At 42.1% G+C, this 141,114-nt stretch overlaps 12 protein-coding genes and 1 pseudogene across 16 annotated transcripts; 8 read left to right on the forward strand and 5 right to left on the reverse strand.

Annotated features, from left to right (window-relative positions):
• The first annotated feature begins 9,430 nt into the window (after window positions 1-9,430).
• On the forward strand, window positions 9,431-14,971 carry LOC144524912 (uncharacterized). Its single transcript, XM_078261428.1, has 5 exons — window positions 9,431-9,533; window positions 9,651-10,945; window positions 11,246-12,268; window positions 12,447-12,581; window positions 13,239-14,971. Exons 1-5 carry the CDS (start codon window positions 9,431-9,433, stop codon window positions 14,097-14,099), a joined length of 3,417 nt encoding a protein of 1,138 aa, XP_078117554.1. The 3' UTR covers window positions 14,100-14,971.
• A 1,153-nt stretch (window positions 14,972-16,124) lies between these two features.
• cryba1l1 (crystallin, beta A1, like 1) lies at window positions 16,125-17,844 on the reverse strand. The gene is made up of 5 exons (XM_078261417.1): window positions 17,770-17,844; window positions 17,534-17,652; window positions 16,973-17,114; window positions 16,735-16,877; window positions 16,125-16,431 (listed from the first exon to the last, which is right to left on the reverse strand). The coding sequence occupies exons 1-5, from the start codon at window positions 17,842-17,844 to the stop codon at window positions 16,284-16,286; spliced, it is 627 nt and encodes a 208-aa protein (XP_078117543.1). The 3' UTR covers window positions 16,125-16,283.
• A 1,897-nt stretch (window positions 17,845-19,741) lies between these two features.
• On the forward strand, window positions 19,742-21,364 carry crybb1l1 (crystallin, beta B1, like 1). The gene is made up of 5 exons (XM_078261419.1): window positions 19,742-19,834; window positions 19,933-20,051; window positions 20,144-20,276; window positions 20,400-20,542; window positions 20,668-21,364. Exons 1-5 carry the CDS (start codon window positions 19,742-19,744, stop codon window positions 20,837-20,839), a joined length of 660 nt encoding a protein of 219 aa, XP_078117545.1. The 3' UTR covers window positions 20,840-21,364.
• A 1,682-nt stretch (window positions 21,365-23,046) lies between these two features.
• LOC144524907 (calcium-binding protein 2-like) lies at window positions 23,047-36,821 on the reverse strand. The gene is made up of 7 exons (XM_078261420.1): window positions 36,738-36,821; window positions 35,815-36,117; window positions 26,605-26,635; window positions 26,354-26,488; window positions 25,649-25,758; window positions 23,612-23,759; window positions 23,047-23,506 (listed from the first exon to the last, which is right to left on the reverse strand). The coding sequence occupies exons 1-7, from the start codon at window positions 36,819-36,821 to the stop codon at window positions 23,481-23,483; spliced, it is 837 nt and encodes a 278-aa protein (XP_078117546.1). The 3' UTR covers window positions 23,047-23,480.
• Window positions 36,822-42,563: 5,742 nt separating this feature from the next.
• Window positions 42,564-52,109, reverse strand: LOC144524382 (zinc-binding protein A33-like). Its single transcript, XM_078260590.1, has 6 exons — window positions 51,503-52,109; window positions 50,691-50,786; window positions 49,119-49,352; window positions 48,849-48,871; window positions 48,198-48,313; window positions 42,564-45,094 (listed from the first exon to the last, which is right to left on the reverse strand). Exons 1-6 carry the CDS (start codon window positions 52,019-52,021, stop codon window positions 44,499-44,501), a joined length of 1,584 nt encoding a protein of 527 aa, XP_078116716.1. The 5' UTR covers window positions 52,022-52,109; the 3' UTR covers window positions 42,564-44,498.
• A 3,775-nt stretch (window positions 52,110-55,884) lies between these two features.
• LOC144524386 (endonuclease domain-containing 1 protein-like) lies at window positions 55,885-59,809 on the forward strand. Its single transcript, XM_078260594.1, has 2 exons — window positions 55,885-57,714; window positions 58,937-59,809. Exons 1-2 carry the CDS (start codon window positions 57,406-57,408, stop codon window positions 59,540-59,542), a joined length of 915 nt encoding a protein of 304 aa, XP_078116720.1. The 5' UTR covers window positions 55,885-57,405; the 3' UTR covers window positions 59,543-59,809.
• A 922-nt stretch (window positions 59,810-60,731) lies between these two features.
• Window positions 60,732-62,717, forward strand: LOC144524385 (endonuclease domain-containing 1 protein-like; annotated as a pseudogene). The gene is made up of 3 exons (XR_013502601.1): window positions 60,732-60,918; window positions 60,997-61,327; window positions 61,998-62,717. The product of XR_013502601.1 is annotated as an endonuclease domain-containing 1 protein-like (transcript).
• Window positions 62,718-67,870, reverse strand: LOC144524384 (uncharacterized). Its single transcript, XM_078260593.1, has 5 exons — window positions 67,658-67,870; window positions 66,864-67,195; window positions 65,325-65,614; window positions 64,598-64,709; window positions 62,718-64,458 (listed from the first exon to the last, which is right to left on the reverse strand). The coding sequence occupies exons 2-5, from the start codon at window positions 67,174-67,176 to the stop codon at window positions 63,434-63,436; spliced, it is 1,740 nt and encodes a 579-aa protein (XP_078116719.1). The 5' UTR covers window positions 67,177-67,195; window positions 67,658-67,870; the 3' UTR covers window positions 62,718-63,433.
• A 286-nt stretch (window positions 67,871-68,156) lies between these two features.
• On the forward strand, window positions 68,157-70,411 carry mif (macrophage migration inhibitory factor). The gene is made up of 3 exons (XM_078260595.1): window positions 68,157-68,384; window positions 69,144-69,316; window positions 69,514-70,411. Exons 1-3 carry the CDS (start codon window positions 68,277-68,279, stop codon window positions 69,578-69,580), a joined length of 348 nt encoding a protein of 115 aa, XP_078116721.1. The 5' UTR covers window positions 68,157-68,276; the 3' UTR covers window positions 69,581-70,411.
• An 821-nt stretch (window positions 70,412-71,232) lies between these two features.
• LOC144524383 (uncharacterized) lies at window positions 71,233-76,626 on the forward strand. Its single transcript, XM_078260591.1, has 5 exons — window positions 71,233-71,450; window positions 72,326-72,747; window positions 72,984-73,111; window positions 73,840-73,903; window positions 74,518-76,626. Exons 2-5 carry the CDS (start codon window positions 72,423-72,425, stop codon window positions 75,813-75,815), a joined length of 1,815 nt encoding a protein of 604 aa, XP_078116717.1. The 5' UTR covers window positions 71,233-71,450; window positions 72,326-72,422; the 3' UTR covers window positions 75,816-76,626.
• A 310-nt stretch (window positions 76,627-76,936) lies between these two features.
• Window positions 76,937-81,490, forward strand: LOC144524388 (uncharacterized). 3 transcript variants are annotated; one of them, XM_078260598.1, is made up of 5 exons: window positions 76,937-77,009; window positions 77,670-77,941; window positions 78,208-78,353; window positions 78,487-78,604; window positions 78,763-81,490. In XM_078260598.1, exons 2-5 carry the CDS (start codon window positions 77,674-77,676, stop codon window positions 79,749-79,751), a joined length of 1,521 nt encoding a protein of 506 aa, XP_078116724.1. In that variant the 5' UTR covers window positions 76,937-77,009; window positions 77,670-77,673; the 3' UTR covers window positions 79,752-81,490. The 3 variants fall into 3 exon arrangements, with proteins under 3 accessions (XP_078116724.1, XP_078116722.1, XP_078116723.1); XM_078260596.1 differs by having other exon boundaries at window positions 76,939-77,941; XM_078260597.1 differs by having other exon boundaries at window positions 76,939-77,941; window positions 78,208-78,326.
• Window positions 81,491-93,006: 11,516 nt separating this feature from the next.
• On the forward strand, window positions 93,007-121,371 carry LOC144524389 (serine/threonine-protein phosphatase 2A 55 kDa regulatory subunit B gamma isoform). Of its 2 annotated transcripts, none has more exons than XM_078260600.1 (10): window positions 93,007-93,196; window positions 93,521-93,839; window positions 108,883-108,980; window positions 109,305-109,470; window positions 110,775-110,887; window positions 111,856-112,033; window positions 112,727-112,891; window positions 114,034-114,203; window positions 117,378-117,469; window positions 119,283-121,371. In XM_078260600.1, exons 2-10 carry the CDS (start codon window positions 93,764-93,766, stop codon window positions 119,575-119,577), a joined length of 1,353 nt encoding a protein of 450 aa, XP_078116726.1. In that variant the 5' UTR covers window positions 93,007-93,196; window positions 93,521-93,763; the 3' UTR covers window positions 119,578-121,371. The 2 variants fall into 2 exon arrangements, with proteins under 2 accessions (XP_078116726.1, XP_078116725.1); XM_078260599.1 differs by lacking the exon at window positions 93,007-93,196 and adding an exon at window positions 96,786-96,942 and having other exon boundaries at window positions 93,754-93,839.
• Window positions 121,372-125,744: 4,373 nt separating this feature from the next.
• wfs1b (Wolfram syndrome 1b (wolframin)) lies at window positions 125,745-134,204 on the reverse strand. The gene is made up of 10 exons (XM_078260601.1): window positions 134,004-134,204; window positions 132,574-132,969; window positions 131,285-131,355; window positions 130,909-131,053; window positions 130,599-130,772; window positions 130,342-130,422; window positions 129,956-130,116; window positions 129,447-129,683; window positions 129,154-129,272; window positions 125,745-128,798 (listed from the first exon to the last, which is right to left on the reverse strand). Exons 2-10 carry the CDS (start codon window positions 132,965-132,967, stop codon window positions 127,253-127,255), a joined length of 2,928 nt encoding a protein of 975 aa, XP_078116727.1. The 5' UTR covers window positions 132,968-132,969; window positions 134,004-134,204; the 3' UTR covers window positions 125,745-127,252.
• Window positions 134,205-141,114: the final 6,910 nt, after the last annotated feature.

The raw sequence follows: 141,114 nt of genomic DNA on the forward strand, positions 1-141,114 counted from the left end.
CATACCTGCCTTGGCTCTGAGAAGTTGCTTTTTTCAGTAAAGTATGTAACTGTTAAAACTGTTTTTATAAATAAAGATCTTTTCTTAGACAACTTAGGCAACTTGTGATTGATGTGGCTGTGTGGTGAGGTGAGGTAGGACTGCTGTATCAGGTAGATAAACTCGTCTAATTAAAGTGAGGCAGCCTGTCCGGCTGGGTAATTTCATCCTCTCGCTCTTGTTAAGGCAAACTGCAAACGCACAAACTTGCCACTAGTTAAGATATTCACTCTCTAACATCAATGACGTCCATTTTTTGAGGCTCTAATTACAAAGGCTCGTTATCTGTTAATTAACTGGTGTCGCAACCTATTTTAAACTCGTTACAAACTCATTCATTTCCAAACTTGTCTCCGGTTACACGTGCTGACAAGGATAGCTGCCGTGCGCGTGCGTGACATGTCGAAGGAACACACGAGGGTTGTACATGGACGTGAAAGTGTCTCGGCGTTTCCAGTATGCAACACATGTGGAATTCATCCCACACAGATTGAGAAGCAGCTGCTGGATCACGAGGGCTCCAAGTGCATGTCACAGTGTGAAAGTTTGATATTGGTCTTTATAGGGTTTATAATGAGTATGTGTCGGCCTGTGTTACATACGAAGTCACACAGTTTCACTGAGTGTTAAATTATTAAATGTAAATGATAAAGAACAAAACATGTTCACACTCACAGAACTACTTAGATTAGTGTGTAAAATGCAGGGCCGTAGCTAATCACTTGGACCCTGACGGTCATGGCTATATCCTGGGTGTTTTAGCAACATTGGGGAGTTTATATTCTGCAATTATACACGTGTACGTGGAAGGTATTTTATAGGCTGATCTGGAAGACTAAACTACATTTTATCAATTATTCTGCTGATTTTCCTGAGTAATTGATTATTTAGTCTAAAATGTCAATAAATCGTGAGAAAATATGGCTTTTGCCTTGCAATGAGGTTTAATATCTCTGTTTACATTTCTACCTGTATTTGCCTATTTTTAACCTGCAATTTGGATGTCAATCAAGAACATTGTTTTTCAAATATCACTTGAATAACAAATAAGTTGAAACATATACAATTTGATAAGTAATGAGTTAGGGATGGAAATCAATATTGATGCCTTTCAAATACCTTCCTTCGATGAACAAATGTTTTCGTTTTAGAAAAGTTAGTTTTTCAGTTGATCTATCTATAAATTGCAGGAACGTGTGTGTGTGTGTGTGTGTGTGTGTGTTTTATGCGCATATCTCTCGAACCGTTGGTCCGATGGATTTCAACCTTGACAGGAGTCTTGCTACGGGCACGAGTAAGTGTGGTGCCAAGTTTGATGTTTGGATTAGAAATGCAAAAGATATTGTTAAATATATATCGGTAAAAGAAGCACTTTTGCCGCTCTATCTCCTGGCCACTCCCCCTCTCGCACTGCACAGAGCAGGACCAGACACAGAGAGGGTCGAAGAAAGCAGCGGAGCTTTAGCAGCTGAAATGTAACCTAGACCTCAGACCCACAAAAATGTGTCAGAGTCTTTGACTTTGAATAAACAAACAACAATGTTACCGCCTTTGACTCTTTTCCTGCTTCCAACGTTAGCTACATGATTGCTGGATATACCAAACTAACTTTTCTTCACTTTCCTGGAGCACGAGTGTATAGCTGAAAGGAACATTGCGACTGTTGTGTGGAATAAGGTTGGCGAAAAAAAGGGCGCTACGCTTTTCCGTGTCTATTTTTTCGCTAAGGGACTGTTCATAATTTATTTAAGGTGCCACCAGAGGAATTTTGGGACCTTTAGGCTAAAAAGACTTGACCCCCTAAAATTATTTGAAAAAGAAGCACGACCTTCCCCTTATGTGCTAGCTTGCACTTAGCAAAGATGTATGGATGCCATTTGACTTTTTTACAGCTATGACATACATGCGTTAACCTCTGCATTCTCATCTTACACATCATACTCCTCTGTTATGGTGTGGTGGCCATTTCAGTACATTTACTCACTAACATAGTTGTGAAAACACAATAAGCATGGAAACTAAATGCACACTTCTTGCATTACTGCATTACTTCAAATACTAAGTTACTCCTCTAGTAAACTAATATTCATATGAAATAAAACAAAACATTGAGACCATTCAACAAAGGACACTGGGAAATAACCAATTCAACACTGGTTGCTATGGACTCGTCACTAGGCTTTCTCAGTCATTGTATATTTAGCACATAGGTAAAGCTGCCGAAGCTGAACATTATATTCCAAAACATATATGTTTATTTTTAAAGCAGATTTTAAATTACATTGTAACAATTTAACAATTCGCCCTTATGAAATCCAGTCACGGCACGGCTGTCTTGGAACGCAATAGACAGACGTGGCGGAATGTCCCGACACTTAACTTCAACTAAAATGTAACAGTGAACAATCAGTGTTGGACCTACAGTCTGTTGAGATGCCTCTCCAAACTCACCATAAAACGTTAAGACACGTTGAGAAAAAAGATCCGTATTTTGCCGTAATCCAATGACACGAAAAAAAAGTAATCCACAGCAATCAGTAGATCCACAAACAGAGTCACGGTGTATCCAGCAAGGCGTCACATTCACCAGCCAGCTCCAAACAGTTGAACGAGGCCTCTCCACTTCGCCGTTTAAACAATGTGGAATAAACGTATAAAAGTCCAAATCTACACAAAACCCAATCAGTAAGTTAGTAGTATGATATACAGGGGAGTTGCATATGAAGTGGTTTGTAAGTCATTTTGGGGTACAATTTGGTTTTGATGAATTCTACAAGCAGCAATACCACAGGCCAAGCAATCGGTCCGTTCCAAACACACATGTTCACACATTTTCAACGGGCACTGCACTAGTTTCATCAAACATTCAATACTTTAATTACTCAACACTTTCAATACTTTATGCAGTGCACAGATTTTGGTTGGTATTCAGAATATATATAAAGATATTTACAGTGCTTTAGTACAGAATTCACCCTTTTTATTTCCCCAGACGATGTTCCCATACTAAGCTGCAGCAAAGGGATCATAGGACCTGTTCACTTATATTGGAATCGCATCAGGAAGGAATTTCTTTACATCTAGTATGGAGACGAGGAACAATTGCAGCAACAAATACCTCCCGAGACGTACATGTGAGTATTGTTTTAAGACCGAAAAACGCAAACCTATCCTTTAAGGTTTGCTACTCAGCCCTATAAAGTATAATGTTTCCATATCAAGTTTCTCCTTGTTATTCCTTGGAGTGTAGATATAGGTTTGAAACAGCATTTAGACCTTCATCTAGGAATATATATATATATATATATAATATATAATAAAACAGACGAGAGGTGGGGGTACATTGGGGACTCATGGCCCCAGTATACTGCATCTAAAACCTTGGCTACAGCCCTGCTAAGATGTGAAGTGTAAAGTGTCTGTAGGTTAATAAAAATCCTATAGCTGCACCTGCCACACTGTCATATTAGAGCTGTCATATTAGAGCTGTAAAAACCTGCAGAGAAACATTAATGGTTTTGTCCTCTAGCTGCTACACCCATATGAGTGACAAGTGCGTGCATATGTCTTCGTTAGTCACTGAATGTGTGAAATGCTTGTAAGACGCACACATGCACACACCCTTCCTTAAATTTGAGACCACCTAACGCAGCAGATTCTCCCTCCCTCCCTGTGTCCTGTCATTTGGTGTCATATCTATTTAGGGCTCCCCCGCTGTTCTTCATTTCCTCTCAATTTCTCTCTCAAGCTCAAATAGAAGCAGCAACATTTAACTCCAGCACACAAGATGCAGGAGAAACTGCCGGGAGGATAAGACCAAAGGAATATAACACATGTTCAGAGAGGAATGATTGTTGGAAGGAATTTAGCACCGGATTCGTCACAGCGAGCCAGCGTCCACTTTCGGGACAGCACCTGGTCTGTGGGAAACCACGCCACAGGGAGATAATGTGAGGCCTACTGCTTCCTTCCACATGATCCCTGAAGCTGATTTGTGGAGGAAAGTGAGTACTTGCTGATCAGTTTAAGAGTGACGAGCTGCTCAGTCTTAAATTGTAACTCATGGATTCCCTCAGTGTCCCTAGTCCGTCCACTTCAAACTCAGATGACGAGTCCCCCAATTGCACACAGCTCCCGGATTCCTCCCGTCACACCTCCCACACCAAGAAGCAGAGCTGCCTGGGTTACGGGGTCTGGGTGGCCTGGGACCACCTCAGGCCCTTCATCCCCTTTTTCCTCATCAGCTTCATGGTCGTGGCCCTCGTCTACCTGATGCAGGCCATCATCTTCGGGGGGCCCTTCAAGGATCCGTACTTCTTTGTCAAGTTCAACGAACGCTGGCCCCGGCCCACTCTGGGCCAACAGAACTCTCCAACACCTACCAAATTTTTCAGTCCGGTCCCCTCCTCATCCTTCGAGCAAGTCCTCTTTGAACTGCACAGAGACAACGAGACAATGTGAAGTGTTTGATTACAAAAACTGGAGGAAATGTTTCTTTTCTCTGTGGATATGAGCTCACTAGGGATTTCACCAGCTCTTAGTGCTATTTAAAGCACAGAGACTGATACGTTGATTATGTTTATGAGTAATTTATTATTGGCTGTATGTGGAATGCTGTATATGTTAAAGCTGCACTGGGTAGAATGCAAAACAAAAATGGCAGAATTTGAAGTAGAGTGAAACCTCTTCCTGCAGCTCTCCCTCTCCCCAATTTGTCGCACAGGCAATGCATGCCCAGAACAGCCAATTGGAACGCTTTCTCTCTCTGAAATGACCTGTGATCGACCAGAGTCTCCCGAGTTTTTTGTAGCCCAAAAACGGAGCCAAGGTGCAGAAGTCTAGTTTTCTCTCAGACCACTTGAAGTACAATAGGCTGAAGGATTATTATGCAACTTTTGCCCAACAACACGAAAAATAAAGTGCCTACCACAGCTTTAACCTACTTGTCCTTTTTACCCCAGGACTACTTATGTTACGGGTTGGAAAATAGCATGTAAGACTAGGTGAAAACATCTTCCAGCAATGTGCAGCTGTGCTTCTCAAATCATCGAAAACTAACGGTTTGCGCCAGTCTTTTTCTCTTTGTGATTGGGCCATGATTATTTAACAACCTTTTCAATTCCACAGTGCCTTCCTGTGGAACGCACATTATTAACGTAGTTTGTCTCAGTAGTAACTTTTTAAATGTTTTATTTAGAAAGTGTCTGCCTGATATGTACAGTAAAGCACCAATTACATCATACGTTTGGCCTGTATTTCAGTCTGTGACAGTAGATGTTAAGGCTTGAGCAAACAGTATTTTCCTGAAGCTAATATGACGCTTCAGCAGTCTGTGGTGGACAAATGGAGTGGGAGTCTTCCAAAGTTGCTGTCTTTATAGTTCAGAATTCACACTTTTGTGACTATCTCTCCACCATGGCTTGGCAAAAGATTTTTTGTAAGTTACCAACTTGATTTGAGTAATTCAGACTGCTGAAGACTCACACTAGCTTCAGCTGAACTTCAGAGGTTATTTTGCACAGCGCTAGGACTGTGGAGGATTGTGTCCCCTATAAACAGCTATAAGCTAAAGACAGAATTCATCTGATGTACAAGAAATCATTTATCATGTCTAACAAGTTGAAAGGCACGTAACATATCGTAAAACTCGTTAAGATACCTGTAATGATCAAACAGGGATGCAGGCAGTAGACATTCAGAATGTGTACAAGACAACGGGTGGATAAAAATAACACCTTGTTAATTTGTTTATTCATGTTACACAGGAACAGGATATCCAAGGTCGGTCATTCAAATTGTTTACCCCCAAGAAGATCTTACTGTGGCAGAGTTGGGTGGTAACAACTAACACAGGGTAATGTTTTCTTGTGTCACAGTATGGCGTGTCTTCAGCCACAGTAATGTGCCATGTATAGGGGTTCACTACACTCCACAATAGAAACTAAAAACATCCTTCAGATTTCCAGTTTTTAAAACGTTTAACATTTTTCTGAAATGTATTGCTGTCTTCTACAGAAAAATTTGCAACATTTCTTTTTTTTAGTAACTATTTAAGTGGATGCTAACCCCCATTTTGATTAAAGATAGTTTATCAAAGCAAGATTACTGCATATAACTTTTGTTGAACAGCAGCTACTGTGGTCTCAAATGACCACTGTGGGTTAATGGTGACTATTAAAGTGTAGTGTAACAGTAGCACAAATAGAGAAGTCATCAAACCAACTAAGTAGTCCCAGCTACACAGAAATGCATACTAAAACTTTGCTAACATTAGCTAATAGCCACCATAAGTCACACAAGACCAAGTAAGGCTGTAGCAGCAAAGAGGCTCTAGTTTGTGGTGCTGGTATATTAAGAGGTGCATTTTTTTATATTTTAAAGAAACATCTCAAAGTTCACTGCAATACAATTTAACAGCAGAACAAACTAAAGCCATAAAAATGACCATAAAGTTGAATCGACACCTCGCTAACAAAAATCAAACCACATTCATGATGGTAGTTTTAGCTAGGTAGTGGTAGAAGAAGTATTCAGATATTTTACTAAAGTAAAAGTAGCAGTACTACAGTGTATAAATGCTCTGCTTGTTACAGCAGTAAACGTCATGCATTCAAAATCTTACTTGGGTAAAATTACATGACATCGAAATATATTAAAGTACTAAAAACAAAAACAAAAGTACTCCCAATTGCCCAATTTATGTGAACATCACTTTAATGTTGCTGCTAATTTTATATATATAAGTAATTTTACAATATATCACAATTTATTAGTTTTGTATAAAAACTGTATATTGTATTGTATTGTATATTATTGTATAAATAATCTAAATATGCAAAGTAACATGCAGGCTACGTTCACACTGCAAGTCTTAATGCTTAATTCAGATTTTTTTGCTCAGATCCGATTTTTTGTTTTGCTGTTCACGTTGCCTTTTAAAATGTGGCCTATATCAGATTCCAGTGTGAACTGTTTGTGGTTTCGAACCCGCTTGCACAAAAGAACAATAACAATGATATCAGACGCAGCACGCTGTTGCACTAAAGTTAGGGAGGTTATGGAGGAAGTAAGCATTTTCGCTTTTATTTCAAAATGTTTGTGTAATGGCAGCCATGACATTAATGAGCAGGTGCTAAGGAGGAGAAAAATGAAGAGAAAGAGAGCCAAATTGGCTATTTTGACCTTTTGCGGAGTTATGGCTGCAAATTCACTACAGAGGCCTGTGTGTCTTTTCAAAAACGGAGCGGTTACGGTATGATCCTTCTAGTTTTGATTGAAGTATCTTCCCATACATGAATTAGGTCTACCAGCTCACTCTCCCTCCACTGACTTGCTCCATCACTGTTCTCCATTTTGTAGGCCTAGTCAAGTTTTTAATTTTACTGTCTGTGTCTAGGGCTAACTCCCGCCGGCGTGTAATTGTGACAAATGTCACAACGATGTAGATTGGCGTAAAAGTTGCATCAAATCCACCTTGGTTGTTCACACTGCGGCCGCATTGAAAAAAATCAGACCTGGGTCTGATTCAGGATCACATATGGGAGTGGTCTAAATCTGATTTGAAAAAATCAGATCTGGGCAAGATTTGAGTGTTCATACTACTTCTGAAGAAATCTGACCTGGTCACTTGACCCCAAAAAAAAACAGATTTGGGCCACTTTTGCCTGCAGTCTGAACTTAGCCATAGTAACTAAAATTTACAAATAAATGTAGTGGAATAAAAAGTACAATATTTGTCTCTGAACTGCAGTGCAGTAGAAGTATAGAGTAGCATAAAATGGAAATACTCAAGTATAGTACAAGTACCTCAAAATTGTAAGTACAGTACTTGAGTAAATTTACTTAGCTACTCTCCACATATGGTCTGAACCATAGACTGTTAAACGCCACAAATCTAGAGGCTAATCTTTTTTAAGCGAAAAGGGAAGTAGCAGAAGTGAACTATCTTGTGTTTAATGTTGTGTATGTACTCTTTGACTGTCCGTTGCTGTACTTGTGTCGGCTGTGTGGTGACACTCCCGCCCCCTGGTGGCGTAGGGACACACGACAGAGCACCGTTGCTGTTTGATGACCACGCTGACCCGTGGATGACCTCTCCAAAACGGACAGAAAAAACTACTGAAAAACAAAACGATATACTGTCTGTCAATCTCACATTGATATATATATATATATATATATTTTTTTTTTTAAACGAACTAATGTTATTTATTTGACCTGGGAACGGATTTATAAGGTGCATTGAGACGGTGAGTGAAGGTGTCACACCGTTACAGCCAGCCTGGAGAAAGTAACTTTAGTTTAAACTGCTCAGGTTGTCCTCAGAAGTGTAGTTAGAACCAATAGTGTAATGTGCATGCCATGTTAACTAACAGGTGGTCTGTTATGACTAGTTTACAATCTGGTTGAGTTGTGCACAGCTAGCTGGCTGCTAGCTGTCAGCAGTGATGCTAACCTGCAGGTGTGCAGATTAGTATTCACTTCTAACGTTAAAGCACCAGTTCTTGATTTAACCCATTACAGAGAACTATACATCTAACGTTACTATCATCGAAGAAAAGAACGTTTTAATAGCATTTGTAATGAACAAAATGCTCCTCTAACAATGGGGTTCAGAAATAAACCGACATTTAAGGCTGTTAATATCCGTTAAGAAGTACTCAATGTTGGATTAAATGTGCAAAATGTAATACTACTAATTACACAGTTCTCTTTCAAAATACGTATTAAAGCCAGAAAACAATGCCTATCAAAATATAGCTACAGTACTTACTCAAGTAATCTGTATACAAATAATACAAGTACACAACTTCAATGTATGATATAAGTTTAATACATCCAACACCATGTTCAAGTAGATCTCTTAAGTAATTGGGGCTGATACTGCAATGTTTTTCTACAAATTCAGCATTAACCGAAAGAAGAAAATTTGCAAAACACAGACAAGACCCTACTCATATTAGCCTGGCTTATCAAACAATTAATTGAGTCATAATAAATCTGATCAATACAACAGTATTTAAAATAAATAAATATATGCATATGGACTGATGATGTTTGTATTGATTACTATCGGTTCGAAGTCAAGCCTTTTTCTCACTTGTGGGTACCAGAATAAATTGGTGTATGAAATCGAATTAAGTCTCTTATTGAAGCCCTTGGTTTGTTGATGTCTGATGAAGCACTAAGCAAAATGTGTTGCTCATGCCAATGTTAATAAAAGAGTTTTGACCATGTACTTTTATGGGCTGCATGTGCAAAACACCTGTGTTTTATTGTTTGCAGTCACACTTGTGTAAAAAGATATATTTGCACCAAATACAACCTGTCATTATCTTTATTAATTCTCCCTCACTCTCCTCTCTGCTCCTCCTCTGAAGTGAATGGGAAGATGTGGTGCTACCAAAAACCGGGGTTTGAAGCCCTCCTCATCGCTGAGCTGCAGAAACAGCAACAGTGCAGCCAGTTCTGTGACACTCTGCTCAAGACAGAAGGTATAAATACTCTAATAATAACAGTTAAATTACACACACATTAACACACATCCTTTATCCTAGTTTCATGTAGTTGTGGGGGCTATTATCATTACTGACATCTTTGCTCTCCTCCAGGCATATCAGTACCAGCACACAGTTGCATTCTCTCAGCTATCAGCCCCCACATCTCCTCCGCTCTGTCCTCCGCGCCCCCGCCCCCTGCAGGACAGAGCCGTCTCTTGGAGTTTCGGCCTCTCGGCGCCTGCACCTTGCTCCACATGGTCAGACTGCTGTACTGTGGGGAGATGGCAGGAGAGGGGGAGAATGAAAAGCAAGAGGCTATTTCTGCTGCAGCCAAGCTGGGCATCCACGGGCTTGTGGAGGTCACAAAGAGAGATCATAAGAGCAGAAAAGAGGAAGGAGAAGGCTGCCATACGGAGGTAGGAGTGCAGACGGAGCCCCTGATGCCTGAAGAGAATGACGGGAGACGGAGCAGGTGGAGGAGAGAAGTGAGGGATGGGAGCACCTTCCTGTGGAAAGCGACACAGTCAGATGGTGAAAAAGAAACATGTACTCAGACAGAGGAGCAGCAGGTAAACACAGGTCCCCCTTCTCACCCAGAAGCCACCTTTGAGACCATTGATATGGCTGCTCTCCAGAGTTTTGGAATGACGGACTACCATCTTGTTCCCCCTGAAATTCCCTGCATTCCCATATCCCTCGTCTACCCACCAGATGAAAACCAAACACACCAACCCCTATCTGCTTTCGTAGACTCTATGCAAGAATCCACAGCAGCTGAACACACATCTGTTCCTGTTGTGGCGACGCCGCATGCCTTTGTCCCCCCACCCCTCCTTCCTTTTACCAGCCAAGTGACCTCGTGTGGTGCTGCCTCTCAGAGCTGGTGGGGAGCTTCCAGAAATGTTGCAGCAGCGGAAGAATGGGAGGATGAGCAGTTAGAGCAGTTTCAAGGCAACATCCCAGGATACATCAGCTACTTCCTGAAACCAGACAAGGAGGAGGGCTCCTGCAGGGGGCGAGCAAGGAGTAGGCGGGGAGCAGGGGTGGGAGGTGCCAGGAGAGCCGGGACGGGTGAGAGAAGAGCCAGGAGACCACGAGCAAGAACAGCAGGGAGGGGAAGAGGAGGGTTAACTCAGACAGTGGATGTGCAGGAGGTGGGGGTGAGCAGGCTGCAGAACTTGTTCCTGCAGAGGTGGGGGCTGAGGGCCTCCATGACGGGTCAGGGTGGAGGAGCTGCAGGCAGGAAGTTGTACCTGAAGACCAGAGAGCTTCTGAAGCCAGCCAAGGGGAGAAGAGGGCGCGGCAAAGTGTGGGAGTTCATCCAGAGTGGAGATGTGCCGCCGTACAGTGAGGGAGGAGGTAACACACAGCGTGGGAGGAGGAGTACAACGCAGCAGTTTAACCAGGTGAGACATAACGCAGCGGTTTTAGCTTGTAGTAATATGATATAATGTCTACAAAGTGGCCTCTGCAACCCGACCTATTGGTTAGAAAATATATTGGGTCCAGCTCTGATTGGTTAATTAAGATGTACCAGGAGTGTTCTGACCAATCATTTAGTTTAAAGAGGATCACAACTCTACTCAGTGATTTGTGAATTGACTCAGATTCAGTCAGAAGTCAGTTTAGCACTATGACACATTTTTATTTCCTTGTACATATGCACTTTGTATTGTAATTAACGTACTTTTTCTCCCCGGTTACAGGATGGTCTTCCTGTTGGCAGGGTTCGGAGGGCGAGAGCCAAACCAACAACATCAGTTTCCTTTTCTTCCCCTCACTTTACATGCTCCAACGCTCCAACCTTATCTGCATTCAGCCCCGCCCTACAGCCTTCTCCGTCACCTGGCCTGCAGTCCGCAGCCTCTTCATCCCTCCTCCACAGCACCTCCCTCCCTCCGCCACCTCATGAGGATCATCCCGAACACTTTGATCGTCTGCTGGAGGAAGTGATGATGGGTCTCGACATTTTACCAAACAACCACGACGGTGCTCCACATTCTCAGTCTCCTCTTCCAACCAGAGGCAGCCGTTATGCCTATGGCTCCTGTGGCAATACTTTGGCCCAAAACAAACAACAAGGCTGTGCCACTGGCTTCCTGGAGGCAAATACAGGTTTTCACGGGTCCACACATGTTGTTGCTGTAGCAAGAGGAGCTGGCAGCTCCAGCTCTGCAATCAGTGAGATGCCCGTTTTGCAGCAGCAGGGAGAGGGAGAGCTGAACAAGATGCTGGAGCACTTCCTCCAGTCCTTTGAGCAGCACGTCGACAGCTTTACTGCCAGGGACGAGGTGGAGATGTGTGGTCAAAGCTGCACAGAGGCTAGCCAGCCTCACACTGTCCTTCGCAAATACCGAAAATCCAAGACCCCTCATACCCCTCATCTACAGAATACACACACACTGCATCCAGCCAGACACTCTCAAATAACTGAACTGCAACAGAGCGATGAAACTGAAACACTGCGGAGATGTTCACAGCCACGCAAGGCTTCTGCTTGCAGTGCCGCTCCCCCCAAACATACCGAGGGATCACCGGGGAAAGTCAGAGTGCCAGCCAAACGACGGAAAAGGGTGAGGAAACCAGTGTCATCAAGTGACGCAAAGATCAAAAGCATTCATGACCGAGGAGACAAGCAGCTGACGCAGATGCCTGTGGTGAAACTGGAGAGGAGTGGCCCGCTGCCAGCCCGAGTTACACTGCACAAACCCAGCTGTCCAGAAGTCCAGGTGACAAACATTTCTAACTACTCTCAAATAATGCTTCTGCTGAGGTCGGCTGTCACGATCATTCGAGTCAAAGTCGGATAACTGATATTAATCGAAGAGTATAATTGGATTGTGACAGCCACAGAATGAGAAAGAAAATGTATCACATGGTTTGTCTGTCCGTATATATATTTTTCAGAAACCGGCAAAAACAAAGACCAGTGCATCATTCCGGAAATACCCACGTGACCACTTGTCTAAAATGGTTCAGCCATTCTCATGGAGCACAAAGATGTACCCAATCAGGAGTAGGTTTAGAGAAGCACATATCATGGTGAGCATTGACCTTTCCCTCTAAGACCTTAGGCAAATGTGTATTCCAAACATGTTCTCTTTGAAGAACGAGGCGCCATGTTTTAAGCCACACTGGCAGCGGGGTTCTCAAGATGGCAGTGACTGAAATATCAACAACTATTGGATGGATTGCCATGAGAAATTTTGTACAGACATTCACACTAACCCTTACTTTTCCTCTAACACATCCAGCAAGCCAAAGTGTTCACTTATCCTGAGAAATATGAGATATTTCTCAAAATAGATTGGCACAAACTTTGTACAGACATCTCAGGATGAGATGGCCAAGAAGCCTGCTAACTGTCGAGATCCTTTATGTTTTTGTGTAGCACAATCATCACTTCGTCCAATACTCTGGTTTATGACCAAATACCTGTAAAATGTAAGACATTCCCAGCAACTGCATTTTGTGTTTTGTGCTAATTAACAAATGTTAGCATGCTAACTCGATAAACTAAGATGGGGAACATGTTAAGCATTATACCTGCTGAAAAATCAGCATGTTAGTATAATGACATTAGCGTTTAGCTTTAAAGCACCACTGTGCATAAGTACAGCCTTGCGGAGCTGCTAGCATTGCTGTCGACTGTTGGTTTTGTTTTTGTATAATTCATTATGAAGTTAATGTGTTTTAAAGGACAGCCTGCCCTTTCTTGAGGAGCCACCCTCAGCAGGCCTACCAAGGCGAAGCAGGCCAAAGAAAAATGGACAAATTCTCAGTTTTTCGAATGATGAGAGTTCAACACCACCAATTCAGCCACAGCCTGTGGAGCCCTGTTGCGTTGATGAACAACTAGAGAGAAACCAAGAGAGACATGAAGAAGAATTGACTGTCCAGCCACAGGAAGAGGCAGCGGCACCAGCAAGCAGGGGAGAGAAGAGGGGAGCAGAGTCAGAGAAGGAGACAAGTGATGTAGCCACTGTGGCCAAGAGGGTTTGCTTTGAGCGAATGGCCCAGCTGACCTCTGAAACATGCACACCAAGCTCTGAATCTTCAGACTTTGTCTCTGAACCAGCAAACAGAGAGCTACGGGATGTTTCCAGTGTAGGGGATTGCTTACAAAGGGAACAACTGGAGGAAGAACCAGTGCGGAGAGAAATCAAACTCAGGGAGACTGTGGGAAGTTTGATGGATGAAGAGATGCAGAGCAGCGATGATGAGATCATCGATGTGGATGGACCGACTCTGTCGCCTTTTGTCAAAGTGAGGCCTTCTGTTTCACCCTCCTTACATTCAGCCAAAGAGCTCAGTCTGGGGTCGACGGGCAGCCGGGAGGAGGACGACGACGAGGACATTGATGTGATTGGCGGTGCCAGTCCCGCTCCTGATCCGGTGATCATCAGCTGGACAGAGTCTTCAGAAGAGGAAGTAGATGAGGATGAGGATGTTGATGTTGTCGGTGAAAAGACAGACTACGCTTCATCGGCGGGCTTGTCTACTGTGAGTACAGGTGAGCTTGTTAACAGAAAATATCAGACTGAGGTGCTCTTACATTAGCTTCTGTGACGTGCAGTTTTCTTTTCTACCCGTCTTCTTTAGTTTGTGTTATTTCCAACATTTCCCAGAAGACATTCCTGAATTTGTTTCATTTGGTGAGTTGCATGACGGGGAGAGAGATAGAGATCAAGACGAAATGTGGTTCATCATCATAAATGTCTTCTGTTTTTATTGCGTCCACCTCCATGTGCAAACACACTGACAATCACGTGAAGGATTTTTGTTTTCCTATTCTACCAATGTTTAGGAAAAGAAGAGTTGTGAGCAACATGTTAGCTATTTGTTTGGATTGAACGAAAGGAACGTTTATTTTTTTTAAATCTTGAACGTGCATCATGATGCATAAACAAACTTTAATCAGTAACAGTTTATATGCAGCTATTCAGTTTCAGCTCTTGAGTTGAGTATACAGATTTAACCATTGTCAAACTGTTAACGGTGACTGGAATCGTTCATTCTTTTTGCACTTTAAAGATATTTAGCCATTGACTATGTAGAGTTACAGAGTTGTTACTGCTGTGTTCAATAATTTGTGATTGTTAAGCAGATGTGTTCAGCAAAGTTTGTGTCAACTGTCAAGTGTTGAAAACAAGACTAACCAAGCAGTTTAGAAAGAGGTTCGCTGCAAAGAAAATCAGGTTGATGTACCGTCAAAGGAATTAAGAGTGTTTTATTAGTTGTGAATATGACTATGACTGTATTAGTTGTACATATGATTGATAATGTCAGCCTCTGTTCTGCCACAGTTTGTTTTAAATGTTCCAGGAAAACTTGTGTCTTCCTTGTTTTACTCTCAGGTTATGTTTGATAATGTTCCCTGTGGCACTTTTGAATCTCGGACTCTGATTTCTAGAATAAAAAACTTTTCTCTAGTTCCTGCAGCAGCTCTATTCTGTGACTCCAAATGCACATCTCTGGAAATGAGGCTCATCTTCAGGGTGTAGATTTCATTTTAAAATGTACAAAGAATTTAAAATACCAACACAACATGTATTTAAATCAAAATGTCCAATAATCCTAGAATCACAGTCAACTAGTGTTAAATACGCATTGTTAGCTCATATTTCGCTTCAGTTTTAGTGTCCCCAGGAAATTTCTGCTGCGTTGGATTGGACGTGTTTGTGTTGTCTGTGTGTAGCACATTTCTTTATGTTGCATAGTGTCAAAATGGCAAATTTCTCAACATGCTTCTCAATTTTATTTATTTGCAACATTTTTGTTTTGTCAGAGTGGTGAAGATATTTTCTTCATTTTGTTGTGTTTTGTTCGTTTGCATGTTGTTGCGTTCAGCTCTCTCAGCCACCATACTAAACCGTGTCAGTAACAAACTGCATGAGATGATGCTCCTATTCTGTCCTTTTCCCATTAGTCCTCACCTTCCTTTACATTATGCTGTCTGCCTAATTTAGCACCTTAGATTGGCAGGTAACCCTTTAAATGCCGATAATCATGTGGCTGCAAGTAAGGCGGCTGTAAATCTTGTTTGACTTTGTTTCAGTATCAAGACATCAATAGAAACGTATGCAACTACTCCTGCAACATATTGAGTAATGTCTATAGACATTTTGGTAATTTTTCCCCCATTGTGAATACTTTCACAATGAAAACCCATTGCAACCATAACCCCTGTTCTCTGTGAAGAGAAAAACTTTGTTTACAGGCACCTTTTAAACCCTGCATATTTTATGTAATAAAACAAGATTAGATGAAGTGAAAATTAGTTTATTAGTTATCAACCTCCTACACAACAACAGAACACATCTGAGCTGCACTGAGGAGACCTGGCCGTGATGCCGTGTTGTAGCTTCATCTCCCCTCTGTTTGGATCCAGCTCACTGAGGAATTGCTCTAGTCATCGCCCAGCTCAGGTGAGGAGTACAGCGCAGGTGTGTGTGTGTGTGTGTGTGTGTGTAGGGACCTCCAAACCAAATAAAAAGACACAGTGTGAGTGTCAGTTATGTCAGCAATGTGTTTGTGTGTGTTTCCCTGTGCTTTAACAGTGCGATATTGTCTTTTATCACACTCTGGCTGCGGCTGTAAATCAGTAGTGGTGTTGGGGCGGCTGTTGCGGCTCAAGTCAAGAGGAAGGAAAGGATTGAAGAGAGAAGGAAAGAAAGAGGAGGGGGTTTAGGGTGAAGGGAGTGGGGTCCAGGGGAGCTGCTGTCTCATTCTCAGCCTGTTCTCTCAGTGCTGGATGCGCCTGATGGACTGGATCTGGGGGGTCTGGCAGTGGGAGCCCCAGTTCCTCCAGTGCTGGTAGTCTCCACTGTGTCTCTCACACTCCATGATGTACTGCTGGCCCCTGTAGCCAGGGTGCTGGTAGCACACAAAGCTGTGGGAGAAGGAAACGAGGGTTAGTGGGACTATTTTAAGAGCTGCTGTGACAAATGTGGGAATTTAGTACACGCTTGGAGCTTGTCTGTTGCGTATAATACAAGCTAATGAGGGACTGTAGTGACAATGTACATGTTTATTTGTCAAGTGATAGTTTGACATAGAACAGAAACTAAGATGGATTTGAAATGGATGTTTCAGTGTAAATCACCTGGAAAGTGGAGGGGCATTTGTAAAAGTGTGTCCTGATAAAATGCATCTTATCAGTGCTGTTCACACAATCCGATTCACTATAACTTACGCGCCGCACTGCACGTGCATGGAGCCAACTTCAGGCATCATCCAGCCCATGGCCTGCAGAGAGGGGTAGTCGTCACAGATCTCCACACTGCGGCCCATGAAGTTCTCCCTCTCAAAGATCATCATGCGGCTGCTCTGGTGGGACTGCAGGAGATAAAAGAAACCGTTGGATTTTGGACTCCTGAGGTAATTGTTGATTGTCACCTGAAGACTAAGAGACAGGATGTAGGCCTACTCACAGCGCAGTAGATGGGGCGCAGAGACATGAGGCGCTCCACATGGTAGGAGAGTGAACCACTGTAAGCGTCCCAGTGGGGGTACTCTCCTCTCTCCAGGATGAACTGTTGTCCCTGGAAGTCATGGTGCTCAAAACCCACCCAGCTTTTCAGAGAGAGAGAGAGAGAGAGAGAGCTGTTAACATCCCTTTACTGTATGTCCATCTGAAGACGTTTGTTTCTGTAACCTAACAGTGTGTGTCTTTGATATTTTGAAGACAAAAAATGGTATGTTTCCAAAATGGATTTTGGAGAGTTAACACATCTCTTTTTCTACCAGGCTTAAGAGCTACAGTACACAACCACGCGGCTCTCTTTGCATAGGTAGCAACTCAATTGTCTCATTGCTTAAAGCTTCCCACATGACTCCTCTTGTCTGGGGTGGATGTATTAGGGGAAACACAAGGGGATAATAGTTTTCCTTGATTCATCCTATCAGTGTATTTCATTACCGTTTTGTACAATCAGAATACTGAGTCTCATTTTTGTCTTGTTTTTACCAGAGTAAAAGTTTGAGAGACTTACGCTCCGCTCTCCACCCTGATGGAGCGGATGTTGTCCAGTCCGCAATCCTGAATGTTGCAGCACTCAGAGGTGAACTCCAGGCACTTGCCCTGGAAATGCTCCTGCTCGAACACAGTCACCTGAAGGAGAGGAGCAGGGGATGCTAAGTATTAGTTGGCAATAAGGTTGTTTGGGTCATCCTCCTTTACCTCTCAGTATCATGCAGAATCACTGAATCTGTGCTCAAGATTGTTTACCTTGAAGAAAGGAGCCATGCCCATTCCTGAGTTGACCAGCGGCTGCATCATTGGGGACCTTGTAGTTCTGTACATCTTTACTCCTGAGGTTCAAATGAGAACAGAGAAAAAAGTGAATTAAGGTAGAGTAATAAGCAAGAAGATATGGGGGAAACAGTGTCGGAGAAGAAATGTCCTTTAGAAACACTATTTGGCATGTTTTTCTTAGTGTAACACATGATGGTGTTCAATTTCCACTTACAGGAACACCACAAAAATCATTTGGCCGATAGGCAGCTACAACTCATCTGAACTCAAACATATGGAGGCCAAAACACTGTTAATTTACTTATTTTTTAGGCTTTAAAAAAATCAGAAATCAGAAATACAATTCTGAATTAAATGTGTTGTACAGGTGTTTCAGAAAGTGCTTTTGGTTTTCGGTGTCTGTGTGAAGCAGCTGGAGTGCACCTGTCTGTCTGATCCTGAGCTGTGTTGAGAGCAGAGATGCATCCTTACCTAGATTGGCACTTTATTGGAAGAGTTCGATAGTGGTACGAGCCTACGGCCTGCCTCGCGTAGAGCTTTGAGAGAACCTGGCGCTACAGTTTTATACCGACGGTCGGGGAGCGCGCCTGCTGGTGCGCGTCCACGGTTCTGATTCGGCCCATGCACACCGCCCATTTGGAACAGCGGTAGCGCCAGAAGCGAGGCGCGTCCCCTGATTGGCTGCGTGGCTGCTGGATGCTGTTGTCCTGCTCCAGCGGGGCCAGCTCAGCAGATCCCATAGTGCTACTGGTGCTCCGAAACAAAAGCGCTCCGGTATGTTCGGATCCCGGTCAGCAGTCCAGCGCGTGCCCTGGCACAAAGGGCCGGGGTCGGGGAGGAGAATGTGGGGATTAACGGCGGAGCAGAGAGGCACCGCGGGGGACAGAAGGCGATAACTGGGTGGCTCTATATTTATGTATAGAAAGGCCAGAGAGCGATAAATTTCATTTTAGTGCTGTTCACACAATGGCATGTCACCAAACGATCTTGCGTGCGGTCCTTCAAGGGTGCAGGTATACACACCTGTGTACACACAGATGTGTGGAACTCCCATTACACTTTTGTGCACTGAATGCAACAGTTACTGATGAACGCTTCCCTGCATTCACATCCCACAAACTACATCAAACATACCAAAATAAATCACCTCAGAGTATGTTTGGTTGAAGAAATCCTGTCCTATCAAACGTGGGTCTGTGGTTTTACGCCTATATGTGGGGGTCTTCCAGATGAAAGGTTTGGGAACCTCAGACCTTCAAGTGAAGAATTTCATTCAGATGTATGTATCACACATGCATTTCACTCACTGACATTATCATGTAGCCTGGAACATTTCTATTCAATTACATTTAACTTTAGTCAGTTTATGTGCATGCAGTTTTAAAGACACACACTCATGTAGCCACAAATGCAATCAAGCCTGAAGAATGAAGAATATGAAACATGAAACTAAATTACTATGATTTAGGGTACATTATATTTACCCTCTAAAAGTTGATGTCAGGAACATCAACTTGTATGTCATTAGTTCTGTTAGTAACTGGTCCTCAGTCTGTTCTCCTCCTCTGCCTCCGCCCATCCCCTCTGTCCGTCCCTCTCTGATGATGTGGGGTTTCTTTTGTCTCGCGTCTCTGACCTCAGCAGGTTTGTTTCTCTCTCCATAATCCCTCTCCCATGGGCGCCAGAGTATAAAAGGGAGGGGCGCACTCCGAGCCGCACACACTTTGAGTGAGGCTCGTCGTAGGCATCGCACACACATACAGGTAAGGTACACGCACATACTGTAAACCTGTGAAGATACAAATCCGGATTAAAAAAAAAAATACCGATTATTCTGTATACCTTTTAAGATCTCAATACTCTTACACCAGTGAAAACAGGTTAGATTTGTCACATAAATGTATCCTCTCTCAGTGTTTTTTCCCTCTCTTTCCACCCAGCAATCATGTCCAGTGGAGATAAGTCCAAGACTTCTTCCCAGACCGACGGAAAGGCTGCTCAGAGCAAGAAGTCTGAGATGGGAATGATGGCCTACAAGGTGGGTGGCTCTCACATTGAGATACTGTATATTCAGTTTATCATATCACAGACCCTTGCTGTTGTACTGACTCATCTGTGTGCATCTGTCCCCTCTAGATGTACGTGTTCGACCAGGAGAACTTCCAGGGTCGCATGATCGAGATCAGCAACGAGTGCATGAATGTGTGTGAGATGGGCATGGACCGTGTGCGCTCCCTGCGCGTTGAGTGTGGACCGTAAGTTTAAAATATATATATATTTATACATATATATATATTTAAAACACTTGTCCTTGCATGGATACTTCATAATATTGTCTCCGTTGCAGCTTTGTGGGCTACGAGCAGATGAACTTCTGCGGTGAGATGTACATCCTGGAGAAGGGAGAGTATCCTCGCTGGGACTCCTGGAGCAACTGCCAGAGGAACGACTACCTGCTGTCCTTCAGGCCCGTCAGAATGGTAAAAAAAGAAAGAAAAAAAAAAAAAAAACACGCTTGGTTTGATACTCTCAAGTTTCCCTTTTCTCTTTTGCTTTCAACTGCTCCCTGAACTAGTGTATCTCCCTGTTTTTCTCTCTTCCAGGACCCTGAGAAGCACAAGATCTGCCTGTATGAGGTGGGAGAGTTCAAGGGCCGCAAGATGGAGATCATGGATGATGACGTTCCCAGCCTGTTCTCCTACGGCTTCACCGACAGAGTGGGCAGCATTATTGTCAGCTGTGGAACGTAAGTACACAGTGGCTGCAGGTGTCACTGATAGAGCTCAAAGACAGGACTGAAATGAGATCGACTGAAATGAGAGCCACTTAAAATCCATCCTATACTGACATGTGTCCTCTTTTTTTCTCCAGCTGGGTGGGATACCAGTTCCCTGGATACCGTGGCAGCCAGTACCTGCTGGAGAAGGGCGACTTCAGGCACTTCAACGAGTATGGCGCCCGCCATCCTCAGTTCCAGTCCGTGAGGCGTATCCGTGACATGCAGTGGCACCAGCAGGGCTGCTACACCATGGCCAGCAAGTGAGGCTCAGGGAAGGAGAGAAAGAGAAAGAGTGGAAGTGAGGGAGAGGGGCGGAGGAAGAGGGAAAGGGGGAGAGATGTCTGAGGCTTTACCTCAGTACCTTAAATGGTCTTTGATCTAACACAGTGAGGGGAAGAGTGAGGATCTAGATCTGTCCCTGATTGGAGACAACACTTCAGTGGAAGGTCCAGCTGGACCACACTCCATTCCTCCCTGTCTCTTCTTTTCTCTTTCTCCCCTATGGGCTGAGCTTTGCTTTCCCCCCTTTTCTCCCTTTTTTAATCCCTCACTTCATTCCCCTCCACAGTCCTCTGAGACACCAAAGAGGGAACACAACACCTCTTGCTGTTTTACACACTTGATTCTCGGCTCAGGGTATGATGCACCATGGGAAACTGAGTCCCTAGAGCCCCCTGCCCCCCGACTTCTTGCCCCTGTGCATTGCACACCCTCTCTGCTGTACAGAATCCTGGCCAAGTTTTCAATAAAAAGGAACATTTTGATTTCAAAGATGTTGTTGTTGTTACTTACTACTGAAAAATCCCCTAAATGAAAATGTTAATGAACAAAACATAAATAAAATAATAAGATGAATACAAATGTGAGATGAATCCTTTCTGATTTGTCATTAATCAATCCCTGCTTTTCTGAAGCTCTGTATTTTGGTTGCTAGCTGGACACCAAATAGCATGTCATGCTTGACGTCAAACTTTTGTTAATTGTATTTTTGGGAAAATATGATTTTTAGAAGTAAAGTGAGTAAACACTATTGTGCTGAATGGGGTTTGGAAAGCTTTGCCTAGTCAGCTACAAAACACACACACACACACACACACACACACACACACACACACACACACACACACACACAAAAGTCACATAATGCTTTGTAAAAAAAAAAAAAAGAAGAAGAAAAAAAGCGCTGTGCTGTTGGACAAGAGAAAGTCATCCAACAGGGCAGTTTCCATATTGGTGCGGAGCCTACTGCATTGTGTAACACAGGCTTTGTGATAACAACACGACACACATTTCTGCTGATATTCAGCCTCATATCTACTGGTATTTTCAGTTAAAGGAGAATTCCGGTCAATTTCAACACGTAGCTCTGTTGTTTGTAAATTTGGAGTGCTGTCAGTAGCAAAAAAAACTAAACCAATCGGTGCTGCCTACACCATGTTATCCCCCTGCTAGCGTTAGCACCCAACAGGCTTAAACAGGGCAAGTTTTAAACGTGTTTTAAGCCTCTAAACATGCTCAGAATGTCATTACAAGTGCCTACCCATGTGCAGTGATTCCTTCCGAGGGAACACAGCAAATCTGACTGCAGTAGCTTTGACAGAAAGGCATAAAAGTTGTGTTAATCCATCCAGTGCACATACCTCTGTTTATTTTCCGGTCAAGTCCATACTAGTCGATTGTCGAACTCCTACAAGCCAATATTCCAGTCAAATTTGCTGTGTTAATTTTAGGACTTTTTAATTTTTGAAAAAAACTTAAAAAGCATAACAATAATTTGGAGGCCCCCCTGCATTGACTCTGAGGACCCCCTAGGAGTCACGGACCCCCTGTTGAAGATCCCTACCATAGGGCATAACACATCCAATTTTCTGACCAAACTGTTGGCTGTCTATTTGCATTGTGGGTAATGTGTGCACCAGATTTGGACAAGGAAGATGAATGTATGGATGGCTGTGTAATATCTCTGGTTCTGCTGTATCGATTTTGATCCTCCTTTTTTTAACTGTCCATCGTGAGTCAGACAGTGTTATAAGTGCTAAATCGTTGGAGACCTCTTTTAACCAAAATTGAATTTTGATAAGCAGCTCCTTATACTCATGCTGCATACTGTTATTGTTTGCAGCAAATAAAAGGTATTAAAAGTAACCTAAACATAAAAAAAAAAACTTTCATGTTTACATTTGACTTAAATGATGAAACTTTTTGTTTATATATTTATTAGGAAAATGTGATGTTTATGCATGCCTTCTGACTTGTTTGGATCAGTTGGTCCTCTTAATATTTTCCTACACACTATGTTTACCTCGCCACAAACAGTGCATGTTCTTCTTGAACCCCCTTTTAAGCCTCGAAACCTCTCTCTTGCCAAATCACGATTCAACAAATCATTTCACCATCAATGAACTGTATGCAGTTCATGTTATAAAATCCATATATACGGACTGGTTATTTAATGATGGGATTGTATGTCACATCCTACACAAGTTTACCTGGTTGGAATAAGTTGACCAACTATCCAATTTTTGTACATTTCTTTAATTAACAAAATAATTTGTTCACAGTTTAACAAACAATATGTTACACTCAAAACTCAAACATTGATATACAAAAAAATACATCTAAAAAACGCAAAGTCATAAATGTTGTCTATGAAGCGTTTGATATGTTAAAGTGCTTTATATTTGTGTTGCACCTGGAGGTCAGATGTAGATAGTCATGTTAGTTGTAGGCTGGATACTATTTGTCTATTCAAAGCATAGTTTTTCTTTTTTCAGTATTCAATATAAAAAATACAATTTTAGATGTGTGCTCATAAGAGCAGATGAAAGATGTCCACTATGATGTAGTGTGTTCTCTAATCCAGCAGTTGCATAATGTCTGTCTGTCCATCTGACATGTGGGCAGCTCAGCGGGACATCATGCGAACAAACTCTAAAAATAAAAAAAAAAGACAAGAGAAAGGAGTGAGAGGGAGGAAGATGAGGATGAATGTAGTTACCCAAAAGATCCCATAAAGTCAAATAGAATTTCTCTCACCCTCAAAGTCCACCAGACCGTCTCCGTTGAGGTCGACATCTCGGAGGATCTCGTTAATCTCTCTGTTGGTCACTTGTTCTCCCATCAGTTTCTTCATGGCTTCACGTAGCTCAGTTAAACTGATCTGGCCGTCACCATTAGAGTCAAACTGGAAACGAGAGTGACAGACGCTAAGGATCACATGTATATCAAACTGAATACACAGGGACATTTTTAAGAAATACAGTAGTTTGCTTTCAATGCAGCCTGCATTGCAATCTCTGACTGTGTCAAACCACCACTGGTTGGCACCAAAGTGATACATTTTCAAATCTTTCACATTGTGCCCTCATGACCCACTTTGGAAGCTGAAAGAAATTCACATAAGTGGTTGATCAACCAGCGACAACACGAGGAAGCTACAGTACAAACAAAAGGAGGTTAAGTTTTTGTTTAATTGAAATAACATAATTTCTTTTCATTTATTTCTGTTGTAGCAATTTAAATTGAAAGGTAAACTTTTCTTCGTTGTTAAACGTCTGAACATCTTGTACTTTCCATTTTGTTTTCTCTCTGAATGTTAGATTTGCATTTGCCAGCATCAGAGAACTCCAGTTTCTTTAAACATGCACAAAATGTGTGCAAATATCTGAACGGCACTTATTATCTCCCACCTGTTGTCCCAACAGACTTTTTTTTAGCAGCAGTCATTTTGACTCATCATAGCAGGAAAACATAAGAATTTAAATAAAGGAAACAACACATCCTCATACCGAAACAACAGAATAGGTCAATTTCTAATGACTCCAAAAAAAATGGTTTGCTCTCACGATAATTACTACAGCCACGAGAGGTCACCGCCTAACAACAAACGTAAATACTAGTGTTGTCAAACGATTAAAATATTTAATCGCGATTAATCGCATTAATGTCATAGTTAACTCACAATTAATCGCAATTAATCGCACATTTTTACCTATTCTAAATGTCCCTAGATTGCTTTTTGTCCAATTATTTTTTGTCATTTTAATGCTCTTATCAACATGGAAAAGTGGATCGGCTTGCTTTGTGCTTTTGTCGCCTGGCTTTGACGAGGGGGCGGAGAATTCCCATCAGCTGTGTGCTTGGCCATCAAGTGGTATTTCAGACTGGACGTGCTGCGATGATAGCTCAGTTCACAACGACAAAACAGAGATCCACAGATCACTTTGGTCTTGTCAATGGAACCATTTGGCAACTTTTTAAAAGTAAACTTTCCATTCTGAATCTTATTGGCATCCATTTCACTGCCGCGCTCGCCATCCACTCAAAGCATAACGTTAGCCTACTACTCTTTGGCCGGCTTGCAAGCCCAAACAAGTGTGTGCGGCATGCCTGTTGTTTTGTTTCCGGTCTAGCTAGATCCAGTGTGGTGTTGTAGTTTTTCTAATGTTACTAGTTGTTGCAACAGCATGTGACAAAAACTACAAAGTTTGCTATGCCAAAAAGAACATTAATCTCGCAATAAAAAAATTGACGCCGTTAAGATGGGTTTGCGTTAACGCCGTTAATAAGGCGTATAACTGACAGCACTAGTAAATATGGGTCATCACGAGCTGCTTGCTCAATCAACCTATACGGTTGTTTTCTGGGTGAGGTTGGTCTGTAATAAAAATAAAGGCTTTTAATCAAAACTTCACACACTATTGCTCCTCTACATGCAAGTGCCCGAAGTTAGCTCTTTTGCACGTTTGAAGATTTTAACCCTTTTTCTTCAAGAGCACCAGCATTTGTTTATGTGCATCCCAAGATTTACCCACTGAGCACCCCGCCCCGCTATCTTTTTAAACTTGAGTTTATTTATTGTTCCACAGCAAATCAGATGTATAGAACTATTTATACTGCAGACATTTTGGCTTGTCATAGCAGGAAAGGCACAGGTGTAACTAATCACACTAACGATGGCTAGCAACTATTGCAATGCAGGCAATTAGTGTTATTAGTTACACCTGTGTTTGATGAGTTAAAATATCTGCTGTGATAAATGAACCGCTTTAAGTAACAACTGTATATGCTGACCTCTTTGAATGCATCTCGTAGTTCTTTGACTCCAATCATGTCTGCTGTCTCTGCCAGCAACTTGGGTCCCATCAGCTCCACAAAGTCCTCAAAGTCCACTTTACCTCCACCTACAACACACAAGTTATATAAACAAAAAAGCCACGTCAGCTCCTGCTCTCTAATCTAATCATCAACTCTCACAGTCATTTCCTCTGATGTCCATGTATCTCCATTCAATTACAACAGTAAAGAGCGTGTTAAATCATTGTTAACCAATTGCATTAACAGTAAACACAAGCTATCCTATTTTATTTTTTATAATTTTAAGAAAAATAACCAATGTAGTTAAAACAACTTCCAAGACATTTCTGCTGCCAACTAGACAGTTCTCCTTCTGTTTTATTTTATTCTTTAAAAAAAAAAACAAAAAAAAACTTTTTTCTTTCTTATTGCATTTTGCCTTTATTTGATGGTTACTGTAGAGAAAGACACTAACAAACAGAAAGATAGATAGGGCTCTGACATGCAACAACGGTAGTCTGACCAGGAGTCGAACCATGGACGTTTCTTGTTTGACCGTGCTCCAGTCTTTACTTTTCTTCTTTTCTGTTTCTATTCTATTCTCTTCTATCCTATTGCTGGTCTTGTTTCTGTTCATTTTCTGGTCTTTGGGTTCTACTCTGTTCTGTTCTCTTAAATGCTTCAGGTTGCTGTTCCACTCACAGATCTGCTGGCTCAGTTCGATGAGCTCCATCTCCGTCGGCATGTATCCCATGGTCCTCATACACTCCCCCAGGTTGTTGTGACTGATGTAGCCTTTTTTTTTCCTATCAAACTCCACAAACGCCTCGCGAAGCTCTGATCATTTTTTTTAAAAAACAAACAGAAAACATTTTTATATTTTTCAATCAGTTGTTATATTCACATGTTGTAGAGCAGAAACACTGAGGTTTGCTGCAGAGAAATCACCTCACCATCAATCTCCTCTGGTCTCAGCTCTCTGTCCTGTTGGGGGAAGTAGAGACACACATTAGCTTCTCTCTTCATATTTCTCTTGCTGAAAATATTTACAGAGCGTGTTAGTACAGGCATAGTACAGAGATAACAGAACAGTCAAATTTAAAGCAACATCATTGCAAAAACACCCAGACAACCACTTAACAGGGAAGAGATGCTACACAAACAGAAATGAAAATGAGAGTAATGATTAATGGAGGTTGACTTTATGTGGTGAGGATGGTATGAAATATAAACTGTCCATGTACGTTGCTTCAAATCTGAGCCCATGTGTGTTATAGTCAGGATTTTAACATTATTTGCAAATGTAGAGAAGTGATTCATATGCTTTAGTTGTTCAGTAAGCCGTATTACATACAAACCCAGTGCATCTCCAAGTGAAATCAGAGTCTAAACGTATTTGGATTAAATTGTACACAGCATTATGATATATATGCTGTTTTGTACATAGCACTTAAGCTTGCATGCAAGCCCAGTCGTACAAAAGAACACAATGGAAGTTGTGGTTCAGTGCGGAGGATGTTAGGCTAAGAGCTGTGGAGAGAAAACAATATGGGACAAATCCTCTGGCATCATTTCATTTACTTTAGTTGCCCTCAGCCTCATTTCATCACACAGCAAACTAAATGCACAATGCCTCAAATTCAAACCAAATTATAATATGAGTAGACATCCTCTTTACAATTGGACACACTAACAAAGTAACTGGAATGCATGTTGGTTAGTTTCATATTCATACAAACAGAAAGATCATGCTCAAGGTGTTGCACACCTCCTTTAATCTGAGATTATCTATGTGTATTGTCTATGCTAGATGGGAAACCCACAGATACAGTTTATCATTTTTGTACAGCCATTTTCTAAGGGTCAGATTAACCCGATACATAGTAAAAATGAACTGTGGGTCCATAGTGGATGCCCCATTTCTCCCAGAAAGGCACTCAGTATATGCGGTCTGCTATTAGCTGGCACAGCAGTTATGGCTTAGTGTTTATTAATTCCCCTAGACATAATAACAAACCATTCCTCCGGTACTACCTGTGCCGTGACAATACTACCCACGTTGCCCAAGTTTTCTGTATATCATTTGGTTTGTGCTAATTCAATTCAACATATGTTTATTTAGGAAACTGCAACATGTATGCATCCTTTTCAAAATAAATAGTAAAAGTATTTCCAACTAGATGTTGACACAGGACATCTATAAGACAGGGCCTCAAGATAAAAAAAAGGCAAGAGACACCTTAAGGTCCTTTTCATTTCAGTTTACATTGTCATTTAGTGTTGCATTACTTTTTATTACAAAAAAGAGCAAGCTAATTGGCATGCAGTGAACCTGAAGTTTTCAGGGGGGCTTTTCTGGAGCCCAGGGGCATTCGCCCACTTCCACTGCCTGGTTGGAAATTCAGCCTTGACCTCCAATCATCCTGTGCCTCATCACATTCGGGAGTTAACCTCCACAAAGCCGGTCAATCATTTTCTTTGGAAATGAATGATCGACCCCTCTGAGTATGTGCTGTGCCAGCAGATTTGATCGTCTGACCGGGATCAGTGATGGGATGACACAGCTGGTGTGGTGGAGAGCAGGAGGGTTCAACCACGATGCAGGGATGAAAATGAATCGACACGAGCGGACAAAGTTGAACCGGGGGCTTGTGTGAGGACCACAGTGTGTTCTGTTACATACGAGTGTCTGTGAAAAGCCATGTTTAAGGAAGATGCAGGCCGGGCCCACGATGTTGTGCAGCATGTTGCAGTTCTTCACCAGCGTACAGAAGGGATCATTGAACGGCTTATCCTCCATGTCCTGATCTTCCTCTCCCTCCTGGCCCACTGCCCTCACCTTACCCCTGAGGGACCCATCCATTACTCCCTTTAGAGGCAGACCAGGCTGTTATTTCACCATTGCAATCCTCAGTCATGCACTGTCTTCATTCACATTTAAAACATAGTAATACATTTCAAGGAACCCCCAGTTTAACACCCAGTGTTTTCTAGTCACACACAGTAAGTCTGGATTACATAAAATGATTATTGTTTTAAGTCCACTCACATCAGCTATAATCCTTACTGTAAAACACGTTTTGATCTCAACATTCCCCTTATGTCTCCATCCTGCTGACACTTACTGAGGTAATTATGGTAACCGTCTGGTCTAATGACTGACATATTGTGTCAGTATGTAACACTGTTACAGTAAGAAATTGCACAATGTGTCCTGGATGAACATTTAAAATAATAATAAAGTTTTCTTGCAACTCCCCATCAAAGGAAACGTGTATTAGAACAACCAGTGCTGCAATCACTGTTTCCTCCATTTAAAAATAAATAAATAAAAGTTTTACAATTATTAAAACTATTATCCAGGGATTAAATAATTAAAGCAAGTTGTGAAGAAAGTTTCAAAAGCTGGTACGTGGTCTTTGGAACTATTATTTTATGTTTTTCCCAGATGACAAGAATGAACTTCTTTGCTCAAAGTTGCTGAGATGTTTTATAATCAATCACACAATCAAACGTACACAGATGCAAAATAGTAAAAGTGTGAATTATTAAGTGCAAGAGACAAAGTTCTCTTACCTTCTTCAGTTTGTCTTTCGGATTGGTGCAGTTGCCCATTACCCAACTTTCCCTGGTCAACAGCTACCAAAAATGTCCCTTTTTTTCTCTCTCTCTCTCTCTCTCTCTCTCTCTCTCGCTCTCTGATCTTATTTGTCTGTTTTTATCTCTTCTCTCTCTGCTCTCCTCTCTCTGGACTTCTCAGAGGTCCAGCTCAGGTTAGAGCTCTGACTTTGGTGGACACTTGTGTCTCATGCTGAATGTTGATCAGTTTTCACATCTGACACAGAGACAAAAAGTAAACAGCTCTAATCCATGCATGAGCAATCCTGAACGACTGCAGACGTCACCAAACAAAAACAAACTAACCAAACCAAACTGAGCTCTCTACTGGAAGCAGTTTACTGGTGATTCTCTTCGCAGCAGCAGCATCACTGTTGCTTTCTATTTACACGGATCCACTCTTTTAATCCCCCTCTCTCTTTCTTTTCAGCAGCTCTGTCTCTCTCTCTCTCTCTCTCTCTCTCTCTCTCTCTCTCTCTCTCTCTCTCTCTCTCTCTCTCTCTCTCTCCTCCCTCTCTTTCACATGTTGCACCAGCAGCATTCAAATGACTTCATCTACAGTATGAGGAGTTTTAGAGGGAGGATTAAGAGATGGATTAATCCCTTCCATTTGAGATTAAACAGGGAGATAGGGTAATGAAAAGAAAAAATAGAAAGTAACATGATAGAAAAGAAGAAACAAAAAAAGCAAAATAAGCTATACTTCTTAATTGGTTGAAATAAGCAGCTTTGGTCTTTTAGTGAAAATGACCATATTGTCAAGGATAGATTTCTAAAATAAAAGTGAATAAAAACTAATATCTATCATATTAGCAAAACCATGATTTCCATGTTGATTAGATGATACTTAAATTAATAGATATTTGCATTTTCTTTGCCAAAGATTAGACTGGACACTGAGTATTAAAGTGTATATGTAAAACAAAAAAATGTATATTACAGTACAGTATGAAAATGGTACATACATTTTGCATGCCAAAACAAACGCTTGTATAATGTAAAAATTAAATGTAATTAATTAATCACAAACCCTATAAAAAAACAGTTAATATGATGCAAAAGACTTGTCTGTGCAGTCCATGGTGGAAGAATCAATCACACTACATATATCTTTAAACTAGAGGGGATTGATTTTCTTTGTGAGTTTTTCTGATTAATTGGGAGATCAAACGCTCCACTGAATAAGAAATGTAATTCTAAAATCAACTGTCAAACGCAAGGTTGTTAGAGTAAAAACACGTTTTATAATTCCTGACACTGGTTTTGGAGATACAGAGTTCATCTCTGTGCTGTGAGCTTTACTGTAAGTGTTTTCCATGAAGAATTAGAAGTTCAAATCATGCTAAACTTTGAAAAACCAAGTGAGCCGTTACGCTTCAGCAAATGAGACCCACAGTATCTGTCACACTTGGCAAGATGCAACGGCTCAAAGTCCAAAAAGTGCTTTGTGGAGGAAGGTCTGACCTCTTACATCCCAGAACTAGTTTTGTCTAAAATGATCACGAAATTGAAGTCACAAGTTGAGGTTATGAGTGCGATGCTAAGTGGTCAGCTGAGTGCGTACAAAGCATCTGTCAACAAATCTCTCCAAAAGCAGATTTGGCATGCTGCTTACTACAGAGCATCCATATGGAGAGCCCAGCTTGTGTGTGTGTGTGTGTGTGTGTGTGTGTGTGTGTGTGTGTGTGTGTGTGTGTGTGTGTGTGTGTGTGTGTGTGTGTGTGTGTGTGTGGTGTTTAGCTTTGCATGTTTTTTCTCTAAAATTGAAACATACTCTTGTACTAAATAATATAAGATAATAGTATATACTCTAATGTACACCATATAGAAACAGTAAGACAAGTAAATGCACATTTGATGGGAGATGTTGTTATTGGTTATGTTAGAAAATGCTAATTTACTACACAGTCTGTATTAAAACAGTTCACTCATAAGGCTTATTGTTGGTCAAATAAAAGTGTTTCTATAATAAAAATCAGTTTTTAGGATATAGGCTATCATTTAGTTTTTGATGACTCTGTAATTCAGTGTTTTTGTTCACAAGTAATCAATTATCCAACAAAAAGCATCTATTCTTCTTCGTAAATGCACAAGTGGAAACATTTTTATTGCTGCAAATCAAGGACGTAACTTTGGCTTCAACATTGTGGGGGTTGAGATCTCCACTTTTGAGCAAAATTAATATTTTTAACGTCAAACACTTCAGTTTCTGGTAAATTTTTCTGCAACAATTTGTGACTTTTCTGCATCAATTTATGGTGCAAATGTCTTTATTTATGTAAAGGAAAATTATAATAGTTTTTTGGGGTGGGTTGCACTGGCCAGTTTTGATATACTCACACAGGTGTTTTCAGTTACTCTGGCTGATTAGAGCTTGTTGCCGGTGCAACAGAAGTAAAAGGAGAGTGGTAGAGATGTCATTCGAGCACAGCCACGGCCACACACGCCTGAGAACAGCTCTAATCACGTGGGTTAAATAAGAATGTGCAGGACATTTAAAAAAAATTATGTGATGGTGTGATTTTGTGAAAGCTCCAGTATTCTCCTCAAATAAGACAAGATGCGTGGTCTGAACTGATTTGCTCATAAATCTGTTTGGATTTAAACGTCAAATGATCTTCCTAAAACAAAACATAATGGTGACATCTCTTTCCGTTTGGTCAATATTCTGTTGCAATCATCAGCAGTCACCACTGGAGGCCACTTTAGGACAGTCAGGTCTAATGTAGCTGAGTGTTCTCTGACAGCTGCTGCAGTGAAGATTTGAGACAGTAATAATACAACCCCTATTTTTTTGCAGAACTTCCTGGCAGATTGTGCAGCTTAAGAGTAATGCCCACTGTAATTTAAAACGTACCCGGAAAAGGTTCTTAAGTAGAAACAGACCGTTTGGACTTTAACACTTTAATTGTGGGTGATCTGGTGGGCATGCAGACAGATATGAGCGCTGTCGGTGGGTGTAATAGGACTAAAGTATCTTTCACTAATCTGATCCTCATGTAAGAGATCAGAAATTACATTTGCTCCTAGCCTGCTACAATATGTTTTGCTGCTAGTGACACTGACAAGGCACTAAGTCAGGTTTCTTTCAATAAAGCAGATCCACAAAGTCTTGGCTTAAGTGCAATTTAGATTTCATAGAAATATTTTTACATAAGAAGACAAAACATAACAAATTAAGTACACAGACAGTGGACTAACTCAAACAAACCCTCATCACATACTTTAGCATCAAATAAATCGTATTGTGCACCTTCAACCTTCTCCAGAAGACTCAATTTGAAAATTTGCATGCAAATTCACAGCAAAAGATAGTTTAAAAACATTACATGTTTAAATATTTCACATACAAAAGTCACATTGCGAGCTGCATGAGCATGTTTAATTATTTATCCTGTGTGAAACTGAAATACTGTCTAATGTAATGGAGGTCCTCACATCTGAACTTCAAATGACATCTGAAGCATGAAGTGACACATGAGGTCAGACCATATTTAAAAACCTGCTTGTGTTTTTTGACATCACGATTGTGTTTTCCCTGAGGTTCTGTGATGGGGAAAAAGTTTCAAATGCTAGCAAATTTAGTCCAACTCCAAACAAAAATACTCCCATCAATCAATCCGTCTGCTCATATCCACCACCTATTAACGACTAAAACATATCTGTAAGTATATGAAATTCCAATTAGTTAAATTCAAACTCTAAGCAACGTAACTTTATCAACCAAATTAACTTTGTCTTTCTGTGAGGTCCTTCATAATATAACAAAACTGACGCCAGCGGCTGCTTGAATAACCCGAGACACAACCAATACCATTAAGCCTGATTCATTACCAGGCTGATTCTCTCTAACCGATGGTTCCAGTTAATCACGCCAATGAGATGCTGTTGGGTGTCTGTGTGCGTGCGTTGTGCGTGTGTGCGTGTGTGTGTGTGTGTGTTTGCATGATGCACGCACACAAACCCACTCAGGCTTATTTATGTTACTGGGTTTCCGTTTTGATTACTTTACATTTGCTTGTATCCAGGTACAGCATTGGATTACTGTCACAGTAGTAGTTGTAGGATTTTAGCACCACACACTAACCATGCATTGTGTGTGTGTGTGTGTGTGTGTGTGTGTGTGTGTGTGTGTGTGTGTGTGTGTGTGTGTGTGTGTGTGTTACTCGGGTAATGTGACTCTGTCCTTTCTTTTGGACTCAGTGTACTCTCCTGCAACTGTCCCAAACCTAGGTGTGTGCGTGTGTGAGAGAGTGTATGTGTGAGCAGGTAGACATACTGTATCATGTACTGATCTGGTGTCAGATGTGCATCAGCTGGTGTCTAGTGACGCGAGCTGTCAATCAGAGAAAGACTAGAAGAGACGGAATAGATGGAGCATGAAAGGAGTAGATGGAAGAAGTATTCAGATACAGCGATGTGAAAATACTCCATTACAAGTTAAAGTCCTACATAAAAGTGCAGGTATTAAAGAAGGTATTATCAGCAACACTGTCTGTGTCATATGTCAGATTATTAGATTATCAGCACTGACGCATAAATGTGTAAGAAGCATGTTAGTGTAGTTGATCAAGGTGGATTGAGTTTTAACTACTTTATATAATATTGAGAAATGTAATCAATTCAAATTGATCATATTTTATATGTTGATCATGTTTGGATTTGAAATATTTTTGTTGAAAGTAATATAGTCAAATAAATGTACTGGAGGAAAAAGTGCACATTTCCCTGTTAAATATAGTAGGAGTAGCATAAAATAGAAATACTCAAGTAAACTACAAGTCAAAATTGTACGTAAGTACTACTTTTCACCTCTGCAGATATTGTTTGCAGTGGTGAAAATGATAAATGAATAATGAATGGATGTGGGTTTAAATGACGTTATTATTTGGAAATATGAGCTCAACTAACTACTGTGAACAACAACTTAAAGTTTGTCTTTATATCCCTATAATTAGTACCACATTATGTTGATTTTTAGTTGATTTAGTTTTTAAGTTAGGTACTTGCCTAGATGAGCTCATAGTGCTGAGCAGTCCTGTCTGCTTTGCATTCACCAAAACATACTAATAATAAAACTATCATATAAATAAACACATATTTAAATAACTCAAGTATGTCATGAGCAAAAACAATACATCTTGAAGTGTAAAAGGTCTACAGTTCACAAGTGAAATAACCTAAACGCATTCAAATGTGCAAAATGGTGATTACAAAGAAAACCAGACGCAAAATGTACCTTAAAGTGCCAAAAGTGTACCAATCAATAGTCGAATCTTTTAAAGCAGTTAGATTTGAAACAGTTGTCTTGGTGAAGTCACATTCTGATGTAATTTGTGTAACTGAGCTTGTTTTATGAAACATAATTTTAAGATGATGAGACTGTGCGAGCCTCTTCAAGCTCCATCTGTTTGATTTCAGTTGAGCACTATGTGGGGGCTGAGGGTCTCACTGTGACCTGCTGCCCGTTACAAACAAGCTTCATCCTCTCATGCACCGGTTGACAAAGTGAAGTTCAGGGACCCCGAGGCACCCTCCAGTGAAACAAGGTAAAGATACATTTTCTCTTCTCTTCAGACTTTGCCAACATGCTCCTCTCTCCCACTCAATCAGCCAATCTCTCTAATTTTGGCTCACTTGCATCATCACTGACATCACATTTCTTTTTTGTTCCTTTTTCTATATTGATTTTTCTCCTTCTAACCTAAGCCACGCTCATCATCATCAACCCCCCTTCAGAGTTTGCTGACGTGATCAGGTGCACTCTTTGTTCATGTCGGAAAATAAAATAAAAAACAGAATGACTCACAGAGATCGCTGAGATCAGAAACAGGAAGCAGGTGGGGCTTTAACTTTGGTTTAATCTCTTTTGATTTTATTGTCATACACAAAGCAACCACTTTCTCACACCATGATCCCACATGTCTGACCACGGAGTGACAGATGCTGTGATGTCGTAGCCTACCATGCCGTGTCGTGTTTCACTGCTTACCATGGGAGTGATGGGATGTGATGCGATACTGAGATAAGGTGTTCATCAGATCTCTGGCTGACTATGGTCGTATCTGTTACGGATTACTCTGTCATAATGTTTCCCAAAGTAAAAGAGCTTAAATCCTCTCAAACACACGCTATCTCCATCCTCAGCTTAGCCCTCGTGCTTTGCTGCTCCCGCCATCTCCAGAAGAATTTAGGGTTAAACGGGAAGGCAGAATGGTTAATGTTGTTGTTGCAGCTTTATGCCCTTCTGCCATGTGAGATCAAAGAAGTCAGGGTTGTGAGAAAGACAGATATTTACAAAAACTGGACCACAGCCAGGCTTTCAATTTGAATTGGAGGCTTAGGGTTTTAAAACAAGCCGGTGAACCTGATGTAGCGCATGTAACACACACATGAACCCACAAAAGTGTCAGACACGCAAAGGTGAACTTATGAGTCACACAAACACACACACACACACACACACACACACACACACACACACACACACACACACACACACACACACACACACACACACATACACTGCAGCAGATGGTTCCTACCTGTCCAAACACAGAGTCCACGATGGGCAGCAGGTCGACAGGCTCCCCGTCCTCCTCGTTCTGCCTCTCTCTCCCCTGTGGTCCCTCCATCATCTCCTCCAGCTCCTCCTCCAGGGTCTTTCTGTCCTCAGCGGCCGCCGCTTTCGTCTGGGGGAACTGACCGAATTTCTGGTGGCGAGGAAGCTGAGGTGTGGCAGTTTGAACCTCTCCAACGCCACCTCCCTGCTCGTTGGTTCGCTTCTTCTGCTTCTCCATCTTCTTCTTGATGGCGGCCTGCACCTGAGGGGGAAAGGGGTGGGGGGGGGCAGAGACATATTTTGACATATTTAGTGGTACATACATGCAAAATATGGTTAGAAGTAGTTCCAGTGTCTTGACATAAATACTATCGTCTTTTATTGTGAAGCACTTTGTTACGTCTGCTCTAAAAAGGTACTCTATACATAAACGTAACTTACTTTAATTGCCTACAAAAAACAATGCACCATGTTATTCTAATCATGTTTCACCAATATGTCAACTTGTCATGGAATACATTACAGAAATAATCTAACAGGGTTAGACCTAGGACAATTTTCTCAACCAACAAAAGGTAATTTACAGTAATTTAGTTTATCGGAAAACATTTCACCAATAATGGAGACACATGTTTTTCACTAGACAGCAATCATTCATCATTTACATCAATTACACTTCAATAACTTTAAGTTACCATATCTTGGAATTGATTTTGGTGGACAAACAATCATATATTCATGCAAAATTAAATTAATGTAAATGTCTTTTTGTGCGTACAGTACAGTTGCATATTTGCACACAGAAAAGCATCAGAAGGTGTGTTATGAAGAGAGGACAGCTTGACACATAAATACCTTGCTCACATATACATATTTACATACATTTAGACACCCGTATTCACGCACCTGTTTTGCACTCCTCTCCTGTGGCACACTCATCGCTCCAGCACCGCCTCCTCCGGCGGACGACTCTCGAATGATCATGAACATCTCGGTGTCACAGGCTCACATACACTCTCTCTCTCTCCCTCACTCGCCCTCCCCCTCCCTCACCCTCTCTCTTGCCTCTTCCCTGCTCTCCTCTCTTCTGCAGAAGCTCTTGCTGTATTTTATGAGCTAAAATTCCCTACGAAGTCAGCTATAAAAGATTTTTAAAAATGGTTTAGAATTTGGCTGTTGATAAAGTGAAAGTCTTTCCTTTGTTCCAGGTAAACGAAAGGAGAACGAATAAAGTAGTTCAAGGAAAAACAATAACTCAAATGTTCATCTACTGCTTCCTCTCTGTCCTTGTATTTCCTCCAGTTTTTTATACTCAGTGTTTCACCGTGCTCCTGTCCATATCTCTCTCTTGGTGCGTTCAGGTGAGGAGGTTTTTATCTTCAACTGTTGTCTTGGCTTCTGGGATTGAGTTCCTGCACCTCTGCCCCCACTCGCTATCTCTTGGTCCTTTAGGTGACACTCTATACCTCCTGTGCTTTACCTCTCTCACGTTATCTAACTGTAACACATCAACCTCTCTCTCTCTCTCTCTCTCTCTCTCTCTCTCTCTCTCTCTCTCTCTCTCTCTCCTTTTCTTCCTCCCCTTCTTCCACCTTTCCCCCTTCATCACAGGTGAACACTCCTTCTGTCATCTATTTCTGGTCTTGTATTTATTTTTTTGTCCTCCTATCATTGTCTCTTTCTATCTTTCTTTATTTTCCTCCAACAGTAATCCTCATTGCTCTACATGCTTTCTCCTCTTCCCAGTCTCTCTCTCAATCTATCCGCCCTCAATCCCCTGTCATATTTGGAGCCTTTTTGTAATACAAATTGGATTCTTTTGGAGGTTCCCAGGTCAGCTATTCATTACATGTCAGGGAGCGATAGAAAGACAACGAGGGGTACAACAAACTCAGCAGCCATGTAATGATAATGATGAAAGACTAGCCTATAACACATCCCCTCAATGTTGTCCTGCATGTATAATCCGATCCAGCAAGCATGGCTGAGCGCACACACATGCACACACAGGTGAGCATGTCACCACTGACCTCTATTTTTAGACATGAATGATCACACAAGCATGGAAGCATGTCACTGTGATTTTCAGCTTTCTGAAACCGCTGTATAGCTTGGTAGCTTTTGTATTAAGCACCTGATTCCACTAAAAGCTTCTACAAAAAAACATGGATTTGTTTCCCCTACTTCCAGTCAAAAACAGGGACATTGGCAGGTGATCAGAATCAGAATCAGAAAGGGCTTTATTGCCATGTATGTTTTTTACACATACAAGGAATTTGTCTTGGTGGTGTTGGTGCATGTCACACATTCTCTAAATATAAGAATGATAAGAAGAATATAAAGATAAAGGCTCTCACTTTCCCCCCTGTTACGCCTTTAACTGCCTCCCCTGAAATCTCCCTCCATCTCTGCCTCTCCTGCTTTCTCTCTCTGCATCTCCTGTTTTAACCTGCATTAAACATTGCAAACTGAAACAGACAATGAGTGTATATGTCCAAGACTTAGGGATAATGTACAGCTTGACGTCTCTCCAGTTTCTAATGAGGTTTCCATTATTCACTTCAACCCCATCTTTCCCCCTCTCTGTCTTTCTTTAGCATCTCTCGTCGTCCCTCTCCTCATCGATTATTGATGGAAGGAAGGGGCAAATTCTTGAGCGGTAGGCAGAAAAGAGATTCATTACAGAAAAAGCTAAGTTACACTGCACTGAGAGTTAAATAGAGGGGTTTTATTTTGGGAAAAGATCAGTCATGTGAGAGAGGAAAGATAAAGGATGGATGAACAAGATGAAAAAAGACATGAGGGGGTGGAATAAATCACAGAATGTCCATGGAGAAAGATTTAAAAAAAACTTTCTTTTTTTTTTATCTCAGACTTCTCTTTCAACTTGACCCTCACTGAAACCGATCAAAGACAGGGATGAATGACAGAGGGAGTGGCAGCAGAGCGTCTCGTGTTACTGCATGTTGATCGGCCTGTAATAATATCTAATTACAGATCAGGACATTTAGAGGAAAGAACTGGACATAATCCTGACAGGTATATGCTTAATTTAGCCTAGCAGTCCATGGTTAATGAATAGGCAGATTACGCACAGAGATTAAATTGATATTGATAAAAGATAGGTTTTATTTGGGTCAGACTTATTATTCATTATTTATTTGTTCGTAATAGTAGTCACAGATCACTGCTCAATTGGCACAAGGTATCTCATTAACCTTGCCTAACTGGACATTGAAAAAAAACACCTTTGTGCGTATCCGTGTCACGTAAACACAAACTCAAACACAGACGACAGGTAATCAAATGATTATCTTGAGAAATCAGGTTCTTGCCTGTGGTTTGAGGTGCTGTTTTTTGAGTTGCATTATATTGTAACTCTCTCTCTCTCTCTCTCACCTGCACAAGCTCTCCTGGCTGGGGGTGACTCATTCCAGATGTTTGGGATCTAGATCTTCATCCTCCAGGAGATTCACCCCTTGTCTTTCTTGCCCTGTGTATATGGTTTCCTTGTCTCTTCTGTTTCTCTACCTGTATTTTTACATTGTAGTATTTCTACTTTTACTTAAAGGACCTGTTACGACCCCCTTTATGGGATTTAGGAGATCTATTGGCAGAAATGGCATTTAGTTTTCATTAGTGTATAATCACCTAAAACTATGAATAGTTGCATTTTCGTTATCTTATAATGAACTCTTCATTAGAGGTCTCCACGGGTCTACCCGAACACGAGACCCGACCCAGGACCCGTACGGGTTCGGATCCACTGTTTATACGGTCAACTGGGTCCGGGTCGGGTCCCAACGTATTACCGCAGGTCCCGGGTCGGTTTAACATTATGTGTGATACTGGAGTGGAGATCAGACAAGTGATCATCAGAGAAGTTGATTCTAAACAAGCTGCAGTTGTCATGATCTATCACTGTGACAGCAAGTGGACTTGGAGCTGAAATAACAAGTGAATTACCAACGCTGTTTCAATCAGCAAGAGCAATAACACAAAACCTAAATGTTTCTTTTACCAACTTTCTTGGCAAGGGTGGATTATATGCATCATGGTCAGGCACAGGGGAGAAAGCTACTAATGTTACATTAGGTAAGACGCAAAGTTTTGTTTTGACAATTTGTAAATTAAAGTGTTCATATTATACTCATTTTCGGGTTCAGAATTGTATTTAGAGGTTGTACCAGAATAGGTTTATGTGTTTTAATTTTCAGAAAACACCATATTTTTGTTGTACTGCACATTGCTGCAGCTCTTCTTTTCAGTGTTCAGCTCTTTGTTTTAACTACAGAGTGAGGCATCTCACTTCTGTACCATCTTTGTTGGGAGTCGCACATGCACAGTAAGTACTGCTAGCTTGTCAGTTGCAGAGTATGAGGGAGTGCCTTGCTAGTAGCTATGCGAGCATTATAATGTGTGTTACAAAGTGACGCATGTTTGTCACGGAATTAAATGCTGGACTACAACAGAGCTGTTTGGAGCAGTTTGTGAACTTTTCTGCAGTTTGTGTTTTCTGTTGGAGATGGTAAGTCCCTTTGGGGTGGACTTTGGGCTTTTTCACTTTGTAAACCTACAACGTGCACAACAAGATAGATAACACAATAAAGGAAAGGGGGAAAGCCAAAAAGCACAATATGAGCACTTTAACATGCACTTGTTAATACCAATCACCTGTGAAATCGGTGCCAATAGGGTCTGTGTCTCCCAGGTCCGTACAGGTTTGAGTGGAGTCGCTGCTTTCAAATAAGAGACGGATTTGGTTCCGGGTAGTACATTTCTGGGTCTTTTTGGGTCCAGGCATGAATTTTTGGACCCATGAAGACCTCTACCCTTCATAACTATATAGGGAGCAGGTCCTCCTCCATGGAGCCCGCCATGTTGCACCGGCATGTTTCTACAGTGCCCCAGAACCATAGACCGTACAAATAAGTTCGGAACCCTTATACATCCATGCCCAGAACGGACAAACCACTGACTCTAAGGGCGTTTTCACACATACCTCATTTTGGTCCGACCAAAAGAGGTGGTCTCGGTCCGGACCAAACTGAACCATGGTCCGGTTCGTTTACAGTGTGAAAGCATTTTTTGGATGGTTCGGACTTTCGGACCAAATACAAGAAGCTCTGGCAGGCTCTCTTTGTGTTACAAGACCGGGGAAGCTCCTTTAAGGAATACCTCGGTGCTCAGTGTGTAGGCTACATGAGAGAGAGAGAGAGAGAGAGAGAGAGAGAGAGAGAGTGACGGTGAATGCGCTCAGAGCAGACAGCTGTCGGCTATCAGAGCAGAGAATACATCAGCAGTTTATTTGTTAAGTGGTAGTAAATGTACAGTGTAGGTTTCCGTTTGTCTCTGAATAAATTCTCCAGAAAGTTCCCATGTCTTGCTTCTCAACATCACAACAAAACAAAAAGAGCCGCGGCAGTATGGGAGAGAAGCAGTCAGATGAAAAAACTATGACACAGAGAGAGGATACGAGAGGACGGGGAAGCTCGTCTACAAACTAATCAATTATAAGTATCTGGAGATGCAGCTCACATATGTGATGACGGCAGGACGTAGTTTTGTCACTTATAGTTCTTTAGTGCGCTTGCATAACTGCAGTGTGAAACCAAAACTTACTGGATCAAATGTATACAATGTAACAAAAACATGAACCTTGGTCCGGACTTTCATGTGTGAAAACGCCCTCAAACACTGGCTCTAGAAAGAGCCTTTGGCATTTTTACGTTACCTGAAGGCCATCATAGATTCTACTACAAGCTTGGAAAGGGAGGAGCATAGACTGTAAAAATAATGGACGAAGCTTCACTGGCTTGGCCACGTTATCCTCCCCAGCTCCACCCTCTTGTCAAAAATGTCACATCCGGTTGCAAAAGAGCAAGATGGCGATGCCCGTATCGCAGAATTCAAGGATTCGAAACGGCAGTCCACAGACCATTGGATGACATCACGGATGCTACGCCCACTATTCTTACAGTCTATGAGGAGGGATGAGGAAAGGGGTATTCAGTTGGCTGCAATCTGCACCCTCACCGCTAGATGCCACTAAATCCTACACACTACTCCTTTAAGTAAAGGATCTGAATACTTCTTCCTCCACTGGTCATATCTGCTTGGAGCCTAGAACTAGAAGTTGCTTGACATCCTCCTGGATCATATACTTAATATTATGTTTACAGTCCACCTCATCTGGATCTTTCATAATGTAAATTTGCCATGTTGGTCTATTCTGTATACAAGAAGGATCCCTCCTCTGCTGCTCCTCCTGAGGTTTCCTCCATTATTTACCCTGTTAAAGTTTTTTGGGGGGAGTTTTCCTTATCAGAATGGATCAGAATTGTCAACATAAATTTGTAGACATAACTTTGTGATTTGTGAAAACGGGCTGTATAAATAAAACCGACTTGACTGGAAAATAACGTTGCATCACTTTTTGAGTCTTCCCTAAAAGCTTTGAGGCTGAGGAGGTTGGCTTCTGTATGGTTCATAAAAACTCAGTTGTATTATTATAAAGACCACTAAGGAGGCAGAGTGATGCTGCATTCAAAGTTACTGTTAGGCGCCCTCTGGTGGAATCAAATATACCACCAACAACCTTAGGAAGAAATGTAATCATTGAAATCTAATGCCAAATATCTAGACGGTGTTTTCCCTAGTCAAAACATTCAGAGACACTCAAAGTATTTTAAAATGACATTTTTGCAGGGTTCTGTAAAGGAAAGGCATATAGAAGTCATCATTACTTCATTTATTTAAAAAAAACAATTTTTTAAACGGTACATGTCATTAGAATAACGGTATTGGATACATAACCGCTTCAAAACACAGACATTGCAGCAAAATTAGTTAATACGATTATGAAACCTTTTTGCAGAGACCAGTTAAAGTTCTGTGGAGTTTTCTTTTAAACAATGAAATACATTCAGTGTTACTAAAACGCTGTCTGTGTTTACTTGAGCTCTAACAAATGTGCTGAACTAATCTTTTTCAAAATATTTGCAAAGGCATTGTTGACATCCATGTTTACTAGCAAGTAAATTCATAGTGCTACTAGAGGTCAAAAACTCCACAGGGAACTTTTTCTAAAGAATTTAAAATAAAAAAATAGAAATGTCTTTTTCTTATTGTTTAAAAAGACTAAGACCTACAATGCGTTAGTCTGTTTCTCAGTACTTTTTATAATACTCAGCCCCAAAGCCCATTCATGTCTGTTTCTACAACTTGATTGGAGTCCACCTGTGGTAAATTCAATTGATTGGACATGATTTAAAAAAGGCACACATCTGTCTATACAGAAGGTCTCACAGCTGGCTATATATGTCAGACCAAAAACTGAGCCATGAGGTCGAAGGAACTGCCTGAATACACTATTCTTTGCAATATAATTGAGGTCTATGGCACATAGGAATAAGATATATCATGCAAAAAAAGAGAAAGTTCTCTGCGCTTCTGCAGACCACAACAATCCGGTGCAACCAAGGCAGGACAAAAACGGTATAAAGTAACAAAAAATAGCCAGTGCAACACAAATGTCTTGTTACTTGACAGTTTTATTACTTAAGGTGCAAAACAGTGACTAACGTTTCAATGTAGAGTTACATCTTCATCAGAGTCCTTGGAGAGAATGGGCAATGAAGCCCTTAATAAGAATCAACAGGTGCGTAAGGGGGCAGCTGCCTGAAGATACACCCATCTCAACCAAGGTGTTACACTCACCAGTCATTGAAGGGCAAATGCCCACACATAGTTCAAAAGTGATTAAAAAACAATGTTGATTAGTAACAATGTTGATACGTAACAAATATAAAATGTTCACAATACAATGGAAATAAAAGTATATTCATCTTAAATACTATATTTTAACATATTTTGACTTTAGAGAAAGCAAGTTAAATTAAATTCTTCATTTAAACCTAGAGGTTCTAAAGTGCCGAGTGGATGTATCCAGAACGCTTCCCTGCATAGAAGTTTATTAATGATATCGCCACCCCTGGATGGGGGTATGATTTTCTCGATTCCCCAAAACCTCAGTGATGCAGGGGAGCCATGATTGGCCTGCTTATAATGCCTCGCCATGGCATATGTTAAATTCTGGGTACGAATAGCTGTTTTACGTTCAGATATTCTTAGTTTGAGTTGACGTTTTGTTTGGCCTATAAAAGCCAGTACACAGGGACACTTTAGAAGGTATACTACATGTGTACTGTTACAATTAATAAATGAAAAGATGGGAGTATTTCTTGCCAGTGCGAGGATGTGAAAATTCCTTCGCATTGGTCGGAAGTCTTAAGTAATAAAACTGTCAAGTAAGAAGACATCTGTGTTGCACCGGCTATTTTTTGGTTACTTTATTAAGATATATCATGCGTTGGATACACAGACAGTTGTAAGTATCATCAATTCACTGTTGGGTTTGGTCTTTTCATAGGATTTGTTGACAATGGCAACATTGTAGAATATCAACAGCCTTGAAAGTGTCATCTGTCTTGTCCTTTAGTAGTTTAATCTTCTTATTTCAAGACTTACACGAATGTGTCAAGGTTACCTGCGTGTTCATCCCACCACATCATTAATACAGCAAAGTCTTTATGACAAGGCAGATGTGTGAAAGCTCATAAGATGAGTCCATTTAATCAGCGGCTGAATCTTGTTCTGCAGTTTCATTCAGAATCTGTCCTCTGATGAAGAGGACATATCTCCCCAGTGTGGGGTTACTATGGTGAGCGGCTCCCGGTTGTGTCCGTTGATTATCGGCCAGGGATTAAAGTACGGCAAAACAGGTTCTTTGAATTTGGCATTATAGAAGGTGAAGAGGTGGCTCATGTTTCCTGCATCATAAAACCCTACGTCACCACGATTATAGTCCAGGTAGATCCCAACCCTCCTGGGGGGTTTAGAGGGATATATCAAGCTCTCATCTGAGTCAGTGCATGCTTCATACTCCCTGGTGCCATTGCCGTTATCTCTCAGCACCAGGGTCCAGAAACCATCATCTGGGCAGAGGCTGATCTCCTCCTTTCTGTTGACGGAGGCTTTGGCCACACCCAGACCCCATGCTGTCTTGGAGCCCACCTCCACCTCCCAGTAGTGTCTACCAGAGGAGAAGGCTACAGAGCCCAGGACAATGTTGTAGAGAGTGAAGCGCTCTGGGTTGTTGGGCAGGTCGGGCTGGATTTTTCCTACCTGGACGCTGGTGCAACACGGGGATACCCACAGGCGGGGGTAGGCTGTGTCTGGGTCGAGGGTCACCGCTGTGACAGCTAAAGAGGGCAAAAAAAAATATATATATTACAAAATGGACCAATGCAACAAACGTGTTTACAGAGAATGACCCGAGAAAGAATACTTGGCAGTGACCTTCAACAAGATACTGAATGCCTAGCTGCTCAATTAGTGTAAGACGAGCTGGATAAGAGCATCAGCTCCATGGATACAAATAAAATATAAATGATACTGCGTCAAGATGTAACTCCATAGATTAATTCAATCCTTTATTACAGTCTAGTCTTACACAATCAGCAATAATGTATGATTATATGTCATTAGCAAATGACCCAAAATAAGTCTTTGCACACTTGACTTTGACCCAGTGACAAAAAACATTTTGAAAGCAGATAGTCATGTTTGAAACTCCTGACAGAGCGGGGGGTTATTGCACAAAAGTAGAATTTATAAATCCAGGATAACCCATAAAGCGAGCCTTGACATAGTCTAATCTGTGCATCCTGGTTTTGTGTGTTTCACGAAGGCCAAGCCAGGCTGAGGAGGAGCGACGAGATCGAGCCAGGCTGAAGTAATTCGGATAGATGCGCGTTCACGGCTTTCTTTAACAGACCGCGAGGTCAATCACAGATTTACTGATGCTAAAATGGAGAATACGCGTTGTGCATACTTTACAGAGTGAGCAGCAGCTTCTTATGGAAGTATGATAATGTGAAACCAAGGAGGTAAGCTTCTCCTCGGACCGCAAACCTCCTATGGCGCCATTTTGATGCTAACAAGCCATCACCCGCCGTTAGCATTCCATTGACTGCCATTCATTTTGGCGCCACTTTGACAGCGAATAACTTTACATCTGAAGCGTTTAAAGACTCTATTTGTCCATTGTTTATTTCTAAAGAAACACGACAATGTATAAAAGGCTCCATTACCTTGTACCTCACGTTATGGCTCCGTAGCAGACGTTTTTGTACAAATAGGCTAACTATTGTATCATAACCACACTGTCACATAGTAGAGGAATTACCGTATAGTACAGGAGAAGCTAGCAGGCAGTTTCAACTTACATTAGCTGTTTAAGTTTAATTACTAATGTTAACTAGCATTTTAGTTAGCAATAATTAGCCTGTGCCCATGTTATCTCTTTACATATACCTACGCTCTCCGTCTCTGCAATATTCGGAATGATTGAGATTTCTCTTGGCACAGCTACCAGAAGACTTCCAACTTTCAGACAGGTTGCTCACGTCACATTTACGTCTTCGAGCTCAGTTGGAGGCTGCGCAGTAACGCTCAGCCATCACCGGAAAAGTGCTTCTAATAGCCTTCACTGGTCTCCGTCCAGAGCAACGGGATCTGTTGGTCCATTCTTACAAAATGTATGTATGTATGTATGTATGTATGTATGTATATATATATATATATATATATATATATATATATATATATATATATATATATATATATATATATATATATATATATATATAAATAAATATAAACACGGCCGCTGGAATGAAACGCGAGAGAAAGCGTGGTAGACGATCACGGACCGACTGAATGCGTAAGTAGCCTAAAAATATACTTTTATGTATATCTGAATTGAAACCGTCATAATCATACCATTCAAGGAGTTAGGCTAATTATTTGCACAAATGAACAGTTGTACTCTTAACATTAAAAGTGAGCAGAAGACAGCCTAATGTTACGCACGAAATGTACCATTAAGATCAATTACAACCACTAAGCGCAAAGTGTACAGCAGTTTGTGGAAATAATTAGCCTAACTCCTTGAATGGTTTAATTTAAGAGCAGTAGTTCGTACATGTATATTTTTAGATAAATCATTTAGTCTGTACGCTTCTGCCACGGTTTTTCTGGTTTGTTTTTTTATTTTTTACAGAGGCCAAGTTTCCTTCTTTACATATATGCTTTGCTCCCTCGTAGGCCTATATATGGACATAGAAAAGGCACTGAAGAAATTAGACTCTGAAATCTAGAAACTATAAAGATAATCAAGTGATCAATTTAATGCACACTGTAAACATGACTGTAACAGTGTATTCATCAGTTATTTCCCCCCAGCAAAATATAAGGTCAAAAACCATTGAGGTGTCCTCTCCCTGTTGTTTCATGAATGTACAGTATGTACAGTAGCCTCAACTATATAGTTACTGGTCCAGTGAACTAAGACTATAATTAAGGAGGATTGTACAATAAGGATAGTTTTTTATAATTGTACAATCCTCCCAAATTGCAGTTTACTGGAGAGAACACACATTGTGTGCTAAGAATGCCAAATTAAATGCAAACAATGGTCTCTGACCAGTGAAAACAGTGATGAAGGATATATTATCCTTCATCACTGACTTCATTTAAAAACACATCTGCAACTGTATCAGCCTTTTCTAATCATCTCAACAACTGCCACAAAATATTCACCAAACTTCTAACAATATGAACAGCAGTTTTCATACAGCAATATAACAGTAACAATGACTGTCACATGAATAATTATAAAACATAATGGTCAAAACTTTTAATAATAACAGTGCTTAACTGGACAGCAATATGTACCTGTTGTATTTTAATGCAGCCTAATAAAAATAAGGTAAACTCACTGCTGAGTGAACAGAAAAGGCTCCAGGATTAATAAATCCTGGCTGTTAGCCAAAGGCTACCAAGTCAAAGCAAAATTTATTCAAGATAACTGGAATATCCCAGCTTAATCCCTTATCCTGGTTTTGTGCAATACCCCTCGGGTTGATACGAGACGGAACATAAAATGCAAATCACAAAAATCTCTTTTGTAACTATAGCCAACTTTTTCTTTTTTTTTCTTTTTTTTTTTTTTTAAAAGGATTTCTCCACCAAGTGTACATGTCAAAGTCAATGCACTAGTAATGGGGAGAACTACTACTCAGCCTGTGAAAACAATTATACCAAGTCTTCTGTGACTTTGGAGGAGCTTTGAAGTCTTAGAAACTGATTCAAGTGACTCCAAGTGGGATCTAGACTTGGGTTTGGAGACTGCAAATGTTGGACAGAAACGGTGTTGCAGTGGGATCCAGTATTTTTGGAGCTTGAGTGATATAAGTCAGCCTCAGCCAGCTGTTATCACTCACTGTGTGTGTGTTTGTGTACCTGGCTGAAAAATGGAGCTCATTTTCCTCCAGGTCCTATACTGCAGAGGTCCCAGGAACTCTCCTGACTGCAGATCCACACCCAGCGCTGGGGGGCGCTCAAACAAGCTCTCAGCCCTGAGAGAGAGAGAGAGAGAGAGAGAGAGAGAGAGAGAGAGAGAGATCTTGCTTTAGTAGGTACACCTTACAAGAAACATAATGTTTATATTTGTAATTTTACAACTGTCAAGCATTGAGGTATAAAAGAAAAAAAATATAGCATTCAAAAGTGAAGATTTAAGCCATGAACAGCACATTGTGGCCTTTAAGTAATATCTTTGTTATAGCTACATTCTTAGCTAAGCCCCCTATTTAACAAGAAATTACACTGCTGAGTCCTATCCTAAGTTTTAAATGGACTTTCTGCTTCCAGGTGGCCACTAGTTGGCATGACAATGTGTGGCAAAGATGATGTGCTAAACCACAATAATGCCCACATATCCTGTTATAGCAACACTTACAGTTAATTACAAAACAATCTGCCATTACCTTGTGACTTTAGACATTTCATTTAGCACAACGGTCACGTAGAGATAAAGAAGGAGAAGACCTAGAAATGAAGGAGTAACTCAACAAGAAATCAGTGCTGTGGAATGATCTTGATGATACTCACCCTTCAATGAAATCTTTGATTCCCTGAAACAGAGCAGATCAGAACAAGCCTATGATTACACAATACTTCTGTTTCTGCCCTAACATGCGGAAAACATCTCTGACTAACTTCTAGAAGAGAGTAACAAAATTATTTGGTATTTCCTGGCAGTGGTTTTTTCATGCAACTGCCGCTCCTCTTCTTTTTTAAATCTATCTAGATACAGAAATGTGCTATATTAGCATGATGACCATCATCCATCCATTCATTCTTCTCTCTCTTCTCTTATACCTTGAGTTGCTTTGGGTTTTCTTCCTCTATCAGTTTGAGGCGAAGCTGGTCAGCCATACATTCCATTTTGCTGATTTGCTCTGTGGTCTGAGTGAGCGCCTTCTCCAGCTGGTCGAGCTTCTCCTCTTTCTGCTTCTGCAGTTTCTCCTTTATGTGTTCCTCCTCCTCGAGCAGGAATTCCCTCAGAAGGCCAAACTCTGCAGTGACCGTCTCCTCCAGATCTCCTGCTCGCTCCTGGAACACAGGGAGGACTCCCATCAGCAAAAACGATAAGATAAGATTTTGTTACATTTCAACTCTAGGCCAAAGTGATGGCTCACTATTTAAACATGTAACTTAAAAACTGAAAGAATGTTGCTCGTGTACATTTATCCACTTCTCTTATTTCATTACAGTTTGAATGCTACACAGGGCATGTTTTGCAAAATAGTGGGATTCATAATAACGCAGTTCGGTAGGAGAGTCGGGTGTGTTATTCTAGTAGCAAAGATAAAAAGCGTACTACAGAGGTCTAGTAAGCTCACTTCTTCTCCACAACTCAATTTGTTTTACTTTCAAACTTGTAGTCTTCTTGGGGACACTTACTGTATCAGACTTTGTGCAGCTCCTTCTGGAGCCACACAAAAAGTGTATACACGTTTTATCACATATGCTGTAGTATTCCCCTAGACTTGTAAACAGAATTTTATGTTGTTGGAGTTCCCCTTAAGTAATAGAAGAAATGCAGCACTTTCTTTTTTTATATTGGTACTTTAAGGATACTAAAGTATACTGTAGAAATATTTTATTCATTCATAAGACAGGTAGATAGACAGGTAGAATAATAGGCACTTACAGACACAAACGTACAAAGAATACTTAATAGAAAGACAGATTGCCAAACTTGTTGACCCACATCCTGTCATACCGACAGAGAAACAGAGAAGTGAAAATCTGTGAATGTGCACATAAACTGGGTCAAACAGACAGACGGGCACACAGAAAAAATTAAAGGCTGAGACAGACAGGATAGAGAAAGAGAGTTTGTAGTCTAACCTAGAGCAGAGATATGTGAAGTTTATCTGCGGCAGCAGAAACGCACCTACACAGCAAACATCCTTCACTTAAATCTTTGTTTAACACACACACACACACACACACACACACACACACACACACACACACACACACATATAAACACCCACAACACACCTATTTGGGGGGAGTGCTGATCTGGTGGAAAAAGCGATCCTGTCTAAACTCAGCCAGCTGTTATCACTCGCTCTGTGTGTGTGTGTGTGTGGCCTGTTAAAGAAGAGATTGTGAAAAAGGCAAACATGACATGCATGAAATGTTTATTGATCACCTGTTTATTTTCAGGAAGGACCTCTGCATTTGCTAAACATGAGAACCATGTTTAGCATCAGGTTCAAGCAAACAACGCTGAGTAACAACCTGTTGTGTCACCACCACAAGTCATAATTAGGACAAGTCATCCGTCGTTCCTGTCTGTCAGACAGGTAAGGATGGAGGAATGCAGGTGAATGTTGTTTTGACCAGAATTCCTGGTTCTATGATGACACACACAGTTACCTTAACGAGAAGGATCTTTTCATTGGTCTGTCTTTGGAAGAGCGTGGCCTCCTCTGTCTGAAGCTGAACCCTCTCTAGAGCGACAGACAGCTTATCCTGCAGCAGAAATAGACAATCACATGTTAAACATTGTTAAAATGTGGTGTCGCTAAACCAGATTATAGGCTACTTATACTAGATCATTTGATTGGTGCCTTTTCTCTGAACAACACCATCTTTAATGGGAGTCATACGATGTCCACCCTTTCCTAAACTGACTGTTAGAATTTATGACCCACAAATTCAAACAAAATGGGAACCAGCAACAGAAAAACACGAGAGGCCTCTCAGAGGGAGTCTCCAAACAAACTGCTGATGGTCAGCTGCAGGGTTAAAAGTGTAGGGCAGTTACAGGAGCTCACACTGTTCTGCTGAATTCCTGTAAAAAACAAAATACCTTAAGGCTGCCAGGGGCAAACAGGGAGTCTTTAAAAAAAAATAATAATAATAATAATAATAATCTATTCACAGCATCTGCTCTGTGAAAGCCCTGTTTTTATATGCTGGAGCAAATGTGTTTATTTAATAAACACAATCTCAATAAACTTGCTTTGATTTGCATTTAGGAATGTTTTTCAAACGTGAGATATGTTTCTTTCCAAGATCAGGGGGAGGGGTGTTAAATGAGCATGGAGGAGCATGGCACTCCCTGAAACTTAGACTTTAAGTTTAAGCTTGGTTTTAAGATGAGATTCTGCAACCTTCGGCCTAAACAGATAGAGCTTTATCGGAAGGGAAAGTGTCTAAACTCAGCCAATGAGACAGTAGCCTACCTTGTAGTTTTCAAAGGCCTCGGTAATGGGGATGACATTGTGGGTCTTGTGGTCCCGGGACATGCCGCACACCAGACAGATAGGGAGCTGGTCGTCCTCACAGTAAAGCTTAAGCTTCTCCTCGTGCTCCTCGCACATATCCATACCCAGGCGCGGCCAGTGGCCGACGGACGAGGCCAGGCTGGTCATGCTGGACCCAGGCTCCCGTTCCTCCGGCTCCTCCGGCTCACCCTCGTAGTGCCATCCGGTTATCCCCGCGGCTGGGTCCATGGCCCGGGCTCTTCGCACACTGTCCACGACGTTGCACAGAAGCGAGTTGGGTCGCAGTTTACGGCCGCTCGACTTTCTACACTTTGGGCAACTCGACAACTCGTCCGCCTTGGCTTCCCAGCACTGGATGATGCACACCTGGCAGAAGTGGTGTCCGCACTCGAGGATCACCGGATCATGGAACAGCTCCAAACACACCGGGCAGGTGAGCTCCGAGTGTAGTTCCTCAATCGCGTTGGCGTCCGCCATTCTCGGCTGCGAACATAGCCCTAAAACAGAAACGTCTGGTGGCAACAAAGTAACGAGAAAGACTAGAGTGCTCTTCCGTTCACAGAGAGGGAGTGGTCTAGCTCAGAGTGATAGAATTTGTTTTCACGGAAGAGACTGGAGGCGTGCAGCAACAGGCTTTGTACAGCAGCCGTGCAGCTACTTTACATGACGGGCATAGCCTACTGTCCTGGAGCCAAACCACTTTTATTAGAAAGATTGACCCACAACGGAAACCCACTCAAATGTAGACTAACAAATTGGCCCAACGTTAATGATATTCTCTCAAATTTCATCTTTGACGAAATGGTAGCCTATAGGCCTACTTCCTCTTAAAAAGACTTGGTAATGGAATTGATGAGTAAAGTTTCTTGCTTTAGAGAACAATGAGGCCTGTAAAGCATTAAGAACAACTTGGGTAGTCAGGATGTTAAAAATCAAAGTCCTTAATAAAATATCTTTAAGTCATATGACTTAGTTTATTTAGTTTAGCATATCCGGTGCAGGAGGGATTTATTTCTGATAAACCGGATGAAGTGTCCCTTATGTGTCGAGGACATTCTCCTAATTAAGTCTTTAAAAAGCCTCTTGTTTCAGCTACAAAATGCATCTTTTATAATATGATGCATGGGAACGTTCTCTGAAGGTTCTGTGATATTTTTTTTAATCTTCAGAGAATGTTCAGGGAACGTTCCCTGAAGGTTAAAAAAAAAAAAAAAAACCTTTAGAGAACCTTTAGTAGGGTTCAAAGTTAAGGTGTGTGTGTGTGTGTGTGTGTGTGTGTGTGTTGTGAATCACAATAAAAAAATATTGTGAATCACTTTGTGTCAAAGTTCTAATTAAAAACTTTCCACAAACTTGGGGATTTAGTAATAGCAGGTACAACTCACTGACCTCGCACCTGATAAACTTACTGAGTTATCCTATACTTTAGCATATGGGCTAACACAGTCACATTTAAGTTGGTATCGATATTTGCTGCTTACAAACACATGCTGTATTTATATTACCAGCTTTATGGGCTCATTATTGTGCTTCAGAATAAAGCTGTAGAGTACAAACTTATTTCAACAGATAAATGAGCCAGATGTTCAATGTAAGTTACAAAACACACCCTACAGCCTCTAAACCAGTATCACAAAAGGAAAAAAGAAGGAAACTAGCTGACACAGTAAATCAGTAAGGGAATGTTTTACTGATACTGAATGATTACTCACTAGGTCACTTTGCTGTCACTTAGATACTTACTGGTTAAACAAACTGTTTGCAGCTTTGTGTATACATTTGTTTTACTTCTCATATATGCATATACATTTACCACATACCTGTTTACATTCTGGTTGAATTCAGTTTATTCATTTGCAAAAACTGTCTACACAAACATAACATAGGCATATATATTACTTTTAATAATATAATGCTTATATTTTGTTTTGCTTTTATTACTACTTAATGAGTATTGTTGGAAGGAGCCCGAGATCCAAGATTTCACTGCCAACGACTGCTTCTTGTAATTGTTGTTCACGTGACAATAAATAACTTAAGAAACTTAAAATATAAGAATCAGCCCCCCTCTCCACATTTTTCCGTACTGTAGGGCTCAGCAGCTCTCCTCTGTGTGGAAACCGAAACTATGGTAATTCCTGTTGGCTGCAAATGCAGTGTTATTACTCACAAACCAGTTTCACTGACCTGCCCTTAGCTTCTGTGTCCTATTCAGCCTGCTGCCCAGTGCCACATCTCTGAGTGCTCACTAGATGGCCATAGCATAAAAATGGAAATTACAGCGCTCATACCCGCCTTAATGTCCATAAAAAGATAGAGCATGAATACAAATACAATACATAAATACAGTACAGAAATTATAAAAATGTACGTTTAAAGTGCATGTTGTGTTGTCTGATATAAATATAAATAAATTATATAAATATGTCTGAGGTATAAAAGAGAGAGCATACCGCTTAGTTCGTGTCACAGGAGGTCTTAGCCTACCACTACGTTCCATAACCCTGCCAGTCAAATTACCATGAAGAGGGTGACCCGGGTCCCTCGTTAATTTCTGTGTCATTTTTGCCAGACGGTCATCATACAGTGGGGAGAACAAGTATTTGATACTCTGCCATTTTGCAGGTTTTCCTACTTACAAATCATGTAGAGGTCGGTACACTGCAACTGTGAGAGACGGAATCTAAAACAAAAATCCAGAAAATCACATTGTATGATTTTTAAATAATTAATTTGCATTTTATTGCATGACATAAGTATTTGATCACCTACCAACCAGTAAGAATTCCGGCTCTCACAGACCTGTTCGTTTTTCTTTAAGAAGCCCTCCTGTTCTCCGCTCATTACCTGTATTAACTGCACCTGTTTGAACTCGTTACCTGTATAAAAGACACCTGTCCATACACTCAATCAAACAGACTCCAACCTCTCCACAATGGCCAAGACCAGAGAGCTGTGTAAGGACATCAGGGATACAATTGTAGACCTGCGCAAGGCTGGGATGGGCTACAGGACAATAGGCAAGCAGCTTGGTGAGAAGGCAACAACTGTTGGCGCAATTATTAGAAAATGGAAGAAGTTCAAGATGACGGTCAATCTCCCTCGGTTTGGGGCTCCATGCAAGATCTCACCTCGTGGGGCATCAATGATCATGAGGAAGGTGAGGGATCAGCCCAGAACTACACGACAGGACCTGGTCAATGACCTGAAGAGAGCTGGGACCACAGTCTCAAAGAAAACCATTAGTAACACACTACGCCGTCATGGATTAAAAATCCTGTAGGGCACGCAAGGTCCCCCTGCTCAAGCCAGCGCATGTCCAGGCCCGTCTGAAGTTTGCCAATGACCATCTGGATGATCCAGAGGAGGAATGGGAGAAGGTCATGTGGTCTGATGAGACAAAATAGAGCTTTTTGGTCTAAACTCCACTCGCCGTGTTTGGAGGAAGAAGAAGGATGAGTACAACCCCAAGAACACCATCCCAACCGTGAAGCATGGAGGTGGAAACATTATTCTTTGGGGATGCTTTTCTGCAAAGGGGACAGGACGACTGCACCGTATTGAGAGGAGGATGGATGGGGCCATGTATCGCGAGAGCTTGGCCAACAACCTCCTTCCCTCAGTGAGAGCATTGAAGATGGGTCGTGGCTGGGTCTTCCAGCATGACAACGACCCGAAACACACAGCCAGGGCAACTAAGGAGGGTTCGTAAAGAAGCATCTCAAGGTCCTGGAGTGGCCTAGCCAGTCTCCAGACCTGAACCTAATAGAAAATCTTTGGAGGGAGCTGAAAGACCGTATTGCCCAGCGACAGCCCCGAAACCTGAAGGATCTGGAGAAGGTCTGTATGGAGGAGTGGGCCAAAATCTCTGCTGCAGTGTAAACCTGGTCAAGAACTACAGGAAACGTATGATCTCTGTAATTGCAAACAAAGGTTTCTGTACCAAATATTAAGTTCTGCTTTTCTGATGTATCAAATACTTATGTCATGCAATAAAATGCAAATGAATTACTTAAAAATCATACAATGTGATTTTCTGGATTTTTGTTTTAGATTCCATCACTCACAGTTGAAGTGTACCTATGATACAAATTACAGACCTCTACATGCTTTGTAAGTGGGAAAACCTGCAACATCGGCAGTGTATCAAATACTTGTTGTCCCCACTGTATATTTTATCCACTGTATTTAACTCTCCCACCATTTTTCCAGCCCTTTTAGTCACTCTATCAATCCTGGCTTTCTCAGTTGCATTCCCACCCCCCAACCCACCACACAGTAACTCCAAACACTACATATCACTGACATAAAAAAAACATTCTCACCACATCCGTATTCACCTTAAAGGACTGAGAGAAAGAAGAAAAGAGAAACCAAATTCATGTTTAAATGTTATTTTTGAGAGGGAATGAGGTGTTGAGAGTCTTTCTTTCAAGAGAATCGTTCAGCTAAAATGACAAAGTGTATTCAGAATGTTATCTTGAAAGGGTCGCACCCTCTGGCCACATATGCATTTCTTTTATTTGTTTTTCTTCTTTTTTTGTAGATAACGTTTCAGCCTTCTGCAAAACCATTGATTGAGTCATTGATTCTAAAGAAGGCCTGGACAGAGTGTGCAGCATTTTTTTCTTACTTCCAAGTCTACTTCCGGTGATCTGCACCTCACTACAACCCTTGGTGTGCGATAGTTTTCTACATTATATCCAGAACAGGATCTAACATGATCTAACACAAAAACATTTTTAATCAATCCTATAGGTGCTAGCCTATATTGATATTCATAATAAGACTCTGTAGTATTAGTACTTTAAGTATAGTTCTGCCCACCCTGATGTACATCACTCTGGTTCCCACTGTATTTACATCCTCTCTACAACCTAACTATTCCTGAATGCAGCAAGAAATATGACACATTGGAGCAGAACAACAGAAACCGAGGATTTCCCCACAAACAGATCAAGCACACAACGAAATAAAGAAGGCACGACGTTTGGTAAAATAACAGTTACATTCGTCTTATCTTCTGGGAAACATTTCTGGTTCCCACAATGCAATGAGGGAACTTTTGGTGAGAGAAGAAATAGAGACCACACAGAAACTGGAGGGAGACAGAAAAGGAAACTTGCTGACTTGCCCAGAGGAGTGTTTGTGTATAATGATACCAATTAACAAAAGACTGCCAGTAAAGATCTCAGGATGCATTTAACAACTCCCAGAGCCAATTTAGGACAGTACCGTATAAGTGCAAGAATCAAAACGAGTGTGCACCTCGAGCTGCACCGCAATCCATAAAGAGCTCTGCGTCATACAAGGTACTCATGGTTTTTCCACACCTTTAAGTCTCCTATGATGCTTCATCTTTTTAGACAGAGTGTGAGAAAGCTTGGGACAGACCCTCTGCAGGGAAATGCAGTTTTTTTATCCCTAGCATTAGACCTGGAAGATATCGAACTAAAATATAAGCTATTTTAGTCAAGAATAAATACAGTCAGTCTTGATGCTCAGTTTATGTTATGCAGTGCATCTTCTTTTTCTTCACCTTGCCACAACCACCAAATGATTAAACACTAGAAACAAGATGATCTCCACCTCAGCTGACTAACAAAATATGATATGCTGAGTGATTGCTTCCCAGAAGGCATCCTGACTAACTGTCAACAGGGGAAGTTGGACACCCACAGTGTTCCTGCTGTCAGTAGGCCTATATATAACAGGAAACCTTTACAGTCCTCATTACTCCAGATGCTGAATGTACATAAAGGAAATCTAGGTTTTATTTAACTCTGGACTTGTGTCTGAGAGGAATTCTGTCAGGAAAGTTCGCCGGCATCTCTTTTCAGCAGGCGTTAATACAGCTGACCATGATGTCTCAAAGGAAGATGCTGCAATTCTCAACAGGAGCTCTGCTTCTTCTCCTACCCTGGTTTGGTGGCCTGGTCCTTGGAGAGATCAGTGATGACTTCTCCCAGTGCCTTGATTTCTTCTTTAATGAAACTCCACCAAAGGGTATCAATGCAGCAGGATACCAGCCAATATGCCAGCGCTACAAAAACCAGTACCGCTTTGCCAGTTTGTATCACCGCCAGCATCGTGCACCGTTGTACTCAGCATACATACTCAGTCCTGCAGATGGCAAACGGCCCAAATCCATTTGGAAGTACGAACCACAGGTGAGTAAGAAAACAGTGTGTGGTGTTCAAGAGCAGCCACTCTCTTTAAAGACTAACTGTACTCTGTTGAGCGTTACTTTGTTCAGTATCATTTGTTTAGATGAGATGAACACCCAGTTGCCAGTTTATTCGTTTTATAATCATTATTATTTTGTCCCCCTACGCCATTTATATCAACGAGGGTAGGCTAACAACATCACCAACTACATGTGTCAAAAGTTGAATCAACACCTCTTTAAAAAAAGTTTCAACTTTATCATTAACCTTCATGAAGGTAGGATTTTGCTGGACTGCAATTGGTTTTTTAGATGTCTGTACCTAATAAACTGGAAATTGAGTGTATAGATTAGAAGTAAGAAATAGTGTCCTGACAACAGAGCATCACTTCCTTTTGGTTAGAAAACTCACAGGTGTTTTTTTTTATCATGGCATTAATGTGTCGAAATAATTTAGATTTCACAAATACACACATATCAGCATTCCCATGTAGACCTAGTTGGAATTTGTGTTTTTTTTAAGGCCATAAGAGAAAATGTGACAGAACAGTCAAAGTTTCTGTTCCATTGAAATGTCATTGTGGTCAATGTGTGATTGGCAGAATGACGTTTTTACCATTATCTTAAAACAGATGCAGCCTCTTTCAAACTGTAAATACAAAAATGCTGCCACACATTATCTTTTCTCTGGTGAGGTGAAAAAGAAAGGAAAGTGGAATTTCACAAGAAAGAGTTTTCTCTACATGAGTGATTCAGTCACACACCAAGTATGATAAGATATGATAAACGTTATTGTCTGTGACAAAGCAACATAAACTTCGCCTTTGACAAGGCTCAACATCAAACAAACAATGCATATTTAAAACCCATTTAAAAACACAAATATGTAAAATAGGACTAAAACTGTTAAAACTACCGTTGACAACTATAGCATCAATAGATCAGGGTACAGAGCCTATTTTAATTGGTTCAGGGTGATTAACACAAAGGAAAGGAAAGAGGATTTTTTGTAGATGTTTTTCCAGGCCAGTGGGACTTACAGTGACAACCTGATGGCAGTAAGTGAAAGGATTGGTGAAAGGGGTCTTTCCTGTACACAGACGTATATTCACATGACTATTCAAATCAAACAGGATCAATAAGTAGCAAAATACTCTTATGTAGCTTCTGAACGGTGACGTGTGTGTGTGTCTCTCTCTCTCTCTCTCTCTCTCTCTGTCATTAAGTTGGTGTTTCCCCGTGCCAGCTTAGAGATGGCAGACTTCGATACCCCTGTAGACCAGAATGTGATTGAGAGTCAGGCAGTGCTTGACGACTACAAGAACTCCAACTTCACCAAGGGCCATCTCAATCCCAGCATGCACGAGAAGACCAAAGAAGACCGTGAGGCCACCTTCACCCTGACAAACATTGTCCCTCAGCGAGCGGGCTCCAACTCTGGCCCATGGAACGGTCTGGAGAATGAGGTGTTAAAGAAATTCAATCGCTTCTGCAACGGGTCGATGCATGTGATCACCGGAGTCATACCTTATGAGTCTGAATCCCGCTGGATCAATAACAGGGTGTCTGTTCCTGAGTACATGTGGTCTGCCTATTGCTGTCCGTCCTACAGATCTGACCTCCCTGACTCTGTGAAGCCCTTTTTCCCCACATATGCTGCTGTGGGAAGGAATGACCGCAACAGTGGAGAGGAGATTGTGCCAGTTAATGTCAAAGCCAGGGCCTCAATCAGGGGCTATGATGTGAGGCGGATGTCTTTAGAGGCTCTGGAGGGCATTCTGGCACAAAGGCTGACCATACCCATCAGTCTGTTTGATGGGCAGTGTGAGTAGCAAAGGGGAAGAGCTTAAGTTCCTTGTTGAAATCAAAGGCTTCCTCCTATGCGTGTTTACTGCAGTAATCACGTACAGCACATCTCTTAATTTTTAATTACTGAAAGTGATTTACCAGGACATGATTATTATCTCATGGTGGGTTGATTTGAATTCATCTGATGATTAGTGTTTTTTAAAATACATATTTTTCCCTTTGTCAATGTCATCTTGTAACATGTTCAACAACTAACCATGATTTTACTAATAAAACCAGATTGAAATGGATGAAGAGCCTTCTGATGGGACAAATCATGTTTATTTTACTGTAGATGCTTACATTGTTCACACAAATGCAAACACATTCAAATAAAATGGTTGCACATTTTGTACTAATGTGTACATAAATAGTCCTGCAGAAGGCAAACAGTCCAATCCCAACTGGATGTATGAACCACAAAAATACTGCGTGGCATGCAAAAGCAGCTATTTACTGTGGTGTGTTAAAGAAACTTTGTCAGATTTTTTTTTAGCTCATCAACAACTACCTTCCCGTGTATTGCCAGATGAACCTAATGGGGGGGAGGGGCCTGAGGCAAAATTAGCTAATGGGCATCTATTCATTCCCTCCAAATGTACCCCACTCCCTATGCAATGTGTAAATTTTTTCTGCGGTGGAAAACTACATGGCATGTGTGGTATTTTAAATAAACACAAATATATTCAGGAATACGTTACATTTAGGCACAAAAAACGAAAAAATTAAGGTAAACAAACAATTTTGACACAGGGACCCTTTAAGCAGGATGATGTGTTTTAGAGGTGTATCTTTCCCAAACACTTTTTTAAATTAAATCAGCACAAAACAGCAGATACACTGTGAGAATGGAGCTGTTTGGGACACCTGGTATATATACTGACTATAATACTTCACTCCTCTGTTTTCCCTACAAAAATCAATTTGAGGCGGGTGCTTTCTTCACAGCCATATCAATTGTAAAATGTCTCAAAAAGAGAATATTAACTTTGTTTTTTCAGTCACCAGTGGTTTGCTGGTAAGGTGGATGGCAGTGGTGGAGGTATAAGTCAGTGTAGCCATTTTGTGATGAGCAGGGAGTGAAAAATTAAATCAAATGTAAATTAATATATGTAAACCATGTGTTATATACTTGGTACTTGGTGTAAGTTTTAGCTTGACTTTGAGAACGGGTGTGACATCCTTAACCAAGAGAGGAAGCGATGAGCGGAGCTGTGACATGTTACTTGGTCATCATGTGGTGCTTTTTTGGGCTGATAGTATCCCACCAACCTCAGAGGCTGAACGGAGAGTTTTTAACTAAAGAGCTGCAAGGAGGTTTGGAGTTGGTGTTCTACTCAGCTTGTAGGAAAATATCTTGGTAAGTTTGAGTTTGAGAAGGTATCTTGAGCAAACTGTGTGTTCGTTGTCTGCTGATAAGCATCTCTTTCTCCAGCAGGTATACAGCCAGGTTCCTGCTCAAGATGTTCCAAAGAAAGATGCTGCAAATCTCAACAGGAGCTCTGCTTCTTCTCCTACCCTGGTTTGGTGGTCTAGTCCTTGGAGAGATCAGTGATGACTTCTCCCAGTGCCTTAATTTCTTCTATGAAAAAACTCCACCAAAGGGTATCAATGCAGCAGGATACCAGCCAATATGCCAGCGCTACAAAAGCCAGTACCGCTTTGCCAGTTTGTATCACCGTCAGCATCATGCCCCATTGTACTCTGCATACATACTCAGTCCTGCAGATGGCAAACGGCCATCACCCATTTGGAAGTACGAACCACAGGTAAGCAAAAAAACTCTGTGTGATATGTGAGAGCAGCCATTTTCTTTGAAGACTAACTGTACTGTGAGATTTCACAAAACTTATACTTACTTTATACTAGTGCAAATGAATTCACATGCATTCTATTGAAGTGTTGTTGAGTTAAGAGTGTCTACTGTATATTAATCATAAATGGTTGGAGAATCTCACAGACACATGGAAGTGCTGCCTTTGCATGTAGATCTAATGGGAATTTAGCATTGGGCTGTAAGATGGTGATGGTAAATGTGTGAGAGAGCACGAGCACTTCCTGTTAAATACTCAAAGTGCCATTGTGGTCAATGTGTGACTTGTGCAAATTCAAAAACTGCATTGCAATTCTCTCTCTCTCTGAAACTGTGTTATAGAGAAATTACTGTATGTCACACACATTGTCTTATTTAAGAGGAAATTAAGTAGCATTGTATCTATTTTGTTTTAATTTAATTTTCCAATAGCTAACTGACTCAATAACACACCTGTTTACACCACAGAAGTATACACACACACACACACACACACACACACACACACACACACACACACACACACACACACACACACACTGACTAAACTCAACGCAACAACAAGCAGCAAGACACTCTTACATATCCTCTAAAACATGGTATCTCTGTCTTCCTTTGTCTTTAAGCTGGTGTCTTACAAAGCCGGCCCAGAAATGTAGCCTTTCACGACCCCAAATACAGTCTACTCGGATGTGAGGAAGAGCCAGGCGGTGGTTCAGGACTACGCACACTCTGGCTTCACCAAGGGCCATCTCAATCCTAGCATGCACCAGAAGACAATCGTGGACCGTGAGGCCACTTTCACCCTGACAAACATTGTCCCTCAGCAGAAAGGCTCCAACGGAGGCACCTGGGCGCCACTAGAAAGGGAGGTGTTGGAAAGATTCAAGGCTTTCTGCAACGGGTCGATGCATGTGATCACCGGAGCCATGCCTTATGAGTCTGAATCCCGCTGGATCAATAACAGGGTGTCTGTTCCTGAGTACGTGTGGTCTGCCTACTGCTGTCCGTCCTACAGATCTGACCTCCCTGACTCTGTGAAGCCCTTTTTTCCCACATATGCTGCTGTGGGAAGGAATGACCGCAACAGTGGAGAGGACATTGTGCCGCTGGATCCCAAAGCGGACACCCGCGTTCGAGGCTATGATGTGAGGCAGATGTCCTTAGAGACCCTAGAGGGCATCTTGAAAACAAGACTGAAAATGCCAGTCAGTCTGTTTAAAGGGCACTGTAAGTAACAAAGGGTGAGAAGCTCTAGTAAACTTAGCCAGGGTTCTTATGGGTCACTAAGTCCAGCATCCCCCCCCCCTCATGATTTTCCAATAAAACAACAAAGAGCCTTCTGATGAATTTAAATATTTATTTCTTCATGATATGACCAAAACACAAATATACAAAATACCAAGCTGTCAATTATATTGTCCGGCTAAAAATAGGGGCATCGGCTGCAACATTAGTGACTTATTGATAAAAACACAAAAATGTACAATTTATTGATCATCATAAATAAGTACAAGCTTTATACAAATGAGAGAATAGCTGAATGTCTTACATTTTTTTCTATTTCTCCTCCTATGGAGAAACGCCATCTACAACGGACTTCCTGTCAACTTAATTAACTTATCAACTTTTACTCAACAAAAATCATCCACACGTAAATTTAAAGCTAAAGTGCGGAACCTTTACATATAAAAGTGCTGTCAACCAACCTTGCTCCCTCACCTACAGGTCTTCACAGTGTAGCTGCTCAATGTGGTTCTCTGATTGGTTACGTGACACGTCAATTTACTTGTATTACCCAATATCTTGACAGACAGGAAGAGGGGAGAGACCACGGCGACCCAGCGTTATGAATCCTATAGCTTTCTTGTCGACAGTGTTTGTGTAATTGCTCTCACTGCCAGAGGGGGGAGACAAAGGTTCTGCACTCCAACTTTAACCCCTTCATCCTGGCAGAGCGTGTAAGAAAGTCAACCCCAAATCACTTAGTTTCCACCAGTCACATTCATCACCTGAATTCTACCACATTCTATTAAAAACCTTCTTTTTTTCCCCAGTTCTATCAGAGATTTGAAGGAGCGGCTCTAAAAACACTTGTGGTTAAAGCCACTTCTCCAGTTGGAGCACTAGAGTGTCGGCTTTCACTGTGTATGAGTTGGTGTCTCTTTAAGTACTCCACACGGCTGAACCGTTTTCCGCATGCTTCACACCCGTACGGACGTTCACCTGTGTGAATCCGCTGGTGCCGTTCCAAATTGCCTAGACGACTGAAGCTGCGTCCACATTGAGGGCACCGATGCGGCCTCTCGCCCGTGTGCACCAGATGATGCCGTTCCAGTGAGCGCGAGTGTGTGAAGCGCTTCCCGCAGATCTCGCAGCAATGCGGCCTCTCAGCGGCACAGGCGCACTCATGGTTCTTGAGAGCCCAGGCGTAGCTGAATGTGTTGCCACAGTGGGCACAAGGGAAAAGAATGTCCTCTCCACTATTCTGTAAATGAGAGGCTCCCAGTGGACAAGGGTGCTCCTCCAGCTCAGCATCTGAGGTGAAGCCTCCTCCACACTGTGGGCAGAAGTGGAGCAGGTCCACGCCACCCTCCTCTTCCCCTCCGCTCTCCCCGACACTCCCTGGAGCAGACAGGTGGGGCAAGTGCTCTGACTCTCCTTGCTCCGCCATTCTATGTCCAGTCATGACCGCAGCCGAGTCGCCCTCTCTCAACTTCTTCGGCCAGGCTGACCTCAGTTCCACGCCGGCCCTCACAGCGTCCTTCATCCTGCCTTGCCCTATCTGCTCCTCTCTCTGCAGGGTGGGTGGCTCCAGCTCTTCATCTTGCTCCATTCCATCAAGACCAATGTACTTGGGGGCCAGGCTGCTCTTGCTGCCTCGCACTACCTCGGAGTCAGGGCTGACAGGCTGGGAGGCCGTCATGGCCGCCTGTTCGCGGCCTCTCTCAGCCCTCAGTGCAGACTCCAGACCCCTCAGCTCATCCATGGTCATGCCCCCCTCCGACGGCTCTGCAGACTCCACCTTCCAGTCCTCCTCCTCTCTTTCTCCTGAATGAAGGATCGGGGGATGACCCGACAGATCTCCTGAGTAGAGACAAAGGGAGGAGGAGGAGAGCGAGAGAGAGATGGCGTGAGCAATCATTTCCCCTTTCTTTCAAACTCTTGGTCTCTGACCATTTCACTAACTTCCCCTCCCTCAATCAGTGGGTGCTGGGCTCATTACCTTCGCTTTGGGCTCTGGAGCCAGTGTGGAGGTTCTGGTTGGACGGGTCCATCTTCAAAGCCTCCTTGATTAGCTGGAGAGAGGCGGGTTGATAGCCCTCTGTTTGTGTAAACTGCATTGAGAAGCACAGAGAGCATAGTAACTTAAGTGGGTAACTCAAACCAGAATATAAAATGTATTGTACTTTATGCTTTTTTTAAATAGCTTGTTAACATGATGCAACACTCATCGTAGCCATATGTTATGACCCCACCAAGTCATATGTTTACAAAAAGCTAATTGATTGGTTGCATTTACTTAAAGTTATTTTATCAGCCATCAAAAACACTTCGTAATGACTTCACAGGGAGGATAATAACACATTCTGCATGCTTTGAATATTTAAATGCAGAAGACAAGTGAAGAGTGGATCTGCGCCCTGCCACTTGGCCATGTGGTGGAATAGCAAACAGCTTTTCACCTTTATCAGTAGTATTTCTACCTATAAGCTTGCCACACTTGAGATGTGGAGAGCCCTCGGGCTCTTCTGGAAGCTAAATATCCAATCAATAGCCTTCCCTTCATCCACTACATCTCTGCAGTGATTTGATGGCTGAAAAAAATGAGCACAACTCTCTCTTTTTCTGTCTGCGTTCTTTCTCATTCCATATGAAGCTGCTGAGCAGTGCAGAGATGCTGTGCCACTTTCTCCTCCTACTCCTCCTCTGAGAAAGCCTGTCTCCCTCACCTCCTCTTTGATGTTGGCCGTCTCCTCCCCCTCACCGCTGATGCTGCCCTCCCCTTCCTCGTCCTCCGTCATCCCTCCCTCATCCTCTTCATCCCTGGGGAACTGGATGAGGAACATCTCCCTGGCCTCCTTCCCCCCTCTTCCTCCTGCTCCTGCTACTATCCCCACAGCTCCTGCACTTCCTCCTCCTCCTCCACCACCGCCATCTCCACCACCTCCTCCTTCCTCCCACACACCTACAGGCCAGCCTTTGCCATAGGCTGCTGCTGGGCCCTTCTTTGACTTGCCTCCTGTGGAGAAGAGAGGAAGAATTGGGAAGGGTGGGAGGGAGGTGAGACAGTAAGGAAAAAGTAAGGAGGGAGACAGGAGAGAGGGAGGGCACAGGGAGACAGGAAGGAGAGCAAATGAAATATGAGGGGGAGAGAGGTAAGTGGTAAGTGGGAGGAGATGATTGGAAGGCCAGGAGAGTGAGATGGAAGAGAGAAAAGGGTGGAGAAGTGGAAGATAAGAAGGAGGAGGAGGGGATTGGAGAGGCAGATGGGAACAGGAGTAGAGAGGAGGTTGGGGGGAAGGTAGAGAGGAAAAGGAGCAGGGGGAGGAGGAGTGAGCATGATGAATGAGTGAGGAGAGAGGGGGCGTAGAAGGACAGACAAGAGAGCGGGATGGAGAGAAAAACGTGAAAGGGAGGAGAATAACGAAAGAGGCAGAGACAAGAGGGAGAAGTGGAGTTGGTGGGGGAGAGGAGGAAGAGGAGAGGGAGGACATGTTGAAGGAGAAAGAGGAGGGGTGGGGATGAAAATGTGAAAAGAAGAGAGAGATAGACAGAGCAGAGAGAGGAGTGGAAGTGGAAAGGGAGTGTGTAATTATGGTGGTGGTGGAGAGTAGCGGGAGAGGAGTGGAGGAGGTGCGGGAGGGAAGGAGGGGAGTGTGTGTGTTTGTGTGCAACGTGATGAAGGAGAGAACAAGGCAGGGGGGAGGTGGGGGCAGGGAGAGAGGAAGGAGGCGAGGGCGTGAAGGAGAGAGGAGCGGTGAGGGGAGGAGGAAGAGTTGGAGAGAGACAGAGAGAGGTGAAGGAGGTGGGGGGGAGGGAGAGGAGCAAGGCAGGAAGGGAGAAAGGGAGGAAGGAAGGGATAGAGTGTGCAAAAGCACAGAGGAGTGGGAGGGACAGAATGCAGCGGAGAGAGAGAGAGAGAGAGAGAGAGAGAGAGAGAGAGGAGAGGGGGAGGTGAAGGACAGAGGGAGTGAAAATGAAGAGGAGGCGGAGGAGGAAGGGAGGGAGGGAAAGAGGAAGGAGGGAGGGAGAGATCAGCTCTTGCCAGATGGTTTCCAACAAAACAAGTGCGTCTTCACATAGGCCCTGACTGCATAGCAAGAAGTCTGTTACTCACATTAATAGACACAATCTCACATAACATCATGTGTAAGATGTTTTAGCAAGGTAACATTTAGATGTAAAGCCAGCTTTATATATGACACAAGCTCCATGGAATGTAAGCCACCTTGTTTTGGGAGGAAAAGCCATCCTCAAGCAATACTTACGAGCCACCTCAACTTTTCGTTTCTTCCGCCCTCCAGCTCCTTCCTCCGCAGTCGCCGCTGCCGCCAGTCCGGCGTTGCGGCGGTTGGCAGCCCAGCCCATCCCGTACTTGCGCTCGGTTCTCAGTTTGTTCTCGGTGAGCCTCAGCCGCTGTTTGAGAGAGTCGTTCTCCTTCCTGTTGAGGGACAGCTCCACCAGGTAGTCGTTCACCATATCCTGGAAGAGTTTGGTGATCTCACAGACCGAGGCTCGGATCAGACTGTCCATGACAGCCGTCAGATGCGTCTCAAACGTGGACACCGATTCCTCCATCATCGTGGCCACAGGATCGGAACTGATGATGGTTCAATAACAGTGTATGTTATCACCATGAGTTTCCACAGAGATCACAAAAGTTCCACACTGTTTAATCTAATACGCTAAAACGTTAGCCACTGTATATACCCAATCGTATCCATATCGCCAATGTCAGTTACAAAAAAAGAATTGTAGCTATACACAATCTTTATAATATCGGCAGTACAGTGGTACAGTGAATAACGTTAAACACAGTAATACTATGGTTATTCCACCTCTGTTATCATTTAATTAAAGACTATACTGCCGCTTTAATTAGCTAAGCAGTTTAAAACCAAATACACGACCTGCGTCAGGTTGGCTTAGTAAACTTGTAATGTAATCGACACACAATAACGTTAAAGTAACGTTAGAAGAGGAGCAGCAACCTCTCTAACGTTACGTCTGGAAAGTGATCGTGCTAGCAGACGGGCTAATATAGCTGGCTTTGTATACGCACCGTTTCTTGGATGAAATCCGGAGGAGTACCTTAGACGTGAAACGGCGGCGACAGACGATATGATTTCACGGATCGCGGATAAGCTTTGTCGATGTTCATAAGCACAGAGACATGGTGACAAAGGAAGGCGCCATCCAACTTCTGCTCTCTCTCTCTCTCTCTCTCTCTCTCTCTCTCTCTCTCTCTCTCTCTCTCTGCCTCTGTTTTCCTCTAGCCTCCTTCAGCACCGATGCCACTGCGCATGCCCAGTACCGTAATTACCCTACAAGAACGGCCGCACCCTGGGAAAAAAACATGCATAAACCATTGACTGTAAAATTAAGATGTCATACATCACCTTGTGTGTCACTCTCAACAGTGGTGTTAAGCAGTTGTGAAAAAATAATAACAAAAAATATATTTCACTTTCACTTGGTTGACGTAGCATGTGTCAACAACAGTCTTCCAGGATGGAAGGCGGTGCTGTGGTCATATAGCTAACCTATTACACACGATACAAGAGAAGAAGAGACATATTTTCTTCCGTCTTACCAGCAACCGGGCAGTCACTGGTCTGGTGCAGAGTCGCAGCATCCGCGGTTTGTTAAGGGGAGAAAGACACAACTAGGAAGGAGTAATCATGCCGATGTTCACGGTGAACACCAACGTAGCTAAAAGCGATGTACCGGCGGCTATGCTGTCCGAGGCCACTGAGGAGCTGGCCAAAGCTATGGGCAAACCTGCACAGGTAGGCCAGGGGCCTTCCGTATTCTTTCCCATATGGATCAGTTTGATAGATGGATGGATAGATTAACATTTCTGCTGAGTGCAAATACGACCAACAGCTGAAGCCTTATTTCCATTTAACTGCACTGAATAAATAAGGCTAGCTTCTTGTGCAATTATGCAAACATAGTTTTGACTATTATTTGTAGAGTAAGCATGGGTAGTAAATGATTGATCAGCGGCGTCAGATCATTAAACCTACAGGTTAGAAGCAAATCTTTTATGTCCTACAAAGTGAATGAATACTTTTTAAAATAGGACTCTAATGAGAATAATATCCTTAACATCTCATATGTGTACATATATATTTCCATCAAAATGCACAAAATATGTTAAGGGGATTCCATATTTCTCTACCAGAATAATATTAAAAAGCATTTAGACCATTATGTAGGGAATTACACTGTAAGTTAAACAATCAAATCAATACATATGATATCTTAAAATAAATAAAGATTTCACAGGTATTGTTGGTTACTTAGCAAGCATTTCTTCAGGGTGGGGTTGTAGTGGGGTAGTTTGGATTCATGACTTCACTATTTCAAAAACCTCACTACAACCTTCACTGTATTCTCATCCACCTTTTTATAATGCTGAAACTACAATGTCTTATTTAGGCTCAATTGGACGAAGATCCTCAAAAACTGACACCAGTCACTCACGGTTGATCCACCCAATGTGGCCTGACCTCAGTTTTGTGTCTCTGTATTGCATATACCAGTACATCGCTGTGCATATCAACCCTGACCAAATGATGATGTTTGGAGGAAAGGGAGACCCCTGCGCACTCTGCTCCCTCCACAGTATTGGCAAGATCAGCGGTGCTCACAACAAGCAATACTCTAAACTCCTGTGTGGACTGCTCAACAAACACTTGGGCATCTCTCCTGACAGGTAACACACACACACACACACACACACACACACACAAACACAAACAAGGCAGTACAGTCATTTACTACACATAATGTGATAAGTAAAGGTAGCATGGTGACAGAAACACACAGTCTCAAATAACCCTGGATCTTGCATACCTTGCTCACTGTTCATGTCCAATCGTATAAACATATTTCTCCTTGTGTCTATTTCAGGATTTACATTAACTTTGTAGACATGGATGCAGCCAATGTGGCCTGGAACAACACTACCTTTGGCTGAGATGGAGGTCAACACAATGAAATAGAAGATCATTCCAGTATTGTCCTATATGTACGAACATAGTTAAAACTGAAAAAAATCAAGAGGCAAAGACACCTGGTAATTCAATGGCCAATATTCTGTATGACTCTTAAAAGCACGTAGCTGGACCCTTTAGATTTGCACTGATCCCTTTTCCAGTATAATGCTATAAAACAAACCCTGTAGACCATACTATAATCTCTGTTTTCCTTGATTTTCTAGACTGACAAAGACACATTACATTTCACAAGCTCCGTTTAAAAAAAAAATGAATTTAACTCTGGAGAACACCCAGTAAAAAATAATAAACCTTTTTCAATGCAGACAAGCACAATACCAGGGCCCTGAAACTGAAGCAGTAAATGGAATTCAGCCATCATTCATTTTAGTATTTACACCTGTGCTGTCAAAATGTCTTCCATGAATGGAATAATAACCAAAATGACAATGTGTCCTAACAAGAATGTATTTTATTTTTTACTAGACAATGAGTCGATTGCTGTGCACCACACACGTATGTCGTACACAATACTTGTGTTTTGCTGAAGACGAAGAAAGCAATGTTGTGTTGGCAAAGAAGGGTATGATGTTATGTTGTATATAAACAGTCATAGGAGCACTAAAGGGCAAGGCAAGATACATTGTAGTGACTTAACATATTTGACAAAATAACAAATAAAAAAAGGAAAAGAGGGGTGGATGCTTTTACAAGTATGAATATATTTACCCAACATAATAAGGTTGATTACATCTGTGATGTTAGCAATCAATGTATCCATATAATAAATACCATCATTGTATGTAAATTAAGGAAGACTGTCAATTTTCAAAGACAACCAGCTGTGGACATCAGACCAAAACAATTTGCTATGTGAAGATTAAAAAAATAAATGCTCAGGTTTCCACCCCTGAGGAACTTGAGCAACTTTTAAACATGGTAAGAAGGGTATGAACATAGAATATAACACATTGTTTTGGATCATTTTGAGTACAGGTGATGGTATTGCTTTACAGATTTTTCCATATTCTATTTTTGCCGTAGATACGTTGTACTTTGTGTTAAATTCTTCAAATGTTAACAGGCTAACCTGTATTCATTAAACTATAAGCAAAAGTTAGGCCATTTTCATACCAGTCGGCTATGGTAATTAATCTGTTCCATAAAATGGTGTTGTGTGAAGAAAAATGATATTGGATATTCACTGAGTAACTAAGGAGTAAGCAGTTCACCTCAGGATATCTACCTTTAGGCCTGAAGGGGGAGCATACGCAGTGTCAGTTTATCAGAATCTGTGACATGAAAAGGTATTGCTGATGTACGTTGACAGATTATATAGGCATTATTTACATAAATCACAACGTTTTGATTAATTAACAATATTGTCGTACCAGATTGGTTGCTATAGTAACCGCCGCCTGTTTTACTAAACATATGAAGCGCATGCGCTATGGCAAATGTCTACCTCAGGTTTTATAATACATACATGACCTAGCTAGCTAATCCAACTATTTGGACCATATATGTGTATATAAATATATATATATATATATATATAAATATATATTTCAATATTGAACGATACAACGAATACGTGTGGGGCAACTAGCTAAGCAGTGCTGCTGAGTGCTGACGTAAGACCTTTCCCTCCTGTTGAGTAAAAATGGCGTATGGACACATCTTACGGTGTGATGGCTACACATTGACTAGCTAACTAACAAGAAACAAATGCATCTTAGATGTTAGATGTGGATGAGCCAGTTTACTGTTAACGTAACTAGTAAAGCATTTGCGGTCCAGACGAAGTCAATTATCGTAGACGAATTACAGGAGTTCTCCTTGTGCCGAACGGTCAGTATTTTGCATAGACTGTCAATTGCCCGCCATGTGTAACGTTAATTTAGCTCGTAACGCACTTAAGCAGTTTTTGTCATTACAACGCCTGCTAGTGTTTAAAGTAACGTCACGTGTGCGTAGCATGAACCGAATATGTGGTCTGCTGTTCTTTCGTCGAAAGCTAACGTTAAATGTATTTAGCTAGCTAGTCATCAATGAACATAGCTGACGTTAACTGCAACGTTAATGTGGTTCAGAGAGATAAGTAACGTGAACATGTTATAGGAATACATGGTAACGTCAGGTTAATCATTCGGGTTTTATCCTTAACCAGTGAGCCAGCATTACCGGGTATACACATTTTAACGGTACCTCCATAGCGTAAATTCCTTATGGTTTCCCCCACCGGAGTTTTTAGGACTTGAGGACATTCGGGGCTTTTTTTAAATCTGTATTTTGATGCCTTTTATGCACTCTGGCACCATATTTACCCTATGATATTGACATTAAAAGTGCATGTCTTAATGATTGAACATTTGAAATGTGTACCTCAAAAACTTTTTAGATTATAAATAGTGACGTTAAAAATAGCCTATTAGTAGTAACGTTAGTACTGCTATCATAAAACATTTATTGGAAAAACAGTATTATGTATTTATGTTAACTTTATTGAAATATTAAATTTCCACTCACATTGTTATGCTTGAAACATACCACCTCTACCCCAGGTACTGCATAGGTTATGAGGCTAAGGGTTAGGTGGATAAATAGGAAAGGAGAGCAGCATCCCTTTTACCCTGTGTTTAGAGCCCTGTGTCTGCAAACATCCACCCTGCTAAAGTGACCCTATTGAAAGAATACCTGACCTGATCTCTTATCTCTTTGTTTAGGGAGTAAGTGATAGTGGGAAGTAAAAGGACCAGTACAGCATCACACAAGACTTTCCAATTGAGGACATCTGTACGCAGCTGCCAGCCATCTTCAAAGATGTCTGAATATCTGACTAGAGGGTTTAGGGCCCAGCTGACCACAAGCATGGACTCAGTCCTGAGGAGAGCTGTGTTTGAAATAATGATGATCTTTGAGAACAGCGTACATGACCATCAGAAGGAGCTGGCGCAGAAAGGAGAAGAGATTGCTCACCTCAAAATAAAGTTACAGACAGCAGAGATCAAGCTGAAAGAAAGTGAGTGTGGAGGTGACAGAGAAGCGGCCATGAGTAAATGTACGATCAATGAAACGCAAAGAGAGCCTGTAGATGTTCTGACCGCCCCTGGACAAACGTCTGATGTTCCTGAGATTGATTTTGAAGGTAGGGTGGTCAAATGAGGTGAATAACTTGACAAAAAATTCCGCTTTCTACCTGGAAAACATTTTTTATGAGTAAATATGTTTCTTAAGAGCTACCCGTATAGAGTATAGCAAAAAGAAAGCCTTTTAAACTGTGTGCATGTGAATTTCTTTCTACAACATTCAGTCAAAGGAATCACAATTTTAAACTCAGCGTAGCTTAACCGTGTTTGTGTCTTCATGTATTGGTTTGTGCAGTACCTTACGACTGGTGTGCTCCCCTGGGCTGCGAGACTGTGACCAAGCAAGAAGAAAGCGTGTGTCCCAGCATAAGACTGCGAAAGCTGTCCATTCCACTGTGGCCCATTCCAATCATCAAGCAGGAGGTGTGTAACTGAAAGCGTTTTCCTGTTCTTTTGCTAAATTGCTTGTTTTTAATTACTATAGACATCACGTTATCTATAATCCTGTGAAATTTCTATTTAAAACTTTTCTGCAGAGCCTCCAATCCTGTCAGTATATTGCATTTTCCTAATCTGTATTGTGTTATAAAGAGCTGCCATACTAGGGTTGGGTATTCTTGGATTTTTATGATTCCGATGCCGAACTGGTAGTTTTGAAACGATTCCAATTCCTAAACCGATTCTTGAAAAAGTGTAATGTGTTTACTAGCGATCACGTGCAGTGAACGGTTAATATGCTTATATGTCCGTTTTGGTGAGCCCAGAGGGAAAATATGGCATTTTAAAAGTAGCCTACATTTACGGTAGCTAGCTAACGGTAGACTACAGAGAAAGTGTGACATTTTTACGTCCTTTTTGGAGCGACAGAGGGAAAATATTTCAGTCGACACATTAAGTGGAACCGAAATTTGCGTTCTAATCCGGTCCGGTTGCGTAGGAACCGGTTCCATAGTGGAACCGGGTTTCGGTACCCAACCCTATGCCATACCCACTTCTTCACATTTAGGCAAAATAATTGAAAGTCTCAGAACATCAAGGAAGTTCATCTCATTTATTGCTTCCTTTGCAGACACAGCTCTGTATGCACCTATTTTCTTTGTACTTTGCATTGTTAATCAGTGGAGATATAACAAAAAACATCTGTATTTAAGGTGGTTGACCGTGACATTGATGACTCTCGCCAGCAAACAAAGGGTCTCAGACGATCCAGGAGAGGTGAGTTTCATTCTTATGAATTCTTTCGTTCATTTTTTGTGCTGTAAATGATAAATAATAATGCCAGAATGATTATCTTAATTCACCCGTTTACATAATTGCATTCGCCAATAGCTATTTTATGATTTCCAGGGCTCCCTTTAAATACTAGATCACTGTCTTTATCAACTTGTCAGGTAAAATCCTAAATTTACTCTGATCTGGGCTGAATCCTGCCTGGCTGACACCACAATATCTTCCTCAAGAACGTTTTTTGTTTTTGTTTTGCACAATGTACACATAGCTCAACGTTGATGGTCCTTCATCTTATTTATTGTTAATGTTGAGATTATGGAAGGTAAAACGGCAGTGGCAACAAGCTCCTTTAGTTTCACTTCAGCATCCTACCGTTGTTATGTGTCAGTAGCTGGCCTTACATCACCAGATACCACGTTACAGATACCACCACCATTTATGTGCTTAATAACATCTTGCAGACGCAAAACAAAACTGTCAGTATTGTAGGTATCTTATTAAATCAGTTTGTTACACAATTTTCTTTTCTTCATATTCATGTCATATTTGCTCTATTACTGGGTCCCGCTTATTTATTTTTCGCTGTTTTTCTTTCACAGGTTCATCATTAAACGAGGGGCACAAACACATGCAGGACAGAACCTTACCGATGCGCAGCCGAGGAACTCGACGTCCACCAATGAGAAACGACATGAGACAATTGCTCCAAGATATCAAACAGGAATATACTGACCTGACAGGCAATACAGGTCTTAGAGGAAGAGATAGAAATGTAACAGGAAAAGAGCAAGAAAATACAACGAAGAGCAAAAAAGAGAAAAGAAAAACCGCAGCAACTGAGTCTCGAGAAAAGGAGACGGTGAAAAATGGTGGTGAAAAGAGGTACTCCTGCAAGTTTTGTAAGAAGGTATTTGATACACAGTTTGGCCGAAGTGTGCATGTACGATCACACAAGAAGTGTCGAGGTTGCAAAAAAGAATACCGTTTTCCAAGTGCTCTTCAGTTGCATAAACAAACTTGCAAAAAACTCAAGCAATTGTTGGCAAAACAAGCTCAGTCCACTAACCCTCCAAAACTTGAGTCCTGTGATGAAGAAAACCCGACTGCACCAAGCAAAAAACAGCTGATCGATGAGAAGGAAAGCACACCGTTCTCTAGCAACATTAGTGAATCATCTATCCAGAAAGATGGGTCCACCAAAAAGCACTCCTGTGTATACTGTAACAAGACGTTTCATAGACGTTCGAAGCTGAAAGAGCATGTGCGTGTTCACACTGGTGAGAGGCCATTCCCTTGCGACATGTGCTCAAAGAAATTCCGCGTTAATCAGGCACTCAAAAAGCACATGAGAATCCACAAAGACCAAATGAATTCCAGTGAGACAAATGAAAATGCTGCATCGACCAAGCCCTTGGAGGACACTGAAGATGATCAAGAGGATTTGATTTCTCCAAAGAAAGACACAAGTCTAGCAATCAACCATAACAATGTCCAAAGAGATTGCAGTTCAGACACGAGGCCGAGTTCAGGATGGCAAACAATGGGCAGACGCTGCTCTGATGGTTTCATCTGCTTATTGTGTCAGAAGGTCTCGAAAAGCAAATTCCGGTTGATTGAACACTTTCGCACCCACACAGGAGAGAAGCCCATCAAATGTGAGCTGTGTCCTGCAGTGTTTCGTTTTCGTGGACAGCTAAGCTTACACAAAAAAAAGTGCCGTCAGCCTATGGAAGGGACCCAGTGTGCGAAGTGTGAGAAGATATTCCCCTCACAAGCAAAGTACAATAAGCATGTGTCTAAGTGTCGCCAGGACTTGCCTATTCTCTGCAAGGTTTGTGGAAAAGGCTTCTTCTATAAGGGACGCCTTGAGAACCATATGGAGCGTTACCATATGTAAGCCAGTATACAGTTAGCATTGCCTATCTGTGGACACTGGATGTCATTTATGCTCTTACTGATTGGTGGTGGGGTTTTCCCTGCAGTTAACCTTCTTAGTTTCTGTTGTTTTCTATTTTCAGATTAATTCTAAAACTGTACTGTAAAACTAGAAATACAAAATCTGGTGTAGTTGGCATTGTCATTTCAATCTAAAAGAAGAGCCCAGATGTAAAACATCAGTGTCTCTATCCATTTAATGAGGGGTCAGGTCCACCACCAAGCACACTTTTTCTACTATTATGTATTTGTTTTAATGTAATTTTATATTGAGATAGTGACACTGATATAAAGGATGCTTTTGACTGATTCAGTGAATACCTATCAGTTGAAGGCCATGTAAATGCAATATTGCCTTAAAGCAGACCAGCTCTTTGACTACAGTATTAGCCGCAATGGTCTAATAGACACTGAAAGAGTGGCCTCGGTAGAAGCTGAATAATAAAATCTCCCCTTGTTGAAAATCTGTTATCTTACATTACACAATATATCAAAACCACCAACCCTGTTTTTGTATTTACTGAAGTTAAATGTTCAGTTATCTGCACGTATTTGTCTACTGTTTGCCTTAATTACAGATTGAGCTGTTTAGTATATCAAGTCTGTCATTCAAACAATGTTTCAGATCACCCCAGAGTGTCTGAATACGTGAACTCTTGAGGACTTCTTACTTTCAAAGTTATGTTGTTATTTCATCTGATGCTTGAGTCCTGAAACAAGCCTGAACAAGAGTCAACATATTTTACGGTTTCAACTGTTCCAACGTTTTTTTTTTTGTTCTGTAGGGGTTGTATTCATTGATCCACATGGAGACAATGATTTAGATGGTTTACAAGCCTACTCTTCTGTATTTTCTTTAATAATGTATTATAGTGTAGCTAGACTTACACATTGTCAACATTTCCCCAATAAAATCCCTACTTTATACCTTGTATTTGATGTGCATTTACTTGCAGTAAACTATAGTACCTCCTCGTCATTGAAAATGACAGATTAATCTGAATGTCTATCTATACAACAATATACACTTATTGTTCTTTTTTTTGGTCTGCTGTACCTTCCCCTTTCTTATCGCGAGACTTGCAATCACATCACAGACATCAACCTGCTTCTAGTCCTGGACGACGAGTCGCCGCATCTTTGAAAGTTACTAAAGGTTTTTCATGGATTTAATATTAGCCAGTGAAGATATTTGCCCACCGAGAATCAAGAACCATTGCCCATCTGCGTATTTGGTTGTTTCCATTGCATGAACACAGTTAAGTGCTAGCACTGGCTACGCTTCGTTGGCTTCCTTGTTTACACGTTAGCTAGCTAACGTTAGAGCTAATTAATCTAATGTTAGCTAACATCGTCACTGACTGCATTGCCTGTTTAACGGCAACCTGTTTTCTTATAGCTAGCTAGAAGTTGACTATGTTTATGTTCTCGTACTATGCAAACTGGGTCCTTGGTATATAAATTACCGCATTGTTTTTCAACACTGCAACGTTAACTAAAAGTAACGCAAGCTTAACGTTAACGTACAATAAAAGTCTTGACACCATAGCTCTGTTGAGATATCTAAAAACGCCACACGGGATATTTAATCACAAGGAGATTGGGTTATAAGAGCAAATTGCTGCGATAGATGGCTATTGGAAATGGCGTAGCTACTTGGCATGGAAACATCTCATGGCAGTCTGTAGATGTCAGGGCAGAGGAGGGTTTACAGTGGTAACGTTAACCACATCGCCCCTCAACTATCTCCGGAGGCCAACTATAGAATTAAACATCAATCCGTTGTTAACATTAAACCATTATCCCTGAAACAAAGGAACATGGAGTCTGTTAGGAGCGCTTTCCACGCTCAGCTGGCCACCGTCATGGACTCGCTTCTGGCAGCCGCTGTGTGCGAGATCGCCAAGATCTTTGAGAGCAGCCTGTGTGAACAGCAGGCGGAGCTAGCGCAGAAAACAGAGGAGATCTCCATCCTCCGAGGCAAGCTGGAGAGGAGGCAGAAGGCGAAGGGTGGAGGGTGCGAGGAAGGAGAGATGTCATCAGGAGACAGAGAAGGAAGCTTAAGGCAGCAGACCCTCACAGGATCAGGTAATGCAGGATATTTCATGGACAACTCACTTTGGTCATTAGAGTAAAAAGACGTAATAAAAGTGGGCATAAAGTAAGCTAATAGTCTAGGATAATTTTGTGTCCTAGGCTGTATCTCAAACCAGTCCATCTTTTATAACTTTAATGCATAGGGATCTGTCCCATTTTGTATTAAGATCAACCTTTTTTGTCATCACTATCACTATTGAACTTGCACCAGATGCTTTAATGATACACTGACCACCTACACTTTTTTTTTCCCACAGGACTGAATGTGGGGAAGGATATGTCTTCTCATTCAGACCCAGCAGAAAGACTCAGTCAGAGCCTCAGCGGCCTGAAAGAAGAGGTCACAGGCCAGGATGGAGCTTCAGTAAAACATGAGGTCATACCCTGTCCTCCTGCTACAAAAGTTGGCTGTTTAATAAACTGAATTATTTAAACTTTTATGATTTCTGAAACAGCCAGCACAAGGTGACATTTGTAACATGCCTTGCTGTTGGCTTTTCCGCACCTTACAGACCAGTTTTACTTGTTCTCCATAGCGTGCTGGATCACAACCTACCCTGGGGTCTGTGGCAGTCCAAGTCCCAGAGGGAAGCATTGCTGCTGGGGACCAGAGGCAGAGAGATACCCTGTCTGCCACACAAGCCAAGGCCAAATGTAAGAAGTCACTATATTCTTCTCCCACTATTGACTATTTAGCATTTTAATGCTAGAGCTAGATAACCTTGAAATTCTTTTGAGTGTAAAGGTGTTATATTACAGGTGGTGAGTTGAAAATGCATTTATTGTCCCTTTCCCTCTTAATTGCTCTGCAGTGTCTCATTGGGATCAGGGCAGTGCAGACCACAGATCCCTCCAGAATCAAGCCTCCACCCCTTTTCTCTCCATCTCCCAGAGCGGGCGTTGCTCCCCCAGGCCTGACCCAAGCCTAGCTCAACCAGGGGAGTGGTTACCAGGGTTGGACACCACCCGGGGTAGGGTGTCCGGTCTGGAGAACCTGCAGGCAGGTGGCACCAGCTGCTCTGATCCAGCTAGCAGCAGCACTGGCACAGACACACCCTGCTTTCGACCAGGTTTTGGCTCTGACGAGACCAGCAACGAAGATGACGACAGCTCTTTTCCTTTCCTGGACCAGGAGCCTGAGAACCACAACTCCAATCAGAACTCAGTGCAGAGCCAAGGTGTGGGGCATAGGGGGGCTCGGCAGGTTCAGCCCCAAGCCCCCTCTGGCGAATCACCATGGAGACCCAGAGATGACAGGGGGGGGAGAGGCCCCATCAATCACACACGGCGGGTCACAACTTTTGTCAATAGAGACCCTCTCCGACCACAATCCAATTCACAGTCGCTCACGCTGCGACACACAAACAGCCTCAGCCCCCCTCCAGCTCCTGGCGGAGGGAGTGGACGACCTTACACCTGTCCATACTGTACCAAGTGTTTCACCTACCCCTCCCACCAGCGCAGACACCTTTTACGCCACACAGGAGTCAGACTGCATCCATGTCAGTTCTGTGACAAGAGCTTCCTCACGCCCTCTGAGCTTACTGTGCACACTCGCACACATACAGGGGAACGCCCTTTTGGCTGCGCTCAATGTGGTAAACGGTTCGCCCGCAGCGGGAACTTAAGAGCCCACCAACGTGATGTTCACATGGGGAAGAGGCCCTTTGCTTGCACAGAGTGCGGGAAGAGATTTGCCCACAGGGGGAACCTGAGAGTGCACAATCACAGAGTCCATCAAGGAGATCCCTACTACATGGATGATCAGCAGGAGCCTGACATAGGCCCCAATCCCATTTGAAAAGATAAAAAAAAAATGATGGCTCTGCACTTTAATTTTGTTTGCAAAATAAACCTTAGGAACTTATTTCTAAACACTAAGAAGAGTATATAAGTATTGAAAGGTGCTGTACTCAAAATTATGAAGAAAAAAAACCCCCAGCAGGCTGGCATTGCCTCTACATGGCAATCACCATTCCCCCAATAGCCTACATGAAATACCTACCTACCTTCTTTTGCGGCCACATGCACTAACGTGCACGTGTGGTCGGACTGGCTATCAAAACAAAGAACAGAGCAGCTCGAATTACACACCAGTGGTTGCGTTAGACTTTCTTGATTTCTTGAACATTTCCACCATCATTAATATCCTCTGCTCTGCTGTTTCACCGCAAAAAAAATATGAAAAGAAGACTGGCCTTTTCTTTACGTGAAGAGCGGATCTCTGTGGCACATACGCACCACCATCATGCTGCTGCTCTCACGCCTGGTGTCGCCAGAGGAAGAGGAGAGAGGAGTGAAGTCGTCGGTACCTGTTACGAGCAGGCTCGAATTATTAAAGTTATGGTAGATCGCCCTCAGAGTTCTAATCTGTCAAAATGACGGACGGCCTTCAGATTGTTCTGTCATTGCTAAAAATATTCCATCAGTGACTGAAAATAATCGCCTACTGCGACCTCTGCAACACACACAGAGGCAGTGTGACTTCATTCTCTGCTCAGGATGCCTTTACTTCACTACATCTCTACATATCAAATATTTGTTTGCTGCTATATTAATGTGACTACAGCCCCTTTTTAAGGTTTTTGTTTTATTTGTGTTTTTCAAATTTGATATTGGGTAAACATAAGATTAACCACCGTCAAATTTTATTATATGTAATTAATACACGGTCAAAGTACATTTTATTTGAGCGACTAATTCTTTTCTCCAAATATCATTCAATGTCAGAATTATAGGTCACACTGAAAAAGAAAACTTTGTATGAACTGTATTGTAAATGGCTGGATATAATCACCCATGAATAATCTGTCGTCGTAAAGAAAATAACTTGTCTCCAGGATGACACTCTTCCAATGATGTTCTTCCCTTATAAGTGAAAAGTCACTGAACAGATCGGAGCACCTTTTCATGACTTGAAGTGAAAGAACTACAAATACAAATACAGGTTTTTAATAAAGGAAATAAAGAAAGTCTAGTTGGTATTAGATTTAGATAGGGCTGGGTATGATATGGTAAAATGTCGATACCGTGATTACGATACCGTTTGCTGAACAATACTTTTTTTGATACCAATTTTATAAAATCCATTTTAACCAAAAGAAATTACAACATTACAGAGTAATCTTTTAATTTATTTTTCAGCTCCTACTACGTGAGCCCTGTCTCTGTGTAACGGAGCGTTTTTCCGGCAGGACTCTACGACGTGTAATGTTAGGCAGCCAATCAGTATCATTATTACGAGGCATTTTTCGATACTCGATATTAAGGAGGCAATTCGGTCGATACCTAAAAAGTATTGAAATCGGTACCCAGCCCTAGATTTAGACCAGTGGCATGCAGAGGTTAGATAGCACGTCTCGTCCTTCAAAATTGTGCTTATGTACTGCCCATCTACTCAAACTTTAATTTTGACGGAGTTGTAAAATATAAAACATGTTATTGCAACAAGTACATCACTGTGTTGTTAAAGAACTGTGCTTTTATTTTCCATCCTGTTTTTGCAAAGTGAAATTAAATAATATACGTATGTACAAAGTATTTGTTCTTGTCAGCCTGAAACATTAATGCATGCTTCAGTACAATCTAATACTGTTGCACCATTCTTTGCCAGACACCAGGGGGCAGTGTCGAAATACAAAAGATTTATAGAAAGCTTTGGACATCGTTGCTAAATAGATTTTTGATAAAAGTGTTGCTGTCAGCATGTTTTACCATGTGCCCTATATTTTCAAATATTTTTCCCTGATGTATGCACTTATGTCATCATGCCATCTCTCTCATGGACATGGTCTGTAAATGTGCTTATAAGGCAAAATCAAATTGTGAGTATATGAGTTCTTGGGTTACTGTTTTAATCGGCAAGAAGAGAAGACCTAATTTCCCTCCTGTAGTTTGGTGTGTGTGTGTGTGTGTGTGTGTGTGTGTGTGTGTGTGTGTGTGTGTGTGTTCCTTTATAGCAAACACCCTTAACAGTACTAAGACATTTTTCCTCAGTCCCTTTTCATTAGAAAGAATGAAAAAAGCTTTATTCATCATATCACTGAGTTGCTGCCCCGTTAAAGGATAGGTTTACATTTCTTCAAGTTTTTCATAAAAGACTATTCTTATGCCCTTATGTATGATAGGTCATCAGTCCCTGCAGTTGTTCCTCCTGTCCACATTGGCCCTGAAAACATTCCTCCCTAATGTGGTTTTATTTAAGTGATGAGGGATATACTCCACTGTCAAATTTAAAAAGTTCAGCATGTTCATGTGAGGCTTCAGCTGAGTTAGTCAAATCAAGTGGGTATCTACCAGAGTCATAGTGGTTTTAGTATGACATTTTATCTTAGTGTTACTATCCTTTCACAGCAAGGAAATGCAACACAGAGGACATTTTGTACTTATAAGACTAAACTTGTAACTTCTGAAAATACCCACTCAATTTGATTGACTGCTGAAGCCACATACAGTATAAGCTCCAGCTGTATTTCTACACAGAACGAAGACTGCATTTTTATGCCCGATTACTCACACCTACATAAAAATGCTTTGAGCGTGTGGGATGTCTGAAGGTTGATGAGACATTTGTCCCTGTCTCTCCCTTTCTCTCTCACACACACACACACACACACACACACACACACACACACACACACACACACACACTCTCTCTCTCTCAACTGCTAAACAAGGCTTGGCCATGTGGCCATGTATTCCCTAGGCTGCTGAGTCCTTGGTTTGCATCGAGAGATTTCATTCAGTGACCCTCTCCGGTGACCTCCCCTAAAGGTCACCTGTGTCTGTCTCTCCCTCTGGGTTTTAGGCACACAGATATAAAAATAAAACTTTTATGAGTGCACAACCAAAAGGCCTAACCTACAGTACAATCGACCTGTCTTGATTATAAGGTTTTATATTTATGGATTTATGGGTCAGAACAGGGCTGTGTGTTTGTTTGTGTGTGTGTGCGTGTACGTGCATGCATGCGTGCGTTTGTGAGTGAACTACTGTTAGTGTGAGAGGATTGAATCCCCACCACGTAAAGCTGCAGGCTCTTACAGTACATTTAACTGAATATACTGTCTAAGTACTGTATTTATGTGGGTCTGGTCTGATAGAAACCCAAATCTACATGCAGATTTGGGTCTCAAAATAGGTGTGGGTGTGTGTGTGTGTGTGTGTGTGTGTATATTCATAGGCAGGGGTCAAATAGGCTTTGCAGTGTTTTCTGTTTGTATATTTGGTTATGTGTAATCTCCTTTCGGCTCTAAGCAGCTTTTCCCTGGGGTGTAGAGGCAACAAATAAACAGTTGACCAGGCTGGAAGGACTGCACATTATGCGTACTTTGATTTTATGTGATAAAAGGTACATGTAGTATGTCGATATTTTATAGATACACCCACTCAAAACAATATTTCTGGTGATTTACCCACATTTTGCCTTCTGGCACTGGGTGGAATACTTTGAAGTATAATGGCTCCACAGTAATTTGATTTGGTATAAATTCAACCTTTCTGTTTGTTTTCACAGTCGGCATGTAATAACACTATATCCCTGTCAGGAAACCATATCCTAGTTAGTGTTTATCACCAGACCACACATTTATCATGTGGTTTTCCAGCAGGGATCAGGCTATAATGTGCTCTTTACCTTTTATGCCACCATGTTTCAGTTTATTTCTCTTGCCCCTGAGGCTGCTGCTTTAATTTTGCCAGAAAAAAAACACACTTTCGAACTCCTGCCATCTCCTTGCCCTCGGCCCAAAGAGTCATTCCATCACCATCCCATAATCCTCCAGGAGTAAAATTGCCCCCCTGACACCCCAGTTTTTGCTCTCTCCTCTCCCAAACATGTCATTCAGACGTAATAAGAGAGGAAATATTTGCCCCTACTCAGCTCAAGACGTATGTGTATGTCCGTCAAATTATACTCCTGATATTGTTGGTGTTTATTAGTATGTGCGTACACCTCTGTCTTCATTTTTTTCCCGATTTTACAGCATGCTTAAGTGTGGGTTTTCATGCATGTTATGGTGTGTTTACGTGTGTACACTTGCCTGCTCCTTTCTGTGTGCCGGGGCTGTAAGAGGTTTAGCCCCAAGGCTGCTCATAATCTACCCAGTCCCACCACTCCCCAGGGGCTGCAATTTCATACTGGTTGCCATTGCTGTAGTGAACCCCCCCCCCCCTTTAGAGGATTTCAGTGCTGTCTCCTGCTCAAGGCACTGCGTTGATCCATCGTCTGCTGACTGTATTTAAGCACTCGCTTAATGTGCTAATAGTGTTAGACTGGGGAGAGGCTGCTGAGCTTTTAACTTTCATCTTCTAAAGCTCTTTGTCTGTTGGAAATGCTGATTTCATGGCTGCTGTCTTAAATCTATTAATAATCAGTCACTATCACAAAATATTAAGTGAGATTCTGGATGTGCATATGACGTGATAACAAGGGCTTTTTGTCAAAGACACTGATGGGATTGTTTCACTATTATGTTGCATGTATGTGCAGTATGTTAAGCATACAGTTGAGTGCAGGGACAGCTTTCTACTGAGACAGTGGACTCATGTGTGTGTGTGTGTGTGTGTGTGTGTGTGTGTGTGTGTGTGTGTGTATCCAAGGCTCTGAGGAGAAGTCACTGGGCAACGCTTACTGGGTTGAATCTCCTCCAGGCAGTGGGGTTGGCTGTTTCTCTTCACATTTTGGGGGTCACAGAGCATGATGGAGTGGTGGAGTAGGAGTACATGATCATCCTTCTTCAGAGTTTCTGGGTTTTCCAAGTGTGTGTGTGTGTGTGTGTGTGTGTGTGTGTGTGTGTTCTCCATAGGCTGCCCTTGGGTTGCTAAGCAACCATGTGTCTGCACATTGGAGTGGGGGTGGGAAAGGAGAGAAGCACCAGGTCAACAGACACTAACAAGCATTGCTGCGTCTGATTGGAAACATTGGTACTGATGAATGATGGTGATCATTATCATGTTGACCGGCTGTAGGCCTGAATTGTGTTGGAGTCTCAAAGTCCACTCCCTCTCTCAGATGTTCATTTATCTGTATCACAAGCTGTGCCTAAAATTGTACTTTTAATCTGCTTAAGAGAAGAGGCAGGGAATTTGGACATGTCCAATGTTAGATTTATTTTGGTGTAATCTTTTTCACCTGTTTTCCAATGTATATAAAATACTAATACTATACTCCCTTATCACTTCCCTCTCATATAAAATCAGCTGTGACGACAGGAAATGTAGCCTACTAGCCAAAAGATCTGATTCCCAAAGACTGGAAGACACCAAGTTTCCTATGAGGGTCACAAGAATTGATTTCTTTTATACATTTGGAAAAAGTCAACGTGGGAAAACCCATGTATCTCTTGTGTATTATCTTGAGACAAAATGAACTGTGGTTTGACTTATGGCTTTGGATACCTATCTGAGGTGGCCTGTTTTTGTTAATCACTTTTGAGGTGAAACATATTAGTTATAGTTCCTCCTGTGCACATATACACATTTTATTTAAATTATGGGATAAACAGTCATTAATTTTTGTTCCCACAATCCTTTTGTTTATGTTAAGGGTCAGAGCTATTTGATATTTATAACTGATCTGTGAACTGAAATGAGTCATCAGTGATTCTACAGATCAGCTGTATAGCTCCTCTTTTTTCACACCGTATTTAATCTTTTTTGTTATTCTTGTTTATTTTCACTAAATCAAGACCCCAGCAAGGACAGTACATCCTTGCCTCAACTAAAGAGTGGTACGTGTGTCTTAAAACATAACATATAAAAACCTGGATGTTGTGGTTAAATGTAAAACCAAATTAAGATTATCCACCAGTGTCCCCACCATCAGGAGATTATGTGAGGACACAATACAGCTCAGATTCACTCCAGGGCATCGGGTCCATGTTACGTTGGGGATGGTGGGTGGTCATGGTCCAAGTGTCACCAAGGTGTCAGGACCGGTCCAGGGGCCAAGCAATCACTGCTGAATGGCATGGTCACTACGGGAGACAGACCGGAGACTGGTGCCACACTGCAGGTTAACAAGGACAAGCTGAAGTGGATTTACAGAACTATATGTACCTGAAAAAACCTCCCACATACATCCAGGGGTGATGCATCGATGTATTAAGGACGTGATTACTGTATTAAAGTGATAACTCGGATTATGAGGATTTACAGTGTGAGAGGGAGGACAGTTAGGTGTGAGCTTGTCTTTCTACCATACAGTCTATGCTCTCTACCTAGGCCTAACTTCCTGTGCCTCCTTCACTAAGATCTTATTTTTTTCCACCATACAAATTGGATTTTAGGACAATGAAATATGAATGGATTTTTAAACTTGGTGCAATCTCTGAACATCTGTTGATCACTTGTAGTTAATTTCTCTGTTGTGCAAACTTTTCTGGGAGCATTTTAAACATTTTAAAAATAAAAACTTACGAAAGTTGTTTCATCCCCAAAAAATAATAATCTGATGCCATCCAAATACACTCGGGTACATTTTTGTTTGTTTCAGCTTATTGAAACAATAGCACGGGAATTGTTTAATTATTCAGTCTTACTTCTCTAATGAACCCCTTTATCCAGCATCAGCAGCAGGTGTTTTTTAGTAAACAAGCTTAAATTGGTGTAACGTTAACTTATACAGTAGCTAGCTAGCTACATTACCTGCAAGCACTAAATGCAGATATCACGTTAGTTGCAGCTGGTGAAGAAAGTTGAACATTTAGAAAGCTAAAGCAGATATTTGTCTTTCCGTGGGTTGGTGGAGGACAAGCCAGAGTTAAAAGATCGGTAAATATTGAACTTAACATATCCATAATTTGTCCAGAAGCAATGTGGCCGAACGTTAAAAGTTAGCTATTAGCTAGGCGACTGTTTGCTAGCACGTTAGCCATAGCAATGCTATACGGCTAACGTTAACATGTTTTGAAGCGCGTTTCGGAGTTTTTCTGCCCCACAATTGTTTAATGTAGATTTACGTTTACCTATGACATAACATATTGTAAGAAATGTTGTAGGTCCTGGGCATATATTGTTGTTTTGTTTTGTTATGCTAGCTAGGTCATGATACTGGAACCTATTTATTTAAGTGGTTTAGCTAGCTAAGTGAAAACCCCAATAGCACAAAATGCAAATACATTGACACCATGAAGTGATATAACAGAAAAAATAAATAAATCATCATATTTAAGTAGGTGGAACCAGGTAACGTTTGGCATTTGTGCTTGATAAATTACATGAACGCTTAATCGATTGCCAAAATGATTGATGATATTCCTTTTTGTATATGAATGATCGATTAACCATTACAAATCTCCATTCTTAATTGAGTGAACAACAAACTGAACAGGAAAAATTGCAACAATATATATACTTTGTGCAGCACTATAATAGGTCTTGATGATAGTAAATATGCAATATCCATATGTCTTTATAGCTTTAACCAATCTTAGGTATACAAACAGATATGAAAGCATGTCCAAGAATACTGAAAACAATAAAAACATTAGTATTGTCTCTCACCTCTTTCTTTCTGCTTTGGGTTTGACAAATTGGTCAGATCTAACACTGATGGGGCCTTCAGTAAGAGCTAAACACCAAACCTTCTGGGTTTAGAGATTTAACCACAGGAGGATTTTGGTGGTATATGGTTGGGTTGAATAGATAGAGAGGTGCAGGTAGAACAGTAGCTATCTATGGGAAACAGTGGGCTGGCTTTGGGGAGCTTTGTGGTGGATGTTAGGCTGGCGGGGGGCAGTTAGAAGGGCAGATATGGCGGTGGAGCATTGCCCATCATTGGTAAGTATTGGGTGGGGGAGGGCGATGCTGGCAGTCTTGGAGTAACTCCGATAAACAACTCTTCTTGCTTGGGGGGGGGGGGTGTTAAAGCCTGGTGGCAGACAGCCAGCATTAGTGATGGCACCAACTGTTACTGGCAGCCCCTCACTCTGCTGCCACTCTGACTGAAGCCTCTGTGTGTGTGTGTTGATGGGTGAATTTAAGTGCTCTTATAGCCAGTAATGACTTCTGATCCCTTCTTGTAGGGCTAGGCAATATGGTTGAACTATTTCATCCTAATATCAATAAGGATATTTTTCTAATGTTGATATACTTTATATTGCAATATGGCAAATTAATGCAAGATCATATATAGAATTATCAAACTGATGTGCAAAGTAGGGCAGATACCTAAAATCTTTATCCTGCTAATACTAAGTATTTTTGTGTCTTTTTTTGAGTATGGATACTACCAACTAGAGCAGAAATGATAAACAGATTGGTTGATTGAAAGAAAATGTCAGAAATTGAATTGCTTGTGACAAATCAATTATCAAAAGATTTGCTAATTAATAGCAAAGTTAATTAATAGCAAATCTTGTAATAACTCTAGAAAATTGCATGTGAAGTTTGTGAAATGTGAGCATTTGCTAGTTTTCTTAGTCCTCTATGATAGTAAATAGTTAATATCCTTGAGTTTTGTAGTGTTCCATCCATCCATCCATCTTCATCCGCTTATCCGGGGTCGGGTCGCGGGGGTAGCAGCTCCAGCAGGGGACCCCAAACTTCCCTTTCCCGGGCCACATTAACCAGCTCCGACTGGGGGATCCCGAGGCGTTCCCAGGCCAGGTTAGAGATATAATCCCTCCACCTAGTCCTGGGTCTCCCCCGAGGCCTCCTCCCAGCTGGACGTGCCTGGAACACCTCCCTAGGGAGGCGCCCAGGGGGCATCCTTACCAGATGCCCGAACCACCTCAACTGGCTCCTTTCGACGCAAAGGAGCAGCGGCTCTACTCCGAGCTCCTCACGGATAACTGAGCTTCTCACCCTATCTCTAAGGGAGACGCCAGCTACCCTCCTGAGGAAACCCATTTCGGGCCGCTTGTACCCTGGATCTTGTTCTTTCGGTCATGACCCAGCCTTCATGACCATAGGTGAGGGTAGGAACAAAAACTGACCGATAGATTGAGAGCTTTGCCTTCTGGCTCAGCTCTCTTTTTCGTCACAACGGTGCGATAAATTGAATGTAATACCGCACCTGCTGTGCCGATTCTCCGACCAATCTCCCGCTCCATTGTCCCCTCACTCGCGAACAAGACCCCAAGGTACTTGAACTCCTTCACTTGGGGTAAGGACTCATTCCCTACCTGGAGAAGGCACTCCATCGGTTTCCTGCTGAGAACCATGGCCTCCGATTTAGAGGTGCTGATCCTCATCCCAGCCGCTTCACACTCGGCTGCGAACCCGATCCAGTGAGTGCTGAAGGTCACAGGCCGATGATGCCATCAGGACCACATCATCTGCAAAAAGCAGCGATGAGATCCCCAGCCCACCGAACTGCAACCCCTCTCCACCCCGACTACGCCTCGATATCCTGTCCATAAATACTACAAACAGGATTGGTGACAAAGCGCAGCCCTGGCGGAGGCCAACTCTCACCTGAAACGAGTCCGACTTACTGCCGAGAACCCGGACACAGCTCTCGCTTTGGTCGTACAGAGATTGGATGGCCCTGAGAAGGGACCCCCTCACCCCCGCACTCCCGCAGCACCTCCCACAGTATCTCCCGGGCACCCGGTCATACGCCTTCTCCAGATCCACAAAACACATGTAGACTGGTTGGGCATACTCCCAGGCTCCCTCCAGGATCCTTGCAAGAGTAAAGATCTGGTCCGTTGTTCCACGACCAGGACGGAATCCGCATTGTTCCTCTTCAACCTGAGATTCGACTCATCGACCGAACCCTCCTTTCCAGCACCTTGGAGTAGACTTTACCGGGAGGCTGAGAAGTGTGATACCCCTGTAATTGGCACACACCCTCTGGTCCCCCCTTTTTAAAAAGGGGAACCACCACCCCGGTCTGCCACTCCTTAGGCACCGTCCCCAGACTTCCACGCAATGTTGAAGAGGCGTGTCAACCAAGACAACCCCTCCACACCCAGAGCTTTAAGCATTTCTGGACGGATCTCATCAATTCCTGGGGCTTTGCCACTGTGGAGTTGTTTAACTACCTCAGCAACCTCCACCAGGGAAATTGATGCCAATCCCCCCTCATCCTCCAGCTCTGCCTCTACCATAGACGGCGATAGTCGGATTTAGGAGTTCCTCAAAGTGCTCCTTCCACCGCCCTATTACCTCCTCAGTTGAGGTCAACAGCGTCCCCATCCTTACTGTACACAGCTTGGATGGTTCCCCCGCTTCCCCCTCCTGAGGTGGCGAACGGTTTTCCAGAAGCACCTTGGTGCCGACCGAAAGTCCTTCTCCATGTCTTCTCCGAACTTCTCCCACACACGCTGCTTTGCCTCTTTCACGGCAGAGGCTGCAGCCCTTCGGGCCCTTCGGTACCTTGCAACTGCCTCCGGAGTCGCCTGGGATAACATATCCCGGAAAGACTCCTTCTTCAGTCGGACGGCTTCCCTGACCACCGGTGTCCACCACGGTGTTCGTGGGTTACCGCCCCTTGAGGCACCTAAGACCCTAAGACCACAGCTCCTCACCGCAGCTTCAGCAATGGAAACTTTGAACATTGTCCACTCGGGTTCAATGCCCCCAGCCTCCACAGGGATGCACGAAAAGCTCCGCCGGAGGTGTGAGTTGAAAGTCTGTCGGACAGGGGCCTCCTCCAGACGTTCCCACTCACCCCGCACTACCCGTTTGGGCTTACCAGGTCTGTCCAGAGTCTTCCCCCACCCCCTGACCCAACTCACCACCAGATGGTGATCGGTTGACAGCTCCGCCCCTCTCTTCACCCGAGTGTCCAAAACATATGGCCTCAGATCAGATGAAACGATTATAAAATCGATCATTGACCTTTGGCCTAGGGTGCTCTGGTACCAAGTACACTTATTAGCATCCCTATGTTCGAACATGGTGTTCGTTATAGACAATCCATGACTAGCACAGAAGTCCAACAACAAACAACCACTCTGGTTTAGATCAGGGAGGCCGTTCCTCCCAATCACGCCTCTCCATGTGTCTCCATCATTATCCACGTGCGCGTTGAAGTCCCCCAGCAGAACTATGGAGTCCCCAACTGGAGCCCCATGCAGGGCTCCACTCAAGGTCTCCAAGTAGGCCAAATACTCCGAACTCTTGTTTGGTGCATATGCACAAACAGTCAGAGTTTTCCCCCCACAACCCGCAGGCGTAGGGAGGCGACCCTCTCGTCCACCGGGTTAAACTCCAACGTAGCGGCGCTCAGCCGGGGGCTTGTGAGTATCCCCACACCCGCCCGGCGCCTCACACCCTGGGCAACTCCGGAGAAGAAAAGAGTCCAACCCCTATCCAGGAGTATGGTTCCAGAACCAAGACTGTGCGTAGAGGTAAGCCCCACCAGATCTAACCGGTAGCGCTCCACCTCCCGCACAAGTTCCGGCTCCTTCCCCCACAGAGAGGTGACATTCCACGTCCCCAGAGCCAGCCTCTGCTGCCCGGGTCTGGTCCGTCGAGGCCCCTGACCTTCACTGCCACCCATGTGGCAGCGCACCCGACCCCAGCGGTTCCTCCCACAGGTGGTGGGCCCATGGGATGGAGGGATGTCCGCCACGTAGCTTTTTCGGGCTGTGCCCGACCGGGCTCCGTGGCAAACCCGGCCACCAGACGCTCGCTGACGAGCCCTCCATCTGGGCCTGGCTCCAGACGGGGGCCCCGGGCTTCCTCCGGGCAGGGTCACTTCATCCCTTCCTCGATTTTTCATAGGATTTACTCCAGACAACACAGCCCTCAGGTTCATAGGGACACACAAACCTCTCCACCACGATAAGGTGATGGTTCCCGGAGAAGCCGGGAGTGTAGTGTTGGTTAAACAAAACAAGCTATTTGAAGATGTCAGTTGTGAAATTGTGACAGATATATTGACTGAATAATAATAATGAAAAAAATCCTATACTATACTATCAATAATATCGATACAAAAGAAAACTGATCTGTCTTCACGTTCTTTAGTGGCAAATCCAACAAATGAAGTAGCCCATTTATAATGCATTCACCTCATAATTTAGGACACATGGCTCTTCCCTAGTACATAATAGTACAATAGCTGCTTTTTATAGTGAACAGTATCAGTATCAATATTAGAGATTCTGGCGCTGGTATTGCTTTTTTGTGGTATTGCCAACTCTTAATTCAAAGCAATGAAATGTGCTTCACTATTATGCATTACATTTAACCAAACTCTTATTTAAAACTTAATATAAAGACTTAAAGCTATAGTGTGTAGTTTCTGTCGCCCCCATAAGGAATTCTAAGTAATGACAACAACACTGTCGGCGCATCCACATGACGCAAGCCTTCGGTGATCGCGCATCACCTCCATCACTCCTCCACCCCTCCGCCACGCAGTTGCGAGTAGCGTTGATCAAGGAGGACACAGAAGATTAAAAAAAACATGATGGGCTCTTCAGAAAAGGTAATTATCTTGTAATTTTTACTTCCAAAGCTGAACGCTGCTGTTTTTACTGTGCAAATACTAAAGTTGAGATTTTATGCTAAGATAAGCTAATGGTATTTTCCAGATTTCCCAATTGTTGAACTACAGAAATTCATAGAACGATAACTTGATCAGATCATATAATTATATGCAACTGCTCTACGTTGATAAACAGTAATTAAAGCCCTACCTTCTATGCAGACTTGCGTATAGATTCTGCTAATACTGTGTGTGTGTGTGTGTGTGTGTGTGTGTGTGTGTGTCTGTTTTAGTCATCTCTGTGCTAATTGAATTATGTCTCAGGGTGAATCCTCTAGTAGTCACTGTAGTGGTTCATATTCAAGTGAAACAGTCCTACTGTGCTCTCATCCTCTCTCTGCTTTCTCTCCCATTAGTCACAACCCTAGAAGACATTTCCACTTTCACTCTGCCACCCACTCTATCCCTCTCTGTTTCTTTATCATATTTAATCACCTGCAGTCAGTGGTCAGGCAGATCTCAGCTCTGATTGGCTACTCCCAGGAGTGGGCGGGGCCCGCTCTGATGCATCCCACACACGTATGAGCGCAGCAAGACAGATTGTCTCTCTCTCTCTCTCTCTCTCTCTCTCTCTCTCTCCCCCTCTCTCTACCTCTCTCTCCCCCTCTCTCTACCTCTCACTCTGCCTTAGATACATACGCCAGAGCACAGACTGCAGCAGAACGGGCCAGTAGGATTTTCCTCCTCATCCTGGAACAGCCGAGAAACCAGAGAGACAGTTACCCGCTGAGGAAGAGAGAGACATTATTCATGGAGGATCCACTGAGGAGTACCTGACCCACAAGCTGCCGAGTGTGTAGGTGAGTTAGTGTTTGTCCCACTGTATATGTGTGTCCATGAGTGTGATTTCACTGCAGAAGCAGCAGCACTGCAGATACACCGACCAGGGCCACTGCTCATCCCTCTCTCCCCTCCCCCCACTCTCCTCCTCTTCATCTCCTCTCTTCTCTTGGATAATTAACAAGTAGGGGCTTTATCCATTTCTGAGAGCACAGAGCTGTGTATGTTGTGTGTGTTTGCGAGAGTAGAATTGGTCTGGCCACACCTGGACTCAGCAACTGCAGAGTGAACAGTCTCACCCATGGTCGTTTTTGAACTGTTTTCAAATAATCCTCCTCCTGCAGGTTTGCATCTGGCTCTCAGAAGCAGTTGTGTGGACTCCTACACGCACCCATCCCTCGACGGGACCGGCCCACTCCCTCCTTAGTTAAGGATAGGATGCCCGGCTCTGCGCCCTTGTGCTGAGGAGGCGTCTGCGGGCGAAAGTATGGGCGCTGTGCTGACCGGAATCCCCACCACCCCCTCCACCACCGATCTGCCACCACCACGCCGCCCCACCAAGACGGGCGCTTCCCCCAGCCCCGCCGATGGGCGAAGACACTGACGCCACCCCGACGCTCAACCACCGCGGCTTCCTCCCCGACCACAACTATGTGACTGAAGGTAAGAACATGACAGAGGAAGGAACATTTGTCTAAATGTTACAAAGAGTATGTTTAAGTGTGCCCCCATGAGAGCGTGTTTCTATGTATCGGACTTCTGGAACGTGTGTGTGTGTGTGTGTGTGTGACAAAGTGTATATGTGTGACAATGTGTGTGGCAAAAACAAGCTCAGGACGGCTTTCTCAATCTTCTGTAAGCTCTGTGTTGTTCAGACAGAGTTGCAGACAGAGCAACAAGAACTAGGAAGCAAAACACTCTCCTCTTAAAAATGAAGCCGTCTCTGGGCGAGTTTTCCTCCTTCTTCCCTCGTCTTTATTTCTTCAGACTCTTCTCAATTTGTTTTGTGTCCTACACTTTTCATTTCTGTGTTTTTGTTTATTTATGCTTTTGGAACCACTTTCTTACCTTGTGTAACAGCTGTTTTGTCACACTGCAGGGAAGAATTGATCTGGCCTGTGTGTCCGAATGTGTGTGTACATACCTCTGTTTCTGTGGAAGAATAGCGTTTTTTTTTCTTCTGCAAACAGCATACAGTAATTTCCGGAAAAAAACAAGCCAGAAATTTCCAACACATTCTTTTATACTCATTGCACTGCATGCCATCTCTCACATCATGATGGAGTCACACAAATGCATTGTTATTAAATTTAGAGTATCACCTCCTCGGTGGGGGGGTATTAAAAAGTCCGGCAGCACAAAAGCTGTGCAAACCAATTCATTCTTTTGGTTTGTTTCATAAAACAGATGGATTATAACCTTGGATAACCCCCTTTCTGCTAATCTCAATTACACCACTAATCTCACCTGAACACTAGCTTCCCTGTCTGCCTTCCTGCCTGTCTGTCTGTCCCCAATCTCTTTCTTACACTCTTAAACATGCTGCTTTTCATGCTTGGCCGATATGATTGACAAGTTGTCTCCACCCACCAATAATGGCAGTATTAATTATTCCACACATCTCAGGCAGACAGACATTATTCAGGGTGAATTGCTGATGAGCTCACAGCAAGGTGGACACACCACTGAACACTATTGGTCTGAAAGGACTGTGCAACACATGGACAGCCTGAAAATAGATAGTTGCAGTAATAAGTAGAAATCATGCTATAAAATCAATCTCACAACAATTCCCCTAATGACCCAAAAAAGATAATTTCCTGTCACAAAAACAAAATGATTCATTACCTGACTCCTCTTCTACATTCACTCCAACCCCCTCCACCTTTCCTCAATGTTCATCCCATCCCCCGTCCTCCTGCCCATTTCCATCCCCCACTGCCTCCCTCTCTCTCTTTCCCCATCGGTCCCCTAATGCAACTCGCAGCATTGCCCGGTGCTGAAGTAGCGTGTCTGCCAAACAATTATCCAACAGTGCTCTAAAGGCTGCTCAAACACAATGTGCCTTTGTATGTGTGTGTGTGTGTGTGTGTGTTAAAGAGAAAGACAGAGAGAGGTGGTGGTGCATGTGATTTTATGCTTGGGTGTATTTTGTAAGCACCTGTGTGTCTCCATTTTCTTTATGTTTTGCCTGTGTTGCATTCATATTTATGTCTGTGTCTTTGAGTGCATACTGTGGGTCTTTTTGTTTGCACAGGTCTATGTATGTGTGTATGTGTGTGTGTCTGTCTGCCTGCAAAGGGGTTTGTGTGTGTTTATATGTGTGCGCATACATAACAGTGTGTCTGTAGATCTTCCCGTGGGGATTCCCCTGCCCTTTCACTCCTACAGGGGAGGGATGCTTAACCTCCCTCTACCTTAACGTCCTTCCCCTTCCTTCTTCCCTCCATCTTTTACTCCCGTCCTCTCACTTCTTTTGCCCTCCCCAACATCTCCCTTTGCTAAACCCTCACCTCCGACTGGAGCGGCATTGGGTTCAAGGATGGATGAGGAAATAATAACAACAATTCTATATTGCACTAAATGCATTATTTATTACTGATTCCATTTCGTAAATAATGCAAGCACAATAACTCATAATTATTGTGCACCATTTACAGAAGTATCAATGCTGTTAAATTAAAACAGCTAAATGGTAAATATTTTACATTGTACAAACAACAAATATGTGAAAATATAAATTGCATATGTAACTCTAAAAGTAAAAATTCCAAACATTTGCTGATTGCAGCATCTCCAACAATTATATTTTCTTGAATGCCTTAATTTTATAGAATTTTAAACTGTATTCCTTTGGGTTTTCACGCCCACTTGACTTGACAGTGAATTGCTTTGGACTTTAGAAACCTGTGATGAGCAGATGTCATTATGTTTGACATTTTAACTGACAGATTAAAAAAAAACACGCTCAATTCACAATTAGACCTTGAAGACTGGGTGCTGGATCCTTAATATGGATATTAATATGTAAAGGCAAGACTAGGACAGCACTCCACTTTGACTTAATATTGGTGTGGCAGTATTAAAAAGTCAAATTGGAGTGCTGTCCTAGTCTTGCCTTTGCAACTGACAGATTAATCAATAATGAAAGTAACTGTCAGTCATTATACCTGTATGTAAGTAAGTGAGCTTTCACCAGCTCTCACTGCTCTTTTCTAATTGTCAATCACCTCTGGGGAAATGTGAGAGCTATCTAAGCTTATTGTTACATTCACCTGCAAAACGTCATTTCGGAAAAGAGGCTTACTAAAACATATTAAGACTCTGTCCCACAAGCTGTCAATCTATCTCCGTCCTGCATGTCTTGCAAGCCTTCCTGCCAAACCCAACATGTGAATACATCATGTTGTATAGATACAGAATAATCATAAATACGCCATCGGTATTTTTTTCTCTGGTGAGTACTCATGGCCGGATGTGGTGATGCAGTAACTCAGTCCCTACCCTTAACCCCATCCACCCTCCCTGGTCCTTCCCTCCTTACTCTCTGCTCCTCCCTGTTGCCCATCTCCCTCCTTTCCCTTCCCTCCATACTTGCTCCTCTTGCAGGGCTGCTCCTGGCTATAGCCTGAAGAGCTCCGCCCATCCTGTCCACCCCTCTCCACCCTGGAGTCCTCCCCCAGGATGTTGAGCCCCATCCAGGTCCTGTGCTCCGACATCACTACCCTTTCTCTGGAGCCCGAGCCGTTTGCCTCTTACACTGAAGGTGTGTGCTCTATCCTCTTCTATCCCGAAGGTCATATCTGTGTCGCACAGTTGCTCCACATGACCCCAGTGTGAGATATGAGAGTTTATATGTTTGTGTGTGTGTGTGTGTGTGTGTGTGTGTGTGTGGTTGAATGTGAGAGAGTGTATGTGTGTTCTGATGGAGTGTGCGTGCCATTAAGTATGCCGGTAATTTGAGTAGGGTGAGTTCTCACCTGAGTCTGAGTGTTATTAATATCTTACACATCACTTTGTCTCTGTCTGTCTGCCTCATCCTTTTTGTGTCTCTATTTTTGTACCTGCCTCTTTATTTTTGTCTCAGTCTGCCTGCTTCAGTGTGGATTGTGTGTGTGTGTGTGTGTGAGCTTTGATTTCCTAAAATAGTTTGGCCAGACAACACCCTGTCTCTTTCAAAGCATCTATCTTACCGTCTACCTCAATAAACACGGATGAAGACACACACACACACACACACACACACACACACACACAGACACTCACACACACAGACACTCACACACAAACAAAACAAAACAAAACATGAGAAAAAAGAAAAAGAAACTAACCTGTTAACCCAAATACACTGTGCAGACATTCATATACGCACACACGTAGGGCTACAGCTCACGATTTTTCATTATCAATTCATCTGCCGATTATTTTCTTAACTTATTGATTGATTGTGCGATCAATAATGTGTCTGGAAATAGTAAAAAAAAATGCCAATCTCTCTCTTCAAACTGCTTGTTTGGTCTGACAAGCAATCCAAATGTATTTAGTTCGTAGGGCTGCCCCCTAAAAGTCGAATATTCAAATCATCAGTCGGTGACCCCTCAGTCAACAGATTCTTCAAGTCGAGCAGTCTGTGAGTCAGAGTAAGCGTCCCTTTCACACAATTGTCCCGTCCACTCGGTGAACATGTACGGGTACAGGCAGCTGTGGAACCAGACCCAGTGTGAGTCCAACTGAGACAGAGGCAGCTGCCGGAGGAAGAGAGGCCTCACAACAACTTACTGGCTTTTGTTTGATATCTAGTGTTGGCAAAAATGTCGTTAGCGTAGTAGTAATTTGTTTTATTGGGTTGCCTCTTAGGGAAATGCTCTCAGTGAATTTAAGTTGGGCTTTTATTGTGAAGAGTCGAAATGGAAGAAGTGAACCTGTAGCGTTATGTGCTGTTGTTGGTTCACGCTGGTTCAGAATACGGAGCCTCCGTGTTTTTATTTTGTTGCCCTCAGCTACAGTATTTAGCACGCATTAGCTCGGAGGGCTAACTTGGCTTGTTTACTGATTACTTGCTAATTTTGTCACCCTGAACATAACCCTTTCAAAAATCTGGAAGTTCAAAAAAGTGTTTTTGTTTTTAGCTTGATACTGAATACCTGAGGAACAAATAGTGGGTATTGAACAGCCAAACCCATTCAACTGACACAATTCTGAGTTGGGTACAGCCTATTAAGCTTTGTTTATAATAAAACAATAATAATAATAATAACAATAATAATAATAATAATATTAATAATAATAATAATAATAATAATAATAATAATAATAATAATAAACATATCCATGGTAAACCTCCCGCTAACCATTATTTACCTTAAAGTCGAAATAACTGTCCGCCTCTCGACAAAGCGATCTCTCTTTTTTATTCTTTTTTTTATTTTTATTTCACACCCTCCGGTGAAATGCGTCTTCATTTTCCAGTGTGGTGGCTCTTTCTTTCCACGGATATAAGGACATTGGACTTTTGAAATTTTCTGTCGATCGACTAGTTAAAGGCAGGGTTGGTAACTATTTCCAAAATACACTTTTTTATATATTGTTGAAATGTTCTTTACACCCCGACAGCAATAAATAACTTATGGGATCTGAGAAAAAGAGCGAAAAAGATCTGTCATCTGTAGCCGCTGTAATCCTGTTAAAATGCCCACCGTCTACCCCTCCCGTGTACGAGCCTGAGCTAAATGCACTTCGTTACCCCATTGCTAACAGTAGTCATGTTTGTTTTAAACATTGGTTATGATAATTTTAGGCCTGCACGATATTGGAACAAAAACTGACATTGCAATTTTTTTTGAAAAAAGACTAATTTTTACAAGAGGACATAAATAGCTCTATTTGGAAATGATAAATAATTCTCGACTAATGGGGTGATTTTGTGGGAGAGTGCATCTACATAGAAAATAAAAATGAAAAAGGACTTTTTTTGAGCGCTGTGACTACTCTAAAATTAGAATTAGACGGTTAAATACACTGGTTGACTGACATGACACCATTGTAGGCTATTCTATCAATCCAGGCTAAAGTGAATGATAGTGATAATGCATGCATGTTGCTTCCTCTAAACTTCAGGTTGTGGTCGATTAGCTGGGCATGCTTGTTTGTTTGATATATTGATCAATATAGATTGTGACTGGTGGTTTGTTGTGCATGCAGAGCCTTTATGTCACACACTAGCAACAAACTGTGTACCCAAGAACACGTAATTCAGTGTAAATTATGTTATATCATTAATCAGGTGATTTAGTTTGTCTTTGTAGCGAACATAACACACTGAACACTGTATCTTCACTACCCATGGAAAAGTGTGTGCATCACTGTGTCATCAGCAGCTGCCGCTTACGGTACTTTTCTACACACGGATAGTGTTGACGAACTGAGCGAAGAGCCGGTTAATTAACCCGACTCGGGTCACTGAACCGGGAGAATCGAGTGCCATACATCAATGAACCGACTCACTCCTGTTGTTTTCTTTCACCTCATTCGTGCCGTTGTGTGTAGCTGGTATTCTTCTGCTACTGTGCGTGTAGTAATCTAGCTCATTAGCGCCTCCACTGGAGTGGTGGTGGTAGAATCAATCAGGAAATGAGCTACCTAGACCGCGCACCAGGCTACTGAACGAGACCGAATGTAACCGGCCGCTCAAGTCTATCAAGCGGTGTCTTGGTTCTCGGCAAGTTTGAGTTATTAACCAAGCCTTGTTTCTGGTGCATCTTAGATGATTGTGTTCATGGAAATTCACACACTATCGATGGAGAAGTACATCACATACAAATACACATCATGTTATCTTGGTAGATGTTAAGTTAAAAGTTAGAGAAGTGAATGTTGCTACATGGTAGGTAGGCTGTCACGAGAAGACCGCGCACCAGGCTACTGAACGAGACCGTAACCGAGGGTACTGCATGAGTCTATATTCAAACGGGTGTCTAGGTTCTCGGCAAGTTTGAGTTATCAACCGATCCCAGAAGCCTTTATTTCTCGTGCATCTTAGATGATTGTGTGCATAGAAATTCATAGGCAGTTATGTTAAGTTAAATGTTAGAAGTGAATGTTGCTACATGGTAGTTAGACTGTCAAGAGGAGACCGCGCACCAGGCTACCGAATGTAACCGTGGCCAGTGCGTGAGTCTAGTGTCGGTCAGTATGAGTGTGTAAATAGTATGTTAAGATCGAATGTAACCGCAACCGCTCGAGTCCAATGTAATTAAGCGGTGTCTTGGTTCCTGGCGGGGGAGGACATCACATATCCTGCCATGACATTCTATGGCTTTAATCACAGAACACACATCTTACTGAGAGCAATAATACTACAAAATACTCCAGTACCGCAAGAAATATCTTTAAAATATCTTCAAAAATGTTTTTTTGTGGCTATATCATGGCGACCATCGTTCCCGAAACTCCCAGCGCACAGCTTGAGGACCCAAGAAAAGCCCTTCTGGAGGTCCAAAAACAAAACAAAGAGCTGGTCGCAGTGAACGTTGGCCTGGTGGAGTAGAAAGGGAAAATCTTGAAGGCTCTACATGGCAGAAATCATTCTCAACTACTGGGGTGATTTTGTAGGAGAGCGCATCTTAGCGTTATCTTACCTGATGTGTTTTATCCAGTGAAGTGTTTTCAGCAGATAAGCAAAAGAACAGGCAAGATCCTCTGCTCATTTGAGTAACGTTACATCCCCGGTACGATACACAGAGACATCGTAGCTTCAGCGAGACGTCATCCACGCGACATTGAAGTGTGTAGTCTTTCTAATTACGTTTAACAATAAACTGAGACTTTCTTTGGTTGAAAAATTATCTTTTAAATTGACGAACATCATATTTGTAATCCATGGCTCAATTCAAGCGGGATAAAAAAATAATTATTATCTCTCCATTGACTCTCGTTCATATTTTTTCGAAAGATAGGTCCCTTTGCCCGGAAGTAGAAGGGCGTGACTTCGGCTGTCTATTGTATTCATATAATACTATCAATCAAGGCTAAAGTGAATGATAGTAATAATGCATGCATGTTGCTTCCTCTAAATTTCAGGTTGTGGTCGACTAGCTGGGCCTGCTTGTTTGTTTGATATATTGATCAACATAGATTGTGATTGGTGGTTTGCTGTGCATGCAGAGCCTGCATGTCACGCACTTGCAACAAACTGTGTTTTCAAGAACACTTAAATCAGTGTAAATATATCAGACAAAGACTGCTGTTGTAGATTAGTGCTACGTTTCCAGCGTCGCGGCTCTGAACTGTAACGCTAGTTGGGACAGACGCCTTGTTTCTTTAGGCTAACTATGTTAGCTTTAGCCTGGTTGGTAGCAAGTGAAGTGGGTTTTATTGTCATTTCAACCATATACACTGTATATAGTGAGACGAAACAACGTTTCACCAAGGGTCAAGTGGTGTTACATTTAAAATATATAAAAACGAGATTTGAGACACACATTATAGATACACAAAGTGCAATTACTACTTAAAGTAGTGCATTTAAGACAGACAAGGGACAGGACACACAACAAAAGACAGGGTATAAGTAGACTTGTAACACTGTTATGAGTTAGGTTCACAGTGAGGTGGAGGTAGAATATATAGAATTATAGAATTTAGCAGCAGAGAAAAAGTGCAGGAGTGCATTTCAGTTCAGTGTGAAAAATTTTCATCATGTTTTGTTGTTCAACAGTTTGAATGCTTGAGGGAAGAAGCTCTTCCCTATTCTGGAGGTTAGGGCTGAACGATTTTGGAAAATAATCTATTTGCGATTTTTTTTCACCAATATTGCGATTGCAGTTTAATATGTGATTATTTTTTAAGCTCTTTGTCTTCTGTATTATTCAACAAAGACAAACAATAAATCATTGTATAGTATGAACAACACAAGATTAGATAGATTAAACACACTGTTCTTTCCTGGAGGCCAGGCCTGTATGTGATGATGAAATTAGGTGATTGATGAATGATTGATGAATTTATATGAATGACATCTTTTATTTAACTACTTCAATCACAGTAGTATATTGAGCACTGACCACGCCTGGTGTAAACATTCATATGAAAGTCAGAAACAAATCAGACAATCTAAAGTGCAGATTGCAGAAATATAAAAACAAATATGTGGCTTTACCACACTTAGTATTTAGATTATTTATTATTTACTGTAATAAACATATGTAAACATGTGGATTGCACTTTTTAAACACTCTTTGAACTTTACTAGACAGTTAAATAAGTAAAGATATATACATATACATACAACGGTGTATTTTTTTTACAGGCCTTCAATCCCTCCCCCTCATGAAGTTGCGTGCCCCGTGCATGACAGCGTCAACCTTGCACTTGCTCAGAGAGGCTATCGTTACGTTAGTAGTAGCATGCTGCTGCTGGTATTGCTGTGGGATTAACTGTACTAATAAAACTGTTGAAACAACGCGGCCACGCTGCTGTGAAAGCTCCTCGAACGTCATTTATCAGAATCTGGTTGTTACCCCTCTCCTCCACTCCATATCTTTATAACGGAGCTAGCTAACTGGAGCTAATCGTTGTTAACCGAGCCTTCAGTTTTGCGTGCCTGTATCCATTAACTGCATGTATGGACTTGAGCCCGAATAAAACCCTTCATTTTATTAAAATGGTTGTAAAAGTTTTAAACTACAACTCAGAGTTGTATGAATGACAGAAATCTGCTCAAGGTACGGCGTAGCGTTAGCTTGCCAAGTTGATGCTTTCTCTGCGTAGTGCAGACTGATTTGCTCTTGCGAGTCACATGACCAAATCGCAGCCTTTGCAACTAGGAAATCAAGTTTTAACATATTGCGATATTATGGCAAATGCGATTAATCGTTCAGCCCCAGATAATATCAGGTGTTTGCTTACCGGTGAATGAGACACAAAGTAAAATTGCGGTCCTTTCTCCGCTCTACTCTGAAGCAGCGACGCAGCGGTACTCGTGCACGTCTGTGTGTGGGTCGGGGCCCCGAGAGCAGGGGGAGGGGCTAGACGGATCCCCAGGAGATGCTACTTTCAAATCTTTCTAGCTTTTCAACATTACCAACCCTGCCTTTAATTGTTTCAGCTCTACACACATCTGCACACATAAAAAAGGGCGAGCGTTTTCTGAATATGGGATTTGGCATGGCATTTCAGTATTCATGAGGCTTCGACACATTCAGTATTGCCGAGGTTATATTGGATGTAAACCAGCTAAGCTCCTATTCTTTTTTGTATGTTACAGTCTCACAAATCTGTTGGAAAAACAAATAGATTATTTTATCAAAAATGAATTACACATTGCAGCCTTGAGAATTCATGCAGCTAGAAGATGTCTTTGCAGCGAGGCAAAGGAGGATGTATTTTGTAGTTGTATTTTACACGCGCTAAAGCAGACTTGGTTTGTGTTTTCCATTTGTTTGTGTCTATAACCATTAGGCTCACACCAGCTCTGCTCCATTGTGCCGATGTGTGTTTGGAGAAATGGCAGATTCCCTGCTGTGCTGAGCTTAAATCAGTCCTCTCCACACATGTGAACCTGTAACACAAACACATGCACCAGTGTTTTTTCCAGATAACTCCAAAACTGCAGGACAGGGATCAATTTAACGTCTCCCTCCGGCAGTCTCTCCCCTCGTCTCCTTCGCTTCCTCCTCTCCCTCCAACCAGTTTATTTCTCTGCAGGGTAATTGAGTATACACACTTGTGCACACGTACACAGGAAATGCGGGGCGCTTGAGCTGCAGCATGCACACTCACTCGCCAACACACACACACACACACACACACACACATCTCCTGCTGAGCGGTGGCTTGTCCTCGCTTTTAAGGAGTGTGTGTTTTTGGCTCGGCTTTAATGGCCTGTGTTTCCCCAGTCCTAAGATGTCTATAATTGAGACTGTAGAGCGCCTGCTCCCGTCTCTGTCCCTGTAGTAGCCTGAACAAAAGGAAATAAGGAAATCCACCTCCCTCTATCTACGCCACCGCCTTCATCTATCCCCATAAATCTCCTCTCCTCTTCTTTCCTCCTCCCTCTCTCATTTCCACCTCTCCTCTCAGATTTGCCACAGATGAGCACTAACCTTAATGTTTATAATCTATATTCTAGACTATGGTTCAAACTAACAATTATTTTCATTATCAGTTAATCCACCTTTTCGATTAATTCATTTTTGCTTTATGAAAAAAAAAATTCTGAAGCCCCAGGTAATATCTTTAGATAGCTTGTTTTGTTAACCTAATCGTCCAGAACTTGAGATATTCAGTTTAACACTTAAAAGCAGCAAATCATGTTCACTTTGCTCACCATGTTGTGTCACTTTTTGTTAAAATATAAAATTCAAATAAAAAAAGTTGAAAAAACAAACAAACCAGCAAATCTTTGCAAGTGAGAAGCTTATATTACGGAGTGTTTTATTATCAAATCAATTATCAAAACTGTTGCAGATGAATTTTCTGTTGATTGACAAATAGATTAATCAACTAATCACTTCAGCTCTTGATCGCCGAGGAGCTGTTGTCCTTCCGTCCTGTTTGGTGTCCATCACTTATGCATATTTCTTATGCTATTTTGTGTTATTGGGTTCATTGATGTTTGTGTGCTGTTTTCTGTTGATATGTACTGTATGTGTGGGCGCATGCTTGTGTATGTGTGTTCCTCCAGTTCCTGCAGTGTGGCGATGAGTCAGACAGGCTTGCTGATGCTAATGGACTGTCTGTGGGAGACAGACACAGCTAGCTTGCTATACTGTAGCAGCACACACAGATCCTCAACTATATTGACTTACAGCATGGCAGCCTAACACACACGCATGTACACACACACACACACACACACACACACACACACACACACCCACTGGCCAGTGGTGCCTCTTGGAGGACAGCCACAGTGCACTCACACTCATGATGATGCTTGTTTCTGCAGTGTTTTTTTGTTGTCTTATTTTTATGTAGTACTCTTCTAATAAAGGACATCAGAGAGACACATGTGTGTGTGTGTGTGTGTGTGTGTGTGTGTGTGTGTGTGTGTGTGTGTGTGTGTGTGTGTGTGTGTGTGTGAAAGATACTGAAAGATTGTAAAAAAGAGAATGACAGAAAGAGAAAAAGGGTTCAGGTCCAGAGGATGAGAGAGCAAAGTTTGTGCTCCATATTTTATTCAGCTGTTTTGTGTGCCGCTCCTGTGGGTTTTGCTTAGCTTAGCTCTTTCTCTGTGCGACTTGAGTGGAGACACAGTTATCTGTGAATGTGTTGGGTGTGCCCACACATTTGCTGTGCATCACTATGTGACTGTGCATTCAACATTGCCTGGTGTGTGTATGTGTGTTTGTGAATTTCACTGCATGTAATAGGGGTCTGTTTTTGAATGAGTGCCATCATGTGTGTGTATGCATTACGTATTTGCATATCCTCAATTTGGACCATAGTGTCCACTCCATCTCCTGGGTTCAATTTAGCAATGTTTGTAAGTGGACAAAACTGCAGCGCAATAATTATTTTAACACGCTCCTTCTTCCTGCGAGTATTGGATTGATGAATACCACTTCCTACTTCGCCAGACTGCCATATACGGCTAACTGTTACAAGTACCCCTGCTACTGGTTGGCTCAGCCTGTTACCATGACAACCCCTGCTCACCGAAAGCCCTGTTCACCGCCTCCGCCCCAGCTCCTCTTCCCTCCACCTCCCTTTCCATCCTCTCCAGCCATTCTTCCACCACCAGCAGCACCACCACTACTACGTACAAGCTAACATACAGCCAAGCAGCAGAGTGCCGTGGGGGAGGGACGAGAGAGAGAGATGACTGTGGATAGACAACCAGAAAGAAAATGAGAGAGTGAAATGGTGCAAAAGCAAGAAACTGAGGAACAAGAGATGATGACAAAAGAATGTGTGTGGGGGTGTGGGGGGTGGGATTGAGAGAAAGCCTGAAATAGAGGCAAGAAATTGAAACTGAATAATAAAGAAGGTGCTGCAGTGACAGAGATCAAGAAACAGTGCAGTGACTGGTGGAAAGATGATAGCAACCAGTAATACATGAAGTGTGTGAGGAATGGGGTGAAATAGGTTGTGTTAGTGTAGAGATTGAGCAGCAGTCCCTGCCTCCCCTCATCATAAAATCTCTCTCTCTCAAGGCCACCACAAAATAGGCAAGACTACAGCTTTGAATCACTCGGACTCTCAATAAATACTCTCTCCCCGATGTTTTATTACAGCCAATGCTTATGAGGACCATGTTTTTTTCTAACAAAACTGAGGTCAGTTGACTCCTTTGTTGAAGACTTAGTGGGATACAGCATTTGACATGAAATTATTTTGAAATCTAATATATGACATTTTTGATTATTTAGTATTGTAGTAGCAGATTTAAGCTTTTGCTGTATAACAATCTGTGAGATGGGACTGCTTTGGAGGCTACATCAATAGGTCTGTCAAAATGCACCTTTACTGATAAGCCTGTGTGTTGTGCCGCTTCTGTCTCGATTACCTTGAATGTCATATGAAAACAACTGTAGGTTTTGTGTTTTTAGGTGGCATAGGTTTATAGATTTTATGTTAAGCAATGAGTAGTTTTTCAGTCCAAAACACTACATTGCCCAGTTTTTATGTTCCATCATATATTCCTCTTCCCTTCTTTATGCTAGTTCATTGCGTATGCTAGGTTAGCAACACAGTAAATTGCACAAGTTACATGCAATTGTAAGCAATTATTTCGTAGATGTTTTAGGATACTTTCATTGAAGCAACCGCAAGACATGTTTTTTTTTGTTGTTTTTTTTTAGAAAATATTGCTGCAGAGCACAGTCTCTACAGTGACATAGACAGTAGAACTGGATGTTGTGCTGCTAACCCAATCTTGTTGTTAAGCCTTGATGTGTGGAGCCTAGTAGATTTCAGCAGAGATGGAAAGACGGATTATTTAAAGGGATTGTTTGACATGTTTGGGAAACACACTTATTCATTTTGTGCAGAGAGTTAAAGGTATAGTAAGCAATGTTAATCCAATACACTTTTTGTCATATTCAACGACTGTCTCCTCATGGTCACCTAGCTCTCTATTTTCTGTGTGTGCTGAAAAAAAAAAAAAACAGTGTTAATACAGAGCCCTGGCTCTGTAAATGCAAAAAAAACAGAATGGAGCGCACGAGACACGAAACACTGCCAATCAGCAACAGGCAGCGCCAGTTGCTCGCTCTTGCAAGCGAGTGATGGGGGGGGGTATGTGAACGTGCTGTCGGGGTCAGGAGTTATCAACAAGAAGAGTTTGCACAGAAACCGCAAAAGAGGAAAAGGACTGAAGAATACAAATAAGAAGTGTTCAAACAATTGCCATTGTGATCAGCATCACCAGCAACTGTCTGTCATTAACACGGCATTTACAAGTGTGAAGTCCAACCACACATTTGAAACTTCACAACTGAGCTGAACATTCAGTTCACGTCTGCTGGTAAACAGGCTGGACTTGTTTACTTGTTTTGTTCAAATAAATTAGGTTTAAGGTGACTGAGAAGCATGAAAGATGACATAGTTGGTCAAAATATAGGCCTACATCAAATATTTATATGATAATGGCTTTTTAAATGTATTCAATCATGGCCATGGCATTCTTGATTTTAAAGGGTTGGCAGATTAGCTTGCCTAGTGTGGCTAGTTTGTAGTAATGACTTGAGATAACTTTACATGGCTTCATACCAGATTAGCCACATCCTCTCATACTATACCACCTCTTTTTTTAATTGAGCCTGAGTTTAAAATTACTTTGCAAGACTTTTAACCACCACCAATGTGTTTTCTCCCTCCAGATCAGCTCTGTCTGCAAATAGATATTTAGAAATAAAACTTAAATCTGCTGTACAAAGTTAAGGTAAAAGGAGGATACGAAGACAGAAGGGCAGGGAGCAGATTACATGCAACTTTAAACCAAAATCAAGCTTCAGATATTACACTGGCATGCCCCTTCATTACACGCCACAACCAAGTGCTTTCTGTTTTACATTCTGTGTACTGTGTGATGCAGGAAGGTCGTTGAGCCAGTACATGCTAAGTGGTTAATAACGTGCTTACTCATATTACAGTGTTGTCACTGAGTCAAACTGTGTTGGTGTTTTCGGGACACAGAGCTAGTGATGGGGGACGTTGTCGCAAATACTCTTTTATCTTCTATCTTTTTTATCTTACACAAATTATCTTTGAATGATACTTAATCACTAATTCAAATACACTCTGAGTTGTGTTTACACCTCGGACACTACAGAGATGATGGAGTACACCATTATTTTTATACTTACACAAACACTGGAACATAGATAACACCTGTGCCTAATGTTATACAGCTGTGTGTGTGTGTGTGTGTGTCTCTCTTTTTTTCTGTATGTTTTGATGGGCTAATATGTACCGTTTAATCTAAATGTTCTCTGAAAGTTTACACACAATTGCAGAATATTTGTGTTTGTGATCGCATATGGTTTTGTTCTACACATTAATTTGCATATCTTAATCCACTTACATGTTATGCATAGACTTAATTTTATAATGTAGAGCCAGATAAACAGATTAATAGATGAATGATGATGTGTGGTCAATTAGCTAATGGCTACTCCTCTCCTTTTCCCTACCACTCTTTCCTCTCATGCTACATCTCTCTTTCTCATGTTCCATCTTTGTCTCTATGTCTGTCTCTCCCCAGCTGATATCATCTCCACTGTTGAATTCAACCACACCGGAGAGCTCCTGGCCACAGGGGACAAGGGAGGCCGAGTGGTCATCTTTCAGAGAGAACCTGAGGTACACACACACACACACACACACACACACACACACACACACACACACACACACACACTTAACACTCATACACTCTAATATACAATTTTTCATTCCAGCTGATGAAGCAGTGATGAACACATACCGTTCCCTCCAGCTACAGTCTAGATTGATTGATAAATAGTTGATACTACTCCTGTGTCGGAGAGCGTATCGTTTCAGCTGTGCAGAGTCCTGCCATGCTATGACTTCACTCGATCAAGGCAACGGCTGACTGGCTCCGGCCCGGTGTGCACTGTGCACGTTGAAGTGCACATTTCCATGTACCTTCTTTTCTTTTCAAAGAGCAAGAGTGAGCCATTCTCCCAGGGCGAGTACAATGTCTACAGCACCTTCCAGAGCCATGAGCCCGAGTTCGACTACCTTAAGAGTCTGGAGATCGAGGAGAAGATCAATAAGATCCGATGGCTGCCTCAGCAGAATGCCGCACAGTTCCTTCTCTCCACCAATGGTGAGAGACCCCACACACACATGCATCTTAAGCCCCTGACACACTAACCTGATGGCCGACCATTGGCAGAAAAGGCAGTCGGACTGATCAGTCGGCTCCCCGAGGTCCAAAGCGGCGCTAATCTGTATTGTCGCCCAAAAAATGAACACCGGCAGCTGATTGGATGAATGCGTCACGTGGGTCTGTTCAGAATACGATCTCATATTGTACTAAAATAGTTCACCGAAACGTGTTTCTGAAAACATTTTAAGCAAGAAATAGGCAGTGCAGTTTCTGAATCTGTCTTCATTTCAGATCGACAAAGGTCAGTTTAAAAGATTTTTGTAGATTTTGAGAGGCTTAGTCACGCTCATCCCGTTCGTCATTTCCGGGTTAGCACTCCACCAATCAGATTGGTCATGGACTGTCCGACGGCCAATTATCGGCTTGGTGTGTCACTGCCTTTAGAGGAACCAGGAAAATGTGGAAGCAGTGATGTGCTTGGTAATATTTTGTGGGAAAACCCTTCACTTTAACCAGTTTGAATGATTATGTCACGTGTGAGTTACGATTGTTCTCCCTTAACAAGTGTTTGACAGAGTGAAGGGCATGGCGGGGCAGTTGAAATTAAGTTACGTATTTGAATTTCTTCGGTCAATATGCAGATTTTCCTTCATCTAAAGGGAAAAGAGTTGCTGCTTGTGTTGCATCACATTTCTGTAGTGCATTAGGAGTATTTCTGCTTTACATTCTGAGTTCATGGCTATATTGGACGAGCTATAGTTTTTCCCAGAGCGCCCTGTTATTGATTTATTTAAGTACTATATTATTTATGATTGAGGGAATGAAAAATGTAAGACCTGCCTCAGCAGTTGGGTAATGCTGCTAGTGGAAAGCTTGCTGTCATTTTTTCAATAAAATACAGAGACTTTCTGTGTCTGTCAGTGTTGATAAAGCAAAACCTCATTATTTGCTCATTTAGAGTTTCAGGGTCCAATCTGTCCTTTAGAGCTGACAATTTGGAGTGCGGTGGATTATCTTGTCTATCAAGTCATTTATTTTATGTTCAAGTGCCTGAGTTGATTGTGTCTTTATGCTAAAAATCCTAAAACAGCTGTTTTTTTTTGTTTTGATTTTAGGCATTTAGCGTTACAAATTTGAAATGAAATTCCATAGTCTACTCTGATATGTTTAATCACATCTAAGATCACCAGATCACCAGACCACCAGCCTTCTAACCTAAAGTATATCAACAAGCACCTTGTTACACTTTCAGATTAAATATATTCTCATCTGATTGCTTAACAGCCCTTTCTGATTCCCAGATAAGACCATTAAGTTGTGGAAGGTGAGTGAAAGAGACAAACGGCCGGAGGGATACAACCTGAAGGATGAGGAGGGTCGCATCAAGGACATCTCCACCATCACCTCCCTACAGGTAACAGATCTGTCTATCTATCTATCTATCTATCTATCTATCTATCTGTCTGTCTGTCTGTCTGTCTGTCTGTCTGTCTGTCTGTCTGTCTGTCTATCTATCTGTCTGTCTATCTATCTATCTATCTGTCTATCTATCTGTCTGTCTGTCTGTCTGTCTGTCTGTCTGTCTATCTATCTATCTATCTGTCTGTCTGTCTGTCTGTCTGTCTGTCTGTCTGTCTGTCTGTCTATCTATCTATGTCTCTGTCTGTCTGTCCATCTGTCCTGTCCTGTCCTGTCTGTCTGTCCTGTCTGTCTGTCTGGTCTGTCCTGTTTGTCTGTCTGTCTCTTGCAGACACTAAAACATTCATAAATGCAGTAGGATGTGGAACATAACTGGGTCAGTGGGTACAGATGTGTTTGCATGTGCAAAAATGGGTCACTGGCACAATGGTACACGTGTGTATGCGGGGTGTTAGGGAGGAGAAATACTCTTTTTCCAGCTGTACAGAGCAGTAACACAACATCTGTATTACCATTTGTGGTGAATTTTTGGTAATCTGTACGCAGGGTGTGTCCATGTGTGTGCATATGCATGTATAGTATGTCCTTCTCAGTAGAGGGCTGAGAACATGTATGTGTATGGTGATGGTGCTCCCACTGTGCCGTATGCAAGTGGAGCACATTTAAGCTGTGTATAAAAATGTAAATCATGTATTGACAAGGAAATTGTTACATTGATACAAATGTCAAGATATGAAAATGCAGCCAAATTAGCTTTGACTCATGCACTGAATTGGCTCTTGATCTTGCTATGTGTTATTGACATTATAGTCCAACACATTGTAGTCAAAGGAATTAATGCATTAAATATTAAATCATGATAAAATGAAATGATTTAAATGTTATCTACTGTTTGTATCTTGACCATTTTTTTCTCCTAAGCAGTTAACATGGGATGTTAAATTGCTCTCTCTTTCTTTTAAGGTGCCGGTGTTGATGCCGATGGACCTGATGGTGGAGGTGAGTCCGCGGCGAGTGTTTGCTAACGCCCACACTTACCACGTCAACTCCATCTCCGTCAACTCCGACTATATGACCTACATGTCAGCTGATGACCTGAGGATCAACCTTTGGCATCTGGACATCACCGACCGCAGCTTCAGTATCCTTTGTGGGTTGTGGTGTGCATTCATAGTGAAGAGAAGAGAAGACAAACATACATCATTGCACATGCACAAACATATAAAAGCAGGAATAGATTTATCAAATAATGAATGCTTACATTAACACATAGATGCTTCTACATGCCCACACACACGCACACACACAAACACATACTCACAAACTCCCACATTGCAAATCCCACTTTGTTGTAAATAAAATGCACACAGTGTTGGGGGAGGGGAATATTATTCTTGAGGAGTTCAAATGTAGCTTAATGAATAATTCAAAGGCTGCATAAATATTTCAGCCCCTTTCTGAGTTCTAATCCAGCTCAATAGGACACAGTGCAGTCACATCCATGACCCAGACAGGATTTATGATATTACAATTTATTTGAATATGGAATTACTTTTCTCTCAACAATCCCCCCAAGATATATTTAAATTGGTTTGCTTTATTTCCTCGGTTTACATTGTGATGGTTATGTATGCACTTACACACACACTTACGTTTTTATTTTGTATGGAAAGGATAGACTCGTGTGTATAGTATCGGTAAAAGGATGAATGAATATGTACATACAGTATGTATGGTTGACTTCAGCAGGTAAAAACAGTTCAGGCTAAAACAAACTGCAGTCCCTGGCAAGCTGAGTCTCTTTGTTGTTTTCCTGAGCGACGCTTTCTATCAGACATTGTGGACATCAAGCCAGTCAACATGGAGGATCTGACAGAGGTGATCACAGCAGCTGAATTTCACCCCCACCACTGTAACTTGTTTGTCTATAGCAGCAGCAAAGGCACCCTGCGCCTCTGTGACATGAGAGAAGCAGCGCTGTGCGACAAACACTCCAAATGTGAGTAAACCTGCTCAGAACTGGGATGGAGACATATGACAACATTGTGTTTTACTGGTAATTTTGCATGTTTTGGCTTATGAACTACAAATCAGAAACTTAATTCTACTGCTGAAGATTTTTCGAAGCATAAACTAAGTTTTTAGCTTAATGTCCTCCTTTTCAGGCATAACACAATCCATATACAGTTGATGGTTTTAGCTTAGCTTTGTACAGACACTCATAGTTCCCAGATGATGGATCCTTATAACTTTGGTGATTTTTCCTCTAGCGCCACCATGAGATTTGCAATTGTTATTTTGAGTGAAATATCTTGTCAACTATTGGATGGATTGACATGAAATTTGCTACACACATTCATGTCCCCCTGCAGGACTATTTGTAATCACTTTGAGGATCCCATCACTTTTCATTTAACTTGGTTAAAATCAACTTGCAGAGACTTGACGATACTTAATTCATCATAGTGGATTATCATTATTAGTTTGCTTTTTTATGAGTGGTTATGTAGTTAAGAACAGGGACTATCTTCTGTAGTGGTGGTTTGACACGTAACACTGTGTATTCAATGTCTAATGTTGATGAACTGAAACCTGCATCAGCTATGTTCATTTATTGGAATGTAAGTGATCCTAAATCAAAAGTGTAAGAAGTTTGATTTCCTTACAATTTAGGAGCACAATGTGTCTCCTTTGGAACATCTTGTCATCATTTAATAATATTTATGTCTACTGCAGGTCAATTATTATAGAACAAGGTTAGTTTACCCATAAATCTGTTGTACTTAAGGGACAACAATTCAAGTCATGGCACTTTCTCTCATACTTAAAGGTCCCATGGCATGAAAATGTCACTTTATGAGGTTTTTTAACATTAATGTGAGTTCCCCTAGCCTGCCTGTGGTCCCCCAGTGGCTAGAAATGGCGATAGAAGTAAACCAAGCCCTGGGTATCCTGCTCTGCCTTTGAGAAAATGAAAGCTCAGAATTTGGCCCGCCCATGAGAAAGAGAGAGACATCATGGCTTGAAAACAAGTGAAGCATGGCAGTTGGTCAAGGCCTTATCTGTGTACATGAGAAAAAGAGACACATACATCATTATGTGACAGCACTCACCCTCCTCTCCCTCTCCCACCATCTCCAGTGTTCGAGGAGCCTGAGGACCCCAGCGCCCGCTCCTTCTTCTCTGAGATCATCTCCTCTGTGTCGGACGTCAAGTTCAGCCACAGCGGTCGCTACCTGCTTACCAGAGACTACCTGACTGCCAAAGTCTGGGACCTCAACATGGAGAGCAAGCCCCTGGAGACATACCAGGTGTGTGTAAAAATCATCAGTTTAAAATACAAAAAAACATGAGAATGAATGTTTTCTCTCAGGCTCAGCTGCTATGATGAGATTCCTCCTGGCAAGGAGCAAAACAACTCTGGGCAAGGTGAATTGATCAGTAGTCGAGGAAGCATTAACATGTTTTCTTTTGAATCCACTCATCTGTGGAGTCACTCAGCTGTTTAATTCTAGCTTCATCAGCTGATTGATAACAATTCAATAATAGCCAATAGCCTTTATAACCCGACAGTTTTCATCATTACTCTGCTGATACCCTCATGCCAACACCCCTTGCTGCTGCCGCAGAGTCCTGCTTATGTGCATTTTCTTTTCTTCTAAATTTAATTTCCTTAAATACATACAGCAAGATCACAAATCTCAGTTACATAAAAGTACACCCACATGAAGACAAACAAACCAAACACACACACACACACACACACACACACACACACACACACACACACACAGAGATTTGCTGAGAAATGAGCAACATTTTATTTATCTAAACCAAAGGCCAACACAAACATAATCTACTTAACTATACAGGTTCATTAAGGTAATGTGTTCCCTTTAATGTGTAACAGAAATCTTGTCCATATTCCTTTATAATTCTCATTTTTCTTACTTCTTTTACATAACATGTTATTTGATGTTCTAACCAGGTTTTTAAATGATGGAACATTTGGACTCACTGGGCAGTCCAACAAAGCATCTCTCACACCTCCAACACCTGCTGTCATCAGTCAGTTATTCATGGTGTTCATCCCTTCAGTAAAGTTCAAGAGACTTAAGCCCAGTTCAGACCAAAGATTCGCAACGAGACAAACCCGTTTTAGAACGTCGTAGGGAAAAGTTGCAGCGGTCTGAACCGGCCCGTCTCAGCTCGACTAAAGCCAGCTGATGGTTTCGCTGCGACTCAGCTTGTCAAGTCGCAGAGGCTGTTTCAACAGCCAATAGAGAAGTCAGCTATAAACTATAGAATAATTGGTCCATAATCCATTTTATTTTTATGTTACAAACAGCTGGTTGAAATGGCAGAGTTTTAGACGGAGCCTCAACGACCGCACGAAAGCTCGGTAACGTTATATGGTCAAGCGAGAGAGAGAGACTGAAAAGAGGGAGCGCCCAGCGGCGCCCAGAGAAATAAAACATGTTTTCACCGATTCATCACTAGAAATGCAACTCTAGCAAGCATCTCGCTATCACTTACGTTATCCACATTCATATTTAGATGAAACATCGAAGCTGTTCTTGTGGCATGTGGTGGCCCACCACTTTACTAAGACACTGTATGTTGGCCTTTTCTTTAATTTGTTGCACATTGGCTTCTCTGAATCCCATACAACATAGTTTAGATGTTAGTTATGTGGGGGAATTACTGTATTCTTCCAGCACAGTCCAGCCCAGTTTAAGATTCTTTAAGCAGAGTTTCTTCTACCAAACTGTACAGAAGAGCTGTTTGTATTAAAACGTATTTGTGACTGAAATCACTGCTAGGTGACTAACTGTTCCTTTACTGAAAGAGGGCATTGTCATCCTAGAAAAATGAATAATTGGAGACAAAAATGAATCATTGGAAGACAGTTGTCTTTCAGAATCACAGAACTTGCTGATGATTAGAGTTTTCCAAAAACCTTTTAAGGATAATTGGATTGATTACGAGCCAGAGAATGCACTTGTTCTTCTTGCGAATGCAGAATCACCAGAAACCCTCGCTGTGGCCTAAATGTCTAATTTTGGACTATAATCTGTAGATGCATCAGATTGTGTGTGTGTTGATTGTGTGATGTGTAAGACAAACACACACAGCAAATTATCATTATTGACATGCTGTTGAAAATGTACACATACAAAACAAAGTACTAAGCTGACTAGCATTTCTTTCTATTTTTGCATGCTATCTTTCTAACGTCCACACTCAATTTATATCATGTGTCACTTCTAAGTGTTTACAATAGGCCACACCAGCTTCTGTTTATACATTCATGTGCAGTAGACATATTTATCAACTCCTTTTTCAGTGTGTGTTTAGTATTCCTGCCATGGGCGTGTGTGTGTGTGTGTGTGTGTGTGTGTGTGTGCTTGTGTGTGCCTGCCTGACGTGTGAGGGCCTATGAGGCAGCCAGAAGTGGGAGGCCAAGACGCACTGGAGCTATTTATAGTCCGCCTAGCCTCCACCCATCAAGTGAAACGGCAAGGAGGGAAACCTTACACAGCACCCTACACCCAGATCTGCAATGCAGCACGGAGAGGGAGGAATAGGGCGGAAGGAGGGAGAAGAGGGGTGAGGATTTGGGAGAGAATGTGAGGATAGTGTGATGACAGGAGGAGAGAAGAATGGGCTAAACTGCTCCTATTTTGGTAAGTTTTCACTCTTATTCCTCCTGGAACATGAAAAATGCACACACACAAATCCATGGGGGATGAGGCACTAACTGTACTCTGAATCATGCAGACTGGAAAAATGACTTCAACTGACACTGTATCATTTCACCCCAAGCAGAAAGACCCATAGGGGGGGAACAAAAATGTCACATGGTTTGATGTACAACCGTGAGCTGACCTTAGCATAACCATTTATTGATTGCTAGGCGACTGTTGACTGCTGACTTTATGCAGAATGTGAAAATAGGGGGCTTAATGCAGAGCACGGCGGCTGGAGGAAGGTGTAGATTTCAACCCCTTGCATCACAGTGCTGACACAGGCATGTGCAATGAAAGCACAAGGGAAAAGAGTTATTAGTGTGTATGTGTGTGTTCACATGTGTGTCTCTAGTATTGTGCCCTTGGTGGGTTTGGATGTTAATAGGTTTACTGATATGGAAAAGGAGTTTAGATTAAAATGTACTCCTGACCCTCGTATTGCTGAGGGCTGGTGTTGTTTCTCATTAGAGTTGCCTTCAGGGAGGTTTGTGTTACAACTTGCCCACATTTAATGTGTTTTGTCTGTGCTGAGCTTTGTGTGTGTGTGTGTGTGTGTGTGTCTTCTGCTCACGCTATTTATAGTTTACATCGAGAGTCAATTCCTTGGGAGTGAAGCAGCTGTGTGCTCGATTCACTTTTAATCATATGTGTGTGTGTGTGTGTGTGTGTGTGTGTGTGTGTGTGTGTGTGTGTGTGTGTGTGTGTGTGTGTGTGTGTGTGTGTGTATTCCTCCAGGTTCACGATTACCTTCGCAGCAAGTTGTGTTCCCTTTACGAAAACGACTGCATCTTTGACAAGTTTGAGTGTGCCTGGAACGGCTCTGACAGGTACCTGAAGTGTCTGGAAGTGTTTTTGTGTTTCTATACTTAATGACAACTAAATGTCCCAAGATGAGAACATGCAAAACTGGTGCTCTTATATATTTTCTGGAGTGGTTTATAAGTTAATAAATTGGGTTTACAGTTGAAAGGTCAGTTTATCCAATTTCAGTCAGGAACAGTCTCGTCATGGCTTTAACCATTTATTGCAACGAATGGAAATACAGTTATGCTTGGCGCTGATGGCTCCGCTCTTGATAATCCTCCCTGGACCAGCCAAGCAGCATGCTAAACTGAACCAGGAAGAGCTATGTAGAAACCAAGGGGGTAAGCCTCTCTCCACAACGTGTACCTCCTATGGCACCATTTTGATGCTAACACGCCATCACCCGACGTTAGCATTCCATTGACTGCCATTCGTTTTGACGTCACTTTGACAGCGAATAACTTTACATCTGAAGCGTTTAAAGACTTTATTTGTCCATTGTTAATTTCTAAAGACACACGACAATGTATAAAAGGCTCCATTACCTTGTACCTCACGTTATGGCTCCGTAGTAGACATTTTTGTAAAAATAGGCTAACGATTGTGTCATAACCACACGACTTTCTGTCGCATAGTAGAGGAATTACCGTATGGTACAGGAGAAGCTAGCAGGCAGTTTCAACTTACATTAGCTGTTTAAGTTTAATTACTAATGTTAACTAGCATTTTAGTTATCAATAATTAGCCTGTGCCTATGTTATCTCTTTACATATACCTACGCTCTCCGTCTCTGCAATATTCGGAATGATTGAGATTTCTCTTGGAACAGCTACCAGAAGACTTCCAACTTTCAGACAGGTTGCTCACGTCACATTTACGTCTTCGAGCTCAGTTGGAGGCTGCGCAGTAACGCTCAGCCATCACCGGAAAAGTGCTTCTAATAGCCTTCACTGGTCTCCGTCCAGAGCAACGGGATCTGTTGGTCCATTTTATATATGTCTATGGCAGAAACCCCCCTGGGTATAAAAGAGTGAGCCAAAAGAAAGACATTGAAAACCATTTTAAACTTTGAGTCATGTTAGGACTCTGAACTAGAGAAGGTGGAGGTTGGCGTGGTGGAGGCAAAGCTTAGCCGGCAGCAGCAGCCGTGAGTGAAGCAGCGTCAGTGTAGCAGGAATCAGTGAGGAGGCACAGTCATACTTAAAAGAACCACCTTGATGTGAGAATGGCTGTGATTGGTGTGTGTCTGATAGGAATTATAATTCAATCAAAGTTAATTGTTGAAAGAAAGCACATTACATTTGAAAATTTGAGTCCTGGTTGCTCTGGATAATGCAAAGACTTTACTGGGAACAACTTACATAGGAACTATTTATTCTAAAAAGTAGTCCCAGTAAAAACTGTTGACACCATTTTCCTCCTGGATTATCCAGCGTAACCAGGAAATTGTTCTTAAAAGTTACTTTTGAGTTTTAAAAGTACATTTACTCAAATTATTTACTTTCATGCTACTTTATACTTCTACTCAACTACAAGTCACTACCTTTTACTGCACTGCATTTATTTAACAGCCATACTAGTTAGTTTTAATTGACCTTATAAAATATGATGCATTGTTACAGATTACTTAACAGTACACAAAGCAGTTTGGGAGGGGGGGTCTTTTTGTAATATGGAGAAAGTGACCTTTTACGTTTAGGCATGTAGTGGACGGTTAGGGTTAGTTTGGGAAGTTAATGAAGTCAAAAAAAGCTCTTACGAGTTTAACACTGTAGAGGGATAAGAGAATAAAAGTCTCCACATTGTAGTTACTGATCCTTTCTCTCCTCTTCTCAGTGTGATCATGACCGGAGCTTACAACAACTTCTTCCGCATGTTCGACCGGAACACCAAACGCGACGTGACCCTGGAGGCGTCGAGGGAGAGCAGCAAACCCAGGGCTGTTCTGAAGCCGCGGAGGGTTTGTGCCGCTGGGGGAAAGCGCCGAAAGGACGACATCAGCGTGGACAGCCTGGACTTCACCAAGAAGATCCTCCACACTGCCTGGCACCCGAATGAGAACATCATCGCCATCGCCGCCACCAACAACCTGTACATCTTCCAGGACAAGCTCAACTCTGAGATGCATTAATAAAGGGATGTCAACAGTGAAACAAGTTTACACCTGAACACACAGCTATGTCAGAATGTACACAGTTACGGACATACACACACAGGAATATGCCTAACGCGCACGCACGCGCACGCACACACACACACACACACACACACACACACACACACACACACACACACACACACACACACACACACACACACACACACACACACACACTAGTTCTACTCTTTGACACACTCCCTCACCTCCTCCCCCCCAGCCTCCCAGAACTGAAAGGACCTAGAAAGGGCTAGAAAAGGGAACAGGCTGGATTACGCAATGGATTATGGATTGCAAAATTGTCCGAACTGTGGATTTCCTGATTGTTAAACTCTGGATTGGGCTTGATGGTGTGTTGATTGCTACAGCTCAGCTTCTGAGGGGATAACACCCCCCCCCTCTCCCCAGACTGGAGAGATGTTTACATAATTGTCATTTCTTTTTCTTTTTTTGTTGTTCAGGCTCTCTTTTGCTTTCTCCACCACCTCCTCCGCCTCCTCTCCTTTCTGTATTTGTGTGCTTGAGCAAAGCCTATTCTTATCCCTTGCCCACTGTTTTGTGTAACGAAAACCCTTCGTGGTTGTCAACCAGCGGCACTGACCGAAAATGGGGCATTTATGTAACTTATTGTTTGTTTGATTTCAGATCAGCTACCGCATCTTCTGTTTTTTTGTAACTTCTTGTTAAATGATGTTAATGATGGTGATTATGATGAGAATGACTATTTAAAAAGATATGTGTGATGTGCAAGAATGAATTCAGGACCCTCCCCTTAACCCAAGTGCACCCAGACGCCTCTGAGCTCCACTGGACCGTGTTCAGTGAGGTAAAACATTTACAGTCCTGCAGATAGAAGCAGAAGTTCCACCATGGCCTAATATGAGGACACACACTCATATCTGCTCCACACAGTGTTTCAGTCATTAATGTACTCTCTGGTTCTGCTTCTGGTCTAGGGCTACATTGTGTGCTACTTTGTCGTTAAATACAACTCAAATGAAGCAACAACAAAAAACAATTAAAAAATGAACAAAATAATCTCAACAATCGAGCAAAAAGATGCTGCATGTAAAACCAATTTAGCCTAGGTGTTTATAAATTGACTGACTGACTTGGCTGCCTTCTTAACCATTTAGACTCAGCTGTACAAAGGCTTCAGGGGCCCCGGGGCACCATGCAGCACGAGTAACCATAGATGGCCGAGCTCTCCCACCTTTATTTGTGTCTGTGGACACGGAAGCATGTTTACCAGTGTTCGGTTCATACACTTACATGTACATTGTGAATGAAGCCTTCCAAGAATCAGTTTCTACTCGACTGAAACTGCGAACCAAGAATATTGGGGAATGTTTTCATTAATGTTGTTCTCTAAAAGAAAAAAAGATCTAAGGGCCTAAATGGTGTCTGTAAATATCAACTCTGTTTTTGACATGTATGAGATTTTGTTTTTTTAACATTCTTAAACAGACTGGACTTGATCATCTGTATCGATGATTGCCTCCAAATATACAGCAGAGAGATGGTACCTAAATCTCCTCAGCCTTCCTCACTGATTACTTTACTGGTGTGCAGAAGCTTATTTTTAGAGAACAGTTTATTTTATTTATTCTTTTTTTGTGTCAATTTCACTCCACCACGTCCTGACCAGACTAATGTTGATTCACATATTTTTTGTGTTAATGTATGTTGATGACAAAATTGTCAAATGGACAGTTATAAATAATGTTAATATGTTTTTTTTCTGAATAAAGATTTCAACGAAATTGCATCCAATGAGCGTACATCTGTGATTTTTTATTGCTATGTAATTATATAAGATAGTAATTGCCAGTACCATTATGGAAATGTGAACACTTTATTGCTTCAATTTATATGGGCCTATGGGGGCCTAAGGGGCCATCATTACAGTCTGACACTAATGAAGTGATGTGGTCTGAGCTGAGGCACCACCTAGTGTCTTCACAAACGTATGGCATGTAATGTCAATTTGAGTTGACACATCTTTCTCCTGCTACACTGACAGGCTTTCACCGATATTTTTTTTCTTTATTTAGTCTGTTCCTCTTGAACTTCCTCCTTTTTTTTTAAGATTATTTTTTGTGGCTTTTCCCTTTATTATATAGTGACAGTGGAGGCGAACGCTCTTACTGGGTGAGCTAGAGGCCGCCCCTACAAATGTAATCTTGCTAGTATCTGAGCACTCTTGTTCCCAAATGAATCACATTCGCAGACTTTTTTTTCACAGCAGGAATAGCACAGGTGAAACCAATCACATTAAACCTGCAATTGATTTCGTGGCCACTTGGGGGCAGCGGAAACAAGTTGAACACAGCATCACCCCCCACGCAGCGCTGTGGAAATCGTTCTGGCAATGCAAGACTACGTTGATAATGGCGAACTGGTTAGCAATGGGTCACAGATTTCAGTGTAACACCGGCCCTGTGGGGATAGAGATTGTTGTGGATTTTTTTGGCATCTGTCGCTCAAGAATTATATGTGTTATGGACTTTTTTTTTTAAACTAAATTGAGCTCGAGGTTTTCAAAAAAAGTGGTGGGTACAAATGACTCATGACGAAATCTGGTAGGTACGCGTACCCACCGTCCCCCCCGAAATCGATGCCTATGGTCCGAGCAAGCACACCGGAAGTAGGGTGTTTGATCTAGAGGATGGATACCCAAACCGAGCCCATCGGGACCCGACGGGACCCGACAGTACCCGACGGGCCGGGCCGGGTTTGGACAGATATTTAGAAATTATGTTCGGGTTCGGTCACAACAGCGCAATAAGGCATTGAACATTTTAAATTTAAAAAAGCTTATTATGTGTGCGCGGCTGTGTTAATGTGCGCTTTTTGCCCCGTGTGCACTGATGCGCTCATCTGTTGACATTTCCGAATGCCTTCCTACAGTTGCTTAATAAAAGTGGGCTTTCCACACAAACAAACGTATGTGTCATTATTATGACCAAAAAAAACAAGATTTGAAGATTTGGGTTCGGTTACTGCTCTGTCGGACGTGGGGAAGGGCTTGGACAGAAAAATGCGGCCCGATCTGCACTCTAGTTTGGTCCCAGCACTTGCTTAATCTGGATCAACAATAGTACACTTCCAGGATAATTGCATCACATCCGGCGCCAACGGATGTCCCTTGCCTTCCGCTCTGTGTCGCCGTTCTCAAACTCCGTTCCCTTCGGGAAACAACAAAAAAACTTTGAGCTAGCAAGCTACATGCTGAAAATGGCATGTTTTGAAAATTTGGATTGTGCGACAAGGCAGGCCTGCTTGACTCGGGGAATGATTGTATTGTAAACATTTACAAATAATGTTTACAGCATTTAATATCTAACTGGGACATTTTGGAACCGATTGGTGGGATTGCTGTCAACGAAGTACACACGGCGATACATTGGTAATAGCAAATTACTTTTAACCAGTGTTGGGAAGGATACTTTCAAAACGTATTCTGTTACAGAGTACAGAATACATGCCCAAAAATGTAATTTGTAACGTATTCCGTTACGTTACTCAATCTGAGTAACGTATTCTGAATACTTGGATTACTTCCACATTCCACATTTCTTGTGGTCCAAGTCCTTCCATGCCTTTGCATCTTGGACGCGTTTTGATGAGCTTTTCTGTTGTTTAGACATAAAGTATTAAAGTATCCAAAGTGCACAACACTCCATTACTCCATTCAGTTGTTTACACTGAGTGCCTCCAATATGGCCGCGAATCTAGGTTACCACCCAGAAGGTGACGTCGATGAAAACCCTATATTGTATGAGGCGTTTTTCTTTTGTGCTGTGCACGTTCCACCAAAACAAATTGACCCTTCGCTAAGCCACGCCCGAAAACCAGCACAGGCCAATCGTGGCTTAGCAACCGTAACTAGGCGCGGGGGTCTGTCAAGCTTTCGAGCAAGGGAAACACCGTACACCGATTGTGCAAATCCAATACGCGGTATCCTAAAAGTTTGGACGGGGTGGTGGAATTTTTCCCTTCCCGAAACCTAAAACCCAAGGGGAGAAAGGCCGGGTGTGGATCAAGCAGTGTGGGAGGCCCCATTCACAACTAGCTAAATGTCGACAGTATTAACAAAAACACATACGTTTGCTCCAAGGCAAGAACACTCAAATGTTAGCTGGCCGGCGCAAAACGAACCTAGGGGTTAAATAACAGATGTGTACCCACTCTGTCACTCTCTGGGACATGTTTTCAAGCTAGCGCGGACCGCTGATTAGCTTACAACGCTAGTATTCGGGGCACAGGGAAAGTAAAAACAAATCGCTATTTATACCACTAAAAAGGCTCAAAATATCACCAAACTTCAACGGTAGCATAATGAGGGTCCCTACATGTTAACTGAAGCATTGAGAACTTTGTAAGTGTACAGACAGTTTATTAAAAAGATAGATTATAAAGACAGTCGCGTTCTCGTATACAGGCGGCCGCCGTCTTGGGAGCTACTGTCTTTCTGCCCCGAATACTAGCGTTGTAAGCTAATCAGCTAATCCAAACACATTTGATTAGCATGAAAACATGTCCCAGAGAGCGATCGAGTGGGTACACATCTGTTATTAAACCGTCCTTAAGATGATTAAAGGCAAGGCGGAGGCTCACTGACATACTTTAAAGTGCCCATATTATGAAAAAAACACTTTTTCTGGGATTTGGGGTGTTATTTTGTATCTCTGGTGCTTCCACACGCATACAAACTTTGAAAAAAATCCATCCATGCTGTTTAGAGTGAGATACGGTTTCTGAATGTGTCCTGCCTTTAGTCTCTGGGTGAGCTGTTCAAAATCGGCACGAGCTGGCTAACCGCAACCGTTAGCTCGTAGCATTAGCGTTAGCATTCTAACGCTAATGCTAGCATGCTACCTCATTCTCAAAAGCAAAGCACTGCTACAACACACACGAGTTCACCATAATCTACAAAAGAACTACTTACATGTGCGCCCTCATTTAGAAGTCTCCCAGCTAATCCTGCCTTGTAACTGACCGAAGTTGGAGAAACAGCCTTTCTTTTACTGTCTATGGAGCTAGCTAGCTGACATGATCTACATCTGAGCTACTGCACATGTGCGAGTGCAATTAAAGATAGTACAGAAGAAGAAGAAAAGAGGTCTCACTCTGTAGCTAAAACAGAGACCAGGTGAAAAGAGGATCTGCAGCAGTGAGAGAGAGCTGTGCAGTACAACAAAAATATGGTGTTTTTTGAAAATTAAACCATGTAAACCTATTCTGGTACAACCTTAAAATACAATTATGAACCTGAAAATGAGCATAATATGGGCACTTTAAAATATATTTCAGCATTTGTCGCTAAAAATACAAGCAGGAGAATGTTATCATTGCAAAGTGTTCAAGCTAATGTCTTGTGTTTATTCCACAAGATTTATGGATAAACTGTTTGATTTATAATTATTAGATTATTTTCAAATGTCACTTACCCTACTGTGCATGAACATAGCTGTTCCTCAATTTGTGTTTCCCATTTGAATGGTCAGCATATGAGGCGGCTCACATTATTGCATGACCTATAGGCTTTAGCTTCAATTTTGATGAAGTTATTCTCTCATCGGTTGCATATTATGTCGCGGCTATATCCCTCGAAGGCATACTGCATTCCCTTTTGTCTTGCTCTCTCAGATATTTCACCTGTTCGCCAAAAATGACTAATTATCTCCTTGGGAATGTCTGACACCGGCGCATACATACTGTAATGGACGTGCCAGGCACGAAAGCTTGACAGGCGTAGCAACAGTAACTAAGGAGGGCGGGGCTTAGCGAAGGGTCAATTGCTTCCTGAGACCATTTTGCAGAGCCACCGCATGGATGTATTAAGAAAACGAGCCACAGTCTCTACATCTGGAGCTTAGCGCCGCCCAAGACGATTGTGATTGGTTTAAAGAAATGCAAACAACCCAGAATGTTTTTTTTTTTCTCCTATCCTGGAATGTATGTGTGGTGTAGCCAGACCTTACTCCGCAGCGCTGTAGAGAGAGGTCTGGCAATGCGAGACTAGCACTTGTTTATAAAGGCAAGGCTAAAACAAGGGCATTGCTTCATACCTTAGAATGTTGTATTAAAAATGAATATAATGCAGTTAATGTTTAATAAAAACGGCAACAAGCAAATGTTTTTAATTAAGTTTATGGGTCACAGTATAGAAAACAGTATGTGACATCCTAACTTAAAACATCACTCAGAGACTGCAAATGTTCATTACATCTCTGCACAGCAGAGAAATATATGAGAGAATAGAGAAGGGAGAAAAACTTGGATAACTGCTCTGTAATAAATACAAGCGCAGATGTAGCCGATCTTTTTAAAGGTTAAGGATTAAAGACATGATTTAGTCTATTCTCTTCCATTTTTTTAATAAGAGACTGTTTTATAAGGCACTTGTAAATAATCTCCCAATACAACATACAGCACATATACTGTCTACTATTAAATGATTAAAGCTTGACAGCAAAGGAAACCCCACAAATGATCAGCATTACAAACGTTTTTCCTTCTATAACTTGTAGGCAACAGACACAAGAATAAGTACAGTTCAACAAGGAAACTGTAAAATGTAAATACTGATGATTTTGGCTACAAATATTTTGATAAATGTTCATAAAAATGGGTTCAGCAGACGTAGGCTAGTGTTTGAACAATGATTTCATCATTATTAACAGACTGCTGAGCACAAGTGCAGCTTAAATCAGATGACATGCACAACAGACCACAGCTAAGGAGGTTTACTCCGGATTTCCACTGAATGCAGAACGTCTGCAGACTAGCTCCGCTGCGGAACAGCTCCGTGCTCTGCCGTCCGTCAATACCCACCAGGTCCGGATTTGTTGCGGCACGGCTGCGGCCATGACTGACAGCTGAAGTCACGAGGACCCGCTAGATCTCGCGAATTCACGTAGACTAGAACCACAAAACCAACAACAGTTTGTTTCCATCCAGAGGAGAAGAGGGGAAACTACTCTGTGCTGTGTTTTCAAGGTGTAGTGCAGGGAAATATAATCTGCCGTGAGCACGGTGTATTTTATTTTGAATATTAACTGGATTTTTATTTTATTTCTGTGCTCGACTTCCTGTCCCGCACTTTCTGCCGAGTGCTGAATTGCTGCGGAGCTCTCCGGCGTCCGGCAAAAATAGAAGCTCTGCGTATCTGCTCCGGAGGGCTGCGGACCGCCGGAGCTGTGACGGAGTCGGAATGCAGCCGTTCTGCAGTCAGTGGAAATACACACACTGACTTTAATGGAAACCTAATGACTCCGCCGCCGTTCTGGAGCGGATCCGCAGCCGTTACGCATCCAGTGGAAATTGGGGGTTAGATTGTGTTTTTCTTACTTTAGTGTTAGGCAGTAAATTACTTATTCTAAAAACATTAGTTTGTGTTTCTCCCCTTTGTATATTTAATTTCGTTATATTGTGTGTTCTCACACATTTTGGCTCAAAAGCTATAAGAACGCAAACAAACACTCGCACAAGTCCAGATTTATAAGAGGACTAATACCACTCATGTCGGAGTACGTGTCCACCCTCTTAACAGTGTTAAGAAGAGTGATGTACAATCATTAATGTTCGTCAACTAGTATTATCGTACATCTTATTTCTTCCAGGAGGTGTGTTTGCCAGATCTCTACCCCCCCTCATGTGTCACAGTCTCTGCTTCAGTCTCTGAGTGTTGCTCTAGCTGAGCGGTCAGGAAGGGGTTGAAGAAGAAGTCAAAACCAAACTGCAGGGCACTCTGAACCGTGCGCCTCCAGTCGTGTTCAATCTTGAACTGCCTGCTGCTGGGCAATCGGGCATCGCCGCAAGACATGCAGTGAATGGCTTTCAGTTCAAACACGGGCCATTTGGAGCCTAAATGACCCTCCAGTATGGTGCTGAACTCCACCAGGCTCCCAGTTTTTAAGTATAAAAGCATAGACTTGAACTCATTACTAGCCCGCAGAACTATGTCCTTAGTCGCATCTTCGTCCTCTATGATTGTCCCGTTCTTGGTCTTCCTCTCCAGCGGCATGCCCATTGTGACTTCGAATTTGTATCGATCAAAGCGTTTGATGTGACATTCGTGCTTGGCCAGTTTTTTAAGTTTACAGAGGGGATCTTCTGGAGGAGGAGCGGGGGCAGGCAGAGGCTGGGGCTCAGCCGTGACGTTTTTCACCTCCTCACACAGAGGATACGGCTCACCATACAGGCACCGCATCCAGTTCCCCATAAATACAGGCAGCAGGTTGACAACCGACTGCGGCCCATTCTCAATTTCGGTCAGGCGGACGTATTTGAAGCGTCCAGTCCAGGTGACACGATGTCCCTCGAGATGAGAGCAGAGAATCTGAGTTTGGGCCATGTTGGCCTCTTTCCAGGCCAGAGGGCCGCAGAGGCTGCTGTACTCGGGCCACGTCAGGGTGGAGTTATAAACCTTCATGCCTTCAGACCTGTAGACGTACATCCAGCAGAAGAGCACCACCGCACTCAGCCAAACTAGGATGAGCTTCACGATGCTGCTCCGTGACAAAGACCGAAAAACCGCGATAGGGTTGAGGCTGAAGCGAGTCCAAAGCCTCAACACTACTGGCACGAAGCAAATTGTCAAGGTGACCACCATCTTGGTCACCTCCAGGGCGAGAAACCACTGCAGTAACTGGATGATGAGCATTGCAGCCAGGCCCAGTGAGAGTATAGGAAGGGCAAACAGGAAGAGGAAGTAGCCAACGCAGGTGCGGATGAGTCCTATTGCAGTAGCGTTATTAAGGAACACCAAGCTGAGCTCACACCAGGTGAAGCAAACCAGGTAAGGGACCAGGCACAGGTAGCTGCCCTTGTAGCCTCTCAGCTGGGCCATACGAAAGAGCAGATAGAAAAGGTGTACATATAGCAGACATGGCACCCCCAGATTCAATGCCACCATGTCCCCTAAAGGCACAGTGATGAACGTCATCCCAAAGACCCGGAGGAACCAGGGGAGGGAGTCTGGCAGGAGGTGGGTGAGGGAGCACACTCCGGAGAGGACCTCTGTGAGGAGGGCTTTACGAGCAAACAGCTGAGCAGAGGCTTGAAGGCTGAGGAAGGCGGTGACGGTGAAGAAGAGAGCGACAGCAGCCAACTCTGAGCAGGGGATCCAGGATTTATCAGCAACAGGGAAAGAGAAAACCACAAAGATCACTGAGAGCAGGAAGTACCTGGAACACAAAGGTACAGGATCTATTCATTTTGCTGCAGAAGCTTTTTTTGTTAAATTTGCACAATATTTGTATTTATCATCTTGATTTCATTCATTTTAATTTACATCTTTTCTACTTCTGTTAACAGTTCTCGTCTTTAAAACAAATGAGCCTAAACTGAAGCAGAAACTGCATGATTGTATCTACAAGACCGTGTCAAGTCTTAATCCTAAATGGAAATGTTATAGTCAAACTCATAAAACCTGAACAAAACCAACCTTTTTATTTTCAATCAAAACAGAGTAAACAATAAAAGGGAAGTAATGGAAAGAACATGTTGTCCATATGGCTTCATATGAATAGATGTTCTTACAGATAAGGCTCCAAGTGTGTCCATCCAAAGTTGGTCTCAGCCTGCTCCAGATCAAGACCAGGTTCAAAGTGAGTCAGCAGGTCTGTCAGGGCCCGGAAGTTTTCCCATGCTTTTGAATTCTGTAGAAAAATATGCTGATTAATTTGTTTACTTTTACCTCCTCAAATCTGTACACAAATCTAAAGGAAGTCCTCTGCTAAAAAGAAAAGCTTCCATTTACACAGATTCAATAAGAAAACAATACAACTGAGCTCTATACAAAAGGTACACCTTCAACAGGAGCCATCACTAACCTGAAACACCCGCAGTGTGCAGATGACCATGGAGAAGAATGAGAGGTAGAAGACCAGCAGAGGGATGAGGAAGATGAAGAACTCGATTGTGAGGTTGGAGATGATGAAGAAGAAGATAAGTGCGTTGACGTGGTGCGTGGGGATCAGGGTGCTGAGCCACTGCATGCCGGCCCGTGACGCCCAGTCGATGAGGTGCTCCTTGATCTCCAGCAGAGCGAACAGAGGGAACTTCAGCATCTGGGGGAACAACAGGAACAAAGGACTTTAGTTATTTAGAGAGCTGAAACAAAAATGAATCAGAAACCAGTTTGCTGATTGTCAAATATCAAACATTCACTGGTTGCAATGTGAGAATTTGATGCTTGTCTTTGTCATTTATGATAGTAAAGTAACAATGAAGTCTCAAAAAGCAAAACACATTTCTGAGTGGAGGGGGACCTCAAACACACAGAGAGCATAGAGCCTAATGGACAGCAGTCACATCCTTACACATTCTGAGAGCTTCCTACCTTTTGGTGTAAGGGCAATTCATCTGGATTCTTCACTACTACATCATCGTCATCATCATCATCATCACCACCTGCTGCATTCATGACTGGTGAAGGTGCAACACCCTGAGCGTACTTCTTAGTCATCTCAACAAAGTCGTCAAGACCCACGTGGCATCTGGCTACAAAGACATACAGAAGACATACGTTACAAGCACATTTAAATCTGAAAGTTCCTTTTTTCCTATTGTAGCTGTGATTTCATCTCTTAAAACTTGAATACACAAAAATAATGTTTTTACTCTCCCCTTAGGCAAGAGGAATAAACTACAAAGTAAAAATTGTATTATCAAACTTTTTTTTTTTTTACAAGTTGGCGTTGTTGTTTTCTTTTAAACCACACACACCTTCACTGGTGACCATATTCTCCAGGACTCTCCTCTGTTTCTTGGCAGAGCTGTTTAGTGGGCCTGGGGACACTGGTTTGCCTATAAATGGAGGGTAAAACAAATCTCCTTAACATGCAACTAGTCTGTATTTTTTTTACCTCTTTAAAACAATCTGCAGCATGTTGAGTATACTATTATTACTACACAAATGTTTTAATAAGCAACAAAACTGTACAATGGCAGTGTGTTAAATTACAATACATCTCCTCCCGTACCCAGCTCTGTGTGGACGTGTTCAACGTTCTCGAGCATCTCAGATACAGCCACCGACTTCTTCCTCTCTGGGTTCAACTTCCAGTACATTAGCAGAGCTGCTTTCCTGACTCCTCTCTCAAAGCGCGTCTCCGTACACAACTTCTTCACCTCCTCAAAGTTCTCCAGAGTGATGCCTGAAAGAAAGAACACGTGTGCACCCTGATGACGGACAACTATTCTCAGCATCAGTTAAAGGGTAACCAAACCAATGATACTACAATATTTTGCTAATAGCCATAGATTGAGGGTAGCAGTGGGAGATGTTGGTACCTTTTCTGGAGGCTAAGCACTGCTGCAGCTGTTTGACGGCGTCCTTGCGGCCTTGTTTAGCAGCCTGGACTAGCCAAGTGACCGCTGTACAGTTGTTCAACTCCTCATCTCTTTCTTCTGCCAGCGCCAGAAAGTAAAGACCCATCTGGACGGACGGACGGACGGACGGACGGACACACACACACACACACACACACACACACACACACACTTAGACTTGCGAGGCAAGCATTTCTGTGACTTTGGACTGATGATCTGTCTTTCCCATCAAATGTCCCTCTAAAATAACATGTATCATTATTTGGCTGATCTGTTCTGTGCCCACCATATGGTCATTAAGGCCAATAGTATTTGCAATATATTCATCGACACTGACCTTGATCTGTGCTTTAGCATCTCCTGACTTTGCTCTCTCCTCCCAATCCTCAAGACTGACCTCTTCTGGCTCTTTTGAAGGAAACAAAACAGAGAATTATTTACAAAAAAATCCAACAAAATGCCTGATTGCGTAACATTTGTGGCCGTTATTGATTTAGTAAAGTACCTCTTGTGTAGACAGGTGGATAACACAAAGGGACAGTTAATTCAATATTGATTTCTTCTTGTGGGATGTAAAGATTTGAACTGAACATTAAAAAGATATGTCTTTGGTCCCAGTTGCAGCTGTTCTTGACACAGCAAGTGTATTTGTACGGCACCTTTCAACAACATGAAGACAAGATATAAAAAAATAAAATAAAAAAAAAACACCAGACAAACTAAACTTGCGCGCCTAAGACACACACCCACAAACATGTCTTCCTGACCCAGCTGTCTAATCACGACACAGTCAGGCGAAAGCAGAGCGTCCGTTACTGAAACTGCTGACCAAGCTGTTTCCATTTCAAGTTGTGTCTACAACGAATAAACAATACGACTGTGAAAACACTTTACCTTAAACTAAATCATTTATTTTTCATGCCTATAGGCTGAAGTTGAAGAAAAACTGAGATTTTATCTTCATTTCTTCAGGTGACTAAAGTATAATCACAGTATTTTTTCACTCTTCTTTGGTTTTAAAATACTCTGCATATGGAAACAGTCGGTGTGCCAGTCAGTGGCGTGAGTGATCCTCGGCTGAAACCCTAAAATAACAGCAGCTGCTAGCTTCCCTGATGTAACGCACACGCTTACACAGTGATGCCATCTGTCTCCCATTTTTACTTTCATTTGCTACATTATGATTATCTAAACAACTGGACACATGGTGCATGGCGTGTATTTCTTTTAGAGTGTGAGTCCAAACTGTGGTCCAAATTAAATGACTGAGGTGTTAGATTTCACACGTTCCAGTAATACTCCATATTTACATATCTAGACGTCACCGCAAAGCCATGCAACAATTTAAAATGTGATATTCCCAGTGCAGCTAACAGATCTCACACTAACGACTACGAGTTGAAATGGTCTGAAAAGACAGGTTTTTTTTTCCATTAAGTCAGCAGAGTGGGAGGGGCAGATTTACATGTGGTAAATGTCTATGGTTGTCATGGAGACACTGCAGTACACACAGTAAACTGGGAGGGTTGCCTGCACTGATTGGTGGAGAAGAGGAGAGTGAGACAGTGAAGAAAAGGTTTTGTAATAAAAAGTGTAAAAGGTCAAAGCTCAGAGTTTGAGTCTCACCTGGTTCTGGTGTGGGAGGAGGCTGTGGAGCCATGGCAGCAGCTCCAGCAGCTGTAGATCCAGTCGGGCGAGTCTGCGTAGAGGCTGCATTAAGCTGAGATCTGCCCACCTGAGAGGGGCTCCTGATGGGCTGGTGGAGAGGGGAGGCAGGTGGTGTGGACAGAGAGGAAGAACGGGAGGAAAGACCAGGAGAAATCCGAGGGGAGGCGATGGAGGGAGAAGGTGACGGTGTGGTTAGAGGTTTTGACATGGTGAGTTTAGGTTTAGGGCGTTCGGAGGTTGGTGCGGTCGTGGTAGAAGATGAGCTGGAAGAAGAAAGGCCTGACCTCAGGATGGAGGGAGATGAGGGGCTGGGTTTTGGGGTGGCTGGGTTGCCGGTCAGCGACGGATCCATGGCTGAAAATCCCATCAGACAACAAATCAGTCAAAAAGAAAACTCTAAGGTTTAAGCACACGTTCAAGAGGAGAGGGCATGAAGGAGAAGGAAGGGACAGCTGTTGTGAAACAGCCTTTCCTCTTTTCATTTCAACACGCCCCGTCCACAAACCAGTCACTGAACCCCCTCACAAAAAAAAACTATAGGTCAGTGAAATAATATGGATAAATCAAAATATCACATTTTGTGTGAGGATATTGTATTGATACACCAATGCCAAATAGTGAAGCAAAAATGGCATACAAAAAATTATGAATTTTATGAATGTTCTAAGTCCAAGTAGCTGCAATTTGCAAAAAAGAAAGCAAGACCAAGATGAGAAAACTAGAGTTTATAATATTAGATACAAGCTACAAGGTCTTTCTGATGGAAACATGACTTAATGTAAAGATAATAAACGTACAGCTTCAGCGTTAACACAGTACTACGTGCCAGCAGATTTTCATTCTAACTCAACAACTGATAGCAGATGAGTCATTAGGCTGGAGAAGTGTTTGCTTGAACAGTATTGGCCTGCAGAATGATCTGCCTCCACATAGCTGAGTATTGACCTGTGCTGACTTTACAGCCTAATTCCTTTTTACTTAACGGTTAATATCCTTACTAAAAAATCCATGTTGTGTTTGAGTTTAGTTTAGTAAAGCTGTGTAAAACCTTTTGGCATGTGGTCTGCAGTCTATTTTAGACATATGAAGTGAGCCCTGAGCAGCTATATTGAGAAGGTGACATATCCTTAGGAGAACCCCCCCCCCCCTTGGCCAGTAAGAAGAGGCTCCAATGAAACTGATTTAACCTGTGGAGTGGACATGCAAAAATCCTAATTTAGCTACAGTTTATACACGTTTTCTACAAATGTAATGCACGTGTTTATACAGCGCCACAGTCATCGTGTAATTCATCGACAAAATAGCTGACAGTGACAGATGTAGCAGGTAGCTAAAATAACCGGTGGTTTTGTTGCTAATATGCTAACATGTCAGTACTGTCCGCTCACCTTTCCCACGAACACACCAGTTTATTTGAAATCCTCCAAGTTAAATGGACTCGAGAAATATCTCAGTTTCTTTGCTATTCAGTGTCCCAAGTCATTCTTCCCTTTCGCTTTTGTAAAATCAGCCTGTCCGATGGCTCTTTGTGGTCAAACTCAAAACACACAACGTACAGGAAAGTCTGCTGTCAGCTGCTCCACTTGGCGTCAACGCCCACTACGTATTCTGCGTTTTGTGATTCGACAAAGCTCCTTTTTTTTTAAGTAAATTTGATTGGCTGTAAAGGTAGGAAGTTAAAATAAATTATCTCAGCCAAGAGCAATCAACCATCGATATGCCTTATTTAGCGTTTTGATGAATACAATGTAATATCTTGAACAGTTTTTTAAAGTTGATTGGACATATAACACCGGTTTAAATTCTAAAACATGTTATATTTAATTGAGATTGAAGCTTTTTAACGTCTGCTTTGTTTTAAATCTGCTTTGTTTTCTGCAACAACGTAATACAGGTTTTCTACCAGAAGATGGCAGTACACGACATGTTTTACAGTAATTTACAAACGTGGATACATATTAAAATAATTCATATTATTTTTCTTGAATATTTCACAATCTTTAAAATTACATAAACGAAAATCTAATTAAAAAAATTAACCTGCCAATCTATATTTTTGTTGTCTTTTTTTCCCTTTTTATTTCCGTTAGCTTTGTGCAGTCCATGCTCTATTATTGTGTATTCATATTTTTATGATAAATGTAATATAGAATTACACTGCATTTTAGTCAATGAGGTTTAGAGTAAAATAAGCAGTAACATTTTAAAGCCAAGTTGGCTGTGGGAACATAGTATTAGCACATTTATGTGTCATTTAAGAATTTAAATTGGTCTAAAAGGGTTACAGTGCTGGAACCTATGATTCCATGTAATTTAGTTTTCTTTAGGACAACTATGTTTAATCACATCCAAACTCTGCAGTATGATTTGCTCATAGAGTACAGGCAAATGCAGTTCAAGTTATTTATTCAGCAAAACAAACTAAAAACTATGACAGCCTGCCTCTAAATCTGTGATTTGGGTGTAATATTTCTGCCAGTTCTACTCAGTGACAACAATATAGGCCTATTTATTGTGCCCAAACATAAGGGTATGTAACGATGCTCGGGAGTATAGCTTGTTGCACGCATAGGCCTACAATGTACAATGCAACCTGCCATAAGGAGCACGAGAAAGAAGAAAGGAAAGGAAAACATTATTAAAAGAGGGGGACCCAGGCGAAAAAGGAAGGAGAGCAGACAAGGATTTACAAAGAGAGTAAACAAACGGGCTCGGGGACAAGAGTGAGATTGAGTTTTAGTCTGAGGGTGTAGATACCACATTGTGGGAAAATGAGGAAATTGGGGCAGTAATTGCTTAACTGCAGCTGCATTGAAGCAGTTATGTAAATGGCTCTCGATTAGTAGATTAACACAATCCAGTTGAGCGGATAAGCATGACCCTTATACTGGTTTTCGTCTTTCACATGCACACCTTCAATCTATATTAGGCACTCTGTCTTTTAAATGGACTTAGACACACATGCATTCACAGACGCAATTCCCATTTAAATTAGGCAAAGCAGCTCAAACAAGCTTTTTGTAATAATGAGCTTGTTATGAGTCCAAATCTTTTGATTATGCAAATCTCCAACTAGCTGCAGGTTTGGACCATGATGTCTTTACTTAAACATTGAAACAAGCTGGTCTTTTTACTTCAGTCTGCTTGTTTTCTTTCTCCATATCCAAAGTAGTCATGACTTATTCTACAGCTCAAGTGATGGAGACTTTCCCATCATCTTTTCTAATATATCTCACAAGCCTACTATGTCATTTACACTTATTAAAACACAACATAATAGAGAGGGTTGAGTCAACCCTTGTTATACAGTGCAGGCCTCACCCACGGTCTCACCCGGCATTACCAATGACTAACAAAAAGAGAGACCTGAGGAGGTATGGTCAGTAACCATAGCAACCAAAAGGGTTATATGAGAACCAACATTGACTGCAGTAAAGATGAGTATTTCCATCACAAATGCAACCTAGTAGCTATTGTGACCTTAAAAGTTTCTCTCTTCAGGCAAATGGGATGTAATGCTGGATGGACGTTAGCCAGCTGCTACTTTGGTCAAATTCCTTCTAATCAAACAAGCTATGTATTCTATAGATATAATACCAGCTGGTTTATGTTATGCTACTGATATACGAACAGACAACCTGTTGTCATTTACAATCAGCTTCATATTTCACTTTGGGGAAATTCTCAGACAAGGAGATAATCCAACTCTTGTAATGTTGGTGCCACTGACTAATCGTCTTAGAACATGAACCATCTTTTATACAAGCCTGTTAACTCTTAAATGCTTAAATCAATGGCACTTCCTACACACTTTTTAAGTGTGGAAAACTCAACTCAACTTCTTGTGGCTTACAGTGGGGCAAAAAAGTATTTAGTCAGCCACCAATTGTGCAAATTCTCCCACTTAAAAAGATGAGAGAGGCCTGTAATTTTCATCATAGGTACACTTCAACTATGAGAGACAAAATGAGGAAAAAAAATCCAGAAAATCACATTGTAGGAATTTTAATGAATTTATTTGCAAATTCCTCTGGAAAATAAGTATTTGGTCACCTACAAACAAGCAAGATTTCTGGCTCTCACAGACCTGTAACTTCTTCTTTAAGAGGCTCCTCTGTCCTCCACTCGTTACCTGTATTAATGGGACCTGTTTGAACTTGTTATCAGTATAAAAGACACCTGTCCACAACCTCAAACAGTCACATTTCAATCTCCACTATGGCCAAGACCAAAGAGCTGTCAAAGGACACCAGAAACAAAATTGTAGACCTGCACCAGGCTGGGAAGACTGAATCTGTAATAGGTAAGCAGCTTGGTGTGAAGAAATCAACTGTGGGAAAAATTATAAGAAAATGGAAGACATACAAGACCACTAATAATCTCCCTCGATCCGGGGCTCCACGCAAGAGCTCACCCCGTGGGGTCAAAATGATCACAAGAACGGTGAGCAAAAATCCCAGAACCACACGGGGGGACCTAGTGAATGACCTGCAGAGAGCTGGGACCAAAGTAACAAAGGCTACCATCAGGAACACACTACGCCGCCAGGGACTCAAATCCTGCAGTGCCAGATGTGTCCCCCTGCTTAAGCCAGTACATGTCCAGGCCCGTCTGGAGTTTGCTAGAGAGCATTTGGATGATCCAGAAGAGGATTGGGAGAATGTCATATGGTCAGATGAAACCAAAATAAAATAAAACTCGTTGTGTTTGGAGGGGAAAGAATGCTGAGTTGCATCCAAAGAACACCATACCTACTGTGAAGCATGGGGGTGAAATCATCATGCTTTGGGGCTGTTTTTCTGCAAAGGGACCAGGACGACTGATCCGTGTAAAGGAAAGAATGAATGGGGCCATGTATCGTGAGATTTTGAGTGAAAACCTCCTTCCATCAGCAAGGGTATTGAAGATGAAACGTGGCTGGGTCTTTCAGCATGACAATGATCCCAAACACACTGCCCGGGCAACGAAGGAGTGGCTTCGTAAGAAGCATTTCAAGGTCCTGGAGTGGCCTAGCCAGTCTGCAGATCTAAACCCCAAAGAAAGGAGTTGGGAGGGGAGTTAAAAAGTCCGTGTTGCCCAGCGACAGCCCCAAAACATCACTGCTCTAGAGGAGATCTGCATGGAGGAATGGGCCAAAATACCAGCAACAGTGTGTGAAAACCTTGTGAAGACTTACAGAAAACGTTTGACCTCTGTCATTGCCAACACAGGGTATATAACAAAGTATTGAGATGAACTTTTGTTATTGACCAAATACTTATTTTCCACCATAATTTGCAAATAAATTCATTAAAACTTGCACAATTGGTGGCTGACTAAATACTTTTTTGCCCCACTGTATGTCCCTTCTTCAGCTGCCAGTCCTCTATGTATTGATCTGTAGCTATTTTTAGGCCTGTGTGGAAAAGAAGAAGCAGAGAAAGAGGAAAATAAGTAAAAGAAAAGATGAAGAATATGAATAACTGTATGCATAGTGGCCTTTGGTCCCAACCCTTTAGGTCTGGGATCATGTTAATTTTGAAATGTGTTGTATTTTGTCTTAAAGGGGTTCTCCGGAGATTTAATATTGCACTATATTTAATATTGGGTTTTTTAATTGTCAAAATTGAAGGAGCAGAGGCCAAGATATCCTGACTTTTAGACTCTAGTAGGCCAACCCAGTCTCACGGCAGTTCGTGAAATGGTCACGTTATTTAATCTATTGATTCATGTACACGGACAGGTTTAAGTCGTTTTTTTCGTGGTGGTCAGCACGTTATTTAAACTAATGTATTTCAATGGAAAGCATCTTTCGTGATCACAGCACGACTACGGTAGCGAGTAGTAGGAAAGGCCGAAAATCCACACAGGGAGGTTGGTTGGGGTGTTTGGATGGGTCAAACAACACAGGACTTTCACCCCGGAGACTGGGGATCGTATCCCACGTGTGGCGTTTCATTACCCCGTTGTTCTTTTCCTAAACTCAACCATCCCGTTGTTGTCGCACGTCCCCCAGAGACCGCGGATCGTGTCCCGGCGTGTGACATGTCCCTTCCCCGTTCTTCTTTATCTAAATCCAACCTCCGTATAGATCCATAGATAGATAGACCCATTACGTGCTGACCACCACGAAAAAAACGACATAAACGTGTCCGCGTACACGAATCAATAGATTAAAAATAACGTGACCATTTCACGAACTGCCGACCGTGTTGCAACCGTAGGCCTATGGTCGAGCTCCAGAAATGCTGGATCCTACATCCCTCATAATGCAACTCAACAGTGTCTTTTATTAGACTCTAATTGCCCTGCCTCTTAAATGTCCAACCCAGAGCCACAGAATACATCTTGGAGATAGCACTCCATTTGACAAGTAAACTAAACTTCAAAATTGGTGGAATGCCCTTTAATAAGATATTAAAACAAAGGAAAACATCCTTTCAGTTAAGTCCTAAAAATGGCACAAAGCAGGGATAGAAATCATTACATTTTTTGTGTAATGTGGCTCACAATACTTGCAGTCACGTAATCACTATATTATTATGATAACGTTATGGTGACAAATGGAACATTTTACAATACATTGTTTATCTATATTTCAGGCTACTGGAACTACACTGTAATTCTAATACAGCTCTATAAATCTCCTTGTTGAGTCATACTAATTGTACTGTGGCTACATTATACAGCTTGTATTATGATTCTGGGTGTAGGCAGTCATAGTGTATTTGGACAGCAAAGTACTAGACTGTCTAATGGAACATTTAACAACTTTTCCAATAAACACATCATAGCTTAACCAGAAGGTCAGAAACAAAGAAGAATCTGTGTCACTAAATGCTTTACAAACCAAAAAAGGTTCACTTCACACACAGGGTTGTCATCTTGTTATGTTTGTTATGAATTAAGGTTTTTGGGGATGCACCATGGACCATCAGGCTCAGATTTTTTAGTGACTAACAGTGGTGACTCATGTCCTGAAACCCTAATTACCTACATATGAAAGTTTTACGTCACCACAAGCACTCCAGACTGGGGGCTTGGGGTTACACTGTGGAAAATAGGTCAGTTTGGTGACGGGCTTCAGAAATGGATGCAAAAGTGTCTAATGTTTTTTATCTATATGCTCAAAATAAATGCTGTATAGATGGAACATTAGCTAGATCTATTCCTCATGTGATCCTCTGGCCCCTTCTGAATACCAAAGGCGGGCTCTAAAAGCTATAATAAGTTTAATCTGTCAGGAGTCCTGAATATGTTAAGCTTATTATGGACAGCTCTCATGGATATTCAGAAAACCTAAGATGATTATGTTAAGTTAATAAAAACAGTGACTCCTGTTACTCATAACTGGGCCGAAGAGATGGAAATAGGCTGACTGACTAGAGATTGTTTCTTTCTTCCCATGAACAAAAATCTGTGATTAAGATGCTTGTATAACTTGACCATTCAGTGTAGTCAGTAAGCTTTCTCTATGAAGCATATAACAGACTCAGAATGCGTTTTACCTATACCTACCGTCACATTTAAACTATCACTTAACTATCACCAATATTATCACCTGAATCTTATAACACCTCGGGTTGTTCTCTTATCACAAGATATCACAAGGCCTAATCACAAGGTTATTGTGACGTCAAAGAAAATAAAGTTTCCTTCATCCTTTTTCTGTGAAATCTCCTGTTCAGAGAGAGCATGATGCAAATACAGAAAACCCACTAAATGCCATGCTGCGGAGAACAGTAAAGATACCTCGGGCAAAAATAATTAATAGAAACACTCATTACCGCTCTCTGGCACACATTCACTCTCTGAATTAATCTTTCACCAAAACAAAGCAGGACACACATCCCTCCCTCTCCTCATCTCTCTCTGCCTGCAAACACAATGTTTTTTCACTTTATCTCTCCATCTGGGTGTCTGTTTGCTGGCCTCAGCAGGAACCTGAATGGAGTGCAGCTTAATACTCCAAACCCACCCCCTTTGCTTCTCTGCTTTACCTTACTCAAAAATGTCCCATACATATGAAGAGCACAAGCCTATACCTGGAAAAATGCCCACTGGGACTCCAATTCTGGATGAGTGAGTGATCACTGCAGGAGAAGACATGATGTAGACAATTGAAACTAATCCATGACTGTGTGCTCTTCTTCCTCTACTTCCTGGTCTACGTTGCCCTGCAGCAATGGGCTGCATATGCTGCATCTATGAAAGCTGTGATCATGTGTGTGTGGTGCTACTTGTGAATGGCAGACAGGCAGGCACAGTGTGGAGAGGCAGGCAGCTGTGCGTAAGTAATGCATCCTCCAGAATCTGGGTCACACTCACGCCACTTTCATATTGTCAGATTTTTTTACCCAGTTTTATAATTTGACGAGTCATATTGTCCTAGATGAATATACCGAATTAGAAGGCCTGCGCTACCTGTAATTGAAGTTTTCAGTTACAATGCATCACAGTTACACAGAAGAAGAAGATATACACAGTGAGTTTTTTTTTTTATTAATGATGATGATGCTG

This window comes from Sander vitreus, chromosome 10 (assembly GCF_031162955.1).
Source record: "Sander vitreus isolate 19-12246 chromosome 10, sanVit1, whole genome shotgun sequence".
NCBI classification, from domain to species: domain Eukaryota; kingdom Metazoa; phylum Chordata; class Actinopteri; order Perciformes; family Percidae; genus Sander; species Sander vitreus.

Coding starts and splice junctions, on each gene's coding strand:
- LOC144524389 (XM_078260599.1), top strand. CDS start 96,861: ATGTTGAGCCCCATCCAGGTCCTGTGCTCCGACATCACTACCCTTTCT. Junction 96,943..108,882: donor GTTTGCCTCTTACACTGAAG/GTGTGTGCTCTA, acceptor GTCTCTCCCCAG/CTGATATCATCTCCACTGTT. Junction 110,888..111,855: donor CCACCATCACCTCCCTACAG/GTAACAGATCTG, acceptor CTTTCTTTTAAG/GTGCCGGTGTTGATGCCGAT.
- LOC144524383 (XM_078260591.1), top strand. CDS start 72,423: ATGTCTGAATATCTGACTAGAGGGTTTAGGGCCCAGCTGACCACAAGC. Junction 72,748..72,983: donor TCCTGAGATTGATTTTGAAG/GTAGGGTGGTCA, acceptor TGGTTTGTGCAG/TACCTTACGACTGGTGTGCT. Junction 73,904..74,517: donor TCTCAGACGATCCAGGAGAG/GTGAGTTTCATT, acceptor TTTCTTTCACAG/GTTCATCATTAAACGAGGGG.
- cryba1l1 (XM_078261417.1), bottom strand. CDS start 17,844: ATGTACAGAACTACAAGGTCCCCAATGATGCAGCCGCTGGTCAACTCA. Junction 17,653..17,769: donor GCATGGCTCCTTTCTTCAAG/GTAAACAATCTT, acceptor CCTCTCCTTCAG/GTGACTGTGTTCGAGCAGGA. Junction 16,432..16,734: donor ATGCACGTGCAGTGCGGCGC/GTAAGTTATAGT, acceptor CTTCTCCCACAG/CTTTGTGTGCTACCAGCACC.
- LOC144524912 (XM_078261428.1), top strand. CDS start 9,431: ATGTGGTGCTACCAAAAACCGGGGTTTGAAGCCCTCCTCATCGCTGAG. Junction 9,534..9,650: donor CACTCTGCTCAAGACAGAAG/GTATAAATACTC, acceptor GCTCTCCTCCAG/GCATATCAGTACCAGCACAC. Junction 10,946..11,245: donor CAACGCAGCAGTTTAACCAG/GTGAGACATAAC, acceptor CCCCGGTTACAG/GATGGTCTTCCTGTTGGCAG.
- mif (XM_078260595.1), top strand. CDS start 68,277: ATGCCGATGTTCACGGTGAACACCAACGTAGCTAAAAGCGATGTACCG. Junction 68,385..69,143: donor CTATGGGCAAACCTGCACAG/GTAGGCCAGGGG, acceptor TGCATATACCAG/TACATCGCTGTGCATATCAA. Junction 69,317..69,513: donor TTGGGCATCTCTCCTGACAG/GTAACACACACA, acceptor TGTCTATTTCAG/GATTTACATTAACTTTGTAG.
- crybb1l1 (XM_078261419.1), top strand. CDS start 19,742: ATGTCCAGTGGAGATAAGTCCAAGACTTCTTCCCAGACCGACGGAAAG. Junction 20,052..20,143: donor CTGCGCGTTGAGTGTGGACC/GTAAGTTTAAAA, acceptor TCTCCGTTGCAG/CTTTGTGGGCTACGAGCAGA. Junction 20,277..20,399: donor CCTTCAGGCCCGTCAGAATG/GTAAAAAAAGAA, acceptor TCTCTCTTCCAG/GACCCTGAGAAGCACAAGAT.
- LOC144524384 (XM_078260593.1), bottom strand. CDS start 67,176: ATGATGGAGGAATCGGTGTCCACGTTTGAGACGCATCTGACGGCTGTC. Junction 64,710..65,324: donor CGGCCAACATCAAAGAGGAG/GTGAGGGAGACA, acceptor TTCTCAATGCAG/TTTACACAAACAGAGGGCTA. Junction 64,459..64,597: donor CTCCAGAGCCCAAAGCGAAG/GTAATGAGCCCA, acceptor GTCTCTACTCAG/GAGATCTGTCGGGTCATCCC.
- LOC144524907 (XM_078261420.1), bottom strand. CDS start 36,821: ATGTTCATGATCATTCGAGAGTCGTCCGCCGGAGGAGGCGGTGCTGGA. Junction 36,118..36,737: donor AGGAGAGGAGTGCAAAACAG/GTGCGTGAATAC, acceptor TATGTCTCTGCC/CCCCCCCACCCCTTTCCCCC. Junction 23,507..23,611: donor CGGTCTGGTGGACTTTGAGG/GTGAGAGAAATT, acceptor TTTTATTTTTAG/AGTTTGTTCGCATGATGTCC.
- LOC144524386 (XM_078260594.1), top strand. CDS start 57,406: ATGATGTCTCAAAGGAAGATGCTGCAATTCTCAACAGGAGCTCTGCTT. Junction 57,715..58,936: donor TTTGGAAGTACGAACCACAG/GTGAGTAAGAAA, acceptor TCTGTCATTAAG/TTGGTGTTTCCCCGTGCCAG.
- wfs1b (XM_078260601.1), bottom strand. CDS start 132,967: ATGGATCCGTCGCTGACCGGCAACCCAGCCACCCCAAAACCCAGCCCC. Junction 131,054..131,284: donor ATGCTAAAGCACAGATCAAG/GTCAGTGTCGAT, acceptor CCGTCCGTCCAG/ATGGGTCTTTACTTTCTGGC. Junction 130,423..130,598: donor ACACGTCCACACAGAGCTGG/GTACGGGAGGAG, acceptor CTCCATTTATAG/GCAAACCAGTGTCCCCAGGC.
- LOC144524382 (XM_078260590.1), bottom strand. CDS start 52,021: ATGGCGGACGCCAACGCGATTGAGGAACTACACTCGGAGCTCACCTGC. Junction 50,787..51,502: donor AGGCCTTTGAAAACTACAAG/GTAGGCTACTGT, acceptor TTTCTGCTGCAG/GATAAGCTGTCTGTCGCTCT. Junction 49,353..50,690: donor AAAAGATCCTTCTCGTTAAG/GTAACTGTGTGT, acceptor CCTGTGTTCCAG/GAGCGAGCAGGAGATCTGGA.
- LOC144524388 (XM_078260596.1), top strand. CDS start 77,542: ATGTCAGGGCAGAGGAGGGTTTACAGTGGTAACGTTAACCACATCGCC. Junction 77,942..78,207: donor GCAGACCCTCACAGGATCAG/GTAATGCAGGAT, acceptor TTTTTCCCACAG/GACTGAATGTGGGGAAGGAT. Junction 78,605..78,762: donor CACACAAGCCAAGGCCAAAT/GTAAGAAGTCAC, acceptor ATTGCTCTGCAG/TGTCTCATTGGGATCAGGGC.